General features: G+C 32.1%; 7 protein-coding genes and 1 pseudogene across 18 annotated transcripts; 3 read left to right on the forward strand and 5 right to left on the reverse strand.

Moving 5' to 3' along the window:
* Window positions 1–12917: 12917 nt before the first annotated feature.
* Window positions 12918–14978, reverse strand: LOC139511335 (uncharacterized). The gene has a single exon (XM_071297978.1). It carries the CDS (start codon window positions 14948–14950, stop codon window positions 12968–12970), a length of 1983 nt encoding a protein of 660 aa, XP_071154079.1. The 5' UTR covers window positions 14951–14978; the 3' UTR covers window positions 12918–12967.
* A 909-nt stretch (window positions 14979–15887) lies between these two features.
* On the forward strand, window positions 15888–17755 carry LOC139511336 (uncharacterized). Its single transcript, XM_071297979.1, has 2 exons — window positions 15888–15972; window positions 17056–17755. The coding sequence occupies exon 2, from the start codon at window positions 17067–17069 to the stop codon at window positions 17703–17705; it is 639 nt and encodes a 212-aa protein (XP_071154080.1). The 5' UTR covers window positions 15888–15972; window positions 17056–17066; the 3' UTR covers window positions 17706–17755.
* Window positions 17756–18793: 1038 nt separating this feature from the next.
* On the forward strand, window positions 18794–20959 carry LOC139511337 (uncharacterized; annotated as a pseudogene).
* A 7452-nt stretch (window positions 20960–28411) lies between these two features.
* LOC139511359 (high affinity copper uptake protein 1-like) lies at window positions 28412–69409 on the reverse strand. Of its 9 annotated transcripts, none has more exons than XM_071298021.1 (6): window positions 69152–69409; window positions 53088–53285; window positions 38524–38590; window positions 35797–35983; window positions 34286–34330; window positions 28412–31951 (listed from the first exon to the last, which is right to left on the reverse strand). In XM_071298021.1, exons 2-6 carry the CDS (start codon window positions 53259–53261, stop codon window positions 31750–31752), a joined length of 675 nt encoding a protein of 224 aa, XP_071154122.1. In that variant the 5' UTR covers window positions 53262–53285; window positions 69152–69409; the 3' UTR covers window positions 28412–31749. The 9 variants fall into 9 exon arrangements, with proteins under 9 accessions (XP_071154122.1, XP_071154117.1, XP_071154115.1 ...); XM_071298016.1 differs by lacking the exon at window positions 34286–34330 and adding an exon at window positions 35023–35088 and having other exon boundaries at window positions 69152–69400; XM_071298014.1 differs by lacking the exons at window positions 34286–34330; window positions 69152–69409 and adding exons at window positions 35023–35088; window positions 69018–69115.
* Window positions 69410–69561: 152 nt separating this feature from the next.
* On the forward strand, window positions 69562–105336 carry LOC139511361 (FK506-binding protein 15-like). 2 transcript variants are annotated; one of them, XM_071298023.1, is made up of 32 exons: window positions 69562–69701; window positions 73073–73170; window positions 74056–74122; window positions 74609–74678; window positions 75355–75429; window positions 75747–75845; window positions 77473–77628; window positions 78300–78368; window positions 80016–80159; window positions 81162–81296; window positions 82120–82251; window positions 82490–82667; window positions 83276–83343; window positions 83708–83780; window positions 84566–84595; window positions 88298–88410; window positions 89267–89371; window positions 89864–89926; window positions 90638–90732; window positions 91007–91109; window positions 93748–93919; window positions 94177–94313; window positions 94665–94748; window positions 95062–95133; window positions 95765–95917; window positions 96071–96163; window positions 96750–96944; window positions 97308–97415; window positions 97643–97889; window positions 99349–99823; window positions 100793–100904; window positions 104217–105336. In XM_071298023.1, exons 1-32 carry the CDS (start codon window positions 69649–69651, stop codon window positions 104292–104294), a joined length of 3852 nt encoding a protein of 1283 aa, XP_071154124.1. In that variant the 5' UTR covers window positions 69562–69648; the 3' UTR covers window positions 104295–105336. The 2 variants fall into 2 exon arrangements, with proteins under 2 accessions (XP_071154124.1, XP_071154125.1); XM_071298024.1 differs by lacking the exons at window positions 84566–84595; window positions 89864–89926.
* On the reverse strand, window positions 84368–87587 carry LOC139511362 (uncharacterized). The gene is made up of 2 exons (XM_071298025.1): window positions 87188–87587; window positions 84368–86879 (listed from the first exon to the last, which is right to left on the reverse strand). The coding sequence occupies exons 1-2, from the start codon at window positions 87235–87237 to the stop codon at window positions 85430–85432; spliced, it is 1500 nt and encodes a 499-aa protein (XP_071154126.1). The 5' UTR covers window positions 87238–87587; the 3' UTR covers window positions 84368–85429.
* A 1052-nt stretch (window positions 105337–106388) lies between the features above and the next one.
* Window positions 106389–121126, reverse strand: LOC139511363 (plancitoxin-1-like). 2 transcript variants are annotated; one of them, XR_011662012.1, is made up of 9 exons: window positions 120977–121126; window positions 115488–115662; window positions 114462–114537; window positions 113783–113944; window positions 112541–112747; window positions 111227–111342; window positions 109964–110092; window positions 108173–109696; window positions 106389–107653 (listed from the first exon to the last, which is right to left on the reverse strand). XR_011662012.1 is itself a non-coding variant. In XM_071298026.1 (8 exons), exons 1-8 carry the CDS (start codon window positions 121081–121083, stop codon window positions 109595–109597), a joined length of 1128 nt encoding a protein of 375 aa, XP_071154127.1. In that variant the 5' UTR covers window positions 121084–121126; the 3' UTR covers window positions 108789–109594. The 2 variants fall into 2 exon arrangements, 1 of the variants encoding a protein (XP_071154127.1); XM_071298026.1 differs by lacking the exon at window positions 106389–107653 and having other exon boundaries at window positions 108789–109696; window positions 111173–111342.
* A 6912-nt stretch (window positions 121127–128038) lies between these two features.
* On the reverse strand, window positions 128039–141629 carry LOC139511338 (plancitoxin-1-like). 2 transcript variants are annotated; one of them, XM_071297981.1, is made up of 8 exons: window positions 141607–141629; window positions 139268–139442; window positions 138549–138627; window positions 137758–137919; window positions 131669–131872; window positions 130041–130147; window positions 129398–129529; window positions 128039–128213 (listed from the first exon to the last, which is right to left on the reverse strand). In XM_071297981.1, exons 2-8 carry the CDS (start codon window positions 139364–139366, stop codon window positions 128100–128102), a joined length of 897 nt encoding a protein of 298 aa, XP_071154082.1. In that variant the 5' UTR covers window positions 139367–139442; window positions 141607–141629; the 3' UTR covers window positions 128039–128099. The 2 variants fall into 2 exon arrangements, with proteins under 2 accessions (XP_071154082.1, XP_071154081.1); XM_071297980.1 differs by lacking the exon at window positions 141607–141629 and adding an exon at window positions 140741–140889.
* Between the last annotated feature and the right edge of the window lie 2550 nt (window positions 141630–144179).

A 144179-nucleotide genomic window follows, 5' to 3' on the forward strand; every position in this document is an offset into this window, starting at 1 on the left:
TCATAAATTGTAACTCATAGCAATACAAAAACAGGTCCGCAATAAGTGGTGCACAGTTAGTCACCATTGGAATTCCGATAACCTGACGATATACGGAATCTCCAAAGCGAACAAAAATGTTATCTAGTAAAAATTCAAGGGCATATATAGTATCAAAGCATGTCCAATAGACATAGTTTTTTTGTTTATTGCTTCGTGAAAATGACCTAAAAGAGTTTGAACATATATATTCACATTCTGACTTTTTAAATGCCTATTTAATTAGGTGGGTGAATTTTTTCTTAATGAGAATGTGAGGCAATGTGGTATACAGGGTAGAAAAATCAAAACTTTGAACAGATTCAAATTCACCAATATAAGCATGCAATTTATCAAGTACTTCCAACGAGTTCTTTTGACACTCCAAAAGTAATTAATTCCACTATTTTCGAAAGCCTTATTTGAACAATTCATTATCAGGTTTTTTATTGTACCAAGTGTACTGGTAAGAAGAATAGACAATTTAGTTGTGGAACAATGGCTTGAAGACGAAATAAATCTATATTTGTAAGGTGTTTTGTGGAGCTTCGGAAGCCAATACATAGTTGGGACTTTCATTGTATTTGGTTCTGCTTGTAAAGCGGAAGCTTAAAGTTTATGTTTGTTACAGATGTCGTTTTCTGAAAATAGAGTCAGTTGGAATGTTGGTGAATTGGTAATTTCTTTTTTCAGATCCTCAATGTAAAATTTACGTCAAACAATAATAATATTATTAGCAGCTTTATCGGCCGGGAAAAAAACAAATTCCTTGGCTAGTTCTTTTAGTTTATGTTTGATACGAGAAATAGGTTTATTGTGGTTATTGTTTATAATAAAAAGTTCTTTAAAATGTTGAATACGTATATCAACTATGTTCATTACTGAATTGAAAAAAGAGTCCAAAGATTTTTTGTCAGCTTTTTCCCGTTTTATCCATTTCAAACAGTAAGTACGGAGTGAGTCGTGGATGATATTACGACACTCATTCCAATTAATAACTGAAGGGGGACGATATTTAGGTCCTTTACTGATAGTACTGCAACTGACATCGAAAAAGACGCTTAGTTAACGAGTTTAAAGGTCCGGAATAACACACGGCTGCAAATTGTTTTAAATGATAGAATAATATCCATATTTTAATTTCCGTCGGGTCGTAAAAAGTTTCTATGGTCACATTTTTGTATTTTATCCCTTTAATGGGGGTACCCCTCAATTTACGGTTTTGGGTAGTTACCTTAAAATCCAAAAATATATTTTTTGGTTAAATTTCCCGCTATTTTCGTAAATATTTTCTCTGCACATATCATCAAGGATCATCGGAATGATGAAGACATAAATATAATACCATCTCCAAGTAAAACTTTCAAACTTAAAGTTAGCTGTTTTTTAGGTAGAAATTTAACGCGTTTTTCTTTGAAAACGAGAAAACATATGATTCAAAAATAGTATTTGACATTTGAGAGGACAAAACATATTATTGCGATACTGCATGCAAATTTTGTTGGGCAAATTCCAAACAATTTTGTCAAAAACTCAAAAATAAAAACATCATTTGTACCTTTTTTAATTACGGAAATTTCCTATCCGTCTATCAGCTCCACCATTTATGTTTTCCTTCACCATCAATTTGATAGTTTCGATGTGATTATGTAGATTTTGTAGGAGAAGTTAATTTATTTTTGAGTGATTTGAATATATATAGTAGTTCTTTCGTGTATTTTCTGTAAATAAGTTATATTTTTGTTAATAAAATTTTGACTTTATATAAAAATTAACCAAATCCTCCGGATAAGAGGTTTTTCCGGATAATGACTATAGTTGACATTGTGTGAAAATACATTGTATGTCAATGTTTAACCTTGGAGCAATTAATATGCATGCAAGTGGTCGGGGGAAAAGTACTATTGAAGATTCGCAGAGATTTGGTGTGTGACAAGGTGATGCTAAAACCAACTTCTCTTAATATTCTGCTTTCCGTGGGCGAATCATCAGTGATGTTATGAGACTTGAACCAGAAGGCAAAATTGGTGCGTCTTTAAATTAAATTGATTGATTGATTGTTGGTTGCTTAACGTCCAGTGACAAATATTTCATGCATGTTGAGGACGAGAACAAGTAAACAATAAAAACAATAGGTAGGTTTTGTCATAATAGAGGCCATTCGGGATGATGATCGGGAAAATTTAGACTGCCACTGGAAAATGATGGTATATTGGATTGGGACAGAAATTTTCCATTGCAACAGGCCACCTTCGGACTCCTCAAAGAGTTGATGCAAGGGTTTTAACATGCAAAGAACGTGACACTCCCTTTACACGAGGCATCGGACTTAACGTCCCCATTCTGACCGGACGTGACTGCGAACTTGATACATCCCGCACAGCCAATCGGACGCCCAACTTCGTTTTACTGCCGGTCGGGAGAAGACCAAGTGACCATATTTCGTTTCCCCAGTCACCATTGGGGAACTTTAAATTAGAAACAACAGAAATCCATACATGTGATCAAACTGATCGACATGTATCCTCACAACCTGAAACTTTTATACGATCTCGCGCTCAGTTTCTTCCTTTTAGTTTGGATATGAAAACAGGGTTTTTGTGTAAAAGACAAACCTTTAAAAAAAAAACCCAGAAAACTACGCAAAACTGAGTCCTCTAAACGTGTTGACAGTCTTTTAAGTTGTGCTTATTAATGTGAGTAATCATTTATCCATGCATAACCAAGTACTTATTGAAGTCAACACCTGTGCAATTAAGTAAAACAGTTACTGAAAAAATAGAATTTGAACTTGCTGTCAGTTCATTAATAACGATTGTTAGTGATGTGATTTGTTCTTCCATAAAAAAAAAAAAAAGCCTTTCTCATGTAGCACATCCTCTATATATACCGATCAATTTTACCCAAGATTGTCTCTGATGCTTACCAAAAAGCCAAACTTCAGAACTACAATGTAACTAGATATTGTGACACCTTGCAATTCAGACACAGTGGGGCCAAGGGATATGAAATAAAGAGTTTAGCTCTGAACTCAATTTAGGGGATGCCATATCTGCTGCAGGAAAATTGAAGTCTATGTTAAGACTTTCAGAATTACACCAAGGTGTGTCTGAAAATATTAAGGATACATTAAAAGAAGAACAATTACTTCACCCTGCCACCAGTGCTCTTATGAGCTATGTCCTCGTTTTGGTATTTCTATGGAAATGCATAGCTTGTTTATAGATATAGGAAGATGTGGTATGAGTGACAACGATACAACACACAATCCAAGTCACAATTTATAAAAGTAAACCATTATAGGTCACGGTCCGGTCTTCAACACGGAGCCTATAGGCTCAAAAGTTCATTTGTTAGTTAAGTGATAAAAATAACACAAAGGCGCTTCTGAACCGTATATTGTCCCTAAAGATAACAAAAATTCGCAAATGGATGGCTATTACAAAATCAATCGTTTCTGTAGCAACATTAGCCCCATTACATTTTGGATTGGCAGTGCAGATACATCATGCATATGCATATGGGAATATGGGTCACTAACATTGATCGAAACTTTGTACTCACATTTCTTTTGTGTTTCCTATGCAAAGGTAAGACTATATCTGACGAGTTTGACCGAATCATGACGGTATTAACGCTCCAGATAGCATTTGTACTCAAAAACTGTGTTTGCTTTGAACAAACTCTGTCCTACGCCGAACTTGTTCTTATGAAAAAGGGAAGTGTCTTGTAATGCTAATACGCGTACTGAATCCGCATATGATGACTAAGAGATTGATTCATGTCCCTATTTTATGAATACTTGGGCTATTGTGTGTCACTTTTAAAAGTTATATAAGGATCATGACTGATTTTGAATTACAACATTAGAAAATTGGCATTGCATTGTATAATTTTTCATCCTTCCCTTAAAAAATTAATGAGTTAACTTTTTTACCAGGATTATCCTACTAAAAAAATGTTCATGCACCAAACTGACTTTGTTTTACACTCATTTTTTTTAAACCTCGCATTCGCCTCGTGTGACTATAGTATATTTTGTGTTATAACTGCTCTGTCTAGACTTTGCAAATACACAATATGTATTTATCTATAACTAGATACTAATTTTCACAAAATACACAACCTTTAAGATGCAAAATTAAAAACACTGTTTCAGCGCTTGAATTTAGTTTTTTTCAAAGATAGAAAAAATATTGAAATAATTTGATAAACTGGTGTTTTATACTTTAGAAAATAATTCTGTAATATACTATAGTGAAATACTATACACAATATGAAATTTTATGGATGTGAAAAGGTCAAGGCCACTTCTTCTTTTGCTATGTCTTAAATGGAAAAAAAATCAGAAGGTTCCAAATCAACGCCATTTTTTAATGGCAGCTTTTCATATAAGTAGTCAAATTTGTCGTTTTAACACCGTTTATACCATATGCTTATGATTGAATCGTTTTTGTAGCATTCTTTTGAATAAATATCAGAATATTTCTCCTTTTTGTCCTTGTGGTTGAAATGTTGATATTTTTAGGTCTGACCTTTGACCTCCATTTCACAAAATTGTGACCACTCTGGATTTTTACGACCCAACTTTTCTTATTATACACGTTTTCCTCTTTCCATCGATATATAATTTAGGTGTGTGTTCTTCCGGACCATTAAAGTTTTAAAAAATGAACTCTGGTTGCAGTACTATGAGGAATGATTTTAACTCTCGGTCTTGAACGATGTTAAGATCTCCTGTTATAACATGGGAAATGGGTCCATAAATGTATGCGGAATTAATCCAATTACATGAAGTAGGTGTATTTTCACTGATATTAACATCTTTATACAATATTGGTTATAATTGAACACATTTCTTGTAAATATAACAAATAAGAGGGAGCTCAGTATTGTCAAAATATCCAGGAATTTGTTCTTTAACAGAATGGTCGTTAAATATACCGGCAATATTTACAAAATCAAAACCTTTATTGACATACTTTATTTTAATAAAATGTTTTTTTATGATTTTCAGGGCGATCAATTTTTGGAAATAGTTTAGAATAACAACAATGAACAATATGCCATAATAATTTGAACTATTTCATATATACTTAGGACTGTTATATGAAATTGTGGTGCAATCCTCCAAAATTTTATTTAACCTATTAACCGGTAATGAACAGAGCTTTGTTAACAGATAATGTCTGCCGTTGTTTTTTTAAATAGAAATTTTGGTATGATTGGTCCGAAATTTTCTTTGATTGCGATTTTTTACTACTTCTAAAGGTTGAACTGATAAACATTTAATAGGACAATTGTGCTTCTTAAGGTGTTGATATATGATACTTTTGAATTTATTGGGTCGATATTGTAACGATACAGATGTTCTTGAGTGTACACATTCTATAAATATCATGTAGCAAATTCAGTGGAATGCAATTGAGATGAATTCAATTGTTTGCTAAGCCAAAATCACCTTAAAGTCAAAGATACTGCTATATTTTATTATATCAATGCGATATTTGTCTTATATCATAGCGATGATTTTTTAATATCAAAAATTTATGAATGCGATACTTTTCTAATATAACTGCTATAGTTTTCTAATATAAAATGAATACGATGACACGTCACAATGCATGTCAAGAAAACTGCAAACATAATTCACAAACTTAGATCATGACCGGTTTAATGTTTTAGGATCAATATCACTAAAATTTTGTAACTGTAACAAAATTAACGCTTACATGAACTTAGAATGAAATTCATAACAGTGTAGCTATGGCCATTCATTGACTGGGGAAAATTAGGTGAACGTTCGTCTGTAATGCCCACTGCTCACGACGTACTTATCATAGAAATTTAAACTGTGAGGTCACCAAAGGTTGTAAACGCCTAAATAAAATAATTAAAAATACTAATCAGGAATAACCTTTGTAATTTGAAAATAAATAAAAATGGTCTTCAACATGGAGTCTTGGCTCACACCGAACAGCAAGCTATAAAGGTTGAATACTTAAAATTCTTTACTTGATTTTTTGTTATGGTTTGACCATCAATTTTCCTAATATGGTATCGCACGTTCTTTCAGATTATTTTTTTTTACTTAAATGGCTTTAAAAGTTACAATGCATGATGTCGTCTGTTTATGTAGTTCATATGTGTTTTTCGTTTCTCGTTGGTTTTCCCGTTTTAATGGTTTTACACTAGTAGTTTTGGGGCCCTCTATAACTTGCTGTTCGGTGTGAGCCAAGGCTCCGTGTTGCAGGTCGTACCTTGACCTATAATGGTTTACTTTTATGAATTATTACTTGGGAGGAGAGTTGTCTCATTGGCACTCATACCACATCTTCCTATATCTATCTATATCTATACATTTTTTTTCAACAAAAGAATACATCACAAGAATATAAGTTTTGTAAGAAACGCGAGAAATTGTGTTGGACTTGAAGATAAGGCAAAGTGACAAATATCTGAAAGAATGAATCGTTTTATGGTATTAAACAAAGAAATCAAATGATTTTTTAATTATCCAGAACTCTTCACAAACAAAACCCACATGTATACGCATTGAATAAATAGTAGGCCATTCTTAAATGATCACACCGTAGAAGTAGTTGTGCTCTTAATCAATGAGATATTTTGTGAATTAACCCCATCAACTTAATAGTTTTTTTTTCAATGGATAAACCTATTTTTTTTTATTATTATTAAATAATATCATCTCTGAACATTATTATTCTTATAAATGACACGGTTGTATGTGATGATTATAATAAATATTTAAAACAAATTCCTTTCAAGCTTTGTAAAAAGAAAGTTTCATTTTATGTATCGGAATGTGTAACAAGTGAATATTTCAATCCCCACTGGAAGGCCTCTGACAGACTGGGTGAGCATAAAATCATAGCCGTTGACAAACAAGTTACAACCTACAAACGTTTTACTGTCGACCACACTGTTATGCAATTAATTCTATTATTTCGAAAATGTTGCTTGACCCTATTGATAGTTTTGAAAGTGTTAACAACCTGTTCAGTCTATTGTTTCCAATCACATAGTTTAACCGACTAATTCTATTTGAAGTGATGATGCAATGGTGGAATTTGAACGCGGTTGCAAATAGTCTACCGACCTATTAGATTATAATATACTGGTCACACTGCCATAGCCTATCAACCTTAATTGGTAATGTCGAAATAGACAAAAAATATCATTACTTAAAGCCTCGGTCACACCTTACCGGATAAGACTAACGGATGAAAATAAAAGTTGTCCGTTGACAAAATTGTTATCCGTTGGGAGTCCGTTGATGTACTGACCAACTAAAACGGACGCCTAACAAATGCATAACGGACATGCAACGGATATGCAACGGACGAGAAACGTAGAAGTACCGGACAGAACGGATGTCGAACGTACATCCAACGGACGAGTACCGCATAAAACGGACACCTAACGGAAGCGTACCGGATAAAACGGATAAACAAGATATACGAAAAAATTAAGGCGACAATAATAATACATGTAAATCGCATTAATATTGAAAATGTTCTGTGTAACTGGTTTTGGTTTGTTCTTCAAATTGCCGCTAAAGGGCAATGTCTGACCTGAATAACAGCTGCTTGATTGTGAAGATGTGCCCTTATTCTAGGATCGATTATGAATAATAAGAATTCATGAACCTTAAAAGAATCTAATTTGTAATTCTGAAGAGAAATTTTCAATTGGCATTTATCCGTTTCAGATCCGTTCATCATCCGTTTTATCCGTTATACGTCCGTTTCACATTCGTTCAACATCCGTTTTATCCGTTAGACGTCCGTTAGAAGTCCGTTGGTGAATTTATCTGCCAAACCTCCAACGGATGTATAACGGACACGTAACGGATATAAAACGGAAACGAAACGGACGAGTACCGTACAAAACGGACGCCTAACGGACGTCCAACGGACATTTTATCCGTTGGACGTCCGTTCAAAGTTTTGAACATGCTCAAATTTTTCCACCGGACAGAACGGACGTCGACGGATAAAACGTACGCTTAACGGACATGCAACGGATATGGACGGACGACTAACGGATAAGAACGGACGTCTAACGGACATGAACGGATTGAAAAAAAAACAACGTTAGGAGTCCGTTCGAGCTTTCCGGTAGGGTGTGCCCGAGGCTTTAGAGAAACATTCATTCAAACAATCCAATACAATACAGCTCCAAATTACAATGAATATTCAAATGGTAAAGTAAATAATCCAAACAAATTACAATGTACAAATGCTGATGTCCAGAACCTTGAAGATACCAACTGAGTAGCCTCAGACCCATAAATTGGACAACTTCAGATACAACGAAAATCAAAAATCTTGTCAAACAAAATGTATTTATTATTAACATAGAAAAAAAATATTGAGAAGGAAAACAGTTCTTTTTGGATATCAAAGACTTTTTCCGTTGGTAAATCGATTTCTCTATGAACATAATCAGCTCGCCGCGTGGACGCTCTTTTACATCGCGATGACCGTGAGGGCATTCCGATGTATTGTTGCCACAGAGATTTGACTTTCGTTTGTGACTAGTAACCGATCGTATAAATACGCGAACATTTCTTAGTGCAAAATAACAATCCGTATCGCTTGTTATAAATTCATTTCTTCAATGAATACTAAAAAAAAATGTTTAGAACACAAATAAATAAAATGTAAATGTCTTTTGACGTTAGAAATGTGTATATATCTTTTCTATATTTATAAATTTAGATCGTTCAGTTGGAGGACTGGAAAGCAGTTATTTATAAGGGGAAACTTTAAAGAGTTATAGATATAAGAAGATGGTGCATGAGTTCGAACGAGACAACTTTCCATAAAAGTAATAATTTGTTTAAAGTAAACCATTATAGATCAAAGTAGGGCCTTAAACACGGAGCCTTGGCTCACAGCGAACACCACGCTGTATAGGAACAAAAACATTACTAGTGTTAAACCATTCAAACAGGAAAAACAACGGTCTAATTTGTATAAAAAAAAGGAGATTCAAAAGTACAGGTCAGATTTTTTCGAATCAATCTGAACGAGGACAGTATGATTCATCTTTGTCACAAGTTAGTTTCATTGTTATCAATAAAGAAAGTCTTCCATGCGTGCGTTGCAAGCATATCGGATATATAATATTTCGGTGCGGTTTTATATATGTGAACAATCATTTTGATACTAAGCTATTTGATTACGACATTGTTTATTTAACCCTATATATGATTAGTTTTGCTTCTAAAACCAATTGAGAATTCTGTAAGATGTTACTAAAAACAATTTGAATTTAAGCAATGGTCTTAAAACTGCTTATTTACATACTATACTACTAAGAAGTATACTACTACTAAAATCACAAAAATACTGAACTCCGAAGATAATTCAAAACAGAAAGTCCCTTATCAAATGGTAAAATCAATAGATAAAACACACCAAACGAATGGATAACAACTGTCTCGGTACTGGCATTTTTAAATTTTGAAAATGGTGGATTGAACCTGGTTTTATAGCGCTTAACCTCTCACGTGTATGACAGTCTCATCAAATTCTGTCATATTTACAACGATGCGTGAACAAAACAGACATAATAGGTAAAATTGTCAAAATATGGGTACAACAGTCTAATATTAATACTAATAAGTACTAATATTGATATAACAAAAACACCGCTATGCTATTTTAAAAGTATCGCATTGGTATAAGAACTAATAGCATTTGTTTATTTATGTTTATAAGAAAAACACAGCACTTCAAATTTTACACGGACATAAACTTTATCATCTAACTAAATTCTGAATGTATATTTAGACTCAATTGTTCATGTTCATATTTGAACAATAAGTTTTAAAGTTAGTATTTTCTTAATTTTTCGTTGCCGAAAACAACATTTTCCGCATGGAATGTCTGCATATTTACAATTGATATTAGACAATATCGCTATGTTATATAAGAAAAGTTTTTATCGATACGCTTTTTCCATAGACTGCTACTTAGAAGTTTTGTAAACATTTATATATATAGGTAAGTGAACAGTTTTTCTCGGTTAATAAATATTCTTAAAATGGGAAAAGAGTGATATACATGTGGGGCAGACATTTTAAAGTTATCATGAATTGGAACAATTTGTTCAAAAGTATCAGTCGATTAATTTTATACAATTGTATATAAAAACAAACTTGGAGTCAATTGCATCTGCAGAGAAAAGAAGAACTGGAAACACAAAAATGAAGAGGAAATAAAGTTGAACAGAATAAATGTTTCCTGTATTCACGCCGAGGCAAAAAATTCTAAACAAGTTCGACAGGAAAAATTAAGGCCTCATACATTATTTCTGATAAACAAATATATATCTTTATTGCAAAATTACACCCATGAGGGTCAAGCAATACAATGAAACAATAATTTTATACTATACAATGAAAAACTGTGCATCGCAGGGCCGTAACTACATTGAGGCAAATGAGGCAAATGCCTCATGTTTTAAATTTCAAAAAAAACAAAACTAAAACAAAATATTGTCTTCATATGATTGTCTTCATATCAAATTGTTTTCACTGAAAGTGTCTTGCAAGAAGCAAGTACTCTTCACTCTCTGATGTCGCCCCTGCATATTTTTCGTAATCCATGTTTCTATTTTACTTTTGGATTTTAGAGTTGGTGGTCTATTGTTTTTACTTCTGTGTCCCGGGTTTGTCTTTTGTTCATTTATTGTCCTACTTAATGACTAGTCTGAGTGTTGATTTCCATTTATAAATGTGTCACACTGTGTAATGTTGCATGTCCACCGATGTCCAGGCATTATGCGAGAAAATATTTTAAGAATATACGATGCTACTGGACACAGAAAAAAAGTGGTTGGTTTTGCATGGAGAATTGAACTTGATATCAAAGAATACGAAACTGCCTTTCTTGTATATAAAACCATACCCAATTTTTCTTAGTATGGATTGCAAAATTAGGTATTTTCTGAAGGTGAGATATGCACAGAAGTGATAGATATGTATTATAAATATAAAAAATTGAATATCTTAATCAATAAAAAAAAGTAAAAAAAGTAACTGTATCATATACCCAAGCGTCTGGGATAAAACTAGATAGCTGACGTGGTTTAAATTAAAGTAAGACCACGAATTTCCCGCGGTATCAAATCATTTGTTGGAAAAAACATCAATGTATTGCCATATGACCTTTTACATTCAAGGGTTAAATTTGCATCAAGTCGTATTCAGACTAATTAACAGAAAATAAAGAAATATGAAATACACGTGCACGGGAGCAAATCGCACACAATGTCAATGTATAGAAAAAAATACAAATGATCAATGGTCAAAGTTTTTATTCTGACTTGTTCTTCATCTTGATAGTTGCTGGAGGGTTTTGAATTATGAAAGAATCATAAAAACCGTAAAACAAGGTCATGATATATGGTTCCTAGTGTCGATTTGAGCAGTACTAGTATTTAACGTATATTACTGCACTAATGACTGTCACTTTATTTAAATCTAGTCATAAAAATCTCTAGTCAGCACAATACAAGACAAGAACAGACAGACAGATCCGGTATTAATGATTATGAGAATTACGAGTTTTGCTTTATCCTACATATCGGTCTTTTAATGTTTTGAATTTCCCTAAAACTTTTAAGTCCAAAATAACAATGAATCTATGTTTTTGCTTTTAGAACAGAATATTGTCGTAAAAATAGCTAAAAATGATTTGAGATTCTATGTAAGAAAGAGTCCGGGAAACGCTCAGAATGCACGATTTTGCGTTATTTTTCTTTGAGTTTCTAGGGGCCTTAAGCGGCCCCCAAAGGCCCCCGACCCCTCGCCAAAAAATGTTCGCCTCGGTACGCTCGGCGAATTTATTTTGCCTCAGATTTAAAAGGGGCTAGTTACGGCCCTGGCATCGATAAACAAAGGCCGATGCAAATAATCTTCTATGAAAGCTTCGTTAATAAATAACAAAATATTTGACGAAAATGTAAACCTTCAGCCTCGAGCCTTCAGCGCATCAAAAAATATTTTACCTCTGAAGCGTGGAAGCAACTTAAAATTCGGATATTATAGACAATAAACAATATCTTATTAGCACAAACACATTTACATTAAATGGCTATGGCATACAAAATTAAGACAATAAACTGACAATAGTTAAATTGATTATAATTATATTAGAGTGACATATTATAGGACTAGTTTACAGAGACTGTAGATTTCATTTTCAATCAGTGTGCATTTAATTTGTAAGGTTTATTATGTATTATTAACTAATAAATAATACAATTCGAAAATATTATTTGTCAAACTCTTCACTCGTTCTACTCAAAATCCCCATATTATCGATAATTTCTGTATATATTTCACGTTTAATTCCCGATCCGATGGCATTTTATTATAAAACCGGATGTGGGTACGCGTAGCTTACGAATGTCAATTTGACTATTGCCTTATTATTATTACCGGAAAACATCTAAAGTATCATACTATTAAAGATGATAACCGGTAAACCACATTGTTCAGCATATACCTAGTTATCATTACTATTTTTCTAAATGCAGCTAGCTATGTGGTGCTTTTTATCTAAAATGTATGACTTTGAAATGAAATAAAAGACTGTCCCATGTCACAGCAAGGAAAACTGAATTAAAACCTTAAGCTCTACGAAAAAATACCAAGATTAAGACATAGACACTTGCATAACATTGAAGACCGTCTGTTGATCTATACATGTCTTGTCGTCTGGTTTTGTTGTATTGGGTTTCCTGTTTCATTAACGAAAACCCCATATATCATGTTAGTCGTATCAGGCTAACACGAAAACTATTTAGTACAGTGGCATCTTTACATGTAACATGGAGACAAGTAAATGCACAAAACAACACACTTTAAATATAAGTATAATAATATGCTACAATCCAGTTACAACAAACATGACTAATAGAGAGAGTACACTTCGATATACTCTCCTCCAGCTATGTATACAGTTTCTCCATCCACATCCAGCCAGATATCCATTGGATTTTCAATCTTCTCAAACTTTTCTAGCAATGTTCTATGTTTTATACCATCAGCAGATAGTACATGTAACGAACCTTTGTTATGTCTATCAATGAATAGGACCAATCCAGATGGTAACACAGCCAGACACTCCGGGGTCACAATCGTTTCGTTTTTATAGCAATATATAGTTTTACCTTCTAATGTAGCACGTTTGATTTCTTTGTCCTTTGTTGTAAAAATTATGTTATCGTCAAGTATATTCACACCGTTTAACCCACTTTCAGTGTTCGTTGAAAAACAATGTGTCAGCTTTCCTAAATTATTTGGATTAAATGTTTTAGAAAATTTTCTTACTGCATTGTTCCCAACCAGGAATATAGAGTGGTTATGAGAAAATAATGCTCCAACATATTCCTCTTCAAACGTGATTTTCTGTGGCTTTTTAATTGTACGTTCGTGTATTGTGGCAACAAAGGGTGTCTGTGAATAACAAGAAATAAAAACTTGATTGAACTCAAAATCATAACACAAACGTTTCACGCTCCCAGATAACACCTTCGAATCTATAATGGTGCCGGTATGTTTATCAAGCATGTGCAATTTTTTCTCACTCGTTCTATCTCCAACTAATATGTATTCATCACCAATTGATATGCCACACCCAATATTTGAGCCTTTTAAATAAAATGTGTTGACCTTCCTTAAACTGAGCTCTTCAAATGTATAGCAGGTAAATACACCCAATTCTTTACACAATTTGAAAATATCACCGGTCTGATCCACAAGGAGTTCTTTTGTTTCTTCTAATGTGGCTAGTATCTCTGCTGTTTGTAACTGTTCAACTATTTCACTCCGTTTTAGATTCAGAGTGATAAGATTCTCATTATGAAATTTTTTACGAAGTTCTACTATACTTGCTTTCATTTGGCTTCTCATGGTCTCTACATGAACGAACAACTGGGTGTTTGAACCTTCATCCTTCACAACTTGTGTTACACTCATCCAGTGTTCGAGACTTTTAACAAATTGTTCCAATAAACGTAGGCGAACATTATGATTTGTGTTCTTTTCATCACGAAATATATGCAATTGTTTCTTGAACATTTCAAATAAATTATCTATACTGCACTTCATCATTTCAGCAATTTTTGCTGCTTCTTCTTCAACGGTCTCTATACTTCTAATAAAGTCGGTCTTATGTTGTTCCTTCTCCGCCAGAAGTTTTATTGACGCATCTTTCATTTTTCCTAGTTTTTCTGGAATGGCTTCATAATCATTGTTCTCATTAAAACCGTCTGCGATTGAATTAACATCTTTACATTCTATATGTTTTGTAATAAGACACAAAACACAACATGGTTCCTTATGACCACAGCAGATTATTTCAAGTTGTTTTGAAGGATGCATGTGACAGTGTTGCGAAATACCATTTAAATCTATACCATTTGTACTTTGGCCATATTCTTCAATTTTGACGACAGCATGTGCGTATGACAGTTTCATTCGACTGTGCATTTGATTGCACTTTTCGCATAGAGCTTCTTCGCATATCTTACACCAAAACGTAGCATCAGATTTTTCATTCGATCGTTTACAAGCATGACACTCCTGTGTTTTATCTCCTGTTGATAATGCAATCATTGTTGCTATTGTAGCATTGTCCTGCAATTTACTTGTCCATTTGTCAATAGACTCTTCAGGATTTAATGGTATCACTACTGTCCTACATATTGGACATGCAAACTCTGATATTTTGGTGTCTTTTTTGCGTCCCATAGATATGATAAACTCGTGTATGCATGGTTCACAAAATGTATGTAAGCATGGTAGTATTTTCGGTGACTTGAATGTTTCAGAGCAAATTGGACAAGAAAACATTTCTGAGTTCTCGTGTAATGGTTTTATAGACACAGCCATACCTGTTTTAACTTTCTTTTTCACTTCCTGTAATACATGTGTCATGTGATCAACGTAGTTTATATTTAGATAAGCAATTTGAGCAAAATGTATACATTTCATTTAAATGAATACTTTTTTGTGCGTGATTCAATGCCACCTGATTATTTTGTACGTGTGTCAAGTTATACCTTATGAAACACAAGATGTTAAATGAGTTACCTTCGTTAAATAAAGAATTTATGATTATTATTATTTAATAATTACATTAGATGTATGTTTCATTACAATACGTTATTCTGATTGGCTAACTGCACATCATGTGTTATTCCTTAAGCAGTTGTATCACTCAATAAAACTTCTCATTCATGATGACACGAGGTCCCACAATAAAGTGCACAGGTAAATAAAATAAAAACTTGATAAAAGGCGTGTTTTCATGATCCTATAGGTAAAAATGTAATTATAAGTATTGAATGCTTTTTTTTGTAATTTTATAGGGTTGTAAAAGCGTTGACCGTGCGCACATTTTAAGTATGAAGCGCTTCCGCGCTTCATACAAAATGTACTTCGGTCAACGCTTTTACACCCCAATAAATTTACAAAAAAAGAGCATTCAATTCTTAAATATTTTTCAGATAAGGCCAGATTTCTGAACTTGATGTCTATTTTGGATGCATGTGACTGCATGGTGAAAAATTGTTTATGACATATATTTAATCCAATATTTATTTATGCCAAAATATGATTATCACTACTTATTTGTTGAGTTTTGTTTTAATACATCGAAATGGGAGTTGAGGGAATCGTTTTAAACTTGTATTAAAATACATGTCGACATTGCTAAACTTTTAAATGGGTTGTTTATTTAGTTTTATTCTGCTATCCAGAATTCTTTCAATTCTTTTGAAATCGGCGTGATTTTTCTTTTAAATTTTGTTATAAATGATCATAAATAAACAATCAGCTGAAGTGACACGATAGCCCACCCATACTTCCAACTGACAATTTCTACCTTTGAACCTATCGACCTAGCTGTCTTGGTTAGTATTTGTCTGTTGTTATTTTTTATTCCTTTTCGGGTTTGCTTTGTTATCCTTGCCATTATATATATATTTAGTTTTGCTATGTAAAGCTGGTTGCACTAAAAGCAATTAGGGTCGGACATAATTTTGTTTTCTGGTTCTAAAAAAATGTATGGAAGTCCGTTTTGAATTATAGCGGATGTCTGTATTTAGCTATGTCTTTACCTTTTTATCCCTACTCCTACGTGGATAATCTGCAATTAACAAAAAGTTGCATAATTCAGCAATGAGTAACTGTACGTCAACCAGCATACACAGGGTTAAGTAAAATATAACCCAAATAGTATTACCAAAAAGAAATGTTATGTTGCGCGATAGCAAAATAAAAAACACGATTTACAAAAAAACATGTTTATAAGACTATAGTATCAACCAATACGCATCTAAGACATCTAACATACTATTGATTTAGTGTAAAGATGTCATTATATAACGGGTAGAGAAAAACACGACTTTTCGGAAAATAAAAATTAGAGCATAAACCAAACAAAGATGTTATAAAAACCTAAGTCGAAGACACACATGACAATACCATTGCAAATTATTGAACAGACAAACTTCGACCCACAAAACGCTATACAGGAAACTAATGCTTGAGCAACACGAACTTCAGCGAAAAACGCAATGAAAACTCACCAAAGACGACGAGCTCACCCTTTGATACGTCAGACGCGCGTTGTCTTCATTAGACTCATCGGTGGCGCCTGTATCCCATACCTGTCCATGCCTGTTCCACTAGCTTTAATTATAGCTACAAACATCAGTTATGTAAATCGTTGACGTTTTATTCTAATTTCAGAAACAAAAACTCATTGATTTATTAGAAATTTAACAACTAACGCTCATGTATGGGTTACTCGCAAGAGCTGTTTTCCACGACCATAGGCGGATCCAAAAGGGGGGTGGGAAGCCCGGCCCCCTTTTGTGGGGAAAATTTGGTTGATTATTTTAGGGAATCGCTGAAGCATGTTGGGAGTACCCTCTTAGGTCAGTCATGTTATTCATCCCTAGCAATGATGACTTTAATTGTTTTTCTTTTAGAGAGGCCCAAGATGAGTGGATATGCAAGCTATGATGAGGCACTTGATCCTAAATACGGGGATCCCTATCAAGTTTCATTGGTAGTGGCAGACGAGAATAGTTTAAAAGGTTACGGAAAAATTGTTACAGATTTTGAAAAGGAGGAAGTTGAAATTACCCCCTGGCCTGTAGGTGGATGGCGAAAGTTGTATCCAGGAACTGGTGCTATGGGTGGCATAGTGAGCGGGAATTTTGTTTATGAATGGGAGGGGGACGTTTGTAAAGCAATAAATAATGCTGTAGGCGGTCATTACGTCACTGGTCGTCTGCCAACTGGTGTTTCTTTTGATAACCGAACCCACGTGCTGGTGAGGGAAGCTAATTACCACCCTGATGGCGGTCAGATATTTTTTCCAAGAGACAAAGACCCTTTCATTGCCTTATTAGCCTTACCGACTGACGATATTAAACCAGAAGATTTTAAGGCATTTTATTTTGATGGATCTTTTGGTGTACAGATCCATGCCAACATCTGGCATCAGCCTGTTTATCCTATTAAAGACCGAGCTGTGTTTCTAGGGAAACAGGGAGCGGTTCATGCATGTGTTTGCATGGATTCTGTTGATGAGTGGGGGAAATATTTGTCAGTTCCACTTAAACTACAATCTTAATGTGCTTTTATTCTGTCAACGATTTCAAATAAAGATTATTCTAGTCAAAACTGACATTAATATTGTGTTCCCAATATCTGTCCGCTCTTCCGAAACAACTAGATCTATATATAACTCAAAAGAAGCTTATTTTTTTAAATGAAATTTAGACAACATCGTCCACTAGTATGACTAAACTCTAAGTTACATTTGTGCCGAAGTCAATTGTTTCCGCGAAAAATAGCAGTAAAGTCTATACACATGAAGAGCAAATTAGTGTTTAAATAAATGAATTTTGAGAAAATGAAAAAAACACCTTTTTCTGAAAAGCGACAACCCAAATTTACTTTTTATCTTTACAGTAAAACATTTTGTACATTCTAAAAATGCGCACACGGTCAACGCTTTTGAAGTTACAACCGTATACAATTACTAAAAGAATCATTCAATACTCAGAATTATATTTTTGTCTAGTATCTTAAAATACGATTTCTATCAATTTTGTTTTTGTTTATCTGTGCACTTTATTGATCTTTATTGTAGAAGCTGTGACATCATAAATGTTACATTTCATTTTGAGATGAAGGTTATTTTAAGTATTACTCGATATTGTTGTTAGCCAATCAAAAGAGCGTATTATAATGAAAAATACATGTATAAATGTTATTATATGGAGATATAAAACAAGACATCAGTTATTCAAAGTTAACGAATATGAATTTAATATAAAAAAAAAGAAGATGTGGTATGATTGTCAATGAGACAACTCTCTACCAGCGAACAAATGACATAGAAGTTTAAGCATGGCTGCAGTTCTGGGTTCTCCTTATTACAGATTCTTGTTCGTTTGGCGGTCGATCCTATTTTTCTAGGATTCAATATGAAATGTTTGAATTATACAGAAGATAAGGATACATCTACAATATAACATCTATGGAAACTTGTGTCTAGATCGTATATAAACGTAGAAAAAAAAACGTCAAAATAGCGGGTGCAATACGGGTTACCTTGAAGTTCACGTTAGACATTTTGCTGTAATGTTTATGTTGAAAAAGGGGATAAACAGACCACCTTATACATATGAATATTGTCATTGTAATGGTGTCAGATAATTTTAAATGTAAATTGACGTGACACGTTTGTCCTACCATACAAAATATTATTAAAATACTACTGACCTACATGGTTTTAAGGTACGTAACGCATCCAAACTTTGTCATTACATTGTATTGCCATTGAGGTATTTTTATACATCAGTATTTAGGCTACAAAGGTATATTTGAATAATATTGTTTGGTGTTTAGAAAGCAATGAACGATTACAAACTTCAATAGTACTCATAAACAATACACTTATTATGGAGGGCCATTTCGAATATTTTCATACTAGGCTAGATTTATTCAGGATGGTATATAAATCGTTGTTTTCTGGTCAATTTATTGTCAATGGGTCAGTCTGTCCACCATTACATTAGTCCGTCCCGTATTGACATTTTGGCTGTGGTAGTATACGATGAAAAAAATAAAATCACAAAAATACTGAACTCTGAAGAAAATTCAAAAAGAAAAGTCCCTAATCAAATGGCAAACTCAAAAGCTCAAACAGGTCAATGGAATAGATAACAACTGTCATATTCCTGACTTGGTACAGGCATTTTCTCATGTTAATAATGGTGAATAGAATAAAGCTAGCTAAACCTCTCAATTGTATGACAGTCGCATCTAATTCCATTATGTTGAAAACGATGTGTGAACAAAACAAACAGACATAATAGGTAAAAATGTCAAAATAGGTGTACAGCAGTGAACATTGTGTTATAATCTTAATCACTATAAAAACAAACAAACATGTAACAAAGAAGCACAAAATGGCATATAGACCAAGTATATTGGCAAAAATCAAAGACAAGAATACACAAATTTACCCGTGCCATAATAACACAATGACGGAATGTACAAGTACAGAGCCACCTCATATAGCTATATGTATCATAATTAAAGAAACATAAAAAGGCAGAAAGAAAAAGCACATTAGCAAAAATGAAAGACAAGAATACAAAAATGTTTTACAATAACACAATAACGGGATGGATAAGTACAGCGCAACGTCATATGTATAAAAGAAACACCAAAAAGGCATATAATATACAAAACCGATCGTGAGGGCTGTATAGTTAGTCAAGGTCGTTAAAAACTTCCATCGTTTCGTTATAGACAAAGCACAATACCAAAAATGTGATCACATCAACTTGAAATTTAGTACAGTACATGTTTGTCATATTGTAAATGTTGTCATATCAATTTGAAACTTAGTACACATCTTCATTTTAAGACTGAAATATAAAGTTTGATGTCAAATTTCTAGTTTGACCCCGATTTTATATTTCTTGACTTTATCACGGACCTACTTATAATGCATCTTTATCGTGTTGAGAAGACCGCGGTAAATAATGTGAAATGTGTCAACTCAATGTTCTTTTTAAATATTTAATTAATCTACAGAAAACATTCTTATCTAGAAATCTAATTACTTTTGCTTCAGGAAAATTGAGGATGAGTGGAAGTCCGAGTTATGATGATGCACATGATCCTAAATACGGTGACCCCTATAAGGTTTCAATGGTGATTGCAGATGAAAACACTTTAAAAGGTTATGGCAAAATTGTGACAGATTATGAAAAGACAGAAGTTGAAATTACCCCCTGGCCTGTGAGTGGATGGCGGCAGCTTTACCCTGGAACTGGTACTATGGCTGGAATAATGGGCGGTGAATTTGTTTATCAGTGGAAAGATGACATTTGCATAGCCACTGACAATGAAGACAACGACCATTACGTCACTGGTCGTCTGCCAGCAGACACGTCTTACGATAATCGGACACATGTACTAGTAAGGGAAGTAAACTACCATCCGGACAGTGGTCAAGTATTTTTTCCTCGTGACAAAGACCCATTTGTTGCCTTATTGGCACTACCTGGTGATGATATCAAGCCGGAAAATTTGGTTGCATTTTATTTTGATGGATCATTCGGAGTACAGATCCATGCCGATATATGGCACCAGCAGATCTACCCAGTGAAGGATCGGTCTGTGTTTCTAGGGAAACAAGGATCTGTTCACGCATGTGTTAATATGGATACTGCTGAAGAGTGGGGCAAATATTTGTTAGTTCCACTTGGACCTGCGTCTTAACTTAGATGTGAATCAGTTCTTGTGTAAATAAATATAAGATGACTAAATAGAACGTAGTAGGCGATCTCTTGTAGTTGAATGCAATACATTTTAAGATATAGAACCATTTTTTTTAAACTGAACAAATGTATAGTCAATATGCACATGAAGGTGAGTATCTAGATAGTAACCTTTTACTTGTTTTGAAATGTTGGGTTGCTTTCTTATTGGTCTTTGCCCCACAACTTTAAAAAAAAATTATATTCACATTTTAAACTGTGATATAGCACTTTTGGAGCGTGGAACATATAAAGAGCGAAAACAAGTCCCTCTGTACTTTAACGAACCATTTTAACAAATCTTTGAGCCAGTTTGGTAGGTCTGCAGGTGGACTGTTGTATGACAAAAGTTATACCCTTTTGACGCTGTGCTGTTCGCTTATTTTCCAGTGGTAGTTCGAATCTCAAACGCATATTTTCCTTCGTTCAATTTTCGGGCCCACCGACAATGTTTGCCATTTTCGTTTGACGTATAACTTCTGTTAACATTTCTGATTTTGATCTGCTTCTGAAAACTATTGTAAACAAAATGAAACAGAAACTGGGTGCACATGTTTCAAAGTTCTTCTTTTCAAGAACCAATTAAACTAAACTTGGCAGATTCTTCTTTGGCGGCTCTTATAAAGAGTTTTTATTGTTCATTGCCATTTGGAATTATTATCGGTCATTTATAGCGGATATTAAAATTTACTTCGTAACACAATTAATAAAAATTGAGATTTAATCATCGACTGACCAAGAGAAAGAAATAAAGCCATGCAGATATGGTGTTGCTTCAATCATAATGAAAGGAATGAAATATTCAAAAAGAAATCCAGATGTTTTTGCCAGAAAATATTCATACAGGATTGACAGTCTTAACGACTGTTCTATTTGTTTATTGGAAGTACATTTTATTCCTCTTTAAATTTCTGTCTCATTGATTTCAGTACAAGCGCAAGTTTTGGAACACCATATTCAGGAAAATAAAAACTACTTTTGTTGTCTGTCCAGTTGATGTCTTCAGCTGCCTATTTATATTTATTCAAATGGAAGATGCCAGATACAAAACATTAGAGAATTGCTGACTTGACAAACATACTGAAGGATAAATTTAACCAAGAAAAAATTAAAAACAGCATATGGTTGAAAAAGACGCCAAAGTTATATGACATATGCAAGCGAGTAATATTCAATAGACCATTACCAATCATTACCGTAACTGCTACAATCAAACTACTCAAACTATAAAATATGGACAAAACTACAAACATGAATTTACAATCTTAACTTGGTATCCGATTCATTACAAATATGCACTTACAATCATAACTAGGGACCTGACTCCCAACAGACATGAACTTACAATCATAACTAGGGATCTGACTCACTACAGACATGAACTTACAATTATAATTTGGGATCTGACTCATTACAGACATGAACTTACAATCATAACTTGGAGTCTGACTCACTACAGACATGAACTTACAATCATACTCTGGAACAGATTCACTACCGACATGAACTTACAATCATAACCTGGGATCTGACTCACTACAGACACGAACTTACAATCAAAACTTTGGATCCGACTCAATACAGACATGAACTTACAATCATAACTTGGGATCTGACTCATTACAGACATGAACTTACAATCATAGCTTGCGATCTAACTCACTACAGACATGAACTTACAATCATAACTAGGGATCTGACTCACTACAGACATGAACTTACAATCATAACTTGGGATATGACTCACTACAGTCATGAACTTATAATCATAACTTGGGGTCTGACTCACTACAAACAAGAACTTACAATCATAACTAGGGATATGACTCACTACAGACAAGAACTTACAATAATAACTGGGGTCCTGACTCACTACAGACATGAACTTACAATTATAATTTGGGATCTGAATCATTACAGACATGAACTTACAATCATAACTTGGAGTCTGACTCATTACAGACATGAACTTACAATCATAACTTGGAGTCTGACTCATTACAGACATGAACTTACAATCATAACTAGGGATCTGACTCACTACAGACAAGAACTTACAATCATAACTTTGGATCCGACTCAATACAGACATGAACTTACAATCATAACTTGGGATCTGACTCATTACAGACATGAACTTACAATCATAGCTTGCGATCTAACTCACTACAGACATGAACTTACAATCATAACTAGGGATCTAACTCACTACAGACATGAACTTACAATCATAACTTGGGATATGACTCACTACAGTCATGAACTTATAATCATAACTTGGGGTCTGACTCACTACAAACAAGAACTTACAATCATAACTAGGGATATGACTCACTACAGACAAGAACTTACAATAATAACTGGGGTCCTGACTCACTACAGACATGAACTTAAAATCATAACTTGGAGTCTGACTCACTACAGACATGAACTTACAATCATACTCTGGAACAGATTCACTACCGACATGAACTTACAATCATAACCTGGGATCTGACTCACTACAGACACGAACTTACAATCAAAACTTTGGATCCGACTCAATACAGACATGAACTTACAATCATAACTTGGGATCTGACTCATTACAGACATGAACTTACAATCATAGATTGCGATCTAACTCACTACAGACATGAACTTACAATCATAACTAGGGATCTGACTCACTACAGACATGAACTTACAATCATAACTTGGGGTCTGATTCACTACAGTCATGAACTTATAATCATAACTTGGGGTCTGACTCACTACAAACAAGAACTTACAATCATAACTAGGGATCTGACTCACTACAGACAAGAACTTACAATCATAACTTTGGATCCAACTCAATACAGACATGAACTTACAATCATAACTTGGGATCTGACTCATTACAGACATGAACTTACAATCATAGCTTGCGATCTAACTCACTACAGACATGAACTTACAATCATAACTAGGGATCTGACTCACTACAGACATGAACTTACAATCATAACTTGGGATATGACTCACTACAGTCATGAACTTATAATCATAACTTGGGGTCTGACTCACTACAAACAAGAACTTACAATCATAACTAGGGATATGACTCACTACAGACAAGAACTTACAATAATAACTGGGGTCCTGACTCACTACAGACATGAACTTACAATTATAATTTGGGATCTGAATCATTACAGACATGAACTTACAATCATAACTTGGAGTCTGACTCATTACAGACATGAACTTACAATCATAACTTGGAGTCTGACTCATTACAGACATGAACTTACAATCATAACTTGGGATATGACTCACTACAGACATGAACTTACAATCATAACCTGGGATCTGACTCACTACAGACACGAACTTACAATCAAAACTAGGGATCTGTTTCACTACAGACATGAACTTACAATCATAACTAGGGGTCTGATTCACTACAGTCATGAACTTATAATCATAACTTGGGGTCTGACTCACTACAAACAAGAACTTACAATTATAACTAGGGATCTGACTCACTACAGACAAGAACTTACCATCATAACTTTGGATTCGACTCACTACAGACATGAACTTACAATCATAACTTGGGATCTGACTCATTACAGACATGAACTTACAATCATAGCTTGGGAGTCTGACTCACTACAGACATAAACTTACAATCATAACTTGGGGATCTGACTCACTACAGACATGAACTTACAATCATAAATTGGGATATGACTCATTACAGACATGAACTTACAATCATAACTTGGGATATGACTCACTACAGACAAGAACTTACAATAATAACTGGGGTCCTGACTCACTACGGACATGAACTTACAATCATAACTTGGGATCTGACTCACTACAGACATGAGCTTACAATCATAACTTGGAATCTGACTCACTACAGACATGAACTTACAATCATAACTTGCGATCTAACTCACTACAGACATGAACTAACAATCATAACTAGGGATCTGACTCACTACAGACAAGAACTTACAATCATAACTTTGGATCCGACTCACTACAGACATGAACTTACAATCATAACTTTGGATCTGACTCATTACAGACATGAACTTACAATCATAACTTGAGATCTGACTCATTACAGACATGAACTTACAATCATAGCTTTGGATCTGATTCACTACGGTCATGAAGAATATAAATTGTACAAGGACCTAATGCTATTAGATACATTAACTGTTAACACAGAGATATGTCTTGCCTTTTTGTTATTTTGATAATGCAAATGTAGTAATTAAAAAGTTATATTTTAACATGTTAGATATGCAATATGCAGTCAATGAACCATGACTGACAGTACATGGCTTAACAATTTCCATGGAAATGAGATGTGCCAATGCTAATACAACTGCATACCAACTACCATTGACTTATTATAAGGTTTTCCCTTTAAACAAACTTAAAAACAACATTAACTTGTTAACTATGTAAAAGTTTTCAAAGTCAATGAACCATGATGGGTTGGGGCTTTATAATCTCCATGGAAACCAGACTTGCATACCAAAATGTTGCCGAAACACAACATTAACTTGTTACCTATGTAAAAGTTTCAAAGTCAATGAACCATGATGTGTGGGTGGTTTATAATCCTCATGGAAACCAGACTAAATGCCAATAAATTTACATACTAAAATGTTGCAGAAAAAAAAAGCTTTTCAGTATAAAAGAGAACTACATCAGGAAATCACTGATACACAAACATGTATGTTTTTATTTCCATCTGTTTCTGAGAAATGTTAAACTTTACATCATTCAGGATGCAAGTCTTTTTGTAAATATTGATGTATTCTATACATTATATTTCTGTCAAATTTTGTTTTTTCATTATACTCAGCCATACAAAAACGATGATTGTGTACAAACACTGGTTTCCCCCTGCCATCTGTAAATATGCTTGTCCTAATGCAAAAACTTGTTCCATTTTATGTATTTTCAATTTTGTCCTTCAAAGCCAATCTAGACTGATTAAGTTTAAGAGCAGATATATTGTATTAACACTTGTATATTGACGGAGATGTTGATCTCTGTATGTATTTTGTTGTATCATTGCTGTCTCATTAACATATAATCCCACTTTTTCTTTTGTACACATGTAGCATAAGCTCCTACACTTAATTAAGGAAGAAAATTAGTGAACATCAATATTTTAATGCAAATACTAAGTGTTTTTTGTTGTTGTTTTTTTGTAGTTTGTGTGAATAAATACATTAAAAACAATATTTTAAAAGTAATTGTCAACAAGAATGTGTCCATAGTACACGGATGCCAAACTAGCACTATCACATACTATTCTCAGTGGACCGTGCATTTGGGGTAAAAACTCTAATATGGCAATTCAATTAGAATGATCATATCTTGGGAACATTTGTACTGCATTAAAAAAAAATACCTTGACCAAGACAAACCAATGGAGGGCACACATGTATTTACATGGGAATTTTCTCATCACAGAGCACATTTGATTTTTAAATATGCTTTTTATGCTTTTTGAATCTACCTGTGAGTGTATTTTATCGAGACAATTAAAAAGAGAATTCATTCATGTAAAATAATGAAACAAAATCAACTGAAAATATATATTTATTTAAAACAACAAATTTCTCAGTGAGAATATATCGCTGCCAGAAAACTGTCTTACAAAGTTCTACATTGCCCTCGAATTGTGTTGATGAAGCGTTCTCTTTTTTGCCTTTTTAAAGTTTTCTGGCCCTGAAGACATACAAAACCCTTCTTTGTTAAGAATGTCTTAATATATCAAAGGTGTGTTAAATAAACTACCCGATTACATGCAGAATATATTTCATCATTGCTTCATCTTATTTTTAACAAATCGTATGCTATATTTATTTATGATATCTAGCAAAATAAGAGGGACCTACTGGGGACACAAAAATTATTTATATCGAATAGTTTGTTCCATTTATAGATCGCTATTCATAAACAAACATAGGGTGTTGTAAGACAAACTGCAAACAAATAAGCCAAATAAAGGATCTGCCCAAAATATGTTATATCAATAATCTCAAATAACCTGAGACAAATTGCAAATTTTGATTGGTTAATACAAGGGAAATAATTTAATCTATCCCATGTAAAATACTCTATTACCTTTCAGAGTTGTTTGATCAAGTGTCCACTTTATAAAATACTGATGGTTGGTATATGCACAAGTAGTCATAGTTTATTACTTTAAATTTAATCTTTAATAGACAGTAATAACAGAACATTCAGTATAATATATTAAATATCTGAGAGGATGATAGAGCAGATTGCTACCCCCAAAACAATACATTTATTTTGTTAATTCACCTCAGAAACTTAAAAAACCTTTGAATAGACTTATTAAGAAGGGATATAATTACGATACTGTTGTCAAGTCATTAAAGATTGCATATTTTGGCGTTAGTATTGAGTCACTGATAAGGTCTTTGCGTCGGAACTAAACACATTTATTCTAAAAACAGTTGTTGGCATGACACGGGTTATGTTCTTCTCATATATGTTATGATGGTATGATACTAAACCCCTAACGGGAAGGATTGTGCCTGATGTACATAAGATGAAATCATAATCTTTCAGTCAGTTTAATTGAAGTCTGGAGCTGGCATGTCAGTTAACTGCTAGTAGTCTGTTGTTATTTATGTATTATTGTCATTTTGTTTATTTTCTTTGGTTACATCTTCTGACATCAGACTCGGACTTCTCTTGAACTGAATTTTAATGTAGGTATTGTTATGCGTTTACTTTTCTACATTGGTTAGAGGTATAGGGGGAGGGTTGAGATCTTACAAACATGTTTAACCCCGCCGCATTTTTGCGCCTGTCCCAAGTCAGGAGCCTCTGGCCTTTGTTAGTCTTGTATTATTTTAATTTTAGTTTCTTGTGTACAATTTGGAAATTAGTATGGCGTTCATTATCACTGAACTAGTATATATTTGTTTAGGGGCCAGCTGAAGGACGCCTCCGGGTGCGGGAATTTCTCGCTACATTGAAGACCTGTTGGTGACCTTCTGCTGTTGTTTTTTATTTGGTCGGGTTGTTGTCTCTTTGACACATTCCCCATTTCCATTCTCAATTTTATTGTCACCCTTGTCTTTACCTCAGTTGACAATGTTTTCTCAAGTTAAGAATCTGGTCTATCACCCTCTCAGCTATGTGTTATTTATATAGTAAGAATTTTGTTTTATTTAAGTATTCTGTTATGAATTAAGTGTTTGTTTTCCTGTGGTTGTTTTTAACGACATCTTTTGTCCTTAACTGCTTGAGATAAAAGGTGTGGTTGAAAACACTAGTTTAACATTGCCACACTTGTCAAGTCTGAATCACATCAATGAACAAATTTCTTTTCATTTGCCAGCTATTACAAATCGGTGTTGGTGCTTTCTGTTGAATATATAAACACCTGGACCATTGTTAAAAGCTGTATAGTGACCTCTAGATGTCTTTATTAATATATGTCAGCCAAATACAACCCATATTTACTTGGATTTATAAAAAAGTATTTTATTTGTGGATAATAGCACCAACATATAGATACCAAAGTATTAGTACATCACACAAAACACAGGCTCTATTATTTTTGAACAGTTTCAATAATTAATGTAAATACACAATAATAGATTTGATTTTTCAGGTCCTTAATAGATGTGTAGTTAAATAAATAAAACTGTCTTTTTGAGTGCCTAATCTGAAAATATCGCAGATTAGTTACACTAACAGATGGGACATGAAAGAAGATGGTACAATCTTGGCTCTAAATGGCCTTAAAATCAAATGTAATTTAATGCCTTTTAAGTTAGCATAGTGAAATGTTTAATCTATGTTTCCAATAAAACCATTCCTGTTTTATTAAAAATATACCATTTAATTGGTAATACACCCATCAGTTGACTGTTACATACCAAATTTTGATTGTAAATTTACAGGACTGTAAATGCCACAAATGTAGGTGTCCCTTTTTCGGTTGTAAATTGGTTTAATGTGAGGCTAAGATACACCTTTTAATGTTGACAAATATGCTCCTTTTATGATTTGCTAGGATATTTTTTTGGTCAATCCCTATTTACCTAATTTTTAAAATGAGATTTTTGATACATACGGTTGTATGTGTGTTAAGGAGGACTTTCATGCCAGTATTTCACATTATAACAATATGATATGTTAAAATATATTTTGTTTTCAACTATAATTCAATAACTTTTTTTGAAATTTCTACATTATGAACTATAATAAATTATATAAAATATACATGTATGCATCTTTCTAAATACTACTAAACTCCACAAAATAAGTTCATACATAGAACCTTACACATAAAATGAAAATACCGGTATCTTCATTGGACACATACATCTTAAAGAAAAATCTTATGTTTACAGACTAAAAATGATAAATAAACTATGATCATTATTTTATAAACAATATTTATACTATAAATCCAGAAATTACTTTGATATTCTTAATAATGTTAGCTACCCAACAGTGTACATAGAAACTCCTCATTCTTTTTTCTGCACAGTTTTTTCAATCATTGCTCTAAATATTTTAATTAATCATCTGTAATTTACATGGTTGGAGAATCAGTGTCTTGAGTAAATCATCTGCCTTGCAAGACTTATTGAAAGACTGTATTTCATATTTTAGCTAAAATGCAACTGCATTTTTAGCATGCAAAGTCTCCCTATTGTAGTACAAGTGGTGATAAACTGAAAATATTTGTACCTACAGATTTTAACTAATGAGACCACGCTTGTCCATCAAGGTCATAAATATTTTTGTTTGGTAACATTAAGAAAAGCATACACAAACTAATTTCTGAAAGTACAGTACAATTATTATGTGTTGATATATTTTTAATACATTGATGTAGAAATAATTATCTCTTTTGATGTAAAAAATAATTTCTATCAACAAAATATAACAACATTTGTGACCTTGTAGCTGGACTATCACAGCCTAAATAATATAAGGGTAAATCATAAACAAACAGATAACATAAAACAATTGATGATTTCTTCATCTTCTGTTATCACACTTAAATTCTTAAATTATTATTCTGACTACTGATATAAAAAAGACATTACAAATAAAATGTTTTATAAAGTAGAAGTCGATACAGTCATTGAAGCCTTAATAGAGATAATTACTAATGGGTTGGTGTGCTGGCAAGTTATGGTTGTCACTTAACTCTTTAAAATATTAATAGGTTTAATATTTCATACTTCATACCATTTTATTTTTCTCCTTGATTCAAGTTATTAAAAAAATCAGTTTGCATAGACATTTGAATGTTTAACTACCGGTGGGCTTTTTACTTTTAATTCTAAAAAAAAATATTACTGTTAAACAATATATCTAATCCGACATTAAATCTTAGAATTTGTTTATTAATTTTCCAACTGATATATGGGAGTAAAACAAACTAAAAATACAAGTGCTCAAGATTGAATTAAAGAACAAAATGGAGACAGAAAAGGTTCTAATTTTGATAAAAATTGCTAATAAATATCATTTATAGCTTCAGAAGAGGTGAATATCTCCACAACACTTCTGACAGCTACTGGTATCCATCTATTGTTATTATGAAGGCTGAATCTAATATTTTGAAATGAAGGAACCTTAATAATCAATCATCCATACCAAGTATCATTCAAATCCTCTCATAATGGATATTTACCAATAAAGTGAAACATTCTTTCCACTGATAACAATTCACAATAAAATATTGTGTCACTTAATACAATAATCAATAGTACTACATTTTATAAAATTTTTAATATTACTACTAGACTCAACATATTCTATACATTTGTAAATGCAACCACAAACAACCTAACAAATTAATCAAATATATATAATATATGAATATGATCTGATGAAATGAAAATTCAATGGCACAAAAGATATAAAATGGTAGAATAATGAAAAATTTATTGCTACAAGATATATTGGCACTGTAAAGAATTTTACATACTTTAATCATTAGATGAGAAAAATGTTGGTCCCTCTTCATAAAATATATGTAGTGAATGTCACACTTCTTCAAATGGTTTAAAACTGACACGTAAATATGGTTCTTATAAACGATCTAGAATTTCTTCTTTTAAAGAAAGTTATCAGTGTTTAGGACAAACAAAAAAAGTTTTTTCCATCATATCCATAAAAATGGCAAAAAATAGTAAAAACTCTTCTGACAGATATTATAAAATTCTCAGTCATTATACTTCAATAGTTTACTTTATGAAATCGTTCAAAAATACAATCTTCATGTCTATCAATATATAAAATCTATCATACAATAAAAAAATCACAGAAATTTGCACCCAACAAAATAATTTGTTACATATTAGTTAAATACTGAATAAAACTCCATATATATAATTGAAATATATCACAAAAATGTAACAAACATGATTTTATTAACAGTATGTTTCCCGTACTTGGGAACATTTTGACAGTATGGGTTATCTCCCTTCACCAATTTACTGAGGGATGATAGTATGTAACAAACCGATAATGTTTGCAGACGGTAATATGGACAAATCAATGTGAACCAATTCATAAGCAAAGTTCTCAAACTTTTTCATGATTTATAAAATAAAGTGATTTGTTTAAAATCATTCTTTTTTGTAGCTTGCTAAAAACCTTAAAATGAAGGTAATTTGTGCCTCTTGTCACCTTGAAGGAAATGCCTGATTATTTTGCATGTGTAAATTGGCTAAAGGTTTACAACTGGCATCATTATTTTTCAAGTAAAATATGCTATAATACTTCATTATATATACATGTATACTAGTATTAATAATGTTATTTGTGTTAATGACAGTGTTCGTTGACATCAACAACAACCGCTCGTTTCCATCCAAACATAAAATAACCAGCCCCAGCTCCTAAGATGACCGCTAAACACAACCATACATTGTAGGTCATAAACGCCAACATGAGGCAATAACTGATAAACACTTGAACCACATGTAGGATCGTCTGTATGAAGTGGGAGGAGCTTATTATTTGTTGCCTACAAACAGAAAACAAATTATTGTACATAATGTCTAAAAAATAGAAAAATAATAATAAAATAATATGCAAATATCTAAAATTACTAGTATTATTTGCATTATTCAGATGATTTACTAACAAAATCAACATTATGTAGAGAAGAAAATGTACCAAACTCAAACGTTATTCCTGATTTCAAATTAAAGTTCAAAAAGAAAATCCATTGTCATTATACATTTTATATCATCTAAAAGATTAGTATGAGTGCTACGAGATATTTAAAATTATCCCAACATTATTTACTCATTTCCTCCAAACAATTTTTTGACAGTTGCAATATTTGAAGAGGAAAGGATCACTATGACCACAATTTTCATTGAATGCCTATATTTATGAGAAGCAGATAAGTGATGCAAGAACTGTGTACAACTCTTTGCATAGAATTTCAATAAAAAAAAGCAATGCCAAGGTTTTACGACCTTAAGTGCTATGAACAAGTTGTAACAACATAAAATGGTGCTATTTTTAAGGCACTAGATGTACATTTCCATAAATAAATTCAAGGTCTCTGCATAAACTGCAGTGTCTGTTGTCATGCTGCAATCATTTAGACAGATCATATGTTCAATAGCCAGTTTTTTCATCGTGGTTTGACTTGATATACTGTTAATAACACTAGTCCAAGAAAATGTGCAAAAATTGCTACTGAGACAAATACAGTAAATATTAATATTTCCTGATGATCAACAAGTTTGTAGAAATTAAGAAAACAGGGGGACTGGACTGGTAATCAAATAAAGTTTTACAGTATATACAATAATTACATCCTGAATTATGTTATAAAGATCAAATGCACACAAAATGTTTTACATCTGTTTTCATGGATTTTAATGAAAAAAATCAATTATAAAGATAGTTTATTATGCTGCATACATATTAAAGTGATATGATATGGTACAAAATCAACCAATATTGATATTGATATTACTTTTTTTCTCCAATTAGTTTAACAGAAAAAACTTACCTTAACAAAAATGCATGCTTCTGTGAGATTAATTTAACAGTGACCCCATATTTTTATTTCATTTTCCATTGAGTAGAGGATAAAGTTTATTTATAGAAAAAAAATAGCAAAATCCTATATTTAAAAAAAAAAGATTTGTACCTGCGAGCCACCTTAAAAATAGATATACATGTAGTTTATCACTGATTATATATGTTAATAAAACATGCAAAAATATCAGCTAAAACTCCCAAATCAAACATATTGTTACATGTACTACAGAAACAATTACTGTTAACCACTTTTCTTGCAACTTATAAGTTCAATTTCTATTGGTATTTGAACAATTATTCAATATGGAAATCATTTTGCTAGAATGGAACATGTTTTTGCAGGCCAATTTACATGTATCTTGAAGAACATAAGTTCAATCCAATTAATCTTGGTTTCAACACTTTACATTTTTAAAACATGTAAAGCTTTTTATAAAAAAAACAGAATTGATCACTTGCAAGAAAATTGGTTAACAGATGTTTTTTTGTTACAATGATTAACAATAACATGCTTTGTTAGTATGAACATGATTAACAATAACATGCTTTGTTAGTACGAACATGATTAACAATAACATGCTTTGTTAGTACGAACATGATTAAATAACAACATGCCTTGTTAGTACGAACATGATTAAATAACAACATGCCTTGTTAGTACAAACATGATTAAATAACAACATGCCTTGTTAGTACAAACATGATTAAATAACAACATGCCTTGTTCGTACAAACATGATTAAATAACAACATGCCTTGTTAGTACAAACATACACCATGCTTAAGTTAGTATTATACCACAACATAAGCATGCTACTCAATCCAAGAGAAACTGTAATGTAGTAAGATTTTATATCTATAGAACTTTTTCAGTTGAAATTTCTTCCCCATAAGGTATAAATAAATTTCCTGTTGAGTTACCAAACACAAAACTTGACGGTAATTATTAAGAGTTACTAAGAGATGTGAAAATATGCCAAAAATCAAATGAGGATACTAGTAGTTACAGGGTTTGTGTATGGCAAAATTGAAATTAAAATACTAGTTGTAAATTAACTTTTTGTTTTTGAACCATCCACATTTGAATTAAATTGTTGAAGAATTAAAAAAAATGCAATAAATTAAAAAAAAAAAAACTTTATAAATGTCCTATTATGATTCATTTGATTTGAAGCCATTCATGAAAGAGTTCTATAGATACATATTCAAAAAATCAGCTAAAAGTAGAGTAAAAGGGAGTTAACTCAAACAAAAATAAAACTTTATATGACTGGTTACAACATTACTGACAGTTTACCTTGCTATCTCCTTTGTATGATATATATTTCCAGAACATTCATGTCTTTTAAAAAAAAAATGTAACATTGTGAAATTGTTTAATTTAATAGAAATGTATAATTTAATACTGTTCAAAGAAACAAATACATCATTTATTTATCAATAATATTTGTTATAAGTGTAAATTTTTTTTTTTTAAATATATACAAAACAAGAATGTGTCCAAAGTACACAGATGCCCCACTCGCACTATTATTTTACATGTTCAATGGACCGTGAAATTGGGTAAAAAATCTAATTTGGCATTTAATTAGAAAGATCACACCATAGAGAACATGTGTACTAAGTTTCAAGTTGATTGGACTTCAACTTCATCAAAAACTACCTTGACCAAAAACTTCAACCTGAAACTCACACTTTCATTTTCTATGTTCAGTGGACTGTGAAATTGGGGTCAAAAGTTTAATTTAGCTGTAAAATTAGAAAGATCATATCATAAGGAACATTTATACTAAGTTTGAAGTTGGTTGGACTTCAGCTTCATCAAAAATTACCTTGACCAAAAACTTTAACCTGAAGCGGGACAGACGGACGGACGAACAAACGGACGCACAGACCAGAAAACATAAACCCTTAAATTTTGTTAAGCATCAATCTGATTACTACTACTATATTTGTACTATATAACTAGCTTAGCATTAAAGCGTAATTTATTTAGCTTCCACACATGCTAAATGAAAATTGTGAAAGAAATACCCGTTTATTTTATCTTGTGTAAATTTACGATACTCAATGCCATCAGCAAGTTTTTCAACTGTTTGCCTGTCAATATGTATCAAATCAAATTTAATTTCTTCATATGTACAATAAAGAAAATTATGAGAAATATAATATCATTTTTGTAAAAGTGATCTGTTTTTTTCCAAACTCAAATATTACCTCAAGAACCATTGAAAATTAGATAGGTTAAAAATGTATAAAACCCCATGCTCTACATGCAGTTATCCATCTTTTCAAACACCCACCAGATGACTTATATCTGAATAAATACACCATTAAACCTTCTCATTCAATAATATAATTAATAAAGACCCAAGCTTTACATTAACCATATTAAAAACATTTTTATAAAAGAAATATAAAGTCTGGGGGGAAATGAGGAATCACAATCATAGACATATGACCCAAAACAACAAATTTAAGGGTATAATTTGGGAAATAATCAATCTTCATCATTTAAAAACTACATCAGTTTTATAGCAGTTGAAATTGTGATCTGCTATTAATAAATTTTGTGTTTATTTTTTAATTTAGCTTTGTTTGAAAAAAGTAAAAAGTTGTTTATCGAATATCCTGCTGATTTGAAATTGTTTTTCTATCTATAGTCTGTACAAGAACTATTTAGAAAATAATCAAAAACATTTGTGGGAGATTTCTATCTTTTCATAATAGGTAAGGGAAATAACCCCAAAACACTTCTCCATAGTAAGGGAGATAACAAATGGCAAGGGAGATAATTTATACACCTACCCATTAGATTTGGCTGACTGTGGATCTATGACCATTGTATCTGTTGATGTATGAGTATATTTTGAGATGGTAGCTTCACTTTGATAGTTTGGTGTCAAAGCTTTTCGTAGGAGATGTTCTCTAAAAACTTTTAATCCCTCATAGATGAGTGCTAGAATGAATATGACTATGCAAGCACCAACCATTTCTGAAAAATACAATCAAATTCATAAAATATTTATATTTTTCTTCCTTTTTTTGTATAAAAAGGTTGAAATGGATGTATTTTTTTAACTTGAAGATATGCATTCAAGTAAAAATAGAAATAATGTCTTTGATGATTTTTTGGGGAAAAAATATGCTGCTTAGCTATTACTACGTGTAATTGGGATGATTTCTGCAATCATGGACATAATAAATCTCTAATTGGCAATCAATTCTATCCATATGATAATTAAACATGTATTTTAGTACATGTAGTGTCAGTTCTCAATAGAAATAATTTGTCTATTAGCAAATAATTTTCTATTGATGTAGCTTTTTTCAAATTTGTCTCTAGTCAAATTCTTTATTTCTAGCGGTATGTGATAATTAAAAATACAAAAATAAAAAACCAAAATAATGTATAACAGTCATTAATCTTATACAAGAGTGCACACACTGAAATGTCTCGCCTTCTATACTAATCATTGATATTATGTTGATAGTCCAAAGTATAAAGCTAAGCTTTATTACAACTGTCACATAAACTTAACATTAACCAAGATAACTAAACAAAGACCAATGAACCTTGAAAATTAGGTCAAGGTCAGATAAACCATGCCAGGCAGACATGTACAGCTAACAATGCTTCTATAAAACATATGTAGTTGACCCATTACTTAAAGTTCAAGAAAAATAGACCAAAACACAAAAACTTAACCCTGTGCAATGAACCGTAAAAATGAGGTCACGGTCAATAAAACCTGCGCGACTGACATAAAGATCATAAAATATTTCCATACACCAAATATAGTTGACCTATGGCATATAGTATTAGATAAAAAGACCAAAACTCAAAAACTTAACTTTGACCACTGAACCATGAATATGAGGTCAAGGTCACATGACATCTGCCGGCTAGACATGTACACCTTACAATCATTCCAAACAACAAATATAGTAGACCTATTGCATATAGTATGAGAAAAACAGACCAAAACACAAAAATTTAACTAAAACCACTGAACCATGAAAATGAGGTCAAGGTCAGATGACACCTGCCAGTTGGACATGTACACCTTACAGTCCTTCCATACACTGAATATACTAGCCCTATTGCTTATAGTATCTGAGATATGGACTTGACCACCAAAACTTAACCTTGTTCACTGATCCATGAAATGAGGTCGAGGTCAAGTGAAAACTGTCTGACAGACATGAGGACCTTGCAAGGTACGCACATATCAAATATAGTTATCCTATTACTTATAATAAGAGAGAATTCAACATTACAAAAAATTTGAACTTTTTTTTTCAAGTGGTCACTGAACCATGAAAATGAGGTCAAGGACATTGGACATGTGACTGACGGAAACTTTGTAACATGAAGCATCTATATACAAACTATGAAGCATCCAGGTCTTCCACCTTCTAAAGTATAAAGCTTTTAAGAAGTGAGCTAACACCGCCGCCGCCGCCGCCGCCGGATCACTATCCCTTTGTCGAGCTTTCTGCAACAAAAGTTGCAGGCTCGACAAAAACAATGGTTATTAGTATTATTTGAAGACATTTATCCAACATAACATAATTGTTATTTGACAACACCTGTCTACAGTTTATCTTGTGTATCATAGAATAGAATATTCAGTTTATAGGTATTCTATGAGCTAATTGAGATTCCTGGGGTATATCTAAAATAAACCATGCAGACTTAATCAAATTTTACAATAACAGATGAGCTTAACAACTCTATTGCCAAAAAATGTATTAAAACCGTTGAAACCCTTATATTGTCTAATTTCAATGGGCCAAATTCTACATGTATTATTCAAACCTAACCAAACTTATACTTAATCTACAAATAACTTCAAATAACATGATTACAGAAAATGTCTTTACATAAAGGCAGCAAAATTATATCACAACCTATTTGAAAAAGATAGAGGAAAACATTGAAACTCAATAACTTTTAAAGTCCGTGGTTCATATCTGAACAGGAACAAAACATACTCATGAACTGTAAATCTAATATATTTATCCCATTAATAAAACATGTGCATGACGAAAGTTCATAACATATGCATGTATGAATATTTTTTTAGGGATAAGTAGGAGAATTCAAGAGTGACTGATGTGACGACAGACATATCAAGCCTTGTTTATAGAAGACTATATTTGTTTAGGGGCCAGCTGAAGGACGCCTTTGGGTGCATGAATTTCTCGCTGCATTGAAGACCTGTTGGTGACCTTCTGCTGTTGTCTGTTCTATGTTCAGGTTGTTGTCTCTTGACACATTCCCAATTTCCATTCTCAATTTTATACATTTGTAAAACAATGCTGCAAATGTTGATATTTCTTATTTTCAAACAGAGCAGTTCAAAGCAGGAGTTCACTAAAGTTATATTATGTTTACAGATTGATTGATTGATGCTTGCTTAATGTCCATTGGTCATTTTTCACATGTTTTTGCTATTGCTTGATATTGATAAATGTTTTAATGTTTTTACTAATGTGAATATATAAAGAAAGATATCTCTTTAATCTTACCTCCTGCTGTAGATACTAGAGCCTCTTTAAAAAGAACATATTCACATGTCCCTGTGTGGAAATACATCTGAAAATGAACCAACAAATCATCAGCATTTAATAACCAGAAACTTAACAGAAAAACAGTAAAAGTATTGCTTGGTTGGTGTACAACACAACTTTAAGCACTATTGGTTATTATAAGGCAGCTAGTTTTATAGGGTGGAGACAGCCCTAGTTCCAACAGAGAACTGCGACCTTTAGTAGGAAAACTAACAATCTTAGTCAATTAAGATTGTAGTTGAGTGCATGCAGTATTTGAATTCCAAACCTCGGTGTTGATAGGATTGTGATACAGAAATAAGACTACTAAGACCACTTTAGTAAAAAAAAAAACTACATTTTTTTACAAGCTTGAAGTATAAATATGTCCAGTGTTTTATTTTATAGATTTCAATGTAACATTCTTATTGTCAATTACACAAATAATTTCATGTTATAGCCTAATCAATACAATAAAAAAAGCACCACAGCTTGTAATTTGATTAATATTTGCCCCTCATTAGACTTAATTTCAGGCAGCTTAACATGTTCTTCTCACAACAATATCCCCAGAAATATTCTTTAACATATTAACTGTTAATTGAAAAAATTCAAAAATGTGTCTATGTTTCATTTGAAACCCGAAGCTAGCTATTACTAAACTAGGAAATAAATTAAATCTACTCATAATGAAACCATTACTGTAATACAGAAATTATTGCAAAGTTTTTATTAATGCAAATAATGTAAATGGGTGAGTTTAGTAACAATAAGAAGTATTATCGCTATTTTGTGTTACTCGCTTGAGAGGAACAATTATTGCTAGAAACTAAGGAGGCACATGGCTTAGCTAATGAAATTGACATGAAATCGACAACGTCGTCATAGGTAAAATAGCAATAAACAGATTATCATTGGTGACCATCTCAACTCAATTGCTTTACTCACTTTCGCCGTACCAGCTCAAGCGAGAAAATCAATCTGGTTTAGATGATAAACGACAATCTATAAGCATCTTGATCTCATAATCATGATAATAATTCATCTCACATTTTAGTCCATTCTTCAAAAATCGCAATAATAATCAAATGCAATTATTTCAGAATTTATAAAGTATTGAAACATTCATGATCAGAATTACATGTTAATAATAGATAAGGGGATATATATACAAATGAGACAGCAACTCAACAAAATTTCAAAAGACAACTACATGTGTATCCTTCAAATTAAGACACCAATCCATGTCAATTTCTAGTTATCGTCCCAAGTCTAGAAAAAGTACAAAAGTATATAAATTTAACAGATGATCTAAGATCTGTTACCAATGCAAAACATGATGATAGATGATAAAACATTTAAATGATATAATTAAAAGTAATCACTCACAGGGTTCATGAACGAGGACAGACAGTCAGGGACATGTTGTGGTGGGGTTAAACATCGTTTTAATATCTAGACCTCAAATAATGCAATTTTAACACATTACATCAATAAATCATGCATTTCATGTAATATTTATAATAAATTAATATTTGGCTTATAATACTACAGAATTTTACTTTCAAACAAAAGATGGAACAATAGGCTCTGTACATAGTAAGACATTAATCAGATATAGGAAGATGTGGTATGAGTCCACAGCATTTTTATTGTTGAATTCATATCTATATAAACACCTTGAATCCTCCTATGGATTTATCATTTTATTTCCTATCTAGGGGGTAACCATTAAGCAATTCTTTGTGTGCATTATCATGAAGTATCAAAGCTACAAAATCTATATCTCTGTTTGAGGACATGAACGCCATGCTCAAGCTTATCAATTTCCCAAGTTTAAAAGGAGTATAACTCTAAAACAATAAATGACTCACTACCAAAATTCTAACTCTGTCTGCCAGTATTCATTCTTAGCATTGAGTATGAGTTTCAAAAAATTTGAATGAGGAAAACACAAGTTAGAGTGCAGAAACCAAAATGGGACTGAGAAAGAACCGATGGAAGGATGACAAGGGCAACACTTAAACCATGATATTTGTGCACTCTTGACTGTGTGAGTTAAATATCTAAATTTTATATTTTGAAAATGTATCTATCTCTTGTGGATAAATATAAATATCATAATCATGGTAATATGGTGGAAGAAGTATATAGAGCAAAAAAGTCATCACATTACTTTCACACTACATGTAAAGTCTTAGTGGTTTTATCGTTCAGATATTTTATGGTACTGATGACTTTATCCATCTCAGTTCAAAATCATACCTAATCGTGCTGAATAAAGAAGTGTTTGATCTGGTATGAGTAACAAACTTGTGTCAATGATCCAAGAATGTACAAAACACATACATTTCCCCTCCTCTCTTTGAACACAATATTTTTAAACATAAATCTAATGTAAAATTAGCAGATTTTTTGTTATCGTGATTGACAATCATGTATGAAGTTGTTACAATAAAATTTAACACCTTGTTATTAGGCTTTAGTTTACATGTTTTTAATGCAATACTTGTCAGTAAGTCCAGGAGCTAGTCCATATTTTTCACTTGTAACATATATATACAGGGTTTAAACTTGTTGCAAGTTCATACTTAACAAAACATTTATATTTTTTATTGATTGTGAAAGTTTAGAGTACAACAACACACAGGATTCCTCCATACATACAAATAGTACAAAAAAAAACCACTCCTGATAAAAAAAAAAAAAGACATTAGGCAAACAGAAAGTTGATACATGGCAGATGTAGAATTTGTGTACTAGCAAAACCTCAACATTATAAAGCTGCAGACCAAATATTAAACCATTCAATTTCATAGATGCCAAAATGTTTTCTTTTGAAAGGATGAACAAACGGACAGAGTCAAGTACAGGTTACTGAACCGCCTTCCCCGGACGAACCAACAGACAGAGTCAAGTACAGGTTACTGAAACGCCTTCCCAAGAGGAACCAACAGACAGAGTCAAGTACAGGTTACTGAACTGCCTTCCCCTTTTGGTGAGGAAGGTATTGATAGAATCAGAGGCTAATAGAATGGATTGAACATAACACTAGAAACCACTTTAAAGAAACTGTTGACACAGAGATTTGTCTCATTTCAAAAGTTGCAAATAATTTTGATATCAAATTGCAAAGGTTCAAATCTGTTGAATTATTAAGAAATGCAAAGAAAAAGCAGGATCAAATAATGTGATTTTTGTGTAAGTTTGATTATCATGTAGAGCATTAAATCACATACTCTAATGGTGATTTTAGAAAGTTGGCAGAAATGTTTTACAAATTTGGTTTGATATTAAGAAATTCAAAGAAAAGGACACAGGACATTTGGGCTTTTTTTACCTGTAAAACGATAGGACATTTGCACTTCAAATACTCTGGACATTTGCGCTTTAAATTTTGATTCACCTGTATAAAATTGACCTTACATTTGCGCTTTGCATCTATAGTCGTCTACCTGTAATTTTAAAGAAGGAATTATTACAGAAATAAATTTTACTTATATTTGTCATTAGTACGACCAATGGTCCAAAATCCTTCCCTGCCCACTATAATGAACAATTCTACTCAACTCATCCTGCTATTACTTTCTTTTTCTTTTTGAAGAGTATCATTGAACAACAGTCTGTGAATTACATATGATTCGATATACATGTATTGATGAACGGGCACCCCTGTCAAGAATTCAGAAAGAGAAACTTGAATATATTTTGAAATTTGGGCGAAATACCAGATAACAAGAGCTAAATTTGTTCACTCCCTGGGCTTCAGATGGCAAGCGAAAACTGACCTGTGATGACTTTACGTGTTTTTATGTCTTTAGAATGTTTATTTTAAGCTCAGTGTATAATAGACGTTTAAATACATCTCAATGTGCTATGACATAAATGTTCTATGAAATGTGCTATTAAATGATTTTTTTTAAAACTTTTAACCATAAAGAAAAAATATTACTCTGCCAGGTCACACATGCCGGTCCCAATGCAGGATTAAAGAGGAGGAGAGTGATAAAAATCAAATATTGCAAAAGCGCAAATGTCCTATGTTAAAAGCGAAAATGTCCTATGATTTGAAGCGCAAGTGTCCAAAAAAATAGAGAGTATGTCCTATAAAAAAGCGCAAACGTCCCGCGCCGAAAGAAAAAAGCAGGATCAAATAATGTGTGTCATATTTTAGTATAAAGTGCATTTAATAAATCACATTATCACACACAACTGTCAAAATTGTCTGGTATACATTAAAAGTAGGTATATATGCCTTATCATGCTTATTATTTGACACACTTTATGATATTTTATTATCTGTTCGATATATATTATGTCATACCAATCTTGGCTTATTTTACTTCAATATAAATGCAGAGAGTTTGCAAAAAAATCAATATATATATAAAAGCAAGTAATTTTTGTTTCTGAAGAAAACTTTCATGTAATAAATTTAACTTCATTACCAAATATCAAAATTAGGATGGGACCATTTGGCTTGGGGTACATGCTTCAATATATAAAGAAAGAATCTGAAGTTAGAAAGCTCATAAATCCCTTACCCTCTACAGTTGAACATGAGGGCAAATTGCATCTTTTTGAAATAGGAAGGCCCTATTCAAGCAATAAGAATAAACAGTGATATATCATTTTTAAATTCCCAACTTAACAATGATCCCAAATATCAGATTTTTTATAATCAACATCACAGTTTTCGTAAGCACAAATTGGGCCAGTTATGCTAAATATTAGAAAATCTTATATGGAATGAATATTAACTGACCAAAATATAGCTACATGTACTTACATTTTTGAATTAGTTATATATATAGTTGTACTGACCACATATAAATTACTTATAAAGTATCGCCTTTGAAAATACCTCTGAAGTAACATAAAATGTTTGGAATAATTAACATTCTAATTAAAATAGTACATAAATGTGTGTCAACAACCTGTAGTAAATATACACTTCTCTTCTACCATTATAAATATATTCACAATTAATGGATAGGAAACCATTTATTGCATTACGATATTAAAACTGAATAAAATAAGACAATAATATTACATACTTTCACAATTTAATGATAATATATCACTATGTACCTTCTCACTTTAGGTCACAAAGTTTTTGACAAACATTTAGAGAATGCACTGAAATACCAAAACTGTACATGAAGGAGGGTGGTAAAGGGGGGCCCTCAACACGGAAACACGTAAAATAAAAATGGCAAAAACGTTGCACGGAAAATAAAAATCGGGAAAAACGAAGCACGAGAAATAAAATAGTAACTATTAATGTAAAAAGTAAAAATAATTTATGAAACAGCCGTTCTTGGAGATCATCCAGCCATTATAAATAATGGACAAGATGACCCTGCAGTCACATTTTAGCGTCCGCTAGTTGCAACTGATTTGAAAGAAAAATATTATTCATAATAATTAATATTATAGGCGGCTGAATTTTAAATGCATGGGAACACATAATTTAAACTGACAATCTCCTGAATGACCGGGCGGGGCTTTGAATTTCATCCCGGCCTTACTTTTAATCATATGCAGGACAAGCACGAGAAATTAAGAGTACCGACACGAAACACGGAAAATAAATAAAGGAGAACACGAGGCACGCACGTCGAGCCAAACACGAGAAAACGAGAAATAAAACTTCAAAACACGAAAACACGTGAATTAAAAAGGCGGAAAACGTTGCACGAAATTAACCCTTTACCACCCTCATGAAGGTGAAATATTAATGTAAATTCAGAAACTATTATGAGGTTTTTATAAATTTGAATAAGACTCCTAGGGTGAGTATTGCAAAAATAAGAACCCACATTCTGAATTCAGGTTATGTGTACAAGGATTTCCCTTAAATGGTTTGAATAATCTCTCACTTTGTCTATTCTTCAAAAACTGCAATAATACATGTAAATGCACACAATAATTTCTGAATTTACAGTACTTGATTTAAAACATTTTTTTTTCCAAACGAAAATAAAAACCTAAATCACTAATAATAAAAGTATCATACTCCTTGTTTTAACCAACTTTCTTTTTATCAAAAGGCCAAGGTATGAATAAAATATTGCAAAGGGAGTTAACTCATAGTCATGCATTTATATTGATTTAGTATCTGAGGCATGCTACAAAAACATTATGGCATCAAAGCACATATATACTCATTCAGAACCATTTCTCATTATATCAGAAACATTTTTGACATGAATAGCAGAATCATTAGGTCCTTCAGTGCATAAAATCCCCAATGGTGATATTGGACAGTTGTCAGGAATTTTTTATTAATTTCAATACATAATTATATGTTTAATATCTTTATCTATGAACTTAAAATCACATAATGCTAAAACCAGATGCTCCGCAGGGCATAGCTTTATACGACCGCAGAGGTTGAACCCTGAACAGTTGGGGCAAGTATGGACACAACATTCAAGCTGGATTCAGCTCTAAATTTGGATTGTGATTAAATAGTTGACACAGCATAGGTTTCTGACACAGAATGAATGTGTTCTAATGAACTTAAAATTTTTGTTTTCTCTTAGAGCAATTCACTATGCTGTTGAATATTAATCCTCTCAAAAAAATGTTTGAAGAAATTTTCTTTTTTATTTATGAAATTTCAAATGAGAAAAATTGAACCCAATTTTTTTAATCACATTCCCCTTTCCCTTATTCCAAAACTAATCTCAATTAAAATTTCTAATGGAGTTTGCAACAATAACTACTCATTTAAATACATAATAAAATATTAAGATGTAAAAAAACTGCTCGTTATCACTGAATGGTAAAGATTATTTTAATTTATCAGTTGGTAGTAAAAAGTGAATATACATTGTATATTGTATATAACAAAGATTTAAGTTGATTCTGGACAAAGAAAGATAACTCCAATTAAAAAAAATCTTGCTATTGCACAATATTTTGCAATTAGATATTTCTTGCTTACTATTCTGGACAAAGAAAGATAACTCTAATTAAAAAAAAATTTGCTATTTCACAATATTGTGCAATTAGATATTTCTTGCCATTGCGCAATACTGTGCAATTGAAAAGACTTGCTATTGCACAATACTTTTAAAATATAATAATTTTGGATCCTGATTTGGACCAACTTGAAAACTGGGCCCATAATAAAAAATCTAAGTACATTTTTGGATTCAGCATATCAAAGAACCCCAAGATTTCAATTTTTGTTAAAATCAGACTAAGTTTAATTTTGGACCCTTTGGACTTTAGTGTAGACCAATTTGAAAACAGGACAAAAAATGAAGAATCTACATACCCAGTTAGATTTGGTATATCAAAGAACCCCATTTATTCAATTTTTGATGAAATCAAACAAAGTTTAATTTTGGACCCCGATTTGGACCAACTTGAAAACTGGGCCAATAATCAAGAATCTAAGTACATTTTTAGATTCAGCATATCAAAGAACCTAACTGATTCATTTTTTGTCAAAATCAAAGTAAGTTTAATTTTGGACCCTTTGGACCTTAATGTAGACTAATTTGAAAATGGGACCAAAGGTTAAGAATCTACATACACAGTCATGACAGTTAGATTCGGCTTATCAAAGAACCCCAATTATTCAATTTTGATGAAATCAAACAAAGTTTAATTTTGGACCCTTTGGGCCCCTTATTCTGTTGGGACCAAAACTCCCAAAATCAATACCAACCTTCCTTTTATGGTCATAAACCTTGTGTTTAAATTTCATAGATTTCTATTTACTTATACTAACGTTATGGAGCGAAAACCAAGAAAAATGCTTATTTGGGTCCCTTTTTGGCCCCTACTTCCTAAACTGTTGGGACCTAAACTCCCAAAATCAATACCAACCTTCCTTTTGTAGTCATTAACATTGTGTTTAAATTTCATTGATTTCTATTTACTTAAACTAAAGTTATTGTGCGAAAACCAAGAATAATGCTTATTTGGGCCCTTTTTTGGCCCCTAATTCCTAAACTGTTGAAACCAAAACTCCCAAAATCAATCCCAACCGTTCTTTTGTGGTCATAAACCTTGTGTCAAAATTTCATAGATTTCTATTAACTTAAACTAAAGTTATAGTGCGAAAACCAAGAAAATGCTTATTTGGGCCCTTTTTGGCCCCTAATTCCTAAAATGTTGGGACCAAAACTCCCAAAATCAATACCAACCTTCCTTTTGTGGTCATAAACCTTGTGTTAAAATTTCATAGATTTCCATTCACTTTTACTAAAGTTAGAGTGCGAAAACTAAAAGTATTCGGACGCAGGACGACGACGACGACGACGACGATGACGCCGACGCCGACGCCGACGCCAACGTGATAGCAATATACGACGAAAAAATTTTCAAATTTTGCGGTCGTATAAAAAAGAGTTGTGGTGACCTCTTGATGTCTTTCGGTTTAACAGTGTCATAGGTTGGGTGTCTAATATGGGCATACACAGGCACTAAATTCAAACTGAAGCACCTTAAATAGCTTTGTTGAATATTCTTAGATTGATGTAAATAAAATGTAAGTGATAACCCATTTTGTGCCTTCAAGGTATTTAGACATTCTTACATACATCAAATATATACAATATCCTGGTCTACAAACATTTCAGGAGGAAATGACAGATACTTCCACTATTCTTAATATGGAGACATAATCAGGGCAATTTGAAAAGAAAACATTGCTTTCAAAGGCAAGAATTTATTTATCAAAATAAACATACAACCCTTCCTGACTGAATATTTCTTCAGGAGATAGAGATAATTAAATTGAAATTAATTAATTCCCACATTTGTATTTGATTGGATGGATTGACTAATTGATGTTTGCGTAACGTTCAGCAGCATATTGGATTAGAATTTAAATATATAATTCTGATGTCCTCTAATGGTATTCCGGACAACTTTCAGAAATCTACCCTAATTTGGATCTAGACAAACATTAATCTATAAATGTACTTGTTTATCTCAATTTTCATCCTTCAAAGCTTATTTGCTTAACATTAGATACAATTTTATTTGTTAAGTTAATCTTGATTGTCGACTTCGCTTTGAATGGGATAATCTTAAAAGTGACGAGGGGATGTTTACAATGTGGGTAATACCATACCGACAAATTACTACTTATATAAACACATAATTCTAACATCTATTTCATTGTACAATCTCAAATATTTTAAAATGTCACTGAAACATTCAATTTATTTTGTAACTTTAAACAGAAAAGGTATTTTATCATTCCAAAGGTTCTTTAATTGTTTTATATATACAGAAGATTATCACAGCTTGTCTTTTGACATTTAGAAAATGTTAAAGGGATAAAGAATTATTTAAACTTGCAATTACTGTAAACCAACTAATTTTCTTGACTTATTTCGCAAGTAGATAAAAAACATGAATATAAATACTCGTGAAAATATATTTGCTTATTGAACTAGTACAACATAAACTGATTTTCAAAATCACGAAATTAAATTGTCTCGAAGTGGCTTGAAAGTTGGTTTACAGTAGTTCCTATCTGTTGGGGAAAAATTACAGATGATCGTAAAGTTTGAATCACCTTAATTTAGCTTTGATACTGATAGAATGAAACAAAAATATGCTTATAGACTCACTCATGCAATGAATGCATTTCCAACTAGAGGCTCTCAAGAGCCTGTATCGCTCACCTGATTTTACTTGGGTTTTTGAAATCATATAAAAAAATATAAAATTTAGCTACAAGTAACAACACTTGGCCAGCACCTCATAAGGAAAGGAACATTTATGCTATGTTTGGTTTCATTCCATTCAGTGGTTCTCTATAAGAAGAAACTTGTATGTATTTCCCATAGGGTCCTATGTTAAACTAAGTCCCCCACTGGTGGCCATCTTGGACGTTGGAATGGCGACAAAGTAACAACACTTGGTCAGTATCTCATAAGAAACATTCATGCCATGTTTGGTTTCATTCCATTCAGTGGTTCACTAAAAGAAGACATTTGTATGTATTTCCTGTAGGTTCCTATGTTAAACTAAGTCCCCCGCTGGCGGCCATCTTGGATGATGGATTGGCTACAAAGTAACAACACTTGGTCAGCACCTCATAAGGAACATTCATGCTATGTTTTGTTTTATTCCATTCAGTGGTTCTCTGTAAGAAGTCATTTGTTTGCATTTCCCATAGGGTCCTATGTTAAACTAAGTCCCCCTGCTGGCGGCCATCTTGGATGTTGGATCGGCTACAAAGTAACAACACTTGGTCAGCATCTCATAAGGAACATTCATGCCATGTTTGGTTTCATTCCATTCAGTAGTTCTCTAAAAGAAGACATTTGTATATATTTCCTATAGGGTCCTATGTAAAACTAAGTCCCCAGCTGGCAGCCATCTTGGATAATGGATTGGCTACAAAGTAACAATACTTGGTCAGCACCCCATAAGGAACATTCATGCCATGTTTGGTTTCATTCCATTCAGTGGTTCTCTAAAAGAAGTCATTTTTATGCATTTCCCATAGGGTTCTATGTTAAACTAAGTCCCCCGCTGGCCGCCATCTTGGATGATCGATCAGCTACAAAGTAACAACACTTGGTCAGCACCTCATAAGGAACATTCATGCCATGTTTGGTTTCATTCCATTCAGTGGTTCTCTAAAAGAAGTCATTTGTATGCATTTCCCATAGGGTTCTATGTTAAACTAAGTCCCCCGCTGGCCGCCATCTTGGATGATCGATCAGCTACAAAGTAACAACACTTGGTCAGCACCTCATAAGGAACATTCATGCCATGTTTGGTTTTATTCCATTCAGTGGTTCTCTAGAAGAAGTTCAAAATGTAAAAATGTAAAAATTCCTCTTGGGTACAATTCTGGTGTAGCTCAATGTTGAACATGGACCTATAGTTGTTCACATCTGAGTTTTCTTTGGTCTTTTTGTGGCTAGTTGTCTCATTCAATCTTATACCACATCTCTTTATATATAACAGCAGATATATTTTTCTTTGAGAATTCTTGGAAATGAAATTTTCTTACTAGCATTAAAATTATTGTATTGGTTTTAATAGTTCTGAACAATCCCAGAACTCTATATATAGCTATAAAAGGTACATGAAGTTTTTCCTGTTTACAGAATTATTAGCAAAAAAACACAAGGGATTGAATTCTTAAATTGCTATTATCAAACAAGGAATTAAGGTTCTCATGAAACTGACATTCAATAGATCCAAAACACTTCAATAAAATATATATTTACATCACAATTTGTTCTTATTTTGACATTTTCTCCACTTTTACGTCACATTACTGTATACAGACTCAAATACACATGAACAAACATAGAATCAAACAATATACTTAAGTGGGGTGGTGATCTATAAACAAGTTCTTAAGTGACTTTGTAAAGGATGATATACCTTCATCAATGACTTTAATCTGAAAACACACACCTTACAACGAATCTAAAAGTTCATAAACTTCCTGACAAGGACACTTTTAATTTGACTTCATCTATTTTTAAAGAGTTTTCATTATGAACTGAATTTAAACTGTAACAAACTGACAATGACAAGGTTATACAGATATACCTTCCCATGCATTAAAACTTTACAACAAGAGAATGCCAATTTATGTATATACATGTAACAGTCATCTGTATAACAAAAGCTGATGTTTTACCATTATAACTATTATCATTTTTATTATATACTCAGTTCAAGTTTAACTGTTATTGTTATCATTTGATTAAAAGTATTTAAATTCAGTTCACATTCTACCCATTATAACTGTATTTCCCGGATTATTATTCTATGAGGAGGATAATACAAAGGGCCGATTATTTATGAAATGCAGCATTGTTAAAATTTCTCTAACGTTTGTCGATCTTATTCTAGCTGAAATTTCTGATTTCAAGGAAGCATAATCAAGTACATGATGAAGTAAATTTGTATGGATAGTTGTCTCATTGGCAATCATATTGCATCAGATTTTCATCCTCTAAAGTTCTTCATCAAGAATCAATTTAACGGATTGAATTGTATCCCTTGTAAGCTAGGGTCCAGAATTTTTTTGATCTAGTTAGACATTTCATCAGATTCTATTTTAAACCTTTTTATTACATTGGTTGCAATAAATTACATTGATTTCCCAGTCAAATAAAAACCGATAAATTCACATGTGAAATAAACGTGGTTATTTCACTCTCTGACGTCATACAACAATAGGCGTTGTCAAGACGTCGATAACGTGGGATCAAAACAAATTGTAAATGTGTAGGAAAAAATATAGTCCCTTACATTTGCTACATTAATTTCATAAAAAAAAAGCCATTTGACAATGTAATAAAAAGTATAACTAATCGCCGTATTTGAATATAAAAAATAAGACAACTTGTGACCGAACGCCGCTATGGATTAAACTCGTGCTGCGCACTTGTTTAATCCATGCGTCATTCGGTCACACATTGTCCTATTTTTTTATATTCAAATACGGCGATTAGTTATACTATAAATAAACAGCTGATTTGTGGTCCTTGATAACTTTTATGATCAATTTATGTTGCTGTAACAAGAAGAAGGAGAACTGCTTTGATCAACTTCAAGTACTAGAAACAGGAATCGAGAAGGAGAAGAAAATATCTTTTGTCGTTGGAATTCTTTTTCAATTGAAATATAGACTATATTAGACCGTTGGTTTTCCTTTGAATGGTTTTATACTAGTAATTTTGGGGCCCTTTATAGCTTTTTGTTCGGTGTGAGCCACTTTTTGTTCAGTGTGTTGAAGGCGGTACATTGACCTATAATGGTTTGATTTTATAAATTGTTATTTGGATGGAGAGTTGTCTAATTGGCACTCACACAACATCTTCCTATATCTATATATGTAGTTTTTGTCTTCACTTCCCTAAACAGTTGTCACACTAATGTATTTGTATCTATATGAACATTTATTTTCAGGTAACTTTTGAATTTTCATGTTCTGTACCTTATTGTTTTAAACTTCTATATTGTCTATTGAAATATTGTTATCTGCCAAAATTATACAACAAATACATTTCAACAACATGTACAAAGGTCGATTAAATAATTTATGGACCTGATATAAGAATCATTATTTTACAAACACTGCTGTTATCATAAAAGGCTCAGTACTCTTTCCTACAATTTGAAGTACCGGTACAAAAATGTATATCTTTTGATACTGTGGATTCATTATTATTCGGTGGATACCAATTTTCGTGGGTTTTGTGGGAACAGGTGAACCACGAATTTAAACGTTCAATGAATTACAAATTTACAAAAGGATGTTGTATGCACAGAACCACGAAATCAAATATCCAAGAAAATGTAAATGTTCATCAATCCACCAAAATTGATACCCAAGAAAAAATAACTGAATCAACAGTAGTATAATTTAAACATTTTAATATCTATAACAAAAGCCCCTGATGCACAAAAAAAAGTAACTCACTATTCAAATTTTAGGTTACGAAATTAAATATTTTGACCCATATTTATTCACCACAGTACTCGAGTGGCATGACCCTTTTCAGGTCAATGTCAACCTTGATTATAAGCTCAGCAACAACAACCTAGATTTTATTTCTACCCTGCAAGTCTACATCATTCTTTAACTTACTTTTTATCTCCTATTTACATATTACATCAATAAACCATTATGTATGTTTAAGTAAATAATGATAGACACATGGCATACAATACTATATCACTGGAATTGCAGGGCTCTTTAATGACAATAACCTTCATGTACATTTTTATATCATCATGAATTTTAAGGCCCTTTTTCTAAACAAACCTTTAACCACAAGAATTATCAAAACCAATACCCTTCCCAGCATGTCTCACAGTCTGTCATGTATATACTAAAGTCAATACGAGAGACAGCACATGTTCATCATTTCAGCCCAAAAGACTTATCATTTTAATTAAAGCTAAAGGTCTTAATTGGAAATTTGAGAAATAGTAAGAGGAATTACTTTTAGGTAAAGACAAGAGTCTCCACTTGAAAATGCATGAAATCCTTAAACTATATTATTATTATGGCAAACAGTTTGATTGTTGGAGGAGTAACTCCAGAGAACCACCAAGCTTTTTATAGGTAAACTGGCAATTCTAGTTAAATAAGAGTCCAACACACCTTGTCAAGAGAGGGGTTCAAGCTCACAAGTGACAGGCTAGCACATACAACAATGCAATGGCTAACTTTTGAGACAAGACATGATAACCATTACATATTATTATATTATGCATATTTTTTAACAATCAGCAAACTTAACTATGTCAAGAGCCTGTAGTTCAGTCGTTGTTGTTGATTCATATCTGTCGTATTTGTTAATCATAAATTGTTTTGTTATGAATTTTTCATGTCAGGGTCTTTTATAGCTGACTATATCTAGTATGGGTTTTCTCATTGTTAAAGTCTGTAGAGTAGCCTTATGATTGCTCATATCCACTTTATTTGAACTTTGGTGGGTAGCTGTCTCATTGGCAATAATACCACATCTCCTTCATGGACTTTTTTTTATAATAAAATGAAGCAACAAGGGAGATAATTCACTTACCATCATACCCATCATCCCCTCTCCACATTTTGTAGTATTCATGTGCATATGATCCATGCCATCCATATGAGGGTCCATGCCACTACCCATTTTATGACCCATGCCACTATGATCCATCTCAGTGGTTCCCATATGGGTCATATGATTCATGTGTCCTGAGTGATTCATATTCATCTTGCTTATTGTGAATGTGGAAATCTGAAAAGAAAAGAAAATACATTTAAATAAAAAGTTTGTTATTCATTTCTATTTCAATATTAAAATTTAGAATGGACATGAGGAATGTGTGAAAGAGACAATAACCCGACAATAGAGTAGGAAACAGCTGAAGGCCACCAAATGATTACAAATTTGTCCACCAATTAAGGCACTAAAACTTAATTCAATATAATTGTATTTTCAACAGGCCCGACATTATCATCAAACTTTTCTAATTTGTCATTATTTAAAAAAATCTTGGCCTTAACAGACAACATTTTTTTTTAACTAATAAATTATTACATAAAAATTTGCTACAACTGTGCACTATGGTACATAAAATTGAGAATGGAAATGGGAAATATGTCAAAGAGACAAGAACCCGACCAAAGAGCAGATAACAACAGAGGGCCACCAATGGGTCTTCAATACAGTGGGCTTCAGCTGGCCCCTGAAACAAAAATGTATACTAGTCCATCTTTTTTTTCAAACAAGGAAGTTTCTGTTTCTACAATAATGTATACCTGCAGGTAATTATAGAAACAATTTTCAATTGATGAACCTTTCTAGTTTCTGGTACATTTTTTGACAAAGTCCTCATTTTTTATCAAACATAAACTTACCAGACAATGTTTGGTGACATCACTTTCTTTCCATATATATTCACTGATTTATATTTATTAATGGATACAGTCATCAACACGAGTTTAAAATATTATCTAATTGTTATATATACACATGATACACTTAATTAAATTAGAAAAGAATTAGATGATACCAATAACTGGTGGTAATGTCTCTGAACGTGACATAATAAATCAGATTTAAAAAGTTAGATTTCTTAACTTGGAAATATGATCATCTAAAGAAAACGAATTTCTTTGCATTGTATATTTGCATTTAAATAAATAAACAAGGATGTCAATTTCATCATGATGATGATGATGACTCAATTCATGTGAAAAATATAAGCATACAAATTGTAATGAAGCCAATTTTTCTTGAAAAAATCTCAATTTTCTAGCAATTTATCCTCCTTTTATATCCTAAGACATGTTTTACATTGTTAGCAATCCTTTTAAGTTTCATCATTTGACCCTTAAGTAAAAAACAAAAAAAAAGTTTTACCACTTATACAGTCAAATTCTAGGATGCATGTAGTTGGTAATTAACATCAGCTTCCTTGAAAAATGTCTGGCTTGATGTAGCCTAGTTGCACATCATAATCATAACAACATCTTGTAGTAAGCAAATAGAATTACCAGGTAAACATGAATGTCGGTAGGAAAATTTTACCAGCTTTCCCTAATTTTAACTAGCCTCAGTTAAGGGGACTAGCATTAGTGAGGAACCCCAGATCATTGAAAGCTTTAATTTCTTTATATCTATATGTTACAACAAAGATTTACAATATATATAATTTTATTTCATTTCAGCAATAATTGGCAAATCTGTATCCATGACATTAAGATTAAAACATTTTAATCGAGAATAAAAAACATTACTGTAGCAGGTTGCCCAAACATACTTTATAATTTTTCCTGCGTCATTAAAGACATTTAAAATGCACGAAATATGTGCAAGCTTTAACAAACTGTATGCACTAGCATGAAGTTTTAAACCAGGATGTTTTCAATAAAGAAAAGATCATATGAAGAAAACATGATATACAATAATAATATACTTTAATTTCTAAGTTAGGTACCCAGGGGGGCATATACATATGACTTTATCTTAATTAATAAAATGTGTAATATATATAAGAACAGCTTTTCCAGAGATGCTGTGTTGTGTTGTTACGATGTACTTTTTTTAAAATAAAAATCAGATGAAGTTACATATGGATTATATAACAAACTAACCATAAAACTCCCAACTCACTAAAGCAAAAGAAGGCATCTTTCATATTTAACAAAGAAAGCATTATATATACTTTATTTAGTTTAAATACTTTTTTTAGGAATAAGTTTGTTTGTATCATTTTATCATAACAACTCAGTCTGATATATATATGTTTACGTAATTTAATGTCCAAATCATGCAAACTTTAGATTTGTAAAATTTAAGATATTCTGAGGAATTCAAAACAATTGTTAACAGCTTTCAGGAACAGATTATTGGAATAAACATTAACTGGGTCAGACCAAATTAAATATATCAAAGATTTAACATCTTATTAAAATCTTAATCCTTTTAAAATCTTGATTTCATACAAACATATTTTTTTTATAAAAACAAATCACTTCCAAATTTCATTCTAATAATGAAATAAATAGCTTATAGTCCACTTGCTTTATTATTAAACACACGTTTTATGTCTATCCTGTATCTGTGAGAACATCAATCGAAATATTTTGTTGGTGTAAAAAAGTTTGTTTTTTTTGTACAATCCCCTATCTTACCACAAATCCTGGATAATTACCTGGTAAAGACAATTATATTTTATCCTGAACTATAATTGAAGGTAGCTGCTCTGCTCCTTGTATTTAACAATGTTTCCTGCTATTTGGGTCCTGTTGACCATTATTTTAAAGGTGTATTTCATGTTATAATGATTAATGGCATCAAATTATATCATACGTCATTCAGATAATTGCAACATTTTTTTCTGTTTAAAAACAAATAATTTACACTTGCTTAAGTATGTGGGAAAGGTAAAACAAAATAAATTATCACTTAGAAGAAAAATGCACATGGATTTTGTTAACTTGTTTTCAAAAAAAATCTATTTTAATGTCAAACATAATAACAATACAAAGTTGTTAATTTCTGTGTCTTGTGGAGAGTTGTCTCATTGGCAATCATACCACATCTTCTTTTTTATATGTATTACAAGAACTAAAGTTTACAATGTAAAGGGTCAAATATTCATTAAATTCTAAGTTTTATTTTTTCCTATAGATACTTAATCTTCTTTCGTAATTCCCTCCTGTTTAGGAACACTTGAATGAAACCGATAAATTTGAACAGTATCTGTATATGTACATTAAAACGCAATAAATCCTCTGTAATTTCAATTACATATTCAACGTTGATCAACATGATCAAGGAAAAATCTTAATCTCTATAAAAGTGTATGTGAAGTTTCAATTAATAATTTTGCACTACAAATGTACAATATTTTTATTTGGAGGAATATACATACATATCATTATCATTTTAAAATGCATCCGATGTCATGTACAATATGTATGTATATCACTAATAAAATACCAAATGTGAGTATTCATTTAAATGCATAATTTATAAGAGCAGGTCACTTCAAAATTGCCTTCAATAATAGAAAGGAATACAAAAATAGTGGGCTTTTTTTAATTGCATACTTTTACAATTAAAGACGATTTTAGTAATTAATTTTCTTTCATTAAACCTAGTAGTTTGTAAGATTATTAAACAAAACTTCACTCATTCCGAAAAATTCTTGCAAGTCAAAAATTTTCTTGCTTACATTGGGTACCATTTTATTGATTCAGAAATATTTGCAAAATCGGTAGATCACGTCCTCGCATAGACCTTGACAGAACACATGTACTAAAACAAAAACAACCTTAATATTAACCTCTATTGTGGTAATAATTTAAATTTATTGAGGGTTTTATTTAAAAAGGAAAGCTAAATCATGTTTCATGTGAAGGGATATATATTATCTTTTTATAAGTAAGATAAAAGTGTGATTACATGTACCTATTTACTTACATGTAACAAGAATTATACACAAAAATATGTAAGAGTAAAATTTTCTGACAGTTGATTGACTGGTGAATATATATATATATATATTAGACCAAAAAGTTCACATCACAATTAAATACATTGTAGTTTGGTCTAAAAAGAAAATGTTTTTAAAATAAATTTTTGTCCCTAGGGAAAGTCGTCAATCAATAAAATTACACGTATCTGATAAATTACTTTTACCGAAATTAAGGTTGAACAAATATTTTACCATATATCATATATATATATATATAGTATTTTGCAGTTCAGTGAACCAACAAAAATTACCTAGAATAGACATGGATCCATAATAATAAGAGTACAATTTTTGTTAAAATATAATACATGTATATCATTTTCAATAAAAAGTATGTAAAAAAAACCCATCTGTTTCAAAAATTATAAACATTTAAAAACAAATAGAACACACAGAGCTAACTTAAAGGAGATGATAATAAAATGACAAACCTGTTGTTATCAGAGATTACATGAAACTAATACTTCAACATTTACCTGAAACAAATTATCGACAGGTGACGATCACCTTGTTATATAAAAAGGATGGAGTTATCTACCCTATCTACTATGTATATTACTGAATGTTATTGGCTGACCAGTAACTTATCATATGATATCATTTTATTTAATTTCTCAATTCTATTTCTTGAACTGATAAACCTCTTGCTTCTTCAAATAGTAAAGCCTTCCAAAACATGCTGAACACCAAATGTATAAGGTTGGTTTGGGATAATGTCAGCCAGAAAATGGCAACTGTAAAATGATACAGCAAATAATTATGAAATTTTGGTTCAAGTTTTACAGGATTTGGTAACACCAAAATTTTCCTTTTGTTTAATTTTTCTTATATTGACATCATTGAAAAGGTAGAGGTCCATGCATCATCTGCAAAAGTCTTAAGGAAATTCACCATTTCATTTTACGTGTAGGGTATATGGAATATGACCAGTTTTGAGGTACCCTAGAAAAAAGTCGAAAACACTAGTAGGTAAAAATCATTGAGTGTTTCTGAACATGTTGTCATTAGAAACATGACTGCATGACTGTTAAATTTCATAGCAGAATCATATTTTAAAGTAAATCTGAAACATCATGGAAAAACAAATAGCCTGAATGTAAAAAAAAAGGTTTATGATAATTGATACGGTGAAAATTGTCGTTTGATTCCCGCAAAAAATTGTTTAAACATTTATTGGTTATTAGTATTTAAAATCTCAAAAATTTAATGAATTTGACCATTTTAAATTTTCAAAATTTTTCAACAAGTTGGCTAACAAGGGAGACGAAAAAAGTAGAATTTTGGGAGAAAATTCATTTTTCTGTTATCAAAACTCCTACAGAACACAAACAGTAAGTACAAACTCAAAAATTAGTATCAATGAATAAGAACTTAAACCATATAACTTCATTATTTAATTCATATGTTCAAATCGAATTTCCCAAAACTTCCAAAATTTTTTGTAAATGATGCCACAAGGTCCAACAGTCAGTATATAGTTGCTCCAGAACTCCTCAGACTCAGTTCATTGGTGATATTTTAAGCATTTTAATATGAATGGTAATTTTCGACTTTCAATACATGTGTAAGAGTTGTCTCCCATATTCCAGGTCTACCCCCTTAAATCATCCATTAATATTGATAGAATAATGTTTTGAAAAAGGTTCTGCTGTGTATAAAAGATCATAACATAGATTTTACGCCATAACTCTTCTATTAAAATATATATTAAACTTGGCAGTCATTCCAAATGCCTTTGGCAAGTCAAATTAGTCCGAGTACACAGTTATCGTCCATTGATTTTCGTTGTCCATGAATAAAGTCTGTAGTGTTGACAGTGTGTTGCTAACCAATTTTTTATACCCCTTCCAAATGTAATTTTTCATGTTTATGTCTCAAATAGCAAGTAGGGGATGAAATTACACTGTAAAAAAATTGAGTCATAAATTTTAAAATAAAGTAGTGATTTGGTCCAGCTAAAATAGGTTAAAAATTAGTACTTAAGAAGCTGTCAAAAGATTTCAAGACAAGAATTGTCCATATTTTAAGTTAGAGTCGATGAAGTTTTCTATTATTTTGATATAATTTGTCCCAAAAATAGTACAAAATACTGTATTATGGAGAATGCACAGGTGTGTTTTTTATTTTTATTTTCAATTATCGTCTATAAAGAAATGCACTATGAACTCAAAGAACTGTGTACTCTGACCAATTGGTTTGGTCTAGTTATTTGATATGCATTACTTAACAAAATAACCAGTAAAATGTGTAATTTTGTTGAAATCATATGTGTAAATATCCTGTCAAAAAGAGTCTGGACAGGTTACAAGAATGGTTTTCTTGGTTTTCTTTAATAACTTAAAAATCAGTAAAAAAAATAATGACCCCAGTACAATGTAAATGTAAGGTGAAAATCTCATACACTATTTCTGGTGGGTTTCAAAATTATTTTGATAATGGAAAGATTTTAATCTATTCATTTACAATATATACTTAAACAAATATTTAAAATGATATATAGAAATTTTAAGTCTTACAAAAACACATAGATTTAGGTAATATTCCTATTATTTTTAGTATATTTAGAAGTATGTACATGTACTTTATCTATCCAAAAAATAATAGTAAAAAAATGTTAAAATTTGTCTCTCTTTGTAAGGTCTGTTATTAATACATGTAATAACCAAGAAATTTGACTCCCCAAAATTTTTGTATATATATAATATATATATACAACTCGTCTAAACATCAACCCAACAATGTTAGATCTGTAATTTTTTGCTTTCGCAAATTTTTGGTTCTTCCCTCGCCGGGATTCGAACTCATGCTACTGTGATATCGTGACACCAAATCGCCTGCACTGCAGCCGTCCCGCTAGACCACACGACCACCTGGGCTCTCATAAAAAGAGCTTTCGCTGGCCATGTGTTACCTTTCCTCGTCAGTTTTAATCTAGCGGCGTACTACAGTACATGATATATAAGGCATGAAGATGTTATTGTTACAGATCAGCTAAATTACCTAAAGTAAAGGATCCTACAAATTAATGTAATATAGTCACAGAAAATAATTATATTTATAAGTACGTCTGAGTCAGTGTATATATATATAATTAGAGATTCTGGAAAAGATATTAAACAATTATAAATTTTATATTTATTTTTTTTAGTAGGTTATTTATTGTTTCCTGTACATGTTCATGATGTTAGAGATCATAAAAATCATATACCGGTATTAAAATCATTTGAAAATAGTTATGAGTATGGAAAACACAGATTTGCCTAAAAATGTAAATTCAACCTTTGTAGACCTCACATGATAAATATGATGCTAAATACATATCTGTGATCAATCAGTACCAGAATGAATAAGTAGAAAATGATGATTGAGCATTCTTTATAAAAAAGCTTTGAAAACAAAGTGGGTTTTTTAAAACATGCATGTACATGTATATAGACTAGTGGTGCATAATTTGACTATTGTCTTGGCAAAAATTGAAAACCAAAATCTGCATCTTTTATCCATTCACTTTCATTTCATTTTTTAAACTGGCTAATGTTTAATTGTCAGACCTATGATGTTTTTTTCTTTTACAAATTGTGATTTGGATGGAGAGTTGTCTCATTGGCACTCATACCACATTTTCTTATATCTATGACGCAATTTGAAATTTGTTGAGATTTTTTTTAATTGAAACATTTCTTCAAAATTAATTTGAAGAAAATTTTATATTTAAAAGTCATATGAAACAAGTTTCTTATGATTATAATGTAAAGGAAATCATTACAAAAATATAGTGCAGTTTCATGCATTACCCTATTTTTAATTTTGATGAATATGATTATCTTAATTTGTATTAAAATGCATTCTATGTATGTAACAGTCTGACACCTAGATGGATTAAGACATCCTTAATAATAAGTCTGTACATGTACTGTATATATCATAAAAATCAAATTATTTTGCTTAAAAAAATGTGATTTATCATTTAAATGTTTAGAATAACACTGTAAATAGTGTACATTTTTTTATAAGAACAAGCCACTTTCAAATTCTCTAAAATTAACAGAAAGAAGTACAAAAAAAACTTTTCTTTCTCCATACTTTCATACTTCAATGTACTTATAAAGTTATGAATTATGATGAGTTTTAAGAAATTCATTTTGTTGTCATTTTCCTTTTTAACACCAATTGCAGTAAATTGTTAAATCTATAAAAATTAAACTGCAAGTCAAGCATATTTCTTATTTACATTGGGTACCATTTTATTGATTAAGAAATATTTGCAAAATCCAGCAGATCACGTCCACACATAGACCTTGACAGGACATGTGTACTTAAACAAAATACAATCTTAATTTTAACCTCTATTGTGTTCTAAATTTAAATGAATTAAAGGTTTTATTTAAATAGGAAAGCTAAATCACGTTTCATGTAAGGGGATACGTATGAAAAGATATATTATCTATTTAATCAAAACAAAATAAATTTCAATATAACCTTATTAACATACATGTACAATAAAACCAACTTCAAAGAGAGGCTAAAGATACCAAATCAGGCCTCGACAATAACGCTTGTCCGATTGTCCAATACCAGAGGGAAAAAAGGTTGGACAAGTAAAAGCTGTATCAAGCTTGTCCGTCGGGACAAGATGTACAATTATTCTGCAGAAAATACATTTATTCCAACTTTGATGAGCAAAGTAATTATAAACAAGAAACAAGAAAATAAATATTAATTTGACATGTTTCTGTATTCTGTTTATTCAAATGCAAAACCTTTTTCTTCAACATGTTTACTTGCAATTGATAATTTTTAACTGGTTCTTTGTCAGGTACTTTTTAAAGGGTAAAAGGTATACTATTCTCGGAATCCAGTCTTACTGATCCGAATCAATGATGCTCTTTGAGATAAGGAAACTTTACAGGACAGTTTGTTACCTTGACAGGTTTAGCTCCAAGTTCAATAGACAGTTTGGCAATGTAGGAGACATATTTAGTAGACATGATTGAAAAAGACAGTTTGGCAAGGCAGGAGACATTATGGGACCAAGACAAATCAGTACCTCCTTTGCTACCTTATTCTGTTCCTTCTAAAAAATAAAAACCATACCAGTAATTTATCACAAAAATATTTTTTTTATTTACCATAAAATTCACAAAACCATATATTTGATCATAAGTTAGTAGAAAAAAACAATACTTGAAATATGGTGACCTATAGTTGTAAATTTCTGTGTCATTTGGTCCCTTGCAGAGAGTTGTCTCATTGTCTATTAAACTTGGACCTTCTTCTTTTTATTGATTGCATTTGAATAAACTTTTTTCAACTTAAAAAAAAACAGGATACAAATCTAATGAGTGTACAGGCCTATCAGATGGTGCCTCATGTGCAGAGTCTGATAAGACTAGCATTGATAAAAACTAGAACCAAAGTCCTGTGACATGACTAGATTCAGTTGTACTTGACTCATACTTTTGAAAAGTATTTCAAAAGAAATACATCAAATTCCGTTCTATTGTCTAAATTCGTTTTGTTCCTTTAATCAACTAAAGATGTAAAAAGGTTATTTTTGATAAAAAAAAATTTGGACAAGTAACCATTTCATTCGGACAAGTAAGTTTTGGTATGTACTTGTCCTACTGGACAAGTTGAAAAAACAGTTATTGTAGAGGCCTGCAAATGTACATTAAACTCATAATAGGAAAATAAACTGACCATAGTAAAAGAGAAAAACACCAAACAGACAAAAGACAGTATACAAAACACAAAATCTATGAACCCCACTAAAAACTGGAGGGAGATCTCAGGTGCTACAGGAACATGAACCCCACCAAAAACTGGGGGTGATCTCAGGTGCTACAGGAACATGAACCCCACCAAAAACTGGGGGTGATCTCAGGTGCTACAGGAACATGAACCCCACCAAAAACTGGGGGTGATCCCAGGTGCTACAGGAACATGAACCCCACCAAAAACTGGAGGTGATCTCAGGTGCTACAGGAACATGAACCCAACCAAAAACTGGGGGTGATCTCAGGTGCTCCAGGAACAGTCAGCAGATTAACTTTCAAATAACAGAATAAAGTTATATATATATATAAAACAAATACAACCTGCTGATAAAAAAACATGCTGTCAGACACTGCTATACTCTAATATATATATATAAATATATATAAACATTTTTAGTCTAAATTGAAAACTACATTCAAACCTATGATTGCTTTGGATAAAAACTGCAATTTTTATATGTGTGCATGTAAAACAAATTTTGTTGTAGAAGGGTCTAAATTCAGCACAAAAAAACATATTCCAAAAGATCAAACAAGTGAAAAAGTACAAAATGTATATTTAAATAAAACGCATTTGACTAACAGGTCAAACAACTGATGTTCTTTTATAAACCCTGCTGACTGCCATTGGCTATTGACAAATAAAATTGATCACAAGATGTAACAAAATGGATCTTAATATAAATTTAATACTAAACATGCTGAACAGAAAACAATAAACTTGTGGCCAAGATATTATGCCTTAAACATAAGAATTCAATATTATTTTTTTTGTACACCAGATCTGGATTTCGACAATAAATGTCTCTTCAGTGATGTTAGGGATGGAAACGGTATTTGGAAGGCAATATATTTTACCCTAAATTTAAGATAGTCCCTTGAATTTTAAGAGTCAATATAGGATGAAGGGATCATATAATCATAGGGAAAATATGATACAAGCCCAAATGAAAAAATAGAAACAAGTCTAAATTGAAAACTACGTTCAAACCTATGATTGCGTTGGATAAAAACTGCAATTTTTATACGTGTGCATGTAAAACAAATTTCTTTGTAGAAGGGTCTGAATACAGCACAAACAACATTTTCCAAAAGGCCAAACAAGTGAAAAAGTATATTTAAACAAAACGCATTTTGCTAACACTAACAGGTCGAACAACTGATCATGTTCTTTAAGCCTGCTGACTGCTAATGGCGATTGCTAAATAAAATTGATCACAAGATGTAACCAGATTCTCCGCAGGGCGCAGCTTTATATGACCGCAGAATTCGAACCCTGAACAGTTGGGGGAAGTATGGACTCAACATTCAAGCTTGATACAGTTCTGAATTTGGATTGTGATTAAATAGTTGACACAACATAGGTTTCTGACACAGAATGAATGTGGTCTAAGAACTTAAACTTAAAAATTTTAAATTGGACATTTACATGTACCTATTATGGTCCAATATATATATATATATATATCCCAAAGATTGGTAGCTTAGCTTAAAAGAAAATTTCATAAAGCAACACAAAAAAACTTTTGTAGGAAAAGAAAATATATCCAGAAAATGTTCCAATGCCGAAAAATAAAATTTTTATTTGATCTTTCTTTAAACGTTTAAATTGGAGGGCCACTGATGAGTCCTATATATGTACAATCAAATGTTGACGAAATGCCCTTCTGTAGTATCAAAATACATGTATACTAGCTATAGGCCTTTGATGAGCTTTATTTTTCAACTTTTTTAAATTCTGGAATTGTTGTTTGTCCCCTGAATTACTGCAAATGCTGTGAATAAAGATAAAAAATGTATTTACTTGCAAAAAATTCAATTACACACAATATATATAATTAATTACTGTAAGGCCACACCAATTTAATTTCTTGTTCTACGGATTTTTGGACTCCAAAATTTGGGGCGAGCGAGCGATTTGAAAATTTTAATAAAAAAATATTTAATTTGCAAATTTTTGAGGCGAAGCTTGAAAAGTAAAGGCGAGCGATTATAATTTTTTTTTTTGTTAAGATAAAATAATAGGTTTTGACATATTAAAACTTGATTTATCACTTGTACTTTGACATTTCTTTAATTTCTTAAGTATTTTTTCCCTGTTCACCAAGAAATAATTAAATCTGGTCTATGTATGTGTGACTGACAATGAGACAATTCTCCATCCAAATCATAATCAGTTTGGGGGCAACCCCTTAATGATATAAATATCCGTTTTACATGTTTTATGAGGGATCAATATAAGTTATAATATATTTGTTTGTACAAAAGGGCTCATATTTTCTCATAGAACTATATATCTATCTGGTATTAAATGGTCAAAACATGTCCAAGAATTTAGTAATATTCCTGGACTTGAACCATGTTAACACATTTACTTTTAACAGTTTAATATTGTTCAAAATAAGTGGACCCCTCTTTAAGAAAAATTTGTTTAAAATATGATGCAACTCTCCTCTTTTTGAGTACAAAATTCTAAGTGTTCAAAGGTTTTGTATAGAAGAACTATACAAATCCTTGGTATTTCTATTTTCTTTTCTACATCAGTAAAATGACCCCTTGTCTGAGGGAGGGTTGTTCTCAACCTGATAATAACAAACACAGGTCGAGTACGGCCTTTTACACAGGGCTTTGATAGACCAAACAGGAAGCTATAAAGGACCCCAAAATTATTAGCGTACACAATTCGAACAGGAAAACCAACGATCTAATTTATATATCCAAACGGGAAAATACCAATGAACAACATCAACAAACGATAACTGCTGAACGACATGCTCCTGAATCAATCAGGACAGGTGCATAAACATTCAGCGGCTATAGATAGTTTTGTTTCGCCAGCATACAATATAATTGCAGTTGAAGGCAAATCCTTCAGAAGTTCTTTGTACTTTATTCTAACAACGACCATTTTTTGATAGGGAATATAAGTAAGGGGGAAAGAAACCAATTTTTTGTTCTTCACGGAAATACCCGCTGTTATAACTTTTTATCGGAGCACTCCCAGGTTTCATGCTGAAACAAATATTCTCACAGATATTTACACAGTGTGGTGGGGTGCTTTTATGTTTAAAATCGTTATATACATGTACAGGTTAGACTGTGATAAATTTAACAAATGTTGATATCTTTTTATAATATTTACACAAAAAAACGGTGCGGGAAATGGACATGATTACAATTCCGGATGCGGGAAGCGGGAATATAAAAAAAATATAAAAATTCTGTTTTGAAAAAAATAGGTGCGGGCGGGTCTGTCGAACAAGGGATCAAATTGGTGTTACCTAAAGTAATAAAATTTACCAATAAGACTTTTCAACCCAACATGACCAAGTAGAAATATTAAATTTAAAAAAACAAGCATTAATATTTCATTTATAATACTTTTGGCTGATATTATAAATTAGAAATTATTAAACAGTAGGTACAATACAGGAATAGACACCCAAGCTGTCAAGTGGACCCTAAATAGTGATTAATTGTGCAAACTAATTTATGCAATTAAAATTGTCATTTAACTTTATTGCTTAACAGGAAACCAAAAGTCAATCAGGCTGTTGTTTGTTTTTTGCACTTAGTACCAATCTGATGAGTCAAGCTTTTCATTATATAAATCAGGCTATTAGTTTTCTTGTTTGAATTGTTTTACATGTCATTATGGGGCTTTTTATATTGCTGACCATGAAGTATGGGTTTTGCTCATTACTGAAGACTGAAAGGTGACCTATAGTTGTAAACTCTATGTAATTTTGTCTCTATATATATATGGTAAAGTTGCCTCATTGACAATCAAATCATTCTTATTAACTTTACATGTGTGCACATACATTTTTTATACATGTATATTATATTGGCAGACTGAAAGCCTTTTTTTATGCTAGATAAGTGAATTAGAAAAATCATGTGTTCATAATATGTTTGCATTATACATGTATAATATATAGTAAACATGGTAAATGATGAGGGTGGTTTATAACACCTTGACTACCCATGAGGGTTTTGCATGGCCAGTAATAAATTAATAGAAACTACATTAGGGTATATCTTAAAAGTACTATGTGTAATGTTTTAAAAATCCTGGTTTGAAATCACTAAAAATATTGAAGATCCATATCCACAATTTTATTTTTACCAAATAGCATTGAACTCCATTTCAATATTTTGTCAACGTAAAATAATTTAAAGTTACAAATATTTTGAGGAATAAACATAATTTCCAGCAGTTGAATTTCACAATACACAAATTTAAGGGGAGTAACCCTTAATGAATTCATCATAAAAATTAAAATACTCATCAAATAGATATTTGAAATTGAGTGATATGAAAGAACCTTTTGAACAGTATAATGCTTGTTACCAGACCTGGCTGATGTAATATCCTAATCTTTAATTATTGAAAGCCAATTAATGCAAGCTAAAAGAAAACTGGGTGAGGAGGTGAGAAAAAAAACTATTTCTATTGTTGGAGAAGAGAACAACATATCATGGCTTGACAACATGCTTTATACAAAATAAACATATTTTGTGCATATAATACATTTTTTTTCTGATTATGTCACTAGCATGAGGATGTTGGATGTTTAGTGAAGCCGTATAATTCTTGTCAGAAGTCATAAACTTCATTGAAATTATGCAACGACTAGTTGATGTAGCTAACTTCATTGAAATTATGCAACGACTAGTTGATGCAGCTAACTTCATTGAAATTATGCAACGACTAGTTGATGCAGCTATGGAAGTTTACCTGTTGTAGTCGAAATGTATAATTTATCGTAAAGTAATGCCAATAAATCGTTAAAAGAATCATTAAATGCTGTAGACTTATTAAGCAAAACGTATGTTGAATAGTATTTTCTTTTTAACTTGCATATATATATATACATGTACGTATTATATACAAATTTTGAGACACATAATTTTCCTTAAACTGCTCACATTTTATATTCAGCGGAGATTTCCATTTAATTTTACACAAGTATGTCCCTTTTTGTAAATAGAATAATTTACCGATGAAAAAAACGAGGTCAAAATTAGGTAAAGTTTTTTTTATAAAACTTTAACTGTTAGTAATGCAATTGAAAGAATTAACAACAACATTTGGCTTTAAAATCTTTAATTTTTTTCGAGCAATTAGATAATCGTAAAAAGAAAATGCTGTACTGCCTGTAGAACGAATGGTGAATTATATTTCCTTTTTCATTTGTGTACAAAACTTTGTGACATGTAATTTTCTTTAAACTGCTCACATTTATCATGTTTATTCAGCAGTAGTTTCCATTTATTTTTACACAAGTATACATACATGTATATATCTCTTTTGTAAAAAAAAAAAAAATTAAATAAATTTACTGGTGAAAAAAATAAATGAGGTCAAAATCAAGTATTCTTTTTTTTATATAAAATTTAAAAATTTAAATGTACAATGTAATTGAAAGAATTAACAACAATTTGCCTTTTTAAAATATTTATTGGTTTCAAGCCATTTGCATTAGATATATAACCTGTTTATAAATAGACAGGAAATACAATTTTTAAATTACATAAGAAATTTCATATACATTTTGTACCTTGACTGTTGTGTGCTGGCATAGATCAGAAGGATTTGGGCAATTAATTACCTGGTGTGACACTGTGCTGGGAGATTTGTCGCTAATAAACATGTACATTTGTACATTGTAATAAACAAAAGGTAGTGGATTTAAGAGGAAGTCTGAGGGAATACTCTCTAATTTCACTGGAGAATTTAGGGAGGGATATCAGAGTTACCTGGTGTCACACCAAGAATAATCGTGGTGTAGGGAGTTTGGGAACCTGTTTGCGTTATTTGTACTGTATATTGAATGCATCAAAGTAACAATACCACAACAAAATCAGAGACACAAATAATACTGTTACATTCATTTGGTCCCTAACCCAACCGAACATTCCAGCAATAAGTGTCAAACTAAAGATAACATTTTTGTTCTTGATATGGTTTCATCATAATCTAATCAGTCCTAACCTTGCACCAATTCAATCTAAATAAAATTCTGGAGGGCATAGTTCATATGTACATTGTTTCCCTAGCTGCGGAACCATAGCTCTAAGGTTCTTATGTTATTTTATTACTATTTGCAGACCTAGCTGTGGAACCATTCCACAGCTAATGTATCCCCTGTTTAAATATTGTATACATGTACATGTGTGCAGGTTAAAATTATGGCTTACATGAAAGTCTAATCCTGAATAAATCAACACTGACAGTACAATAACTGGACAGGCTATCTTTAAAACAAAAGTTTTTAGCTTAAACATAGATCTTGATTCCAAAAATAATACAAATTAAGTCTTTCAAAACGTACCTGCAGTTGTTTACTATACAAAGTTTTACTCTCAACCGGGATCCAAGAAAGAATAAGCAAAGTTCTGAGGGTTGCTAAAAATCAGAAAGGTTAAAATTTGCTTATGAGGAAACACCAACTCTTCATTGAGAATTTGAACTATTTATTTCCTGATTCGGAACTACACTATAGTTTTACCAACATCCAAAACACTACATGTCAATTATGCAACATACGTTCCAAGAGTGCAACAGGTGACATAAACAACTAACCTCAACCTGTTTCGAACTTTAAGTGTAGTTTTTATCAAATAATTAAATATATGAGTTAAAAAAAATTTTAATAATATCGGTTTATTCTCAATTCAAAAAATACATCTTTTTATATCGGTTGTTCTTTCGAAAATCAAATACGAAAACAATTAATCACCTGACTCTACTCGGTCTCATATGACTTCCGGGAGGGCAGTTCCAAAAAAAATATTTTTATGTTTCTAAATAATTGTTTAGTAATGCATCATGTTTTTCAGTGCTGAAGATGACGATCAAGATTTTGTGTCCGGAGGGTCTAAGTTAGTTGAATGTAGAAAATATATGGGCATATGCATGCAAAGAAAAAAAGAAGAACATGTCAAATAATTTCTATGACTATCAGTCAGGGAAAAAAAGACGTTTCGGCAAAGGAGCCTGTTCGGCCTTGGTTGATATAATCTTGGTCAATTCGGCCATGTTATAAAAGTAAAAGCAACTGAGGCATTTCTCCACAAGAGACCACATGACACAGGAGTTAACAAATGTAGGTCACAGTACGGCCCTCAACAATGAGCAAAATCCATGTCCAAATAATTATGACGTCTTGAAAAGCTTCTTTTTTTTAAATTGTGATGTCTTCCTTTTTTGTGAGAAATCTCCTTTTTTCTGTGACGTCTTCCTACAACGTCTTAACACCAAAGCCTTTTTTTCCGTCTGGACTTTAAGAGAGAATTTTTGGGGGAACTCTGAGACCCAATTTTGGCATGAAATCTTCATTGCTGCTTAGTAATTTTTGCATAGTTACTTAAAAAGACTTTTTTGTGTTTATTGATGCGAAATATTTCCAGAAATATCCAAAAGAAATGACAAGATACGATTCCATTTGAAGTGGGCAAATATTTTTCTTGTATTTCAAAATGGTTTCCCAGAATTATCAAAAATATGTCACTTCTGGATTTTACCAAAAATCAAACTTGTTAAAATTTGATTGACTAAAATTTACAAACATTCTTTTTATATTATCAGGAAATTCTGGTCTGTAAAATTTTATCAAGTTTGATATTAAAAATTAAAATAGCCAAACAAGATGTCATAATTGTGTGGACTAGCAAAACTCATACTGCAAAGCCAGATATAACAGGCCCCAAAATGCAGGCTGATATATTTCCAGTATTCATCATCATACTTATATTTATTATAAAAGTCTATATCACATACACAGAAAAATTACATTTGATATTATTATTGTAATCAACAGATATAGAACCGTTATGAAAAAAATATTAATTATATATATACATGTATATAAGGACTGAAATTATCAAGGCCAAATTAAACTGGTTTCATGGCTGAAATGTCTTGCACATTTGTCAGGGTTAGTCATGTCTCCAACTGTCTTCTCATTTCATTACTTTCTTGTTGTTGTACATGTACACAATGTACTGTTGATTGAAGGGTTCTGTAATTTCTTCTACATTTGCAATATTTCGTGAGAGATTGGCCTATTTGATGGCAGTCCTTTATTGTAATCAGTCTCCAATGGCATGAATGTTACGGTTGAGGTATAATCGACAAAAATCAAATTATTTTTTTCTGAATGATCGAGTTATTGACTAAAAAGCAATATTTTGATGTACACTGATGTAGGATCTTGAGTAACAATTACCGTAAGTTAACATGGTTAAAGAAAATATATGTCATATAAACATGAATCATGATAAAGTTGTTTCGTTGAAATAGCATACAACCTATCTGTAAAGTAAACATGGTAAATGCTTTCACCTCTTTTCTTAAGAAATAAATTGTTTTTTCTTTGAATTTCTCTACAAAAATGGAAATGAACTTGGTTAAAACTGAAAAAACGCAGATGAAATCCACTGTTGTGAACGCCTGTTCAACTACATATCGCTTTTGACAGGGCTCCTGTGAATTTTTATGCCCCACCTACGATAGTAGAGGGGCATTATGTTTTCTGGTCTGTTCGTCCGTCTGTTCGTTCGTCCGTTCATTCGTCCGTTCGTTCGTCCGTCTGTCCCGCTTCAGGTTAAAGTTTTTGGTCAAGGTAGTTTTTGATGAAGTTGAAGTCCAATCAACTTGAAACTTAGTATACATGTGCCCTATGATATGATCTTTCTAATTTAAATGCCAAATTATAGTTTTGACCCCAATTTTACGGTTCACTGAACATATAAAATGATAGTGCAAATTTCAGGTTAAAGTTTTTGGTCAAGGTAGTTTTTGATAAAGTAGAAGTCCAATCAATTTGAAACGTAGTATACATGTTCCCTTTGATAAGATCATTCTAATTTTAATGCCAAATTAGAGAATTTATTCCAATTTCAAGGTCCACTAAACATAGAAAATGATAGTGCGAGTGGGGCATCCGTGTACTGTGGACACATTCTTGTTCAAAAATGAAAGCAGAGTCAAATCCATCCCTTTTTAAAAGGGGAGTTCCAATCATCATCATATGTCCGCAATCAAAAGCATTGATCCTAAAAAAAAAAGGGGGGGGTCAAACCAACCCCATCCAGAAATTATTGCAAAGCTTTCCAACAAAAAAAATTCAAATGGATGAATTCTACATTGGACCAAATTTTCACCTCCTTTTTGCATTTTTTGCATTATTTTTTTATCAAAGAGATTATATTTCTCCATTTTAACCCTTCAAAATAAAATCTATGGAAGATGCTTTTTCCATACATGTGCACATACATTTTTTACATAACACAAACATGACAAACAGTAAGCATACTTTGTTAGAAAGCAATGGAAAGATTTGAAAGAGGATTGTTTCAAATCATGAGTGTTAATTACATCAGTGAAATTGTTGTCTTTTTTCAAAACTACCTCTACCGTTTTTTTATTGGAAAAAAATATGGAAATGCATATTTTTTAATGAAATTGGGAAATTTGTATATTTTATTCTAAACACATATCTCCGATTTTTTTGCTGACCTTTGCTGTCTTTTTTGTACTGTTTTTTCATGTATATTTTGGTTGTCTGACATTTTCAACCTGAAAGGTAGTTTTTCGGAGAGGGGAAAGAAACAGAAGCAAAGATGGTACTTAATGAATTTAAACCCCCAGGTGTTACAAGTTTACACCATGATGATTCTGATCAGAAAACCGGATCTCAAAAGTGTATTCTAATATCAACATGATCAAAATAATAATATGAATATGATATTTACAAACATTCCTACCAATGCCAACACTGTTTGGGGAAAATGTAAAACTTTTTTGGGAGGAGTTTTAAGCCATTTATTTTTAGTAATTGGGAATTTTCTCTAGGGGAAAAAGCCGAATTTCAGCTGTAACTTGTGGCAAAAAATATCAATGTACATGTATATATATGTTAAGTTTTTTTCTTACTGTGTATTGCTATCTGAATGAGACTTCTAAGTCCTTAGGCTTGCCTCCAGTCGCCTTGTAACATGAGCCCTGATTACACATCAGATTCTTAACTCAGTAAACTCATATCTGATCAGTAGACAGTATATGCTATGACCCAACATAGCTCAATGATGTGTGCTAAGCTAAAAACTGAAAATGAAAAAAATCTGCTTGACGCAGGAATGAACATATTGAATCCAATTTGTGCTATATATATGTACAACAAGACCAATCATCAATATTTCACAGTTTGCAATATAAAACTTGAATATGTAATTACTAATTTTTTTTTCAGATCAAGGTTAGCAAATTTATTTGGTATAGATAAGCAGAGTTCCCAAGGTGGTAATGAATCTTTAACTTATACAGCACCTAAACAGCCAAGACCAAAAGGTATTTTGATGTTTACATTTTAGAAGGTTTCCTCAGTCAATTTCTTTTTAGCCAGCTCTTTGCAAAAGCTATATTTATTCACCACTTTCAATTATTAACATGACATAGTTAAATTAAAAAAAACATAAAACTATGAATAAAACAGGGTTGCTAAAATGATTGTAAACATATAATGTTTAAGGTAAAAACATGATTACAAAATCTTATCAAACCACAAACTAAACAACTTTAATTAATAAGAAAATTGAGATAAGCTATCCTTTTTTAATCAACTGATAATTGGTTTTCTTCCAAAATTGTAACATGTTCAAATAGGGTTCTTCACAGTTCAGCCATATTTGATAGGGGGGCAGATTTTCATGGTTCTGGTAAAAATGTGTGAAAAATATGTGAAAACATCATTAAAACAGAGCAGTTGCTTGGAAACCTGCATAGAATTTCCCATACTTTCATACTATTTCCACCTCTTTCAAAAAATCTGCCCCTATCCAATATGGCCAAACTAACCGTGAAGAGCCCTATTAAAAAAAAGGGTTTACTGATTATTAATAAACAAGATGGACACCATTGAACCATTCTTTAACATTAGCTTCGAATTATTACCCACAACATTTTAAAAGAAATGTGTTACAAAATGCTATAATGTTGATCGCCTGTTGAAACCATGCTTTTAGGCTTTTTTCATGTAATGCAATTTTAGCTGTTTGAATATTATTATGACAAATTTAAACATGAAAAACATATCTTGTCCTCAATTCTGATTTTAAACAGGTATTCTTCAAAGTCAATATGATCTCAAGATATTGATATCTATTTCCCTTACAAGTCCATTTCAGCCAGCACATCTAATTTTATGTTAATGCATTTCTCCATTATTTGTTTCAGAGCCAGCACCACAGACCGAAGGGGCACCTGGTGTTTTGTTTGCATCAGCAGTAAATGCTTATAAATAGTGAGTATATAAAGTCATTCTTAACTGCAAAAGAACATTGGCATACACATATTTGGTCTAATAAAAAGTACTTTTTTTGCTTAATCAAATTTCTTTGAGAATCCAGCTTTAAGACATATGACACATTTTCATCCTTTTCAATATTAAAATATATTCTGTAATATAATATCAAAAATAAAAGTTTTCATATATATGATACTTTATATTCAAAAACTGTGGATTTAAATATTTTTTTGTGGGGACACATTTTCATGGATTGATGTGAAATTAAAGCCTCAAATAAAGTTAGAATATCATATATTTGCATTTATTTATATGTAGTTCAAAAATCATTACAAGGTCAAAAATCATCACAAGGTAAATATAATCACAGGTTTTGAACAGTTAACCAATTTAATGTTCTACAAATGCAATCTGCTTAATTGAGAATTATGAATCCCCCCCAAAAAGTATATTCATTTAAATCTTTATACAATTGAATTTCAGTGTAGATGGAAAGTATGCTACACAAGGTAAACTGGGAGCTGCAATACTGGCCAACCATACATCATTGGACGTAAGAATTAAAATCAATTATTTTTGTTTACAGCATCTATTAAGTAAATCTATAGCTGGTGAATTGAAATATTGTAACTGTTTATAAAAATAGATACAGGTGGTAGATTGCCAATGAGACAACAATTCACTAGTCCAAACAATAAGGAAAACCTATACCGTATAGTCAGCAAAAGAAGGTCCAGATATGACAAAATATGAATCAATTCAAACAAGAAAGCCAATGGTCTTATTTATGACAAAACTATAAACAATATTTGTTTTGGTGACAGTTTGTTTTAATCTGAATTTTGCTTTGGGTTGAATAAATTTTGATTCTGATGAACCAACAGATATTTATAGATTATCGTTGATCATCTCAACGAGATTGATTTTCTCGCTTGAGCTGGTACAGCGAAAGTGAGAAAAGCAATCGAGTTGAGATGACCAATGATAATCTGTTTATTGCTATTTTACCTGTGACGACGTTGTCAATTTCATGTCAATTTATTTAGCAACGCCACGTGTCCTTAGTTTCTAGCGATAATTTTTCCATCTCAAGCGAGAAGCATGATATGAAAATTATCACAACAAAAGATCAAAAGAAAAATGCACAAAATAGCGATAAACATATATATAAATGGGCCAAATCATTTTAAGTGTTTTCTTTAATTGAATTCTTGTTGTCTAATTTTCAGTACAGGATTTTGTTGTATGTATCCAAGCAACAGCAAGTGACCAATGCTAAAATAACAACAGCATTCACATTTACCGTAAGTAATTAATACATTTATTAGTTTGAAACCATTTTAATCAAAGAGTTAATTATTGTTCTGTCAAAGGGTATTTTAGGTTTACCTTGATGGTCTATTTATAAACCATATGACAATTATAAAATTCAGTAAGGCCAAACTAAATTTATACATCGTTTGTCAGATTCCCCATGTGTTGTAAATAATTTGGTGTGGCCTAAAGATTATGTTGGATACATTTTCTCTATGCCAGATAACTATTTTCTGTTATGAGTCAAAATCAAGTTTGCTTTTGTACTATGTTATTTTATTTACGTATAAGGACATTTATTTTGCAGGTCCAGCCAAATAACTATGCAATTATATATGATGACAGTAGACTGACATGGTCCTTAAATTTTGATTCTGAACAAAATGTACAACTGTTTGCTAAAAATGTAAGTACTTAGAATAGATGTGATTTATAGAATAAAGATAATTTGTCCAAATATTTTACCCTATAGAATATTGGTTAGGAAAAATTGTAACATAGAAAGATTAGATGTGAAATTAATCTTAACAAACATGTGGTTTAAATTTGAATGTTTATAGAAATTGTTGATCTTTCATGTTGAAACAGTCAGGATTCTACTTTGTCAAAATTATCTCCCCTTATACTGTCAGCTAACTTTTCCTATTGTAAAAATAGAAGCCACTGCAGCAAGGGCCCGGAAACGGTCATATTTGCCAGTCTTGTCCTAAACTGAAAATATTTTGTCCTAAACTTGTACTTGGGATTTAGGTCAAATTTTATTTTTCAACAGAAATAATTTTGGTCATTTCATTGAGATCGAGTTTCATAATCGCCATTTTGAACATATTTTTGTTTGTTATCGATTTTATGTAATTAAACTGCCACTCCAGTAAAGTGTTATAATCCTGAGGGCCCTCCTAATAACTACATTAATGCCTCGGAGAGCTACTGGCTAATGATCGATAATATCTTTACCTGTGTTTTTAATTCACACCTGGCTATTAATCACAAGTTCCGAACTATTATTATAAAGAAATTAAAATTCCATTCCAACTGTCTTAATTAATTTTAATTACTTTTCAGCTAAGACAATTGTCTATTATGATTTAAAATTAAATTAAAACTTGATTTAATTTACGTAGAAAATTCACTACTAACACACGAGTTTTGTTTACTATGTACGCATGTTTGAAATTCTCTTCCACAGATTAGACACTAAATCGTAAATTTAAAATGATTTCATGCTAAATAAAGCAAGTGCAACTATTTTCATTAATATTCTTACACTATTAAAGGTAAAATATTAAAAAGCCGATGATTTCCTGTGAATTTCATAAACAAAACTAATCCTGGAAATGAGTCCGGAATTTTTCGTTTCAGTATTATCGCATTACATCTGATTTGAATTTTGACTTCAGAATCGAAAGAAACATAAGGGTTGAAAATTATCGTTTTGAGTCATTAAAATCATTTTATTATTAAACTGTTGCCTTCCCTTAATTGCTCTTGATCGATTTTAAGATTTTAAAGGGTAGGATAAATCTTGAAGCACATGCAATGCAGCAGTGAAACAAGTTCGTTGATGCTACGAGTATAAGCATACTCATGCAGTAATGAGATTATGACAATCTTTTTTTGAAAAGGGGCACCAACTTTTAAGTTATATGAAAATGACCAAAATTTGGTGAAAAAAAGTCTGGATTCTTGCACTATAGTGAATTTAGCTCTTGAAACCTGATAATTTTATCCACATAGCACCATTACAATCCATATACGTCATCATTAAGTATACTTTTCTAAAGTTAATCAACTCAAAAACAATTGTCAGATCAGTTGTCATAGGAAAGAATTGGATATTTGAAGAATTGCTAATTTTAATGAAAGATTTGACTTTTTCGTCAGTAAAACTACATGTGTGCTGTCAGAACACTATTCATTAACATTATACATTATTACTATTTTCATAAATCTGTGTACGTCTTTCTTACATTTCTTTCTTAAAAATCAGTGAAAAATGAATATAGACTTTAGATTTTCACTTTTATTTTCAGGTTGCTCTTGCTAAAGCACTGAGTGCTGGATCTGCCCTGGAAACAGTTATTTCTCAAGACTTGAATGTAGGAGAAGGTAGTTCCAGTGTGGAGACTGGTTCATCAGTGGAGGTCAAATATACAGGCTGGTTACTGACCAACAATACTTTTGGACAGGTGCTTAATTATTTATTTATGTTTTATACTAAACTGTGTTCACAGCGTCCACATTTTAATAAGTTTATTGCTGAAATCTGGTAGCATCCTTCAACTTTTAATTATATAAATTATCTAATTTTGACAAGCATTTTCTGCCCCACCTATGATAGTAGAGGGGCGTTATGTTTTCTGGTCTGTACGTCCGTTTGTCTGTCTGTCTGTTCGTTCGTCTGTCCGTACATCAGTTCGTTTCGCTTCAGGTTAAATATTTGATCAAGGTAGTTTTTGATGAAGTTGAAGTCCAATCAACTTGAAACTTAGTACACATGTTTCTTATGATATGATCTTTCTAATTTTAATGCCAAATAAGAGTTTTGACCCAATTTCACTGTCTACTGAACATAGAAAATGATAGTGTGAGTGGGTCATCCATGTACTGGGGACACATTCTTGTTTGTGTTATCTTTTATATCAGTACTCAAAGTTTATCATAAATATGAGCTAGTAATTGCCTGAAAAATTTAGGTTTATGTAAACTAGATGTTTACAAATTACCTTGGCTGTGAGGAGAATTTCAAAAAACCTATGTAAAATTGCATTGTTTGCCTCTTAAGTTTTTATGTGTTTTCAATGACTGTCATTGTATTAGAAGATATGAAAATATTAATTTTTCTTTTCTGTTATTACAGGAATTTGACAGTAATGCTAAGTCAGATAAAATGTTTCGTTTCCAGACAGGAAAAGGAAAAGTTATTAAGGTAAGGAACATACCAGTATATTAAAAATCCAAGATAACAGAGCAATACACTTGAGTCAGCCTGTTCAAAAACAAATGACACTATGCTTTGGATAGTCCTGTGAAAACGGGAAAAAAACAAAGGGGGCAATAATAAACCATAAGTAAATAAAGACAACACCATTCCCAAAAGAAAAATGAAAAGCAGACAATAGTCCACAAAACTTTGATCTTGAAGATTGAGGAACATGAACCAAATAAAAAGGAATGGTCTCAGGTACTCTGTAAGGTCAGTTATGAAACACCATTATTCTAATATTATGATAAACATAATACTCTGATAAAAAGGATATTTAGATACACGTTTTTTTGTCTCGCTTGACGGAGTCAAAAAGCTAGACATAGGTATGCTGTTTCAGGCGGCAACAATGTATAAAATTGTGATTAGGTCTAGTTTATGATGAATCACTAGTGTTAAGTTGAAGATATTTGATATGCAGTTGTATTAGTATTGGCATATCTCATTTCCATGGAGATTATTGTGCCCCATCCCCTCAATCATGGTCTATTTACTCTGAAATTTTTGCTTAGTTTCATGTATTAGTTTGTGATGAGGTCTAGTTTATGGTTAACCATTAGTGGTAAGTTGAAGATATTTGGTATGCAGTTGTATTAGTATTGGCACATGGAGATTATTTGGCCCCACCATCTCAGTCATGGTCTATTGACTTTGAAATTTTTGTTTTGGTATCATGTATTAGTTTGTGATAAGGTCTAGTTTATGATGAATCACTAGTGGTAAGTTAATGATAATTAGTATCAATTGTATAAGCATTGGCATATCTCATTTCTATGGAGATTATTTTGCCCTGCCCCCTCAGTCATGGTCTATTGACTTTGAAAGTTTTGCTTAGGTTCATGTATTAGTTTGTAATTAGGTCAGTGTATGCCTTTATGGGGAACCACTAGTGGTAAGTTAATGATAATTGGTATGCAGTGTTATAAGCATTTTAATGATTTTATATCTCATTTCCGTGGGGATTATTTGGCCCCTCCCCCTCAGTCATGGTCTAATGACTTTGAAACTTTTGCTTAGCTTTCATGTATAAGTTTATGATTAGGTCAGTTTATTGGGAATCACTAGTGGTAGGTCAATGATATTTGGTATGCAGTTGTATTAGCATTGGTACATCTCATAACCATGGAGATTGTTTGTGTTTAGGTTTGTTTAAAGGGAATTACTTATGATAAGTCAATGGTATTTGGTATGCAGTTGTATTACCAACTTTTATTAATTTGTGATTAGGTCAGTGTATGGAGAACCGCTGGTGATAAGTTAATGATAATTGGTATGCAGTTGTAATAGGATTGGCACATCTCATTCCCATGGAGATTGTTTAGCCATGTACCTTCAGTCATGGTTCATTGACTTTGAATATTTGCAAAACTTGCATGTTAAAGTATTGCTATTTTAATTTCAACATATACATTATCAAAATTACCAAAAAGCGAGACATATCTCTGTGATAAAAGTTTATCTTATTTCATGCATGACATAGCTTATATGATTTAGATTACATGTTATATTTCAGGATTAAATTGTTTCACCATTTTCTGTTATGCTCCTTATTGTCTTTAAAGATCATTTTAATTGTTTTATTTATTACAGGGTTGGGACACAGGTGTTGTTGGTATGAAGAAAGGAACCAAGAGAATTCTAATTGTCCCCCCTTCTTTTGGATATGGTAGCAAAGGAGCAGGAAGTAAAATACCGCCTAATTCTACACTTATATTTGAAATCACCATTATGAGGGTAAGTTTGAAAATATGTTTCTATATATATGAAACTAAATTGAAAAGGTTTTTATTGATGATCACTTTGTTGTTGCCAGAATTTAACTTTAGCGCTCCCCTCACAAGAAACTTTTAATTGATTATTACCAGAATAGTTGTGATAGAGTATATTTTTACGTATTTCATTTATTAGTATTTTACATTTTATTATATGCCAGATATTAGACTTGATTACTTCACTCTGATTATTTGATCTTTAGATTTATAGTCTATTATCTCTTAACACTTTATAATGTATGAAAGTGCTAGTCAGTCATACTTCATTGGGCATAGTTGTTATAGTATCTACCTGTTATTAGTCAAATCAAATTTGTATAAGGATTTCCTCAAAATGGAGTTTGATAATCATAAAAATGTAAAATGGAGACCATTCATCAGGAGGGAGAATACTATGTTAATTCATGTTTCAAGGAAAATACCTTAATTTTTTATTAGATTCTCTTTAAATTTACATGAGGTGTTCCACTCATTAAATCCTATTATGAGTTCAACATTTGGACTATAGTTAATTGGTAGACCATTCAGTAGGGGGACTGATAAAAATGTATCATAACAGAAAAGATTCTAACCTAAGGATTACAGAAGATAAACATATAAACAAATAATACATTGTCATTGATGATATACACACATTTTTTTTTAATTAAGGAATGACTGTAATATTTGTTCTGTCTACAAAGAAATAACATTAAAAAAATGTGGTGCACGGGTTATTTTTAAGTGTGAACCACATTTTTATGTTATTTCAAATAGACAGAAAAACTATAACAGTCATTCCTTATAATTTAATTCTAAATTCCATTTTAATCCAGAGTAAATCATGAAAAAAAGTTGATGAAGAGTCAGTCACATGACAAAATTATGTCAATGAGCTGATAAACAAAACAAAGTCAGCCAATCAGACGATGTGTTACATCCAAAATTAAATTATTATTAAATGATTAATAATTTTAATTTTTAGATCAAAGGAGCTAAAGGTGTGTCACCCAGCCCTTCTCCTGTCCCAGATTCTACACCTAGCCATGTTGATGATCAGGAGGAGCATACTGTTAAAGAAAGAACAAAGTCCATCTCAGATCAGATGTCGGGTACATCGGTTAGTATACAAATAAAAATGGCTTATATTGTAGTAAGATTTGTAAACAGAGCAATTGTTATAAATGTTAAAACATGAGCGAAGCATTTAATTAATTGTTAATGTTTTCTCAGATGTAATGAGATATGAAAAGTACTTGTCTTATGTTTACACTTTGAAGATTATTAATTAGGTTTACAAAATTTTACACAGGTGTTGAGAATTCAGCTGAAGGGTGTATGCATTTTCAAAATCAATGTAAATTCCATTCACCCCTTATTACACCAAGGTAACAAATTAATTTCTTATAAAGTATTCCTTTACTCATTTTCATACAAGGGTAAAACATTGAAAAATTCTTATGAATAACTTCATCTACACATGTTTTCTACCTATTGCTAGTTGCTTTCAAATACCATTAAGACCTAGAAGCTCTTATATACTATTGGAATTTTTGAAAACTATTTTTCAACAAAACTTTGAGATAATCACTTTCCTGTTGGCTCTTCACAATGAAATTGTAAGCGGTTTATTTATTTATTATTTTTACAACTTATGTATTATTTATCAGCATACATTTTACAGATTAGTTAATATTTCTTCCCCCCTTCCATTCTCAATTTTATTCATAAATAGATAAAGGCAGATGTGGTGTGAGTGCCAATGAGACAACTCTCCATCCAAATAACAATTTAAAAAAGTAAACCATTATAGGTTAAAGTACGGCCTTCAACACGGAGCCTTGGCTCATAAAATTGACTTACATTTTACAGTTAGTTTGGCCATTTTATAATAAACACATTTAGTTCCTAAATTTTTTCTTCACTTTTTCTTCTTCCTTTAGACTAGTAAATCTGGGAAAGCCAGACTTATATCTAAGATGGCAAAGATGGGTCAGCCTATATTACCAATGATGGGTGGGGCCACACCTGTAGAGGTAGAGGATGACAGTGGAGAGGAGGAGGAGGGGTCTATTGTAAGTACAAATTATGTTACTGTAGATTCCTGCAAAAAATATGTTGTTTGATTGCCATTGAGACCACTTTCCACTAGAGTTAAAATGACGTGGCTATAAACAGTTATAGGTCACAAATAGAATGAATTTTTATATCCACAAACGAAATACTTCCACAGTTAGACAGCTACCAAACCAGATTCAAGTTATAATGTCGAAATTATTTTTTCAAAGTTAAATTAAATATTATTTATTTCAGGAACCTCAATCACCCCAGCCTATAGCAGAAAGTCCACCACAACATCATGCCACCAAACCAAAGTTTACAAAACCAAAGCCTGTCCATGCTCATCCAACACAGCCCATGGTACAAACGATGCCTCAACAGTATATACAACAACAGCAACCAGGGATGTCCCAACCAGCATTTGTTCAGAGTAAGTCCCCATTTCATACAAAAACAAGAGAATTCTTTGAAAATAATTCCAGGAATCTGTTATAAATATTTTCAATTAGTGTTAAAAAGAGTTCACATTTTTTTATTTTGTCGTTCCAGTGTTATTGGATTTTTACTTAGATTTATAGCAAGATTTCTCATATTAATCACAAATTGAGAACGCTTTGGTCAATTTGTTAAAATCTTTAACCTGTTTTGGTTGGATAAAGGTAATACCCTTTTAATTTTGTTTAGTTTATGATTTGTCTTCTCAGAGTCACAAGAATAAGACTGAATCACAAATTGAGAACGCTTTGGTCAATTTGTTAAAATCTTTAACCTGTTTTGGTTGGATAAAGGTAATACCCTTTTAATTTTGTTTAGTTTATGATTTGTCTTCTCAGAGTCACAAGAATAAGACTGTCAGATTTGATTCAATTTTCTCATGTTGCACTCTTCCTCAAGTATGATAAGATTGATATACATGAAACTGAAGACTTTCTTTGGAATTGGATTTTAAAAGTTTTCCAATTTGTAATTTCATAGTTTTTTTGGGGCATTACAAATCTGTGTTTTATATTTCTCTGATGATTTATAATTTAATCACAGATTTACCTGTAGCCCAACAGATGGCAGTATATCAGCCTCAACAAGGATTTACACAGCCTCAAATGCAGGTTAGTTAATACATGTACATGTAGGAATATCATTCTCTGACTTAAAATATGACTCATATATAAAAATTCAAGCAATGCCCTTTTATAAACTTTTAACAAATTTTTCTATCAGATTGCTTTCAAACTTTGGCAAAATCATGAAATCAAATATTCACTAAATCTTCAATCCTGGAAATTTGGTTACCATGACAATAGATAAATCCACAGTATAATATATGTGACTGTCAAATAAGGTGGCATTATAAAACAAAACAAAACAGGTAATTAAAGACCAAAAATAGATTTACAACAGATGATAGAAGAATTTTTAATCAGAATTAGATGTTATATATGTCAGTTGTGTGATTCTGATTGTGTTTTACAGCCACAAGCTTCAATGGGTCAGTTCCCTGCTGGTCAACCACCAATGTATAATCCTCAATATCAACAGCAACCAGGTATTACAGTTAATGTATAGATAGTCACTTGAGTTTCTTATCATCTTTCAAAATACTAAATGAAGACAATATCTAGTCACTCTGATCTGAACTGTATATTATAAATTAAAAAAAACTGAATATTTTGTGGTGCATGGAATGTTATATTTATAATTATGGACATGGCTTGATGCAATTCAATGTTTTTATTTATTGGTCATAAAATTTGGTACTGAACAAAAGCAAATGATTTTATTAAAGTGTTAATTACAAATCACCAGAAAGGTTGCATTTTTAATCATTTTAGTCTGTTATTTTTTTGTTATCAACAATAAGTGGTAATATAAGAATGATATGACTTTTAGTCTATGTTGATACAATGATATGACTTTTAGTCTATGTTGATACAATGATATGACTTTTAGTCTATGTTGATACAATGATATGACTTTTAGTCTATGTTGATACAATGATATGACTTTTAGTCTATATTGATACAATGATATGACTTTTAGTCTATGTTGATACAATGATATGACTTTTAGTCTATGTTGATACAATGATATGACTTTTAGTCTATGTTGATACAATGAACAAGAAAACTAACACAAAGTATAAGGTCTTTTAATATTTTTTTAAACTGAAAGTCACTGTACGTAATTTTGTAAAACAGGTATTTTATGGTGAAGTGCTTATTTGATATTATATACAGAAAATGCATAATTCATCTTTTGTATAATCCAGTGTAACCCTATAATGTATTTGTACATACATATTGTATATGAATTTTATCTAACAATTTATAGAACAATTACACACACAGTCGGTTGACAAAAGTATGTCATTTCTTTCTTACACAGCCTTTTTACCAATGCCAATATAGCTGCTAGATTTCATATTGCACTGTTAAAAATATGGCTTCATTTACTGTAAAAACACTCATTTGCATCAAGATCAATGATTGTCAAATGCTTGAAAATATAATCAAAAAAATGATTTATTAGTGTATTTGAATTTAGAGTTATCTTTCTTTGAAAACATTACCAATCAATTGTACTGTCTAACATGTCTAAAAGCACAAAACAATTCCTAGAATAAAAAAAAGTTAAAGTTAGCAATGGAAACAAATTGTATGTTTATAGGCAGAACTGCATGTACATTAGTTTTAAGCCAGCCATTTGTTTATTATCATTCACTATCACTAAAGCACTTTTACTTATAGCCATTCCTACAGGATAGACTTATCCTTCTTGAATGAATACCTTACCAAACATTTATTGTTGGATGTAGCAGAGCAATGTCATTCCAATGTAAAACAATTTATAAGCTTTCAGCACATGATTAATTCAAGCTCAAATGCAAAGCTATCCCATTTACCAATTTAGATCAGCAATTATGAATGTTATTTCTAAATTCTTACAAATTGACATAAAAAAACATTTAAGATTCCCTTAATTCTCGAATGTAACAGTAAAAAAATAATATTATACACTTATTCTAATGAAGTGTAAGCAATCCTTTAAAACCTGTACAACAAATATTACTTTTATAGTACACGAAAAAATCCCAATATATTCCATATACTTAGTAAGTTAATTCTTAGTTGTAGCAATTTTAATGGCATAAAACATTGATGATGATAATTAGCAAGGAAAAACAGTATTATTAATTTAAATACAATTAACATCAATCAAAGAATCTTCATGTGGAGCCAAACTTCCTGTACTTTCACAGAATGCAAATCCAGTTTTCCATACAGAGATTATATCAGTCAAGTCTGTCTTTTGGTGATAAAATCTTGGATTTGTTGCTGACTCCCACACTAGATGGTTTGTTTGTGAAATATTAAAGGTTTTGTAGTAATGTATAACAGGATGATAGTCTCCTCCTTCGATCCGATGGCTGATGTCAGATACAGGCTGTGGGATTACGTTATGACATCCAGCTTGGTCCTGAAATTGTATGTTATAATGTATATCACCAAAAGCAAGTTCAGGTATTTTCTCTGGAATCAATGAAAACTGGATAATTACAGAATTTGTTGTTTCACTTCTCAGAAATTTTTCACAGTCGCTTGGTCCTGTTAGCAGAGTTTTATTGTCAGAAAAAAGGTGAAAACATTCTTTTGCTTCTAAGATTGATTGATTTGTCAGTCCAGAGTGCCATAGTACAAATTTACTTTTTGTAGAATTATCATAAGAAAGCTTAAACGTTTCATTCTTTTTCTCCATTATGTCATAAATAGAAGTTAATCTTATCCAGTTGATGTTAGAATTGTCAGTGGCGTTGTCAAACTCTAATATGGGTAAGTTAAGATATACACTGACATTGTTGAAAAACTTCTCACTTTCATATTTTCCATGATACAGTCCTTTTGGGGTTCCAAACTTGATATATCCGTCAGGTGTGTGTTCGAATAATGTCAAGAAACAGATGGCTATTGATGAGAAGAAGAGTAGGAATAGACCAAGCATAATGAAAACTCTATAAAACAAATGTCTAAATCCTGTTTTAGATGGTTTGTCTTCTGTCTCATCGTCATTTTGACGATCAACAAATCTAACTAAGGCCATTAAAACACGAGTTAGACTTCCAAGAATGATAACTACAGCTTTTACAACTTGATAGTAACTAATAGCATACTCGCGACACAAAGCAATGAATATATTTATAATTATTTGTGGTACATCTTCTATCCAGACCGTACACATACAGACTAATTCCGGGTCTATCAGCGGTTGGTGATAGAAAATCTCCAGCCAAACATTGACAATTTCTACTGAAAATGTTATTGTTCCTAAAACTGAAAAACAAAGTAATGCATAAATAATTCCAGTTTCAGGAGGTCCGAAAACTAGGCCACTTTTAATTTTAATGACATCACAGAAAAGTGACCAATCAGAAAACATATCTGCCACATCAAAAAGTAAAACAAAACTAAAGAGAATAATCTGAAACCAAATTTTGTCTCTGTTAGTCTCTGTACAAGCACAACATCCAACAGTAGTTTTAATTCTTTGATAGGATGTGCCTTCCACACTTTGGTCATGTTGTATTGTCCTTGGACCAAGTTCAATACCGTCCTCTGCAGCCTTATTGATTGTTCCAGTTGATCGATCTCTACAAAATAAAGATTTGATTTTTATTATTGATCTGAATTAAAAGACCTGTAGAGTATACATACAGCGACTAAGGAGACAGCAGCCAAGCATCAAATGTGATAAAATGTATCTGAAATTTTATCCATTTCATTGCTTGTATTTTTATTTTTTAACCGAAAATTCTATATTTATAAACATATATAAATTATGAATGACCTTTCAATCAAAATATTATAAAGTGGTTTTAAATGGAAAACCACTCAATGGATTTATGATAGTTGCATGACAACATATCGCTAAAGAAAAGTATCATATTTATTATTATACCTTAGGATGTTATCAGTTGACCCAAATAGATATCTTCCCTCATCAGCCATCTTAGTTAAGATTTCAATTTGTGCTATTGGAAATTAAAAACTGCTCAAAATTGTTTTCCAATTCATAACAATGTAACAATTTCCTCTCACTCAAATGAATTTGCATTCCAGCCCACAACTATCTGCATTCCTTATGTTCAAAATGTCCAATTCTAGTTCTATTGCCTTTTCCAGAACCATTAAGCACTCATTTCCAAAGCTTAATAATCCTTTGATTTCCTAAATCCCTATTATTTCAGATCATCATATTGTTTTAAACAATCTTTCTCCTAAAAAAAAAATAGAAGATATTTTTATAAAACTGTAACAGACTGTGTAAAAACTGTAATAGATTTATATATATAATATTTTATAGTCATCAGAATATTTACAGAAGATTATAATGTCTTCAGGTGCAGAGTTTTAACACTTGTTGTTGGCCATGGAAAGACCATATGTTGCTTTGTATATTATTTAAGCTGTGAATATCATTAGATCTCACTTAAACATTGATTTTTGATAACATATTTTATGGGCAATCAACAGCATTGAAAGGTGAAAGAAAGAAAACTAGAATTAGCTAAATAATTGATAAATTACTGTTGTATAATCTAAAGAATAAGAAAAATTATCAACTTGGGACTGTTTGGGCTGAAATTGATGAATTAAAACTAAATAAACAGTATTGTCAAAACCTTTAAAATATCTATATACTCAGATGATATATATGGAAAAGTTATAGCGCGTTTATGAAAATAGTTCTTGTATTAAAGGAAATTGAAAATACAAATGTAGTTGTTTTTATTAAAGGCAATATATTCAGAACATTACATTTGCCTGTTGCAGTGCAAAATGCCTAATGAGTTCACTTGATTTGCTGGAAATAATATTACCGAAAACCTCTTACTTAAACTCATTTCAAAATTAAAATAAAGAATATAAATTTCTGTATAGATATTGTGAGAAGCCTAGACATACAAAACATAAAAGGCTACCTAAGCAACTTACTAATAATTTAAAAAAAAAAAAAAAGAGGTCTCTGTGTGCAAAAATTTCTCATTATAAAATATATATTTTCTAGCTGCACCTGACACTCAGATTTTGCCTGTGTTAACAGAGAACAGACAGCAGACAACAGAGTTGAGAATTAGTATGGGAAAAGTGTCTGATAAAGTAGAGAGAATTTTGGAAAAGGTATGATTATAGAGACTGCAATTCAGTAAACATTGATCAAACATATAAATGATACAAAAAATATACTTTGTACTCAAACAATGGAAACAAACACAACTATTATGCTTTGTTAATTAGTCCATACTGTGGATTCATTATTATGCATGTGTCACTAATTTTTGTAGATTTCGTGGGTACAGAAGAACAACAAAATTAAATGTTCTAGTACAAATTTTTTATAGTCTTGAAACTAATCACTAAATCAAATATGGCTGAAAATACAATTTTTCCTTAATCTTTGAAAATTAGTACCCAAGAAAACAAATCAAATGAATTCATAGTATTCCATTATGGCATAACCATGTTTCTATTAGGAAAGACAAACATAAAGTCTAGAAGATATGTTATACAATTATATTACCTTGAAATAACCTCTGAAAACTTACAAATAAGTCTGTTTTATGAATATGTGCTTTATATTTATAGAATAGCTAGTCGAAGAATTCAAATAGAGAAAAATATCCAACGAGTGACCGAACAACACATTAATTCACGAATGCGCGTAGCGCATGAGTTAATTATCAGTGTTGTTCGGTCACGAGTTGAATATTTTTGGATATTTGAATTCTTTAATTAGTTATTCTTTTTATAACATTGGCAAATGGCTCTTTTTAAAGAAATTAATGTAAAACATATAAGGAACTTATATCGTTTTTCTACGCATTCACAATTTGTTTTGATCCGCCGTTATCGATGTCTTGAGACAATCTATTGTTGTATGACGTCAGAGTGAAATAATGTGAAATTATCGGATTTAATTTAACTGGGCAATCAATGTCATTCATTGCAACAATGTAATAAAATTATATGTTTTTAGGTAGAAAGTATGCAAAACCAACAAAATGGTCAACTGAGTTTACAGTCCACCCAACCTAACATGGAGGCATCTGTTCTGATGCATAATGTACAGAGAATTGTCCAGGTAAAATGCCTGCTGATTACTATTACAGAATTAATATCACATCATCACTTATGGCTTTGTGGCTTCATAGTATAGGGTTCTTCTATTCAAGGCACTGACTTCAAATCATTTAATTAATATCATTCTATCTCTGCAGGGAGTATGATACAGTAATTTACTTCAAAAACTGTGAATTTTCAAAATTAAAATGCATGGCTTGTCAAGCTTTGTGATATTATATGTCAATTAGGCAGCATATTAATGACATATAAATCATAAGAAATCTTACGACCAAACAGTACAGACTTCAACAACTGACAGATGTCTTTCCAATATATTAGCTCAAGAGTTGTAATCAAATATTACATACCGGTATACTTTAAAATACCTACTATCAACATCTAAATTCTAATTGCAAAAATTACCATTGAGATATAAGAAAAATAAACACCGAAGAAATTTTTCACTGTGGACACTTATTTTATCCCTGTTTACTTGTGTTATTTGTTGTAGATAGTACAAACAGTTATATCCTCATCTTACTGTGAATATCTCACAACTTACAAGTTAACATTGGTGAAGTTCTATGATTTTGTTTTTTATCACAATTTTTTTTTTTATTTAACATTTCTTGTTGGCAGACTTAAACAGGTTGATTTTAATACATTTTTTGAAACAGTTTAATTTCAGTGGCTCGAACACTGAATTCATCTTTCCAACTGTTTGTATTTATACACAAAAGTTTATGAAATGAACATTTAAATAATATAATGAAATGTTAGAACAAAAGTTGCCATAAATTATATGGTGTTTCAGCTGCTGAAGTTGAACTATAGTTGCTGTTAGATTTTATTGTTTCATGTTGTTCGCCTCTATCATATTTAAAAGTACATGACTATATATAGTTGAAGGTATTTATTAGGGACGAGAAATACACCAATATCAGATATAGTACTGTATTGATTTGCAACCTTAATTGTGGCTATTGGCAAAAAATATAACTCTAATATAAAATATTGCTGAAATGTGTCCTGTTGCTCAATACAATTCAATGTTTAATTTTTAGAAAAACTGGGTACATTGCAAAATTATAGCAAACTTTATCCTTCAGTGCTCACAAGAACTTTGATTTTATTTATCACCACTGTCAAATTGATTCAATTCCTGTGCAATAAGCCAATGTAGCTTCCTGCATTTTACTGTACAAATTTCAGAAAATCTTTTTTTTTTTATTGGTAATCAAAATGATTACAAAATTAACAGTAAACGTGTTTTTCTTATTTGTAGGAAAACGACAGACTAAGAAAAGATGGATATGACAAAAGTTCAAAAATAGAATCACTAAACAATAAGATATCAGAGCTTCTACAGACTAACCAACAGTAAGTAGTCACACATATAGTAATTTTAAGTAGGACAGTTAAAGATGTTTAGATTTAATATCAAAGTTGCAATGAAGTTCAACTTCGTATATAATATGAAGAATGCTGTCTGATATAATATGATACTACAATAGAAACTATAATAGTGGACAATTGAAAGACATTAAATCCTCAAAAATCTATACAATATCATTGCCATCTGAAGTTTAGGGTTGTTGTAACTACCTCTGGTTTAAGTTAGAATAGAAAATTGTATTTGTTTTTTCTGTTGTAGGTTTGTAGAGAAGAGTCAGACATTAATAGAACAGAGAAATGAAGGTTTCATCTCGACAGCCTCACAGTCTCAAACTAGAGTACTGGGTCTAGAGCAGGAAAAGGTAAGTTATAGATCTACTGATGTTATACCTCGACAGCCTCACAGTCTCAATCTAGAGTACTGGCACTAGAGCAGGAAAAGGTAAGTTACTGATCTACTGATGTTATACATCGACAGCCTCACTGTCTCAATCTAGAGTACTGGCTCTAGAGCAGGAAAAGGTAAGTTACTGATCTACTGATGTTATACATCGACAGCCTCACAGTCACAAGCTAGAGTACTGGGTCTAGAGCAGGAAAAGGTAAGTTATTGATCTACTGATGTTATACATCGACAGCCTCACAGTCTCAATCTAGAGTACTGGCTCTAGAGCAGGAAAAGGTAAGCTATAGATCTACTGCTGTTATACCTCGACAGCCTCACAGTCTCAATCTAGAGTACTGGCTCTAGAGCAGGAAAAGGTAAGTTATAGATCTACTGATGTTATACCTCGACAGCCTCACAATCTCAACCTAGAGTACTGGCTCTAGAGCAGGAAAAGGTAAGTTACTGATCTACTGATGTTATACATACACAGCCTCACAGTCACAAGCTAGAGTACTGGGTCTAGAGCAGGAAAAGGTAAGTTATAGATCTACTGATGTTATACCTCGACAGCCTCACAGTCTCAATCTAGAGTACTGGCTCTAGAGCAGGAAAAGGTAAGTTACTGATCTACTGATGTTATACATCGACAGCCTCACAGTCACAAGCTAGAGTACTGGCTCTAGAGCAGGAAAAGGTAAGCTATAGATCTACTGATGTTATACCTCGACAGCCTCACAGTCTCAATCTAGAGTACTGGCTCTAGAGCAGGAAAAGGTAAGCTATAGATCTACTGCTGTTATACCTCGACAGCCTCACAGTCTCAATCTAGAGTACTGGCTCTAGAGCAGGAAAAGGTAAGTTATAGATCTACTGATGTTATACCTCGACAGCCTCACAATCTCAACCTAGAGTACTGGCTCTAGAGCAGGAAAAGGTAAGTTACTGATCTACTGATGTTATACATACACAGCCTCACAGTCACAAGCTAGAGTACTGGGTCTAGAGCAGGAAAAGGTAAGTTATAGATCTACTGATGTTATACCTCGACAGCCTCACAGTCTCAATCTAGAGTACTGGCTCTAGAGCAGGAAAAGGTAAGTTACTGATCTACTGATGTTATACATCGACAGCCTCACAGTCACAAGCTAGAGTACTGGCTCTAGAGCAGGAAAAGGTAAGCTATAGATCTACTGATGTTATACCTCGACAGCCTCACAGTCTCAATCTAGAGTACTGGCTCTAGAGCAGGAAAAGGTAAGCTATAGATCTACTGCTGTTATACCTCGACAGCCTCACAGTCTCAATCTAGAGTACTGGCTCTAGAGCAGGAAAAGGTAAGTTATAGATCTACTGATGTTATACCTCGACAGCCTCACAATCTCAACCTAGAGTACTGGGTCTAGAGCAGGAAAAGGTAAGTTATAGATCTACTGATGTTATACCTCGACAGCCTCACAGTCTCAATCTAGAGTACTGGCTCTAGAGCAGGAAAAGGTAAGTTTCTGATCTACTGATGTTATACATCGACAGCCTCAGTCACAAGCTAGAGTACTGGCTCTAGAGCAGGAAAAGGTAAGCTATAGATCTACTGATGTTATACCTCGACAGCCTCACAGTCTCAATCTAGAGTACTGGCTCTAGAGCAGGAAAAGGTAAGCTATAGATCTACTGCTGTTATACCTCGACAGCCTCACAGTCTCAATCTAGAGTACTGGCTCTAGAGCAGGAAAAGGTAAGTTATAGATCTACTGATGTTATACCTCGACAGCCTCACAATCTCAACCTAGAGTACTGGGTCTAGAGCAGGAAAAGGTAAGTTATAGATCTACTGATGTTATACCTCGACAGCCTCACAGTCTCAATCTAGAGTACTGGCTCTAGAGCAGGAAAAGGTAAGTTTCTGATCTACTGATGTTATACATCGACAGCCTCAGTCACAAGCTAGAGTACTGGCTCTAGAGCAGGAAAAGGTAAGCTATAGATCTACTGATGTTATACCTCGACAGCCTCACAGTCTCAATCTAGAGTACTGGCTCTAGAGCAGGAAAAGGTAAGCTATAGATCTACTGATTTTATACCTCGACAGCCTCACAGTCACAATCTAGAGTACTGGCTCTAGAGCAGGAAAAGGTAAGTTACTGATTTTGTTATGTTTGGGGGGGGGGGTCAACAACTTCCCAGTCCTAAACTGAAGTACTGGCTGTAGAGCAGGGGGGGGTCAAGAACTTCCCAGTCCTAAACTGAAGTACTGGCTGTAGATCATGGGGGGGAGGGGAATGTTACTGCAGCTTCACAGTTACAAACCAGCTTTACAATTAGAGACCTAGAGCAGGAAAGACTTAATTTACTTGCTTTGAATTTTGTTGGAAAGTACGGTTTACTCCATGAATTCAAATTTTGAAAACATTCACTCAAGTAAAAAAATTATGAATTGTACCTTATTACATGTTTGGTGAAGGATCTTATTTATGTTTGAATACATTGTTACCGATGACATTGGCAGTAATTTAAAAACTTTCTCTTGATAAAAACACATTAAACCTTTCAAATATACATTTTTCTGTTAAAAACGATTTTAATGACTGCTCATACTTTTTATGTTATATTAACAGGTACAGCTTACAACAGAATTGGCCAATGCCACATCTCTGTACAGTAATCTACAGTTAGAGGTGACAAACTTACGAAAGAAAGAGATTGAATACCAGCAGAAAATGGGACTTTCATCAAATGATTCTGTTAGGCTACAAGAGGAACTTGAGGCACTGAAAAATCAGAAAATTGGTAAGTATGCAATTCAGATTCAGAATATGAAAAAGGAAGAATATTGTTGTTTAATTTATTTTCTGTATAATCTATACAATATATGACAATTTTACACAAAGGTCAACCTATAGCATGAAAAAAATCTTTAAGACTTGTCCTTTATACTATATTTTCAAATATCATGATATGAATACCCCATCCAGAAAAGGATACTAGAAAAAAGGAAAAAGATTGATTTTCAAATATATTTATAGACCTGTACATTGATTTTGTAGATGACAGTCAGAAAATTACAGAACTGTCAACAAATTTTAAGGAGGAAAGACAGAGGCGTAAACATTTTGAGTCACAGATCTCACAAATACAGGAAGAGTTTAATGATATAAAGTCATCCAAAGAAAACCTGGAAAAGGTATGTTACTTACATACACAATTGATAATGATAGTACTAAACACATTTTATTCTAGAGGTCATTAATGTGTAAACTATCCCAAATAACCCACACACTTAATTAAAGTCAGTAGATAAATGCAAATCTCATAAGAACAATTACTTTGTAATGTATGTTTCTTACACAATTGTTCTTTACTTCCTAAATGCACACTACATTGTTTATTGGTTGATGGAATATTCTGAATTTATTGATTTACACAAAGTTTTTTATTGGTGAATAAGAGCTACATTTAAGATCAAATTTATTGCTACTTTTCTTGGATACTGCGAATCTCTGTAGTCATTTTTAAAAACATCATTTATTGACAGAATTTAAGTGACAGGAAGAGAAAAGCAACAGAAGAAAAGAGAGCAATGGAAGAGGAATTCGAAGAAAATAAAGAACAAATGGAGGTCTGTTTGATACCAGAGAATAATTTAAGTTACCTCCCTTTGACTAACAGTTATTGTGTTGTTAAAAGTTGTGAATTTATTCAACAATGACTATCAAAGCTTTGCTTTCTACACAAAATACTTAAAATGACAAAAGTCATTGAGATTTCACAAAATATAGTTAGGTTTTGCCTTATTATAGTCATATAAACTCATTGCAGGTTTCGACTAGGATTAGTTTTCTTTAAACAAATTAAAACTTTACTGAGATTATTACAAACTAAATTCCTTTTTCTATCTTTGTCATTCATATCTCAGATCATATAATTTTCAGAGAGAAATCCAGACACTAAGAGACAAATTAAGAAAAGCCAAATCATCAACAGATGTTGCTACTGCTGAACAAGTAAGTATTTTACTCTTGTTGGTTTTATTGACTCTAGTTTTATTTTTTACAAGTCAAAATAAGAGTACTTTGGATTGATTACTATTCAAGGGATACCTATTGTGGATTTTTTGGAAACAGGTGAACCATAAATTTCAATGTTAAAAGAAGTATAAATACTCTATAGGTTTAGTGCAGACTTTGGCCAAAACATGAAATCCAATATTCATGAAAACACAATTTTATCTTACCCCAACAGTTCCTTATATGTATTTTAACTGCAACAGAAATTGTTGATCTAAACATTATTAAATGGCTCTAAAACAGAGAAATATTTGTTGATATTTATGTTGCCTATTTCAATGGTGAGAGTCAGGCAAGAAATTAACAAATAAGATATATTTAAAGTATTTTATAAGCAAAAATGTAAACATAAAATAAAAACTGCCAAAAAGGAATCTTTTCTAGAATTGAAATATCAACAAATTGTTGATGAATCGCTAATTACTTAAGTTATAACACTTGAAAAATGTGTTTTCCAGTATTTTTCAAATATATGTTGGTTGAATCGGCATCATGATATCAAATTACAGATCATATTGACTAGCTTTATGTAGATAAATTAGATTATTAATGCCTTGATTTAATCTAGGTTTCACAAGTGGAGGAAGAATTAAACAGAGAATGGAAAGAAAAATGTGATAAAATGATGACTGCACAACAGGAAAAACACAAGAGAGCTCTTCAGGAAATGAGACAAGAAAATGAAGAGCTTCAAACTACCATTCAGCAGCTTGAGAAAAAGGTAAATTGAAATTGGTTAAGTTAAGATGTTATATGTGTAAGATTATTTATTGCTTATTATGTTTCTAGTGAAAAATATTTTATGATCATTCAGCAATGCTTTTAAAGCCTAGATTAGATTTTAAAATTAACCTGTTATGTATATTATCTACAGATACAAGAGATCAAATCTTCATCAGGAGGGACAGAAAGTCAGATAACAGAATTACAGGAACAGATAGAAGAAATGACAGTATGGAAAGATAAGGTATGCATCTTATGTCTATATTAAATGTTATCATCAAAATAGTAATAATGTGCACTTTAATAAAAAAATGTCTCTTCAGTGATGCACAAGGCCAAATTATTTGAAAATCCAAAACTTATTAAAAAATGAAAAGCTTATAGATCAAAAAGGACATACAAAAAAGTAAAACCAAAGCCAGGCAAGGAATAGAGTTATGCATTAGTGAAATATATGTCTCAATTTAAAAGATACAGATGTCTTTTTATTTTTAACAAAATTTCTGTGAAATCTCAATTTAAAATGATATAATAGCATTTTTATAAATGACTGTTTATTATATACATTTATAGATCTTATACAGAAAATTTTAATTAAAGGTATTTCTGAAAGTATAAATGCTTTATATTTTCTGATATGCAGATATAGTTCATCAATAAAAGTGTCATTCAAATCTAAAGTCCTTTGAAATAAGAATTATGTAATTAAGAGCACTGCACCATAGAAAATCATTTAAGATACTTAATTCTATATAAACAAACTTATTATTTCACACAAAATTTCCAAATACACCCTATAGAATTTTCATGTGAGACTTTACTGTTTTCAGTATGAAAATTTACGAAATCAAGCTACTGGTATGAAAGATAAATATGAAGATAGAATAAGTGAACTGGAAACAGAAAGGGACCAAATGGAAGAGGAAAGAGATGAGGCTTTAGAGCGTGCCCAGAAACAACAGGAAGTTAGAGTGCCATCTGGTGGTGGTGGTGGGGACGCTTCTAATCAATCAGTTGTTGGAGAGGTAAATAAAAACAGAATTATAATAAAGGTTTTAATAGTGACATAAGTCACACCTTAAAGCAAAGTAAATGATAGATAACTTCATTGTTGTTGACTAAAGGTAGAATTCTTCTTTATACATCAAAAACTAGTAACATTTTTTTGAAGACACATTTTAGATGAAGAATCAATAAATTCAATTACATAATTTTGGAAATTTCTTCTTAAACTTGCACCTCAACAATGGATATTTTACTTTGATATATTTTAATCTTCTAAAGAGCTTATATCTGTATGTTATCTTATGCACTGACCTTAAAGAAAGCTTACTGTATTGTATTGTTACATATTAAATTTTGAATGAAATATTAAATATTTTGTACAGGTTAAGAAGATTATGAATACTGTTTATCAGGAACTAAAGAATAAGTTTGATTCTGATGAAACCTATACTGGTGGTGATGTGCTTGGTGCTATACTCAACTCTATAAAGGTCAGGAATTATTGTATTGTAGCTTGTTTTTCCCCTTCAAAGAATCATTTGATTTTATACCATAATGACACACTGAGCTACATTTTTTATGTGCAATAATGAAAGAAAAACAATAATAACAGTGTAGTGATTTTTATTAAATAAAAACAGAAACCTGAAACAATGTAATGAAAAAAGTAATATTTTTTAAGTAGACTCCATTTATCTTTTAATCTATCTGTTTACAGTCCACAACACTAAAACTGGTTCAAAGTCAAAGTGCAGCCCCAAAACAGGAGGTACAGGAAGAGAGTGAGGAGGAATCAGAAGAGGAAGAGGATGATGAAGATCCAGATGAGGATCCAGATGGAGATCAAGAAGAGGGAGTTCAGGGGCAAGATAAGAAAGTTGTAGATCAAGATGAAGAGGATGAAGAAGAATCAGATGAAGATGATGAGGACGTAAAAGATAATTTAAAGGAAGAAAAGAAGAATGGTATGATAGAGATCTGTATGACAATAAGAAGATTTTATTTCAAAATTATATTGGTAATTTCCAAAGCTCACCATGCTCTCTCAAAATCAAATAATCCATTGCTGTGTAAAAATCAAGACTAAATCAATCTGGTATGGGGTAATTGTAATCATTAATTACAATCAGCTGTAATCGATTACATTTTGCAATGTAATTTCATTTAATTAATAATGATGTAATTTCTAATTACAAGTATTCAATGACAGGAATGCAGTTTACTGCATCCATCCACACAGTGTGTACATATAATTCATTGCTGTTTGTCTGCCATTAGTAGATATCAGAGTCATTCCTGTAAAATTTAATTATTATACCCCCGCTTTAAAAAAGGGGGGGTATACTGTTTTACCTCTGTCTGTCAGTCCATCCGTCAGTCCGTCAGTCAGTCCGTCCCATGAAACTTTCGTCACATTTTTCTCAGGAACTACACATCCACCCTTTCTGTAATTTGGTATCAACATTTATATATGTTAGCCATACCGTGTGATGCGTTTTCAGATTCATCACTTGACAACTTCCTGTTTACCGAACACTTGTATGATTTTACACATGATAGCCAAGTTGAAAATTTTCGTCACATTTTTCTCAGGAGCTACACATCCATCCTTTCTGTAATTTGGTATCAACATTTATATATGTTAGCCATACCGTGTGATGCGTTTTCAGATTCATCACTTGACAACTTCCTGTTTACCGAACACTTGTATGATTTTACACATGATAGCCAAGTTGAAAATTTTCGTCACATTTTTCTCAGGAACTACACATCCACCCTTTCTGTAATTTGGTATCAACATTTATATATGTTAGCCATACCGTGTGATGCGTTTTCAGATTCATCACTTGACAACTTCCTGTTTACCGAACACTTGTATGATCTTACACATGATAGCCAAGTTGAAAATTTTCGTCACATTTTTCTCAGCAACTACAATACAAGGATTTCTGAAATTTGGTTTCAGGATTTATATAAGTCAGCTATACTGTGTGATGCGTTTTCAGATTCATCACTCGACAACTTCCTGTTTACCGAACACTTGTATGATTTTACACATGATAGCCAAGTTGAAAATTTTCGTCACATTTTTCTCAGGAACTACAATACAAGGATTTCTGAAATTTGGTTTCAGGATTTATATAAGTCAGCTATACTGTGTGATGCGTTTTCAGATTCATCACTTGACAACTTCCTGTTTACTGAACACTTGCATATTTTTACACTATTAATATTATCCACTTGCGGCGGGGGTATCATCAGTGAGCAGTAGCTCGCAGTTTCACTTGTTTGATAAGTGCTATCTTACTTTAACACTATTAATTAAAGGTTTAGTTATTCTGTATTACTGAACACAGTTTGAAAAGTGTCATATTTTGGGATTACTTGTTGAAATTATTAATGCAGATCTGATTTCTATTTCAGATGTTAATAAACCAGTAGAATCAGAACTAACACAATTTGAAAATACAGAAATGCCCAGTCAGGACCCTCAAAATATACCTGAAGATTTGCCAGAAGTATCCAATGAAACAGAAAATAACATTGAAACTGACCAATCAGCAGCCAGTGTTGTTGAAAATACTCAAGAAAATGTTCCTGATGTCAATTCAGATAATAATGTTGTTAAAGATGAACAAGAAAAGGAAAGTAACCATGATGAAAAGGAAATAATTAATGAAATGAAGGATCAACAAATAGCAGATTCTAATACTGAACCTAACAAAACTGAAAATAAAAAGAATGTGGACAGTGATATTGGTTCAAAAGCCAAAGTAGACTTAAGTGATTTTGATATTCCTAAAATAGAGAAAAATAATAAACCTATAGTACCTCCTGCTGCTTCTATGGAGCCTCCACCTATATTTGACGAAGAACCAACACAACAGAACAATACAGAGTATGTTTGATTATTGAATTCATTTTGTGTCAAAATCTTTTACAAAATAAGAAAATTATCTCCCCTTGTATTGAAAAAATGTATTTTAGGTGGCAGAAACCAGTTATTTTACAATAAATCTTTAGAATTTCATGGATTTATGATTTTATTTTCTTGAAAATTCATTCAAGCTTATATTCAAATAAAATGTATGGTTTCAAGGAACTAAGATGTGTGCGTGCTTATGTTAATATATAGAAAACCTTTAAATTTGGGTGTCTGTCCTGCATGGAAATTTAAAAATTTATAAATGCATTGCAAATAAGGCAAAAAATGTGATGCTCTGATACCAATCTAATCCTCACCTGCAAAATCCTGCTAAAAGCCGACAAGAATTTTAGCCAAAATTCAAGAGAGAAAGGATATTCAGTGAATTAGAGCCTTGTCCGAACCTATCCTTACCATCAAAATCTCAAGATATTTTTGTTTACATAAAACTGAATTTTTCCCCCACTTTGATTGGATGCCGTCAAGTGAGGAGACCACAATTTTGACATCTGATTGGACCTATATGTGAAGGAAATCCCCAACCTGTGTATGCAACTACTTACTTGTGTAGTACAATAGCCTAGAATTTACATTCATTTATTTTTTCAGTCCACATGATGCAATTATATACCTCAATACTTAACTATAACAAAATTTCTGCGTGGGACACATGTTCTGGTACACCAAAACTGGTACCTGCCACCTTAACAAAAGTTTAAATTATCTCCCTTTGCATTGAATTTTTTTTCATAATTTATTTATTACTTACAATATCATAATTTTATTAACATGGTTACAAGATCCAATATCTAGTACAATGTTCATGAAAACATAAACTGTTGATTAATAAATTATTACATGGCAAAATGTTTGTCTTATTATATATTTACAACAATCTTCAATGATATCCATAGATGTCAATAACTGTTGTTTACATTTCAGCTCCTTATTTGGAGATGATAATCATGTGGAAGATACATTAGGAATATCTTTCAACAAGGATGAAACCAAAGATATAAAGAAAAAATCATCAAAAGTTGATTTGTTAGATGATGTAAGTGTTTTATTAGATATCTTCATTGTAATAAGTTTACTATGTTGTATTTATGTACTGTTGTTCGTCTTTTGGATTTTTTGCAATGGTGTTTTTTTGTTTTTTTACAGTGAGTTGATTGTAGGTGTTATGGTAAAATTTTACCTATAGCTCAACCTGTTTTTAAAATTGTCAACACAATAGGGACATTTAAATTGACCAGTTGGTATTGTTAGATTTAAATCTACCTTGATGCTACCTGTAAAAAATTTTATTCACCTAACCAAAAGTTTCAGCATGCTTTTTTCCTGAACTTTTTTTTACCTAGGATTATTCTATTGAGAGATTTTTATTTTACTGTCATTCAAAATCTTATGAGTGATCAAGCCAAACAAGAATGACTATATCATATATTTTATTTTCTTGCAGTTACATGTAATTTAAAATTGCATGACCTAAAATGCACTACATTTCATCTAAATGTTTGCATAGCCACTACTAGCAGTGTTTAATACCCTAAATAATCCAGTCGTAATATTTCACTCACTTTAATGAAACCTCAAAATCATATTTGAATAAACAATTTCATTAATTTTTTTACACTAATATTTGACATCTCATCCAGAATTCCAATGATTTTAAATAATTCCCAATTTTATTCATTTTTCACTACTTCACTAGATTTTTTTCTAAATCCATAGTATAAATTCTGATTAACTTCCAATTATATACATCCTAATTTAACAGGTGCAGAATCTATACATAATTCAGAATCATTTCCATTACTATATTCCAAATAGTTATCCTCACTTATATTTTGTAATACATGTATTTTATTTATATTTTTACTATATATCACCTGATTTTAATATATCCACAGTAAACATTTTATTTCATTTCCTATAATAAATTTCCAAATCAAACAATATATGATTCAGAATTTTATAATGACTATTTCCAATTTCACATTCACTTAAAACATTTCCTCATGTTAGGAATATTTTAGAATATTTTACTTTCATTTTTCACTTTATCACTAGATTAGACTATATCCACTGCATTACTTCAACATTTTATTTCATTTCCTATAATAATTTCCAAATCAAACAATATTTGATTCAGAATTTTATAATGACTATTTCCAATTTCACATTCACTTTTAAAAAACATTTCCTCACGTTAGGAATATTTTAGAATATTTTACTTTTATTTTTCACTTTATCACTAGATTAGACTATATCCACTGCATTACTTTAACATTTTATTTCATTTCCAAGATCCCATTTAAATAGGGAATCATCTTAAATTTGTAATAGATCCCAAAGTTAATAATGAATATTTCAAAAATCACATTTAAAGCCACAGAAACATGTTGGATGAACTCACACTATATCTCCTACTTGAATTCCAGTTTTGAAATCTTTAAATCTTTGACATAACTAAATCCCATCGTATGAAAAATTGAATTCCTTTAGTGAACACAGCATTTTATGCACAAAACTCCCACTAATATTATAATAGATTTCAAAGAAAAAACACAGCAAGGTATACTCCAAAATTATTTCGAATTTTATATGTACAACATCATATGTAAGCCCCACAAAACGGTTTGAATGAATTATTTCCTCCTTGATGTCCTTCATGACAATAAAATCTTGAAAGAAACACATCACATTTTAAGAAGCAAAATTGCTATAAAAAGTCTGAGTAGTGAATTCAAATAAAATAAATCCAATATTGTATGCACAATGACACCAAAAGATTTAAAACATTGCAAATAATAATCCAAAATGAGAATCTTGAAGGGTCATGTGAAGAAAAAAACAACATATCCCTCTGAAAATTTAAACTGTAAACACCCTGAACAGCTATTTCTTGTTTCACTGGCAGCTGGACAATACTATGTATAAGGGTTCGAATTTTAAAGAAGCATTTTGGTGTAAAAACAGTTTAAATTTTCAAACATAGTAATACATATTTATTTTAATCTTTTACTGATTTAGAATTTTAGGTAAAAAATTGATAAATCAAATATATCAGGGATTTAAAACAATGAAAACCAAATTATTTTCTTCCCTATTAATTTTTAATAGAATAATCCTAGGTAAGAAAATCTTCAGGAAAAAAGCATGCTGAAACTTTGGGTTAGGTGAATAAAAATCTGTACAGGTAGAATCAAGGTATATTTAAATCTAACAATACCAACTGGTCAATTTAAATGTCCCTATTGTGTTGACAATTTTAAAAACAGGTTGAGCTATAGGTAAAATTTTACCATAACACCTACAATCAACTCACTGTAACCGATGAGTTTAATGTCCCTTTCGTTTCTTTTACATCTCTTATTATGGAATAATGTCAAGTGTTTTGCTTTTTATTTAACATACACATCTAGGTTATACATAGCCTAGGAAAACCTAAGAAGTTACAAAATAATAAGGATAATTTAAGGGGGTTCGCGGGTCTAAATCATATATATAGGATTTGTTTATATTTTTCTATAAATAAACTTTATCTTATAGTTAATTGAAAAATAAAATAAAAAAGTGGGGTCACCGTTCATTTGCGCTCACAATCTGCCTTCGAAAGAAGCATACATTTTTGTAAAGGTGGGTTTTTTCTGTTGAAGTAATAGGAGAAATAAAGGTAATATCGAAATAAAAAAAAGAAATTTATAACAGAAATCGCTCAAATTTTACAATAATTTAGTTTAAGTACAGCTTATATGGAAATTATATTAAAAAATATAGGTCACCGATGAGTTAAAAAAGATATTTCAATTTTAAAGCCAAAAAATGGCATTTTTCCACTAAAGGGAGATAATTTGGAACTTTTTCAATGATCTATACATTTTAAAAGTCATCTGGAGCTAACACAAAATGATTGTTTTGAATGATTTTTGTACCATATGATAAAGTAACAACTACAAAAGATAACAAATTAAATTTGCAATGAAAAACAAATGTTTAATTTTTATTCTAAAATTTTTATACCCTCGAGCCTCCTTAAGAAGGGATATTTCTATAGCCCATGTTTAATACAGAGCATTACTGTACAGTTTTAATATTTTAAACTTTTTAAATCATTGAATCTATATGAATTATTTCAATTTTATGATTGAGGAAGACATGATTTCTATATAAAAATAAGGAGAGGTGTTATGATTACCAATGAGACAATTATCCAAAAGACTTCAAATGAAGTAGAAGTTCACAATTATAGGCCGATGTATGGCCTTCAACAATGAGAAAAATCCTAACATTACATCTTTAAAAACAGCTTTGTTTGGCTATCATTTCATCACCTAATTCATATTATTTATATTTTTCACAGGATTTCAAACCACAGCCTCCCCCGCCATTGTTTGGTGATGATGACGACGACGATGATGATTTAGATTGGTTGAGTTAACACAAACTGTTATGAACATAATCTTATGTGCCAAAACTGTGATAGAACATTCCACAAAGTGTTGTTATTGTTTTGAAAGCAAAATTGCATTATTCATTAGGGAGGTTAATTTTTCTATGGTAATTATACGTCTTGTAAATGCCTAAATAGATGTGCATTATCTGTCAGCAATAGTTTTCATGAGATTGAGAAGATGTACATATAATAAGCATAACTAGCATATCATGGTACTAAATTTTATTTTTCCCTTTTTTTTCTGATTTAAATATACAATAATTGCTTATTCCAAATCCTTTTAATAGCAACATTAATATAAACAATAATCTTGTAGAATAAAATCCTTCAACAGTTTTGATACCCTTCTTACTGTGTACAATTTTTGATTTGTAGTAACTTGTTTCTGTAAATTCAGAAAATGTTGAAAGTACTAATTTTATCAATAATGAAAGATAGAATAAAATGGTAGATTACTTATTGCCACATCAAGAAAAGGCGCATTCAAATAATAGTATTACATTTAAAATGTGATTTTTTATTTTTGAAAAACTATCCTGTAGTAATTTTGCAATAGTAAACACATTGCAAAAAAATAATAAATGTATAGTATTTAAGAAAACTCATTGCTATTGGATGTAAATTTATGTTCCCATATAGTGTAATCATGTTGAATATTTCATTTATGTCGACAAAATTTCATGATTAAAATGATAAAAATCCAGGCTATTTGATGGTTGATAGGGGCATATTAAAAAGTTGAAGATGGAAGTAATAGATAAAATGTATTGTAAAATTTAAATCCATTTGTACTAACAGTTTGCTTTAAAAAAAAAAAAAAAACATTAATTTATTGTAAAGTTGATTTGTTAAATGTAGAATCATTTAAAGTTTGGAAAAATTAGTTTGTTAGAAATTATCTCCCTTTATTACAAGTATCAGCATTTGGTGCTTTTGTTGTTTTATTGTTTAAATAATTACATGTCATACAAAATAATGTGCAATGTTATAAAGATTACAGAGATAATAAATTATTTTTATGAGACAAGTTTCTTGTGAATGTTACATGAAAATTCAGTAAAATACTCCCTGCATGTGCAATGGATTTTTTCCCTTGAGTAGTAGATACTTAGCCAGCCATATATGGTGGAAACTCTCCTTATATCAGTTGGTAACAGCTTGAAACAAATCAAAAAAAAGTTTGATTTCCAAAGCAGTTGATTTTGTCATTTTCTAACCATTCTCTGTGTAATGCCTAGGTAACACATTCACAGATTTGACGCCGGATTATCTACGGATCCAATCCGGCTTCATTCTTGGCAATCTGTATTAGTCGGTAGATATCCGTATTGTTGCAGTAGTCATACGTAGTAGTACTTGTATATCCTTGATAATTTTTTAACATGCCCAAAATTTGACGAAGGATCAAACGACCGTAGTAACTCTTTACTAAACCGAATAAGACCGTACTAATCCGTTATAGTCCCTATCAAAACCTTATTAATTGGTACTTATTCATAGGCCAGGATGATTTTTACGGCTAGATTCGGATACCTTTATGCTAGTACGGTTACACCACGTATTGGAAAGGATACACTACGATTTGTTGTGAATGTGTCACCGATCGGCAGGATTTTATTATATTGCAATATGATCTAGGCAGGTATCAGCCAGGGTTCTGAAAGTCTATTATTGTTTACTATGTTACAATACAAAGTCTGGATACAACTTTATAGAATTATTTTTTTTGTTGAACATTTAAATTTGTGGTTCACCTGTACCCACAAAACCCACGAGTATTGGTATCCAACGAATAATAATGAATCCACAGTCTGTAACGACGACAAACTGACATAAGGCTAGCTTCTGTATAAATACTCCATACCTATAGGGCCCTACTTATTCTGTGAGGTAGAGGTGACAGGAGGCAGAGTAGATGGTGGACTAGGGACTGACTTCCCTATCCATGGCCTTTTGAGCCTGACTCAATTGTGTGTTGAAAATTCAACAACATTTAAGAACTTTGAAAGAATAGTCCTAAATATGTTTCAAGAACTGCTTCATGTCATTGGTCCGAGGATTACGAATAACACCACATAGTACAGACAGACAGACAAATAATTTATTTAACATCAACGAAAAATAAGCCACGATTAACTGTCATATAGAAATGATGAATAACAAGTAAATTATAGAAATGTGACTGTTTGTACTATTCTGTTTCAGACCATTTTCATATGTACTAACCCTTACGTAGCAAACTGTTGTTTATCTGCAGTACATATGTCACGACATGTGTCATTGTCATTTCCGTATTTAACAGTGTCTTACAGTAAGAACCTGTATCACTCATGTTGCCAAAATGAACCCTGTTCTTCATTATCCGTGGTAGTAACGTATAAACCCGTAGTCATACTGTTGTGCATCCATATGGGATCTGTTTCAGACTACAGAAACCACATTTCCGGAATCATCCACGAGATTAATCCGTAGCGGATCCCAAGAGATGATCCGTGAATGTGTGACCAGGCATTACCCGTTTTAGCTATTATGTATATATATATATGTAAAAGATTACTTGTCAACCAACCATTGTAACAGATGTAAACTCTGATAACTTTGGTACAAATAGAAAGATTGATGAAAATATAAAGTGGTATGTTTGACATTTAGACAACAATCCAACCATTGACGATGATAATGGAAGTTTTTTAACATGGCTATACAGCCCTTGCTCGGTCGGTCCAGCAGCCAAGTGACATACTGTACTTTATAAATGTTTGTTAATTTCACTTATTGGGATGGACCATCAAATAATAAAAATACCAGTGAAATATTTTTATTAGATTTTTTACAGAAAAAAAATATAGAAATATGATGAGATTACAAAATGAAAGAAAACAGTTAGCACCAGCTTACATAAATATACAAAAATATACTTTTATTATAAAGCATTATTGTAAAAATCAATAAAATAACAACATTGTATCAATTTAGTACTCCAAGAAACAGAAATGAAGAAAGAATAGTTTGAAATTTTTTTTTAAAGCTTTTTCAAAAATATCATAGGGTAAAAATAATGTGAGGATCCTTGTATTTTTAAGTTGTTACAGTTATAGGGATGTATAACCATACATAATGATCTATTATAGGCAACAACAAAAATGGATAACGAACTGTTCCTATCATTATAAGTAAGACTTGAATAAAAGACATCTTATCTTAAATATGAAAAGCTCTATGAAAAGAATAAATAAGAAAAAGTGTAAAATATTGTGAGTAAATGAGAAATAATGTAAAATTTCGTGAGTAAATCAGAAATAATGTAAAAAACAAAAAACAACATGTACTTGTAAAGTGTGGGGCTGCTTCATTTGTTCTAGGTCGGGCTATGCCCTGTTCGCCCTATCACGTGACTGGCTTAATTATGGCTGAAAATAAAACGAGTGGAACCGGCTGATTTAAAGATGGCAACAGAAGTTCAAATTTATACTTTTTTGCTTTCTAAGCTAGGGAATATAAACGATGAACCTATTAACAATAAATATATATTTTTGAAATGCAATCTTTTTTTCTTAGGCCTTATTCATCATAAAAACGTTTCTCAGACATAAATTTTATAAATTTGAAAATAAAATATAGCATGGCAATTTATTATCGTCATAGTGGACCAATGCAGTATCATGTAATTTACTAGTCTGATTGACAAAAATCAATCTTCACCTTTTAAATTCCGATAATTTATCTAAAAATGCGCTTCCCACCATACTTTTATGACCGGCTGATTGCTTGCCAGTGAGTGAAGACCGACGAGGGCGGCGTATGCCTATACCGGAAGCGTCGACCGGTCTATCCGGGTTAAGCTGCTGTGGCAAATGAAGTACTACCTGTGAGTTACAGACAAGAACTGCAGGTATTTTGAAATATGTTTTGGTTTCCAATTCAGCTGATTAAATGCCTTTCAAGTACCTGAGAGTGCTAAAGTCTACTTTTATACAAGAAAGTTATAAAATGTGAAAACATTACTATAAAAATATTAGAATGTGCTTATTAAAATAACATATACAAAGTTTACAAAAACAGATCAACAATATTTATAATATAAAGTACAAAATGGAACGCATTTGTCTGTGAATAAGGTCACATCAAAGTTATTTGTACATTTTTCACTCTACACTGTAAACACAGTTGTGTGAGTATTGTTGAAATTTGAATCTTTTAAAATATCCTTTGATCTGTATAAATTTTTGCCTAATATAAAATTTATGATGAATCAATTGTGAGCTTAGCAGCGAACTTGATGTGACCTAAGCACATCAACTATATCACGTAACAAAATAGATAAATATTAAAGATTGCACTGGTATACTATTACAAAAGCAGCAAGTGTAATTGTGTATAATACACACAGTCATAAACACCAAAATATCAGCAGTTAATTTCAAAATACATAACCAAAACTGTGTTACAAAAACATATACAAATGAACAGTAAAGCTTCTTTTTCTTGCATGTTTATTACTAAATTTTCCAGAACAATTTGTCCTGTTATTTTACATATGGTAAAATGTGAAAGTTGTTGAACAAATGATAAATTCATACCCTGAATGATAATATATAACAATGACACATTTTACGCTTAAATTGCCAGTATATATTTATATTAGACTTAAAAAAATATTATCAGTGCATGTATTTATTCAATGTAAACAATGAGTATTATAAACCAGAAATGAATGAAAGGAGAGCTTATTTTTATAAATCTCAGAAATAAGAGTAGTTTTGAGGAAAACTAATCCAAGTATACTTGCATACATAACTTATTTTTTATCAATTCTAGCCATGTGATTAAATTTCAACAAACATCTCAAAGAATTCTCAATTCCTAACTACACTTTTTTCTATTATCATATATATTCACCTGAGTTTAAGTGTTGCAATGAAAGAGATAAAAAGAATTCCTAAGCTTTGTTGATTTTAAATATTCAGAGCCATGAATGTTTTGCAAATCTGTTGTAATTATACCACCATTTTCTATGCTCAAAAGTTAAATTGTCAAATCTTTGAGAGAAAAACAATGCAATTTATAGCCTTAATTTTACTGTTTTTGTCAATGTCGCATTTCAAATTCTGAGACAAGTTAAAGCCTGGTGGATCATGATAGAGCTATTGACAATGTTCTGTCTGACTAACAAGATATCTGAAGCTAATCCAAGCAAGATAGCTCTGGACTCTGGATAGATGACAATATTTGGTCTAGTTAACAAGATTTCTAAACCTGTTGAAAATCAGAGTTTCTGGATAGATTTACGCACACGGTTCTGTTTGGTTAACAAGATTTCTGAAGCTTGACCAAGCCTGATGGTTCTGGAAACAAACCTGTGTACCTGCTCTTTTAAACTGGGTCATCTGAAAATAAGTAGAGAGATGTTTTTTCAGTATTATGGTAACATTCAAATATATGAATCTATTTTAAGAATGACATCTTATTTTTTCATAGTAAAGTTAAAACAGAAAATATCAGATAAAATGAAAACTTGACAGCTTGCATTGTGTTTCAAAACAGCATTGTGTAAATGTGTAAAACTATTAACAATTCCATGTCCTTATCTACATTGAATACAATTATATATTTGTAACCTTTATAACAAGAATTCTGTCAATTATGCTAATTACCTGTCTATTGATGTCCCCTATACACAGCCAGTCCCCACCATTTTTTGCCACAGCCCACTTAGCATGGTCTTTAGTTGTTTTGAAAGCAATGTCTTTATCTGGGAATATCATTGTTTCTATATTGTATACCTGAAATTCACAAATAATATATCATTTTCTTACAATTTCAGACTGCTAAATCTTGTTCCATCCAATAATCTTTTAATAATGAAGTAGAGCCAGCAACCCCAATAAACGGGCCTGCAAACTGTAATTATTTTAGTGTAAAGGTGTTTTTTTTACTTCAATTATCAAAGTAAATTTAATGGGTATCCTTGCATGTATGATATTTAAAAGTATAAAATGAAAATTGTAAATCTGCTTCATATTCAAAAACATATTAGCCTGAAATAGGAATAGGTGTAAGTTTTGTTTGTCAATTTTTCCACCTCTTTTCATGATTTTGTATGTAATACAACCCCTCACCCATTGAATTTTTTGTTGAATAGTTAGAATATGGTTCACAAAGAATATTTCAGCAACAATATTTGTGGGTGAAGGATGTCAATTTTTCAGAAAACCGTCATAAATTTGCAGAAATCGGCTAATAATCAAGTTCTTACAAAACCCCTTTCATTACGTCAGAACAAGTAACACTGATGAAACCCCCGCCTAAATATTTCAGTTAACAGGAAGTTGTTGAATGGTGAATCTGATTACCCATCATACAGTATAGCCGACTTTTATAAACCCTGAAACCAAATTTCAGAAATCCTTGTCAAGAAGTTCCTGAGAAAAATGCGATGAAAATATTCATAGGAAAGACAGACGGACTGACTGACGGATGGATGGATGGATGGATGGATGGACAGACAGACAAACAGACAGAGTTAAAATAGTATGCCCCCACTTTTTTTTAAAGCAGGGGTATAATAACATCAGTTATGACACAATTGGTAAAAATATGTTTTTAACTGAAACAATTGGACATTTTAGCATATGTTTATATCAAGTTTACACTACATTATTTATAATAGTGAAAAAAAAATAACTGTTTAAGTCCAAAATTATGAGTGAATAGAACAACTTCTTTGTGCAAGATGACAATTTTGAAGAAGTCTTAATTGCAGGAAAACAAGTCAGATTTTGCTATGAACGTGTCTTTGCCCCTTTTCAGTTATAATCATATAACCAAAGCAATATTTGAATCTGGAATAAAGTACTACTGACCTTGTATTGTATAGAACAGTTAGATGGTAGGTCATTGTGTGGAGAGTTACTGACCTTGTATTGTATAGAACAGTTAGATGGTAGGTCATTGCCTGAAGCACCATGTTCTCTCCATGTCTCTACCAACAAATCTTCATGTAAAGCAGTGGACAGTAGACCATCATATAAATCTGTAATATAATGCCATTTCAAGATATACGAAAAGCAATTGTTTTTAAATGTAGAGTTATATTTTTTTTTTTGCAATTCAAACATTGCATATTTAGTTATCTCATGTTATGCCTATATACTAATTACATTGTAAAACAAGCCTTCGTATTGAAATTTTACATGAATTTATGGCCTTTACATGAAAACCATATACCAACAAAACTCATCAATAATAACACTGTTTATGTCATTTATTATAATAAAAAGGTTTTAATATTCTGAAAAAAAATTGAGAATGGAAATGGGGAATGTGCCAAAGAGACAACAACCCGACCATAGAGCAGATCAGAGCAGACAACAGCAGAAGGTCACCAACAGGTCTTCAATGCAACGAGAAATTCTCGCACCCGGAGGCGTCCTTCAGCTGGCCCCTAAACAAATATATACTGGTTCAGTGATAATGAACACCATACTAAACTCCAAAATGTACACAAGAAACTAAAAGTTAAAATGATACAAGACTAACAAAGGCCAGAGGCTCCTGACTTGGGACAGGCGCAAAAATGCGACGGGGTTAAACATGTTTGTGAGATCTCAACCCTCCCCTATACCTCTAGCTAATGCAAAAAAGTAAACGCACAACAATACGCACATTAAAATTCAGTTCAAACAATCAATAAATGAAATATCTGAATTATTATAAATTCTGAGAGGTCAAATAAGAGCTTTTATTGTACAGTGACATATCATTTTTCTTTGAATTAATGAAAAAGTGAGTGTGCAACATTCTGTGATACTGCACTAGTGTTTGAGTGACATAAATATGCTTCATTTGGTCTATGGTGTCAATCATACCACATCTTCATAGTTTTATATTCATTAGGTTTTCAAGTTTTGCTATACAACCAAAAGGATATTGAATGATTTTCTGTCAAAATTACCCCTGAGCTCTTATAATATATAGTGCACTCACAAACAAAAAATCTGCTTGTAACAAAATTAATGCAATAACCTGATATTATCATTTCTACAATCTTTGTTACTCTATTTTATAATTTAAAGGATTATTACTTCATTGGTATATTATCTGTTGTCTAGAACATAGTCAACAATCACTTTTAAGTACTTTCTGTCAAAAATATTTATCATTATTACCCAGAATGCATTAGATTCTGAACCCGTTAAATTGAGTACTGAAATAAAATATGCTTAACAAACCTCTATGGAAATCTGTAAACTTTTCATAACTCATGAACTTGTTATGTCCCTTAGATACAATCTGTGTAACGTTGTACCATGGTGGATCCATCACATGATGTTGTTTAGGACCAAGGATCATGTTAGATAACACTGGATTGTCGGCACTAAACACGCTTGGTAAAGACGTGTCATATATCTTAGGATAGGTGTACATGAACACAGAACCTTCAAACATACAATAGAACATATTCTGATTATTAAATCTTCTCATAAGAAAAAAATAAATGCTTATGCTGAGGATAAATTATGCAGGAGTTATCACCCCTTTGTTACTTATTTTTTGTTTAAATACTGTTAACACAATTGGATATGTCACTCATGTGTGTAATTTTACTAGTATGATGCAAATTGTGAAATCAAAATGGCAAAACATTAAAATGAATTTTTGGTTACTTAAACTGACCTATTCAAAAACTCATTCATTGTTGACTATGTGATTGCCAAAGAACAGCGCACCTTCAAGTCTTGCCTCCACTACTTTGTAGAGTCGAGACATAAAATTATGCTCTCTTTCTTTCCATAAATGGATTGCTGTATTCATTCTCTTATATATAAACATAGTAATTTTATATCTTAATTTTATTTTTTTTATAATTTGTAAAAGTTTTCAAAGCTGACTATATAGTATGGGTTTTGCTCATTGTTGAAAGTCCTAAGCTGACCAATAGTTGTTTGAATCCACATTAATTAAACTCTCTGGATAGTGTTATCCTCATAGGTATTATTATCTCTTAATGTCATATTTGATGTTACATATCTGTTTTTCATCTTTATTTGGTACAAAAACTAGGCTGTTAGTTTTCTTGTTTGAATTGTTTTACATTTGTTATTGGCTTTTCTCATTGCTGAAGGTCGTACAGTGACCGATAGTTGATACTTTCTGTGTCATTTTGTCTCTTGTGAAGCGTTCTCATTAGCAATTATTATACCATATCTTCTCTTTTATAATGATAGAACTCACTATTTCATGGTTGTAGGAAGCAAATTTAAGTATTAAAATTGAATGTTTTATTTTTTAATTCATCAGGCTTGTAAAAGCGTTGATTGTGTCCACATTTTTAATATGATGGGCTTCCATGCTTCATCTTCTTACCTATATTCATAAAAAATGTGCTTCAGTCAACACTTCTTTACCCAAATAAATGTTAAAATGTAGCATTCAATTTTTAAATATAATTAAAGAAAACTTTAATACCTTACCCATTCTGTCCATCATATCATAGTTCATGGAAATACAGAGAAACGTCTGACCAAATGTACAGGCTGACTTAGGCCAGGAATATCCATCTGACTTAATTGGTGGAAATTCTGGTGTACTGTGTACCAACCAAAAACCAACTGTCTTATCAAATGCTACTGTCCCTGCAGAAAGAATATAAAAGATCATGGCACACAAGAAAACTAAAAGTAATGTTTTCTTGTGTTTTTCTTAAATTTTCTGCAATGACTTAAATTAAAGGGTCTTGTACAATACCTTCACCTTAAACATTATATATATATTCATCTCCATATTGTTAAGAATTTTTTATTACATCTTGGGATATTTGTTCACAATCTTTATGAAATGTATGACAGTTTAGTTTACCTAAAAAGAATTAATTAATCCTTTTTTGTTAATTTTCCTTACCAAAGCAGTAAGCAAGAGATCTTAATATAAAACCTGCAGTTGGCCTGCATTCAAAACTCCCCTATCAAGCAAAGCAAAGATGTTTCAATTTCACCTAACAGTCACGTTTAATGGTCTGGGAAGTGGTCTCATGAGGAATTTGTGAAAAAAGAAGACTGTAAGAAATTACACTAAAACAGAGACATAATAAATGAATAGAATTTAATGTGACTACCATCTTTCAATGTTTTATTCAATAAGCACAATTCTTACCTTTAGAATGTCCATGGTTTAGACTAGGGCTCTTCTTTGGTGGCTGATCGTTGTACATTATGTAGGCCATGGTGGTCTGAAATTAAAAAATAGTAAAAATCTGATATTGACTTTTTACAATGATTTATAACCTAGGCCCAAACTTTTAGTATACAAACTATCCTCTAATACCAGCTTTATACTTGAATTTTAACCTACTTAGCAATCAAGGGTAATTATATAATGAAGGCTTTCTTTATTTCTTTCTTATCAACCAATAGTATCAGCTTCATAAAAATCTGAAAAGGCATGACAGATCACACAGAAACAAAGCATAAAATCATATTAACTTAACATTATCAATGATTCATGAAAATGAACTCATGGTCAGTTGAATCATGCAACTCAGACATGTACACTTTACAGTCATGACATACACCAAATAAAGTGGTCCTGTGACTTATAGTACCTCAGAAACAGATCAAACCAAAGAACCATGAAAATGAGGTCAAGGTTATATGAACACTGCCAGAGAGACATGAACACATTACAATCCTTCCATACACCAAATAAAGTTGACCTATTGTTTAAATCTACTCATAAACTGACATCACTGTTAACATAAAAAAAATATCAATGACCAATGAACCATGAAATTGAGGTCAAAGTCATATGATACTTGCCAGACAGACATGTACACCTTACAATAATCTAATATACCAAATAAAGTTGATTTACTGCTTACAGTATCCCAGAAAAGAACCTAACCATGTTCCAATAAGGAACTACATAACATAGCAAATATCATCATGGTCATACAACAGTATGTCCAAATTCTGTTTTTGGTATCCATCTATTATATCTGTTTTTCATTTATTGCTGTCAAAAATCAGGCTGTTGATTTTTTCATCTGAATCATTTGACATTTTGTTATGTTGTTACAGTTGACAATGTGGTCTTCAGAAGATAATACTAGTATAGATGTTGGGCCTTTTACAGAGCTCTGACAATGTGATCTTTAGAAGATAATAATATAGATAACTATACCTTGTTGTCATAAATTTGTTGAAGGGTGTTGTATACTGCATGACCGGTTTCATCCATGCCTTTATCAGATAAAACCAGTGATGGATTATTTTGGTCCATATAATAAAATCCTCTGCCTTCATGGAGGACTGGAGTTTTACCATGTCTCAATTCTGGTAACTTGTAAATAGCAAACCTTAAATAGAATTTGTACACGGAACATAGTAATCATTAAATCTGTCAACGGATAATTGTGGGTATAATAAGGGATCTTTGTAGAACACAAGAATTTGATTTTTTTTATATCTAATCCTGATGCATCTATAGATATATATTAAATCAGAATATAACATAGCAAAAAAAAACACCTTTATCATCCTCATGATCAGGGTAATGTTGTCAAAAGTGTGAAATCATTTTCTGTAAAAAAATTAATAAAAAAGGCACACCTTTGCTTCAGATGAAAATTGGCCAGGATGTCAATGAGGACTTTTAGATACTCATACTTTTGGACTGCATGTGTTGCTGATCATTTTTGCAACTTACATAATCAACTTTTTCTGGATAACAACCAAAATTACTAAAAACAATAAAAAGCAACATTTTAGGGGCAATAACTCTAAAATGTTTGTCAAATTTTAATGCTAGATTGATTTTGTCATGCTGATCATTTTAGCAGTTTACACTTTTAACCTAGCTCCTATAATTTTAATATATCAGCAAAAAATTAGAATACTGTATAATCATTGATAATCCAGGGGCAATTAAAACATTAATAGTCCTGGTATATAGTTTGAAAACCTTTCAGGGTGAATAAATCTTGTGTACCATTTTTGCACTTTAAACTTTTAACCCAGCTTTTACACTAAAAAAATACCTACATGACCTATAGCTCCTATAGTTTTTATTATAATATCCTACAACTGCTAAACATTTGAAAATTTTTATATTGATGTGCAATAACTCCAAAATATTTTTCTCTAATTTCTATAGTTGATACATCTTGTATTGTAGATCAATTTTTCTATGATTACTTTTAACCTAGCTGTTTAAATCACTGTGAAGGAGGGTGATGGTTGGGGATTAGGGAGGGACAACTCTGTTAATCACTGTGAAGGAGGGTGATGGAAGGGGATTAGGCAGGGACAACTCTGTTAATCACTGTGAAGGAGGGTGATGGTTGGGGATTAGGGAGGGACAACTCTGTTAATCACTGTGAAGGAGGGTGATTGTTGGGGATTAGGGAGGGACAACTCTGTTAATCACTGTGAAGGAGGGTGATGGTTGGGGATTAGGGAGGGACAACTCTGTAAATCACTGTGAAGGAGGGTGATGGTTGGGGATTAGGGAGGGACAACTCTGTTAATCACTGTGAAGGAGGGTGATGGTTGGTGATTAGGGAGGGACAACTCTGTTAATCACTGTGAAGGAGGGTGATGGTTGGTGATTAGGGAGGGACAACTCTGTTAATCACTGTGAAGGAGGGTGATGGTTGGTGATTAGGGAGGGACAACTCTGTTAATCACTGTGAAGGAGGGTGATGGTTGGTGATTAGGGAGGGACAACTCTGTTAATCACTGTGAAGGAGGGTGATGGTTGGTGATTAGGGAGGGACAACTCTGTTAATCACTGTGAAGGAGGGTGATGGTTGGTGATAAGGGAGGGACAACTCTGTTAATCACTGTGAAGGAGGGTGATGTTGGGGATTAGGGAGGGGCAACTCTGTAAATCACTGTGAAGGAGGGTGATGGTTGGTGATTAGGGAGGGACAACTCTGTAAATCACTGTGAAGCAGGGTGATGGTTGGTGAGTAGGGAGGGACAACTCTGTAAATCAATGTGAAGGAGGGTGATGGTTGGGGATTAGGGAGGGACAACTCTGTAAATCACTGGGAAGGAGGGTGATGGTTGGGGATTAGGGAGGGACAACTCTGTAAATCACTGTGAAGGAGGGTGATGGTTGGTGATTAGGGAGGGACAACTCTGTTATCACTGTGAAGGAGGGTGATGGTTGGTGATTAGGGAGGGACAACTCTGTTAATCACTGTGAAGGAGGGTGATGGTTGGGGATTAGGGAGGGACAACTCTGTTAATCACTGTGAAGGAGGGTGATGGTTGGGGATTAGGGAGGGACAACTCTGTTAATCACTGTGAAGGAGGGTGATGGTTGGGGATTAGGGAGGGACAACTCTGTTAATCACTGTGAAGGAGGGTGATGGTTGGTGATTAGGGAGGGACAACTCTGTTAATCACTGTGAAGGAGGGTGATGGTTGGTGATTAGGGAGGGACAACTCTGTTAATCACTGTGAATGAGGGTGATGGTTGGTGATTAGGGAGGGACAACTCTGTTAATCACTGTGAAGGAGGGTGATGGTTGGTGATTAGGGAGGGACAACTCTGTTAATCACTGTGAAGGAGGGTGATGGTTGGTGATTAGGGAGGGACAACTCTGTTAATCACTGTGAAGGAGGGTGATGGTTGGTGATAAGGGAGGGACAACTCTGTTAATCACTGTGAAGGAGGGTGATGTTGGGGATTAGGGAGGGGCAACTCTGTAAATCACTGTGAAGGAGGGTGATGGTTGGTGATTAGGGAGGGACAACTCTGTAAATCACTGTGAAGGAGGGTGATGGTTGGTGATTAGGGAGGGACAACTCTGTAAATCACTGTGAAGGAGGGTGATGGTTGGGGATTAGGGAGGGACAACTCTGTAAATCACTGTGTAGGAGGGTGATGGTTGGTGATTAGGGAGGGACAACTCTATTATCACTGTGAAGGAGGGTGATGGTTGGTGATTAGGGAGGGACAACTCTGTTAATCACTGTGAAGGAGGGTGATGGTTGGTGATTAGGGAGGGACAACTCTGTTAATCACTGTGAAGGAGGGTGATGGTTGGGGATTAGGGAGGGACAACTCTGGTAATCACTGTGAAGGAGGGTGATGGTTGGGGATTAGGGAGGGACAACTCTGTTAATCACTGTGAAGGAGGGTGATGGTTGGGGATTAGGGAGGGACAACTCTGTTAATCACTGTGAAGGAGGGTGATGGTTGGTGATTAGGGAGGGACAACTCTGTTAATCACTGTGAAGGAGGGTGATGGTTGGTGATTAGGGAGGGACAACTCTGTTAATCACTGTGAAGGAGGGTGATGGTTGGGGATTAGGCAGGGACAACTCTGTTAATCACTGTGAAGGAGGGTGATGGTTGGGGATTAGGGAGGGACAACTCTGTTAATCACGGTGAAGGAGGGTGATGGTTGGGGATTAGGGAGGGACAACTCTGTTAATCACTGTGAAGGAGGGTGATGGTTGGGGATTAGGGAGGGACAACTCTGTTAATCACTGTGAAGGAGGGTGGTGGTTGGGGATTAGGGAGGGACAACTCTGTTAATCACTGTGAAGGAGGGTGATGGTTGGTGATTAGGGAGGGACAACTCTGTTAATCACTGTGAAGGAGGGTGATGGTTGGGGATTAGGGAGGGACAACTCTGGTAATCACTGTGAAGGAGGGTGATGGTTGGGGATTAGGGAGGGACAACTCTGGTAATCACTGTGAAGGAGGGTGATGGTTGGGGATTAGGGAGGGACAACTCTGTTAATCACTGTGAAGGAGGGTGATGGTTGGGGATTAGGGAGGGACAACTCTGTTAATCACTGTGAAGGAGGGTGATTGTTGGGGATAAGGGAGGGACAACTCTGTTAATCACTGTCAAGGAGGGTGATGGTTGGTGATTAGGGAGGGACAACTCTGTTAATCACTGTGAAGGAGGGTGATGGTTGGGGATTAGGGAGGGACAACTATGTTAATCACTGTGAAGGAGGGTGATGGTTGGGGATTAGGGAGGGACAACTCTGTAAATCACTGTGAAGGAGGGTGATGGTTGGGGATTAGGGAGGGACAACTCTGTTAATCACTGTGAAGGAGGGTGATGGTTGGTGATTAGGGAGGGACAACTCTGTTAATCACTGTCAAGGAGGGTGATGGTTGGTGATTAGGGAGGGACAACTCTGTTAATCACTGTGAAGGAGGGTGATGGTTGGTGATTAGGGAGGGACACCTCTGTAAATCACTGTAAAGGAGGGTGATGGTTGGGAATTAGGGAGGGACAACTCTGTTAATCACTGTGAAGGAGGGTGATGGTTGGTGATTAGGGAGGGACAACTCTGTTAATCACTGTGAAGGAGGGTGATGGTTGGTGATTAGGGAGGGACAACTCTGTAAATCACTGTGAAGGAGGATGATGGTTGGGGATTAGGGAGAGACAACTCTGTTAATCACTGTGAAGGAGGTTGATGGTTGGTGATTAGGGAGGGACAACTCTGTTAATCACTGTGAAGGAGGGTGATGGTTGGTGATTAGGAAGGGGTAACTCTGTTTAAATCACTGTGAAGGAGGGTGATGGTTGGTGATTTAGGGAGGGACAACTCTGTAAATCACTGTGAAGGAGGGTGATGGTTGGGGATTAGGGAGGGGCAACTCTGTTAATCACTGTGAAGGAGGGTGATGGTTGGTGATTTGGGAGTAATTATTGGTGATTTGTGAAGAACAACTGTCTCTACTGGTTAATGTCTGTGTCATTTTGGTCTTTTGGTGATAGTTGTCTCATTGCCAATCATACCACATCTTATTTTTTATACTAGTTTCCAGAATGTAGTGAAGCCACAAAGTGACTATTATCATATTTGTATTTTTTACTTTTAAATTTATGTTATTACTTCACTTTTATTCTTAATAGATTCACCATATTTTTATTTTTTTCAAATTTTCCATGTGTACGCAACAGTTTTTTTACATTTTTTTTTTAGGTAAGAAGTTTAATTATATGAGCAACTAACAGTAACAAAAGGTTTTGAATAAAAAAAAATGATATTTAATGATATTCTTACATTTTAATGTCAGTGAGATTATTGAGATACAATTTAATCAGTGCCGGCTAAATAGCAAATTTGCTGGTGCCGGTCAAATAGCAATTTTGCTATTTTGCCAGTGGCCGGTCAAATAGCCACTGCCATATATATATCTGTCAAACAGCCTTTAATAACAGGGTGATGATTGGTGATTTGGGAATGACAAGTCTGTTTTAAACTGTGAAGGAGGGTGATGGTTTGTGATTTGGGAGGAAACCTCTCTGTTCAAATTGGTTGATTTTGATTGCCATTCTGTAATAATTTTGTATTAATGGATAACATAATGACATGATGGTCTCCGAGCTCAGTCTATAGTCACTCATTTATGTCAAAATAAGAAGAAATTAAAGCTATTTTTCTAAAAAAAAAAATTGATTTGACACTTTCCTTGATTAATTGGATAAGATCTGGGCCATACTACATAAGCTAATGGCTAATCAAGAAAAGTCTAATGAATAACTACATATATGCATCCGTCACAAGGAGATGTGTCATACTATCTGACTATAGCTCATAGTTCACTTCAGACCAGTTGTTAGAATGGAGGTTTTCAAAGCTAAAATAAAACTAATACTAGATACTTAATTATCAAAATTCACTTACCAATCAACTGGCGATCCATTCTTTGAAAGACATTGCATGCAATAACAAATTTCAATAAGTATGGATAATATTAAACTGTTAAAAATAAGCTTCCTACTTCCCGCCATTGTGAAAGTAAATTCGGAAGTCACGTGTATTTTCTACTTTCACTTTCTATTGGCCTCCTTTAAATGTGGACAGAAGTTAGATTTATCAAATAAAGTTATCCCTCTTTGTACATATTCATTGCGATATATTTTTGAAAAAAGTAAAAATCACTTGTATATAAATAAACTCATCATAGATACCTGGACTAAATTTAGTATATACGCCAGACGCGCATCCCGTCTACAAAAGACTCATCAGTGACGCTCGAATCCAAAAAGTTAAAAAGGCCAAATAAAGTACAAAGTTGAAGAGCATTGAGGACCAAAATTCCTAAAAGTTTTGCCAAATACAGCTAAGGTAATCTCTGCCTGAGGTAGAAAAGCCTTAGTATTTCCAAAATTCAAAAATTTCTAAACAGTAAATTTATAAATATAACCATATCAATGACAATTCATGTCAGCACAAAAAGTGCTGACTACTAGGCTGGTGATACCCTCGGGGAAATAAATCTCCACCAGCAGTGGCATCGACCATGTATTCTTCAGTATTGAAGCCTTGTTGACCTTAAAGAAGAAGAAGAAGAAGAAGAAGAAGAAGAAGAAGAAGAAGAAGAAGAAGAAGAAGAAGAAGAAGAAGAAGAAGAAGAAGAAGAAGAAGAAGAAGAAGAAGAAGAAGAAGAAGAAGAAGAAGAAGAAGAAGAAGAAGAAGAAGAAGAAGAAGAAGAAGAAGAAGAAGAAAGAAGTATATACGCCAGACGCGCGTTTCGTCTACAAAAGACTCATCAGTGACGCTCGAATCTAAAAAAAGTTTTAGAAAAAAAACCAAATAAAGTACGGAGTTGAAGAGCATTCAGGACCAAAATTCCTAAAAATTCCTAAAAGTTTTGCCAAATACAGCTAAGGTATGGCATTCGCATCAAATTCCATTATTATGACAACGATTCGGGAATATTGTAAACAGAGAATTGATCAAAGTTTTGTATAAAATTAACAAAATTGGTGTAGCATTTTAGTGTCTGTGTTTATTGCTAATTTAAGTATTGTAGATTACTTGTTTTAGCAAAGCTCGTGTATGTTTCATGTCTATACTAGATTAACTGATTGTATGTTTAATAAATTATGAGCCGGGTTGGACTGAAATAAAGTATAATTTGTTTTGCCTCCCAATTCAATAAACTTTCTGTGATAATTATTTAGTCAATGAATGTCATTTTTTTTTAAACATTACAACGAGACGCTTGTGGCACCGTTAAAGTCCACAATTCCTCTAAAGTCCACAACACCGCTAAAGTCCACAACAAATTTACGCTAAAGTCCACAACGCCGTTAAAGTCCACAAACTTTCCGCTAAAGTCCACAAAATGACCTCCGCTAAAGTCCACAAGAAAACGCCGTTAAAGTCCACAATAGCAAGTTCCGCTAAAGTCCACAAAAAAGCACCGTCAAAGTCCACACCATTTTTTTTTATTGTTAAAAACATAGTATTCGTTATTTTATCCCGTTAGTACAATACAAAGCATGGGCCTTTCTTCTCGGTCGTATTTTTTTTTATCAGTTTGATACATGAAAGAAGTACAGTATCTGTATATGATTTTGTTCCATTAATTTTGATCTTTGTATTATGATGATGATGGCAAATCAAACTGATATAAAAAAAAAAAGATTGATAGGTTTATGCAGAAGACTTAATTGTTTTATAATGAACCAGAAAGAAATTTTAGCAAAGGTCAAAATCGAGAACGTCAAATTGACCTTTGACCTTGACCTCAATTTTGGTCAATCACTTGTATTGTGGAGAAATACTGATTTAAAATACAAAAGGGGAGAAAACTCCTATAAGGGTTAACCAAAACTCTTCGACTCAAATAGGTTGAAGTTGCTCCTTTTTGTAAACAGTTATTTGGCAAACATATCATATCATTTACTGTCACCAGTGTCTTTGGAATAACGATAACAAGCAAAATTCAAAATTATAACATGACCTTGACCTTTGACCTTGACCTCAATTTCCTTCAAATGGACCAAGGACTTCATATCAAAAGACTGTAGGCCTCTACGACTTATAACGTATGAATTTATCCAACAAATTGCCTATCTTAAATTTTCAAAGGGAAATAACTCATAGGATGTCTTCCGATCACTCAAGTCAAAATTAACCAAATCATTCTTAAGAGTAGACGAACAATTTGGTGAAAACAGTTTGCTAAAATCTTTTACGGTTTTAGAGATATAGCGATAACAAGAAAAAGGGGATGCGGGGATATTACTCCTATAAGAATAAGTGTTCGGTCACACAGGGTGAGTTTTGAAACCCCCATTACTGTACAACATCATTGGCCAAAAATCCATTCGATATGTTGTAAGACAAAAAAGCATCTCAGACGGCAGAAGAAAAAAAAGGTCTTTCCACGGAAAGTGGAAAGACCTAATTAACTCTGAAAGCGACACCGTAAACTTTGATGTGACCTACATTTTATCAATCAATATGACTATAGGATAGTTCAACAATTGGCTCAATGCAAGATGAACGTTCCTATCGCCTTTATTCTATATCCACACCCTGCCTTTATCATATATCCACACCCTGCCTTTATCCTATATCCACACCCTCCAATGCTCATAGACATATAATTTTTTATTAGTTCTGGATTTCTCAACACACAAATACATCGGCAAGTGAATTAAAAAAAATGCATTTGTTGAAAGGCGCAGAATCGTCTGAATATATATTTGTTTATTTGATCATACATTTCTTTAGTTAGTTTTGTTTTTCTCCTGGTGCAAATCAAATTTTTGGACAAAATATAAACTTTGTGTTATATCATCAGAAATTGATAATTAACGCTTCAAAATAGATATATTACTAAATAAACAAATAAACCTATGAGAGTTCTGCTTCTATTGGTACTAATTTTGATTAAAATCTTACATGCCATAGTTCCTAAATATTTGTTATTAAAAACAACGTAGATTTTCATGATATACTAGTATATAATAACAAATTATAGGTGACAAATACTCCTGACCATTATATTTTACTGGCTTGACGGTTTTTGAAGTAACGTTCCTAAATGTTCAAAAAATTTATCATCCAAAATATACATGTATGTACTGACGCAACGTTAGATATTGCTACTACCACGAAAAATAGCGCTAATTAAATATTTATTAAGGGGGAAATTTTCTTAGAAATGCTGAAATAAACATTTCAAATTATTATATATGAAAATAAAGATTGCTTCTTAAATTTTCACATAAAGATAGAGAAAGAATAAAAATATAATATTTATAGGCTTTGGAAGACGAGAATTATCAGAAAAAAACGTTTACTTAGCGTTGTCCCATGTAACAAACTCGAAACATAAAACTCGAAAAATTCACGATTCACGATATGTTCACGCAACTCTTAAAAATTTTGCATGAATGTTCAATGACGTGAAATATTTCAGTATTGGTTTACATTGCTGTCTCCATTTAAAATATTCATAGACAATTTGAAATGAATATGATGTTCGGAAATGTCCCATGGGAAGTTTTGTTTGGAAACTTGAAACATTTCAGTTAAAAAAATAAAATTTTGACAGATAAGTTATTAAATTGTTAGCACGATCGTTTTGTACTCAGTGTAAGCTCCAAAAATCAAATTAACAAATACATTGAGCTACATATTCAATCCAAAACAATAGGTTTGCAATGTCTTGCGGAAATGTCCGAGTTAAACTTTCACACCTTCACAAAACTTTTACGGCCAGGAAACAAGAGATTTGATTTCGTGGAGATTATTTTTTCGGCTTTGATTTCTATACCAATAAAAAGTACTTTAAAAGTTGAAGTTGGTACACAAAATTGTATTAAGATTACGGGGTTGTCTATAAAAGATACGGATTAATGAAAATATCTTGCAAGGTTGTCCGTTAACAGTATTTGACATCGCCGTAATATGTTAGGGACGGCATGAACTGCATTCGGGGTTCCTTCCTCCACTTAATGTAAATGTCCTGCTGTCAAAGAAACGAAATGATGCGTCACTTCCAATAACTTCAATTGCAATTTGAGCATTTGAACTCAATTTCATACGAAAAAATGTATCGTCACTTTCGTATTTGGTTAAAGTTTTTATTTCATTTTCTGACTCTTGATAAATTTGACAAATGCACATGTATGGTCGAGCTCGTACTAAACCCTATATACGAGAATACTCATACGGTACGAGCATACGTTCAGGTATACGCGTACTGTTCAAATACTCATATTGTCTGGCACATATATATACATGTAGCATTGTTGAAATATTTTTTTTTATACTTGTACTCATCATGGATAATACACAATACAGAACCACATCCGCTTGTTGTTGTGGACTTTAACGGTGTTTTCTTGTGGACTTTAGCGGAGGTCATTTTGTGGACTTTAGCGGAAGTTTTGTGGACTTTAACGGCGTTGTGGACTTTAAAATAGCGTAAATTTGTTGTGGACTTTAGCGGTGTTGTGGACTTTAGAGGAATTGTGGACTTTAACGGTGCCACAGACGCTTTTCGAATAATTATCTGGCTTCAATCTACTCAGATTATCATTTCCTGTCAGTTTCCTACTCTCTAAATAGATAAAAGTTCTGCAAAAAAGGTTCTGTAAGATTATAAAAAAAAATTAGTAAAACATTTTAATCAATTCATAAAGAACATCTTTAATGTGACTTAATTTCCTATCTATGACCTTTTTTCCTGTGACTCCTTCCCGTGTCCGTTTATAAGTGACTGTTTTAAAATGACGTATTTACTGATACTAGTCTAAATATGAATTCAACACTCTGTATTTGACACTGATCAGTTTAGGTTAAAGTTTGTTTTTAAATCTGTTCTTGGTAATGAAATCTGTTAAAAAAAAACCACAGAGATAGATGACATGTGCGTCTTTCCTCCACTTATTCCAAGCATTTACATTTCTGCTTATTAATTTTCCAAAAAGTTATATAGGCTATACCAAGAATTTGAGTATCATTGGCTATAACCTTATGAATGTGATTATCAATAAAACTTTTAGATAGTATATACGAAGCTGTTTGCATTTTTATTTTACTAAGTCCAAAGATTGTAGGATATAAACTCTAGGTCCCCTCACGCCTTCAATAATGACAAAAACCCATACCGCATAATAACCTATGTAAATTAAAATTCAAATATAATAATCAACGAATTGATTCATTCTAAACAAAAACAGAAAAAAAGACAGCAATCTACAACAACCACTGAAATACATGCGTCTGACTTGGGACAATCACATAAAGAATGTGACAGTTTATATTTGTACTCTTATATTGGTGCTTCGTGTCTTTTGTTTTATGCAAGATACTTTTACATTGAGCTAATACTTTTTTGATATCCTGCACCACTGACCCTGGTTAGGGGTTGAGGGGGGAATTTTCATGTCCAAAGTAAAGAGCCTTGTAGTTTAGCGGTTGTCTGTCATATTTGATTTTCGTAAGGTGTTGGTTTTTTGTTGGTTTTTTTTAATTCGGGCGGTAATTTTCTCTTTTGAATTATTTCACATTTTTCATTTATAGCAGACTGTACCAGGATTGTTCTCATTATCAAAGGCCATATAATAGCATATACTTCTGCTTATATTCAATCAATTTGAACTCTGATGGCCACGATGTGAGTTTTAGACATTCTACTTTTATAAATACTAGTAAAAAGATAGGGTTACTTCAATCAAACAGCTACCCAGCGACAAAAAAAGCATACAGACAAAAGTATAATTTGTATAACACACACCCGTGCGAATTCATTCACTTCAATAATCAATAAATATATATAACAACAAATGTGTTTGTATGTAAACATAGTTGAACCATTCTACAAGTCAGTATATTTTACTATTGAAAATCATACGCCAGAGACATATGTACATGTGTATGTATGTCTCTGTATACGCTGATTAAAGATTATAGAGAGTACCATTGTACTTGAATGCAACCAACGAAAAGCGAGATTCTTGCGTCCGAAATCGACCTGCATGCAGTTATTGCACATAATCAATTCTCATATTAACAAAGTTAAAACATGGCACTGCCAACTAAATGATGCTCCCCGAACTGCATACTCATTAACAAAATGCATTACCTTGACCTTCAACCCATTAACTATTTACCTTTCCTTATATCTTCCCTCTGTATAGTACATCAAATTGCATTTAAATGAAGCAAGGGAAACTAAAAAAAAAAAAAACACCTATAAACCATATTCATAATATTTTCTTTTTATTTCTAATAACAGTGATCTTAACATTTGACCTATTGACCACAACAATCATTCGCCCTCTTACTTCCCCCCTCCCCCCTATCTGAATAAGTATGAAGTTCATTTTAATTAAACGAGTGAAAATCACGTTATCATCCGTTAAACGTTTTTCCCCCTTTCTTTTTATTTTTTTTTTATTAACAATGACCTTTCCATATATCTTCCATCTGTACATGTTTCTTTCCAAATCAACAAGAGATTCTCAAATTATCATCTATAAACCATTTGTTTCGGATTTCCGGACAGAAGAAAAGACGGAAAATGTTTACTATATGTCCTATATATCCTTCTATAATCTTAGTTTTAAAAGGAGCTGTTGAGTATATGTCAATGAGAGAGAAACAAAACGACACATTGTTTAGGGACCAGCTGAAGAACGCCTCCGGTGCGGGAGTTTCTCGCTGCATTGACGACCCATTGGTGGCCTTTGGCTGTTCCCTGTGGTCGGGTTGTTGTCTCTTTGACACATTCCCCATTTACATTCTCAATTTTACAAATCAACAAAAGTCAACTAGACACATCATAGGCCCAACGATTTGTTCCAGTTTCTATAATAGTAGTTTCGTTTACTTATAAAACCATACATTGACAAAACAAAAGATGCAGAAATAAATCGAACATAATTCGGCAATACATCGATATGGATCAGGTAATACCAAGAGAACAAATAAGACCACTTTGATAGACATTTAATTCCTCCAGTACACGCGTTGTAAGGCTATATAATCAATTAGCTCTTCATCCATTCAAAGGACTACACGTATCATAGTCTGTGACGAGATTGACGAAAGCTGTCCATACATGGCTGTTCTGGAAACAAACCTGACCACCTCCTCGTTTGAACTGGGTATCCTGAAATTTAAAAGACTAACGTAATGCGGTAGTTGGTATCTTCATAAAACCTACATCCTGAAGTCTGGGATAAAACTTTATGCAAAATTGACACTGAAGACTGTATGACCAAAAGCCCATGTGCTTTACATTCCCTTAACATGCAGTCCATTCGCGATTATCCCTGCAATTCAAATCAATTTGTGTACGTGTGTGTGTTGTTACAGCAGGATGCCTAGTGTACTAATATAATATACTTGGAACGCCCTTGTAATACTGCTCGCTGTAACTTAGTTGTCAGTTTATTTTCGATTTATGAGGTTGACTGTCCCTCTGGTATCTTTCGTCCCTCTTTTAAATGAGCCACTGAATTCCAAGTATCTAAACCAGTACTTGTATCCTGAAGTTATTTGCTAATAATACAGCTTTGACAAAGAAACCTTTACTAAATAAAAGTTTGAAATACTCAATTCTATTAAATTAGACAACAAATTTACCAGTTATAGTACAAATGACTTCCTCGTTTTTTGGGGTTTTTTTTTTGTTTTTTTGTTTTTTTTATCTATTTAGACATGTTAAAGGTGTTAAAACATGTAACAAAGTTTCAAGCTCAGCATCGATTTTCAGTGTAAATATTCTTGGAGCCTCCGTGATTGTTTTTCAAGCTTCACCAAGTATATGTTCAGACTTCTATAGGTGGCACGGTAGTATTTCCTTGCCCATGGGGATAATAATAGCCTTTATAGAATTTTCACCACTTTCTAACACTGTTAAAAATTCTACATACACAGTAAACGGAAGTATACATTTATCCTTATATCAAAATATGAATATGAGTATGTATCATGAACGTTTACTTTTTTTGCTTTCTTTAAAATCCTAAGGCTACTTTTGCTATAAATTTAAGCCTTTTATGATGCAGTGAATACAAAATTCAAAAATATCCTCAAACATTCATTTTCACCTGTTTGCAAAATCTTTTCATATTTTTCTACACCCGATTCATCCCTCAGTTTGAGAAAGTATATTCAGTTGATACTGTATCTTTTGTCCAATCACAGTATTCAGATACATTGACTTACGAGCAACCACCTAAATTCCGGAATGCATATACTACCGTGCTACCTTAAGTCTATAACAGCTGTTATTCTTAATGAACATAAGAATACAACCATCCTTATAAAAAAAAAACCTTTTTTTATTACCTGTCTATTGATATCACCTATACAAACCCAGTTACCACCAGGTCGAGATACTGCCCATTTAGAATGATCCTTGTGGGTACTAAATTGTACAGATTCAGTATCCTTGAATGTAATCTCCTGGATATTGAATACCTGAAATCATAGTTATTGCATCATAAAAACATTGTGTCACTACGGACCATTCTTTTAATAAAAATAGTATACTATAATCATAATATTAAAGTACTGTAGTACTGAACATCGGATGACCACAAGTTCTTGTGGATGGTCCGACAAGCACTTCTCACAGAAAAAAATCACATCTCTATACCTGAAAATGGGGTCAGTGTACAGACATGCAGGAATTGCGTGTACACACTCAAAACTTTTTTACGGTTTTCATTAATATTTTCGGGTATTGAATACAACCATAGATATAAATTTAGCTGACACCTTTACATTTTTATCGCGTTTATTCATACGAAAAAATTGTTGCAATTCGTTTTATCTTTAATTTGCTGATGAGGGTAGGACCTGCATCCATATTTTGTTAGATTCTTCAGCGTTATCCTGTTTTGTGTGTACGTTAACTAGTACTAGTAATATGTTTATATTTAATGATATTAGATCATCGCGACCTAAATATAGTTGATGTCAACTATACCTTATAGCCTACTGTACAATTTGATCCGATGTCACCTCTTCCATTTTGCCAAGTTTCCACCAACAGTTCGTATTTTAGTCGAGAGGATAACCATCCATCGTATAAATCTATCAGAATACATATATAGGTTACAACATGTCGTTATGGTTAATTCATTTTTTGTCACTTGTACACTCTGTATTCTTTTTTAAGTCTAAAAGTATTTGATATGAGATATTGTGTAGTATTTTACTTCAAAGTTTCTGCAATATAGTTATATTTTGCTTCTCAGTCTCTTTTTCTGTTCACAAGTGTTGTTTTTATGCGCAACATAGAGATTGTAGTTACACTCGATGACAAGAACTATGTAGAATGAAATACAAAACAGTGTGGCTGTGGCCATTGATTGACACATTAAAATCATTCATTGACTGGGACAATTTACGTGTTTGTCTGTAAAGACCACCGTTCACGACGTACCTACGATAGACAGTTAAACTGTGGGGTCACCAAAGGTTTCTTTACGCCTTTAATTATAAATTAATTCAAAAAAATTAATCAGGAATAACCTTTATGTTTTGATTTATATAATTGATATAAATTAAAACATCATGTTATTTCTGATTAGTTTTTCGAATTACTTTATTAAGGTGTTGAGAACCTTTGGTGACCCCATAGTTTTAGTGTCTTTAAAAAGTACATAGTGAGCAGTGGTCGTTACATACAAACGTTCACCTAAATTGTCCCAGTCAATGGATGAATTTAATGTGTCAATCAATGGCCACAGCCACACTGTTTTGAATTTCATTCTATCTACTTTTTTAAATTGAATGTTATAATATACTCTATTTTGGCAAAGTACAAACATGTGTTTGTATTCTACAATACCCCCATGACTACCTTGACAATAAATTTTATGTGGAATTTGAAGTATATATTATCTACACTATATGATAAAAAGACGCAGTATGATTGACAACGAGCAACTATAGGTCACAGTGAGCCTTCAACAGTGAGCAAATATCCACCCAAATATCAAGTATGCATCTAAAATCATCAATATTAACTCGTTATTTGTATTTATATGGTTATCTTTACTCTCTACTCCTAAGTATTTATATGGTTATCTTTACTCTCTACTCCTAAGTATTTATATGGTTATCTTTACTCTCTACTCCTAAGTATTTATATGGTTATCTTTACTCTCTACTCCTAAGTATTTATATGGTTATCTTTACTCTCTACTCCTAAGTATTTATATGGTTATCTTTTACTCTCTACTCCTAAGTATTTATATGGTTATCTTTACTCTCTACTCCTAAGTATTTATATGGTTATCTTTACTCTCTACTCCTAAGTATTTATATGGTTATCTTTACTCTCTACTCCTAAGTATTTATATGGTTATCTTTACTCTCTACTCCTAAGTATTTATATGGTTATCTTTACTCTCTACTCCTAAGTATTTATATGGTTATCTTTACTCTCTTTTCCTAAATATTTATACTAGACATTTTTTTTCTCTTTTTGTTTACTAGATATTTGACAAATGAACTCGGTGATACCTAGTTTATATCTAAACAATCTCGAGGAATCTTTCAAGGTTCGAACAAAAGAATTGTATCTTGTTATTGGAACTATATTTTAACCTTTGTGAAACTCCGCTGATTTGGCAAAACTTCTGAAATTATGTCTACCCTTGGATAGCAATAAAGTTTCATCAAACCAAGGTTCTTGCTTCACGCGATTTTGACGTCCAGTCAGAATGCTGACCATGTTTGGATTTTCTTGGAAGTAAGAGTTTGGAATCTGATAATCATATACAGTTGGGTATGAATACAAAAACACAGAGCCTACAATAAAAAAAATGTTATTTATATCTATATATGTATACGAACCAGAAAATACTTGGTCGTTTAAAAACGACGATTCGACTCAAACAGAAAAAATGACAAAAGTCTGAAGATTTGTGCAACAATCAGTATCGTTATATAAATCTTTAAAGACGTTTCCATATTAAATTAATATATTTTGAAACCAAAAAATATGCAACTACAATTAAATTTGTGCTCGAACATTAATTCCCTAAATCATAGTTAAACTAGCTAAACTATAAATTTCCGTTTGCTTTTATGAAGTAGAAGGGTTGAGATCTAAATATATTTTTGATTAACCCTGCCAAGTATTTCTTTGTCGGTTCATTTAAGAAATTAATGTTTTATTTAGATAAAGAATTTGGTGTTTAGGTCATGCATATCTTTGAAAGTTTCTGTATGTTTAAATAAAGAAGTTGGTGTTTAGGTCATGCATATCTTTGATAGTTTCTGTATGTTTAAATAAAGAATTTGATGTTTAGGTCATGTATATCTTTGATAGTATCTGTATGTTTAAATGAAGAATTTGGTGTTTTCTATTCTATTTTTAAATAAAGAATTTGTTGTTAAGGTCATGCATATCTTTGATATTTTCTGTATGTTTAAATAAAGAACTTGGTGTTTAGATCATGTATATCTTTGATAGTTTCTGTATGTTTAAATACAGAATTTGTTGTTTAGGTCATGTCTATCTTTGATAGTATCTGTATGTTTACATAAAGAATTTGGTGTTTAGGTCATGCATATCTTTGATAGTATCTGTATGTATAAATAAAGAATTTGGTGTATAGGTCATGTATATCTTTGATAGTATCTGTATGTTTAAATAAAGAATTTGTTGTTTAGGTCATGCATATCTTTGATAGTATCTGTATGTTTAAATAAAGATTTTGGTGTATAGGTGATGTATATCTTTGATAGTTTCTGTATGTTTAAATAAAGAATTTATTGTTTAGGTCATGCATATCGTTGATAGTATCTGTATGTTTAAATAAAGAATTTGGTGTTTACACTGTAAATATACCTGACGACTGACGCGTCCGGACGCGTTCAAAATTTGTACACCGAATGTTCAATATTTTAACGTCATATGTTAATGCTTAGAGACGTGTTCAAAGTTTTAACGTTTGTGTTGAAAATATTAACATGTGTGTTCAGACACAGTGTACACAGGTGTTCAAATTCTGATCTAACAAAGAAGATAGTTGTTTGTCCAATTTTCTATCCTTCTAATTGGCAAATTTACAAAGAAATTCATTAAAGAATATGAATGTTTACGCAGGATGATGATCTTGTGAATTTTTTACTAATAATTTAGTAATTGTGAAATATAAAACTTTCAAGCTGGCATATATGTATAGTTTATGAACTTATTTTATTATTATTACTAGTTTTACTTAAAAGTGACATAATTATGCATATCAATGAGGCCTGTTATGATAATATCGTAATAAAAATATGTCGATGTTTATCTTATTTCATGATCCGTTCAGTTTATTAACATTACATGTTCAATCAGTGTTCAAATCTCTCGAAATTTTGAACACCTCGCGTTAAAAAAAATATACCAGGGTACCAAATACCGGAAACAAATATAGGCGGTTAAACGAAGAATGGATACAAATAAGGAAGAGAACTGGAGAAGGGACTTGCCTGGTTTGCCCACTTTTAATTACATGTATATGTAAACATAGAGGGAATTGTTGTTTTAACAATTATAGTTTATTTCTGAATTATAGTCATATTTTTTACCTTTTATTTTACCTGTAAAATTAAAAAAGAATATTTTATTCTTCTATTAAATCATGGTAAATGTGCAAAAATTTTCTATATTTTATATATATTTGGCAGAATAATGCATTTTATTAAAAAAAAATGTGTATTAAAATGAATAAATATTTCAATTTATCAACAAATATTTTTAATTATTGGTATTCTGAAAAAAAGGTGAAAAGTAAAATAATGAAACTAAAGATTTAATAGAATAAATCTCATTTGAATATCTTTTAATTTATTCAACTTAATTTGTTTATGTTCAATGCAATACGCTGTTTCAAAATTTAGTAAAATATAAAATTATCCAATTAAATTTAACAACTAGAATATAAATGCAACTGTTCAGTAGTCATTGATCAACAACACCAGTTATAACTTCAACCAGAAACACTATCTATTGACTACGAGACAGCCACCAACAACGCAACACAGACAGTATGTCCAGGGGTAACCGCGAAAGGCTGATTCTTCCACTTCACCAAGTGTATATGGCGAAAGGCACAGAAATATGGACTACAGTCCTATTATAAAGAAAATGAAGACATTACTTAACTGATACGACGAGCCGCAGTACTACTGGTACCTCTTCTTCCACCCACCTTGTTGACGATGCTAAACACTTTAGAAGACATTGGAGAAACTGAAACATACCCGCTACAACTTCATTTACAGATTACGTGACAGGGTTTTTGGTTGAAAACTACCGCTTTCTATAGAACCACTATTACACAGAAGGACCCTGCACCATGCACAAATCACCTGGAAGGATGGCACAACAAACATAAGAAGCGACTCAAACACGCTCACCCAAACATCTACGAGATCATTGAGCTACTGAAGAAGACAAAGGCACTATCATAATGCAACATTATCCAGTATGCAGCAGGAGGAACCCGCCCACCTTAAAGACGACCATACAGAGTAATAGACACCAGCCTCATATACAGATACCAACAAAGTCCCATCAACGTGGTAGAATACTCTGACGCAACATCCCATCTTCTCCATTTGAACTAATCAATGAAGTGAATTATTGTTAATTGTGACTTTGTAAATATATCAAATGTTTTGTTACTTTTGATGTATATATAAAAGATTGTATTTCTCATCATTTTACATATAGTGCCCTTATTACTTTTTTGTGCTTAATTGATTTCCTTATGCAATGCATTTATAAAATTAATTAATTTATTAAATAAAGTTTGCAATAAAAGAGAACTCAGTGTATAAATATAATTCTATCTTGAAAATCATTCAGAAACTAATGAACATAAAGACAATTGTATAACTGAATATCATTTTTTAGTTATTTGCTGTATATGTATGTTGAATTAATTGATTGAATTGATATTAAATTTCTGAGAAAAAATATTTGATTTTTTTTATTATTTTTCTATACAAAAAAACAACCTGAATATCTAGAAAAACACTTACAAACTATATACCTAAGTTGGAACAGACTATACAATTGTATGCTCATTAAACCTTTTGTCTTTTTTGTTTTCTTAACTAATAGATAATTGGTAGAATTAAAAGTGGGCAAACCAGGAGTAAACCCCCACATGAACACGAAAGAAGTGAGTAACAAGTTATGATAATCTCTATAGGTAGTTCGATGGCTTCCTTGTTATTTTCTCATGTCAGATATATATTTGTCAAATATTGATAACTGCTATATCCAAATTTTCAATATTCAACATAAAAGACGAATTAAAGAACAGGCTTTAGATTAAACGTAAATAACTGTCAGCTTTGTTCTAATGATTTCCTAAACTGCCGAATAACCAGTCTGTGATTATCTGTCTGTTTATATACAGAATAAATGATGATTTTTGACATCCACGTATATTAGCTGAACACTTAAGTGTTAAGAACTCTAACATCAAGTGTTCAAAAATGAAACACAAAGGCATTAGAAAATGAACACCACACATGCAATTGATGAACACTAAGTGTTAAGAACTCTAACATCAAGCGTTCAAAAATGAAACACAAAGGCATTAAAAACTGAACACCACATATTCAATTGATGAACACTAAGTGTTAAGAACTCTAACATCAAGTGTTCAAAAGTGAAACACAAAGACATTAAAAACTGAACGCCACACATTCAATTGATGAACACTAGTGTAAACATTTGGAACACCATTTTTGACTTGGAAAATGCATTTTTTTTTATTTGCAGGAATCGTTAGTTTCAAATGTTTGAATTAGAAATCGGTAGCCAATAATCCCACGAAGGTCATTTCTGCATGCTATAAAGTGTTGAAAAAAAGAAAGATGTCAGAAAGGTATGACATTATATGTATATTGATAACTAACATGTATGTAGGTGTATAATTTCTATATCTGTATACCTTAAGTCAAGAAATCGACTTATGTAATTTATAATGTCAAAACTTGCATTTCACTGCCATAGAATATCAATTTGTACTCTAGTATATATCGAAATTAAGGCATAACAACTATTGCATACTTTGATGCTTTATGAAAAACTCTCTTCTATTAATTTTAAATTTTATTTTGCAGGATGTATAGGCTCATAGACATTACTTGTTGTGGAGGATTTTGACATTGGAAGTTGATAACAACACATAAAATGCCACCCAGTTGATAACTTTAAGTGAAGATGCACTGAAAAGTTGAGCATACATTGTGTGTGATCGCACATGAACTGTTGGAATTTGCAAACTTTTAAACTTTCATTGTGACAATTATCTATATCATAAACTATCTACTTATCACATTGACATGCATTTTTGGTTAGGATACATATGATGTAGCAACTATATCTTGTCATGTAGGGGAAAATCATTATTTGTGATATATTTAAGTCGGTTTATAAACATTATGTATGTGATTTCACTGACTGTTATCATAAGGTATTCTTGTGCACTTTTCTTACATATATGCTCATTTGATTATATAAAGAATTACGTTTTAAAATAAGTTTTATTGTTGTATTTTGCCTGATTCCATATTGTTTTTATAACAGTTTAATTAAGTTTAGTACTTATGGAAAATTATGTACGCTTAACAATAGAACATGTTCCACATTTGAACACCATCAATTTGAACACCTATGTCAACTGTTCTAAAGGTTAACGTCTGGTGTTCTGAATCTTAACATTTTGGTTTTTAAACATGTTCTGTGTGTTCAAAAAGTGTTACATGGCTGTTGAACGCGTAGACGTATTAAGATTTTGAACATTCGGACACGTTAAATCGTTGAACACTAATGTTAAGGTCTTTAACATGAAGTGTTCAAAAATGAAATACGAAGGTATTAAAAACTGAACACCACACATTCAATTGATGGACACTAGTGTATACATTTGGAACACCATTACACGTTCAAAAAGTGTTCAAGCAGTGTTCTATTTCTTAACACTTAGATTTACAGTGTAGGTAATGTAATGTCTTTGATAGTTTATGTATGTTTAAATAAAGAACTTGGTGCTTAGGTCATGCATATCTTTGATAGTATCTGTAAGTTTAAATAAAGAATTTGGTGTTTAGGTAATGTTTATCTTTGATAGTTTCTGTATGTTTAAATAAAGAATTTGGTGTTTAGGTAATGTTTATCTTTGATAGTTTCTGTATGTTTAAATAAAGAATTTGGTGTTTAAGTAATGTATATTTTTCATAGTTTTTGTATGTTTAAATAAAGAATTTGGTGTTTAGGTCATACATGTACAATGTATAAAGGAGAGTTTGGATTAACCCGTCGCATTTTTGCACGTCAAACTTCTTCATTTTCTTTTTCTATTCTATTTGGCATATTATATCTTTATATATTGTTTAGAAACTTGACAATGGTTGACTCGAAGGCTGACGCTATCCTCTATATAGTTTCTTGATTTTGGTTTGGTTTGTTTTTTTATACATTAATTCCTAAATAATTGTTCAAGGATGGTCATGACTTCTCTTTATCGAAACATCACTTACTAATAAAATCTAACATATCCAAGTTCATGAATAAACATGCACATGCATGTTTTCTCCATGACACTTACCCAGAATATCTAACATATCATAGTTCATATATAGATACACATGCACATGAACGTTTTCTCCATGACACTTACCCAGAATATCTAACAAATCATAGTTCATGGATACACACAGGAAAGTTTGTCCGTATACATCTCCATTGTGTGGAAATGTGTATCCTTCAGATTTGGGATACGGGAATTTCGGAGTGCTGTGGACTAACCAGAAACCATCTGTTTTGTCAAAGCCAACTGCACCTGTTTAATAATATATTTTTTTTTTAAATGATTTTGTGTCAAAACATTTTTTACTAAATGAGGCTATTAATAAATAGAAGAGTTAGACACATATAATATTTTAGTTATAATGAATTGCTGTAATAATTGTGAAATGAAGAAATAACTTGCAAGTGAATAATTCGACCTCATCAAGTTGCATCCGTTTTCATGTTAACTTCAATTTAACGGATAAGCGTTTACTTGAATCCCATAAAAATCTCGAATGTGAGGTGATCATTATTGTACGTACCTTTTGTGTGTCCATGAGTTAAAGACCCCCGAGTGTGAGGTGGTTATCAATGTACGTACCTTTTGTGTGTCCATGAGTTAAAGACCCCCGAGTGTGAGGTGGTTCATCAATGTACGTACCTTTTGTGTGTCCATGAGTTAAAGACCCCCGAGTGTGGGGTGGTTATCAATGTACGTACCTTTTGTGTGTCCATGAGTTAAAGACCCCCCGAGTGTGAGGTGGTTCATCAATGTACGTACCTTTTGTGTGTCCATGAGTTAAAGACCCCCGAGTGTGAGGTGGTTCATCAATGTACGTACCTTTTGTGTGTCCATGAGTTAAAGACCCCCGAGTGTGGGGTGGTTATCAATGTACGTACCTTTTGTGTGTCCATGAGTTAAAGAACCCCGAGTGTGAGGTGGTTCATCGTTGTACATCATGTAAAAGATAGAATCATTCTAAAAAATAAGACTGTCAGTTAGTTTCTACAGGTGTTTGATTAAAGCTCATTTGGTAATCTGAACGCTCTTTGAATTGAAAGACTAGTATTTAAATATTAATAACGAATATAATACCTTGTCTGTCGTATGAATATCAGTATAACAATATATATATATATATATATATAGATTCTACCACTGCATCGAGTGTGATACCATATTTATCCACTCGAGACAGATAAATTTTAAAACACGAGGCTCTATATATTTAGATTCTACCACTGCATCGAGTGTGATACGATATTTGTCCACTCGAGACAGTAAAATTTAAAAATATAAAGTATATATGGTATGGGGTTTTCTTATTATGTAAGACTATATAACTTTGTTTACGCCCACAGTATTCGAAATTTGGTGGATACTTGTCTCATTGGCAATCATACGGCCACATCTCCTTATTTTCATATGTGTTAAATACATGTACATCGTTTGCTATTATATTATAAAAGAAGTACCGTTAGCAAGTATAATATAATAACTATAATGCACAAAGTACTTCCCTGGATATGATATTTTTTCTGGGTCAAGAATAAATATATAGTGAGACAAACAGCACAAATACGTTTAGTAAGCAATTTACTGTAAAATCGGTACTTACCTTGCTATTGTATATTTGTTGTAGAGTATTATATACTGCATGGTTTGTGTCTGTCATCCCCTTGTCCGATAGTTTCCAATAGGGCGTATTTTCGTCCATGTAATAAAATGCAGTGCCATTGTGAACGACCGGATTCTGGCTATCCGAAATTTTTGGCAATTTATACAATATATACCTATAACGTGAAATGTAATTCTTATACTACATTGTACAATGATTTCATTTGTTAAGAAAAAATGGGCCGGGTTATAATGTGCTTGTGTTTATGCACGTCGTATTCATCGATTTCCATAGCTACTCAGGGAAAGTTTCTCTAGCAATAGATATCAGAATCGTTATTGACTAGAATCCTTTCCCAATCTAATGTGAGCAAGGATCCGCTAACCTGTCTTAGCCGAGATACCTAAATGATAGAAACACAAAAACAATCTATCTCTCTATGTGTTGTGGTCGTTTTTAAGTCATTTGTAGTATATCGACAAGAAAAAAACTGTTAATTATTCCAGAAGACAAACAGGGGAGGATAAGTAAAAGAGTATTAATCTACTAAACATGTTATTATACAAGATGATATAATTTTCCGAAGTCTTCAGGAAAACGGCATCCCTCAAAATAGAATAGTTTCGATTCCACTGTGGTTATTAATGGCCACTCGCGTTTGAAACTCATCTTTCGTCACGTTTATTTTAATTAGCCATTCGTATTTCTAGCTGGCAAAATGAATATATGTCAACCAATAGTTGAAATTTTTCTCCAAAAGAAACAACCTTACTTATTTCACATCCAAAGGCAAGAATTGTTCAAATTTCTTTAAACAAGATAAAGAAAACTTACATTATATAATTCTAACCTACAAAATAAATTAAATTTTATCATTTCCTTTCGTGATTCTAAGCCGACACCCCACTGTATAACCTCTTATGATAAAATAGGGAATAGAAATGGTGAATGTGTCAAAGAGACAACAACCCGACCAGAGAGTAAACAAAACTGAACAAAAGGCCGCCAATGGGTCTTCAATACAGCGAATATTCCCGCACCAGGAGGCTGACTTCAGCTGGCCCCTAAACAAAACCGTGTACTAGTACAATGAAAATTGACGTTAAACTAAACTTCCAAACATATAAAAGAACTAAAATAAATTTAAAAAAAACAAACATACAAGACTAACAGAGGCTCTTGAATTAAGACAGGCGCAAATATGCGGTTGTGTTAAACGATAACACGCTGAGTGAGATCTCAGCCCTCTGCCTCTAGCCATTGCAGATTAAACAAATACCCACATAGTAAAAGTCAGTTCAAAAGAAGTCCAAGTCCGATGTCGGAATAGGTAACAAAAGAAACTAAGCAAAATGACAATGATACATAAATTTACAAAGGATCAGATCTAGTAATTATGGACTTCTGCTGTGATGATTTTGCTCAGATACATTAATGATTTTCTGACATGCATTTATTTATTAATGAACCTACCAATCTACCGGTGATCCGTCTTGGTCTAAACACTGTAGTCCAAAACTAAGGCATATGTTTATACAGAAGACTAATATACCTATCGAAGTAGACATGTTAGTAGTGGAATGTTATCTGATAGGCCACATGGATTTTACAAGAAATCTCACACCAGTATATGCCAGTACCAAAATTTCGGTCACATTTAAATTCTAATCAGGAATATTTCGATAAACATGTAATATATGACAAGATACCCGATTTATACAATTGTCAGGACAAACAAAATATTGGCAAAGACTTATCATTCTAAAGGTATATATACCAATACAAGGAGATATGGGGTACCGTATACACAGGGGTTGATCCATCAATTTTTAAGAGGAGTTAATTCAAACCCAGTATAAAGGGGGTGTTTCCAATCATATCTCCCCATCAGAAGCATTGATCGTCAGAAGGGGGGGGGGGGGTACAGAAACCCCTGTCCCCCGGTTCAACCAATGATACACGTCAGTCAAACAGCAATCCAACACAACCATGGGACATCTATTATGTCAATGTATATGCTTGTTTTACTGGATCAGACTCTCTGACAATCTAAGTGTTTATAACAGTATTTTAAATGTTACAAACCATTTTGCAATACAATTTTTATTAATTCATTCTGGTCCAGTTCATGTTTCACTTACAGGCTTAAGTGATATTCCAAGTTCAACTCTAAATCCAATACAACGTGCTCCATAAATGTTATGATATGCCGATTGCATTAATACTTACAAATGTAATGAATTCACATATTTTCACTAGAAATATGAGAGCATCAAATGACAAATGAAAAACGACCTCTTTGTTTCCTTTTTGTTTTATTTTATGCAATTATTTCTTACCTGTGTTTTTATCTTCTGGACGAATATTTAGGAGAAAGCACAGGAATAAACGGAAAACAATTAAACAGATATTTGACAATTGAGCACAAGAAGCTAAAGAATATTTCAATATTTTTACAGTTCGAGAACAAAATTTTAACTCTTCAAACCATTTGCATCCTGGTATTTATGATGAGTTTATTTCCAAACATTATTCGGAATGTAACAAAACACACTACATTTTTATTTGTGAGAACTAAATTTGACTGCATTTCAGTGGTACTATTTTAAACATCATTGGAATGGAACATAAATAGAAGTAAACGAATCAGTACCCTCTTTAAAAATGAAAAAAATCATCGAGAATCAGAAAACGATAAATTAATGTCCATTTTTCGTATTAGAGGAAAACTTTCTAACAGTATTTACATCTTGAGTAAACACTACACTACAAGGTCGACGGCGAACCTTACAAACATCTTAAAACATTTGACTGTATAATTCTCTGATCTCTATTCAACTGTGGAGTTGCTAAACCAAGGTCACTTTTGTGTGTATAATTGTTAAAGCAGAATTGTTGTGTGTTTCGGTCTGGCGTAAAGTGTAAATACTATCTGGTTGTATGCCAGAATTCCTAATTTGTTTAACTTGGCGACAACTCCTCAAAATGTGTGTAGTATTTTGAGGGCTGAATTATTTCACATTTTGTCATGTCGGGGCATTTAATCGCGGATAGTTATGCTCATCGTTGAAGGCCGATCAGTGACTTTTAGCTGATTTAATCCTCGTCATTTGAACTTTCCCCCATTGATCATCAACCATATCTATTTTATAATATTTGTCTTTTCATTGTACTTAGTTTTTTCCCTTTCATATTATTGGCCTTTTATCTCCGGATCTTTGAATGTAATTTTAGTATGTTTCGTCTTTTTTTAATGTATGAATTTGTTTCTTGATACTGCATCTTGCCCACCTGTTGTTAAACTGCATCTAAAATTTCCATGGGGAAACTTTTCTAACGCTAACATGAATTTCTCAAGAGGTGAAGCGTTTCTTTTTTTAAATCTTTGATGTGGCTTCCATATTTTAAAGGAACTGCAATCAAAATGCTGTTCTTTTGCGATTTCTTTAAGGTGTGTGATATGATCTTGTAAACTATATACTTTTATTAATATAACCCTTTTTGTAGGGACACATTTTATCATATTGTGGCTCCTGTGTCGGCTGTGCTAGTTGTGGATGAAATGTGTAATGGAATGGTTATTTTAGATTTGTAGTGAGTAAACATATCTCCCTATCACAGTGTGTTATGTTACTGTTTATTCACATGTCTCCAGTAACATGTTTTTTTTCTAGATTTATCTTAACCCTATTTTCTAGTGTTTAGTCCAGTTCTTTTGACTATAGGAAAATATGTACTTTCGAATTTGTTTCAGATTTCAGTTAATGTTTTTGATATTTGAAGTGATATAAGTTTTCTCTATTAAGAGGACCGAAAGATTCAAAGGGTCATTCACTCACAATGCGAAAATGAACTGGTAGTGTCATGACCAAAAGACACACCAACAGTGTATAAAACATGACATAACTGGTAGTGTCATGACCAAAAGACACACCAACAGTGTATAAAACATGACATAACTGGTAGTGTCATGACCAAAAGACACACCAACACTTGTATAAAACATGACATAACTGGTAGTGTCATGACCAAAAGACACACCAACAGTGTATAAAACATGACAGACAAATTAAAGACCGAGCAAAACAAAAAACAACCAAAATTCGAGGGTGATCTCAGGTGCTCCAGAACTTGATTCAAATAATTTATTGTGAAGTTTGACCTTTCTGTTAAAAAGAACGGTCGACCAATCTTGTTTGTTTTATTGCTGTGGAATTGTCAACATAATTGTGTTTACACAAATAACATTGATAATTTAAATGTGTTTATTAAACACTCGAAAATTGTCAAATGTTGTTTTGTTGGGTTGCTGTTTCATTGGCATATACCCAAAATCTCATTTCAATCATACCAACTTGTAAACCCATTGAAAAGAAAATCATTGAAAATCTAAATAAATCACAAACTGTCAACACAACGTTACCAAACAAGCAAGACGTAAGGGAGCTACCATTTGATTTTTATGGGGGGGCTAGGATGAAATTTGAAAAAAATAGGCAGGACAGGAGTTTTGAGTAAAAAAAAAAGGCAGGATGAGCAACTTGGTAAAAAAAAAAGGCAGGATGACAATTTGTGTAAAAAAAGTCAGGATAACTAGTAAAAAAAAAGGCAGGACCGAATAGAGTAAAAAATAAAAAGGCAGGACAGAGATTTCAACTAAAAAAAAAAGCAGGACAAAATTTTTCATCCTAGCCCCCCCATAAAAATCAAATGGTAGCTCCCTAACCTTGAAAACTGAGGAAACAAAAAGTATTTCACATTAATCTAAATGAAGTTTATCCCGAAAACCAAACTTAATTTCGGAACAAAAGTATATGTGAATGGTGTCGGTGTAAATTTAACAAATATTCCAGATTGTGGCACACATAAGGCAGACATGTTTATCTCATTCTTCAGTTCTTTTTTGCTCATA

Source organism: Mytilus edulis, chromosome 2 (assembly GCF_963676685.1).
Source record: "Mytilus edulis chromosome 2, xbMytEdul2.2, whole genome shotgun sequence".
Taxonomy (NCBI): domain Eukaryota; kingdom Metazoa; phylum Mollusca; class Bivalvia; order Mytilida; family Mytilidae; genus Mytilus; species Mytilus edulis.

What these genes read in the sequence shown, in the direction of transcription:
- LOC139511363 (XM_071298026.1), bottom strand. Translation starts at nt 121,083, where the DNA reads ATGGCGGGAAGTAGGAAGCTTATTTTTAACAGTTTAATATTATCCATA. An exon ending in AAACCATGGACATTCTAAAG is followed by an intron (nt 113,945 to 114,461) that starts GTAAGAATTGTG and finishes TTCTTTCTGCAG; the next exon opens with GGACAGTAGCATTTGATAAG. An exon ending in ACTGTTCTATACAATACAAG is followed by an intron (nt 110,093 to 111,172) that starts GTCAGTAGTACT and finishes TGTGAATTTCAG; the next exon opens with GTATACAATATAGAAACAAT.
- LOC139511359 (XM_071298014.1), bottom strand. Translation starts at nt 69,104, where the DNA reads ATGTTTAAGCTAAAAACTTTTGTTTTAAAGATAGCCTGTCCAGTTATT. An exon ending in TCTAGTATCTACAGCAGGAG is followed by an intron (nt 35,984 to 38,523) that starts GTAAGATTAAAG and finishes TGTATTTTTCAG; the next exon opens with AAATGGTTGGTGCTTGCATA. An exon ending in CAGTCAGCCAAATCTAATGG is followed by an intron (nt 35,089 to 35,796) that starts GTAGGTGTATAA and finishes ACATATTGACAG; the next exon opens with GCAAACAGTTGAAAAACTTG.
- LOC139511336 (XM_071297979.1), top strand. Translation starts at nt 17,067, where the DNA reads ATGAGTGGATATGCAAGCTATGATGAGGCACTTGATCCTAAATACGGG.
- LOC139511335 (XM_071297978.1), bottom strand. Translation starts at nt 14,950, where the DNA reads ATGGCTGTGTCTATAAAACCATTACACGAGAACTCAGAAATGTTTTCT.
- LOC139511362 (XM_071298025.1), bottom strand. Translation starts at nt 87,237, where the DNA reads ATGGCTGATGAGGGAAGATATCTATTTGGGTCAACTGATAACATCCTA. An exon ending in TCAACTGATAACATCCTAAG is followed by an intron (nt 86,880 to 87,187) that starts GTATAATAATAA and finishes TTTATTTTGTAG; the next exon opens with AGATCGATCAACTGGAACAA.
- LOC139511361 (XM_071298023.1), top strand. Translation starts at nt 69,649, where the DNA reads ATGTTTTTCAGTGCTGAAGATGACGATCAAGATTTTGTGTCCGGAGGG. An exon ending in CCAACCAGCATTTGTTCAGA is followed by an intron (nt 82,668 to 83,275) that starts GTAAGTCCCCAT and finishes ATTTAATCACAG; the next exon opens with ATTTACCTGTAGCCCAACAG. An exon ending in TGACAGTATGGAAAGATAAG is followed by an intron (nt 96,164 to 96,749) that starts GTATGCATCTTA and finishes TACTGTTTTCAG; the next exon opens with TATGAAAATTTACGAAATCA.
- LOC139511338 (XM_071297980.1), bottom strand. Translation starts at nt 140,835, where the DNA reads ATGTCTACTTCGATAGGTATATTAGTCTTCTGTATAAACATATGCCTT. An exon ending in TGATTTGTTAGATATTCTGG is followed by an intron (nt 131,873 to 137,757) that starts GTAAGTGTCATG and finishes TTTTTATTGTAG; the next exon opens with GCTCTGTGTTTTTGTATTCA. An exon ending in ATTGTACAGTAGGCTATAAG is followed by an intron (nt 129,530 to 130,040) that starts GTATAGTTGACA and finishes CTATGATTTCAG; the next exon opens with GTATTCAATATCCAGGAGAT.